We start from the raw sequence: 144,179 nt of genomic DNA on the forward strand, positions 1-144,179 counted from the left end.
TTTCGGCAACCTGAGGCAGGGTGCCCCGGTTGAAGGCACTTATAGCATGTTATCGGCTTCTGCGATTCAAACTGATTGTTTTCTTCTTTAAAAGTAGCTTTAGGTAACGTCTGCTCAATTTCCTTCTCGGGATCTGCGTCTTCCGCGTTACCGTGGCGTCTGAAAAGCTTTGGGGATCCATTCTCCACGTCTTGCTTCGGAAACGCGGAAACTTTGCTGCGATACATGGCGCGACGCGTATTCCTCCGCGAGCTCAGCCGCTTTTTTAATTGTAGTCACGTCGGGCCTGTCCAGGATCCATAAACGCATTCGGTCAGGAATCGTGTTGTAAAACTGCTCTAAGCACAGACACTCGACAAACTTCGCCGTGTATCCCTAAACTTCCGCGCTTCTTAGCCATTCAATGAAGTTGAGCTTTAGGTTGTATCCGAACTCAACGTAGGACTCGTTTTTCAACATAATGGCTTTTCGAAAGCGCTGCCGAAACGGTTCTGAAGACAGGCGGTACCGCTTAAGAAGACTGGATTTTACGATGTCGTGGTCCTCATACTGCCCTGAGTTAGGTATCCCCACAGCGTCCGCTACCTGACATGGCAAAACGATTAACAGGCGCTGTGGACATGACGCCTTGGGGAACTTCATTATTTCGCAAGTCCGTACAAAGTTCACGAGAAACATTTCAATGCCCTCTCCTACTTGGAAAACCTGCATTAAATCCTTCATACAAAAATTTTCTCGTGCCTCTGCGATTGGCAGACGCGCTTCAACGCTAGCCGCCTTCGCATTCTGCAATTCCAGCTCTTAGCACTTTAATTCAAGCTCAAGCAATAGTGTCTCTTTTTTGTCAGTACGCCTTTTTTCTTCGTTTGCCTGAAGCTCTTTGTCATCAGCCCGGCTCTTTTCTTCGCTTGACTGGCGCTCTTTGACAATTTCCCAACATTCCAGATGCTCGCTGTCATTTGCTTCCATGGCAAGTAAAGCCTTATTGGTTTCCGGCTTCCGCATGGCGTTCCCCGCTTCCACTCCCAATTCTGCGCATACCAACAACAATTCAGGCTTGCCTAGAGAATTGAGATCCATGGCCAGCTCAGACACTGAACCGTACTCCCTGTCTTTTCTTTATAAGGAATCGCGAAGTGCGATGACGCAAAGGGCTCAGTGCTAATAAAGACAACCTGCCAGTTTCAAGTTTCAGAGGTATTCTTAACAGCCTGGCAAATCTGAAACGGTGAATGGTCTGACACTCACGTAGCTGCAGTGAAAGGCTTCGTTGGAAGATCTACGGTTCGGCTGGCACAAGTTGCAAGAACCACTGCAATCCCACCTCTGCCATCCAGCTGTTACAAGAGGCACCAGTGTCTCATGGGTAGCATGACACGAGGGCCAAAGGACTGGGTTGGCAAGATCCCAGCAGTGGCAAGGCAAAAGGTAGCCAACGAAAAAAACGTTGAATACGTGACGATGACAAAGCGCAAACAAAACGTGTGGACGAAAGAAGCTCCCAACGCTAGATGCGCGGGCCTTTTATGAGCACTGAGACGCTAAGAGGAAGAGGGCGCAGCTCCACTGTTCGGACGCGTCGGGCGTCTCCGAGGAACGCGTCCAGTGCTTCTGAGAGGGACGCCAGCAAGGAAGAAAACACAGCACAGGGGGTCGCGCGTTCTCCACGTTACTGCAGCTCGATTCTGAGGCACTTTCTCAGGTATTCGTGCTCGGAGTCCAGCCTGTGGGAGCCTTTATGGCGGTGGGTCGCAGCGCATTCATAACAGCTCCAAAAACTCGAGATTGAGTTAAGGTTGGGACATTTTGTTCGACTGATGTAAAAGTGTAGCTTACGGCCAGAGTGTGTCTTGATGACAAAGAGTCGTGCAGCAGTCTTCGAAGACTCCATCTGCAGCAGAGGTTTGTTGTGCAAGCGTGGTCTCATGAGATAGCAGGCGAATAGCAGACAGTCTCGAAATCTTGCATGAGGGCTCTTCTGTTAGCCTCAACTTGTGAGGCAAGTGCCTGTAGGCAAACTGATAACGGTAGACTCGTTCCAGTGTTTGACGGTCGAGGTTGACTTGGCGCGCCCTGGACAGCATACTCCTACAGAAGAGGCCGATGCGGCGCTTGTGGCGGTGTGTTTGTCAAGGCTGGGGTCACCGTGGCCTCTACCAACCTGTCCTTCGTACTCGGGACAGCAGGCTCCAGGACTGTCGTCGACGTGTTATCCTCAACAAGGTGTATCTCTTGCCGTTGTCGCGGCAGCCTGTGTCCGTGTAAACATGGGTTGCGGTTGTCACCGCTGCTACCAAGTGTAACGTACAAGAGCACGTCCCCTGAATAACTCAGACTAAACAATCGAACACAGGTCCATCCTTCTTGTTCTCTTTCTCTAGCCTCTCTTTCACGGGCCAGTCACTTCGTCGCTCTGTTCCATGCGCGAATCTTCATCCACTACAATATTAATCAGACTACATAGCCAGTTAACAACATGCTTCTCCAGTTGCATTCGCTGCATCACCTGACGAAAACAAGATGTAAACGTCGAAGTGCCGTTTGTAGGTGCGGCCACCTCCATACTGGCGCAGTACATGGACGGCCTCATTGTAATCTCGCGGAAACTTGGCAAATTCAGCCTCTGAACAGATGAGTAGTGCCACGAAAATCAAAGGTACCGCCACGTCGGAAATGCATTGGTGAAATTTGAAAGCAATTAAGTACAACTCCCCAAGACATCTCAAAAAACGGGCGAGCTGGAAAACACTGATTAGCTTGGTGTTCGTGAGAAGTTTACTATAATAGTGGCATAGGTTTTTAAAGACGATAGTCTTTCTTGTGATACTCGCACGCAGAAATTTCGGTCTATCTGTCTGTCACACGATTCAGCCACCCGGCCAAAGCTTAAGCACTTGCTTAACGCCCAGCCATATAGAACTGGTAGCTGCATTCCTATTTGTGAACATTGTCGATCAAATACAAATATTGCGCATAGCTGAGGAGGAACATCAACACGTAAGTATAAGGTGGTGTGTTCCTTTACTAGAAAATGCATAGATGCGTGCAATTTCCTAGTGTTTCTTAAGCTACGCTGGAAATGCGACGCTATGCACGAAAAAGCCCTCTGCTGACAATATCGTGCTGCCACCTGGCAGTGGTCCTGCGTTCTGCACAAGCTCATGCTTCTCGACACCACTACCTGATGGCGTCCATATCTCACGCAGCGCCACCTCTATTTCATCAATGTCAGCTAGATTCGGCCGATTCAACATAGAGGAGGTGCTCTCTGAGGTAAGGCGAAACATAAATGACCGCTTGATGGACAAATTGGTACGAGAACAACATCGCGAGTGGCCGTGGACGATACCAGGAATCGTGTAGTACGACCGGTAGAAGACTATCGTCTTTCGACGACATCTGCAGCGAAGTACCCCGATACGCGGCCAATGTTTTTCTTGGCATATCACTTATATGGACACTATCGGAGGAGTTTTGTGTCGCCGCCATGTCTCGAATATGTATATGTATGTAGATATAAATAACAGCCGCAAATAAAATCATTTAGAAGAAAAAATTCCGAAGGGCTCGACCGGGGTTTCGAACCTGCGACCCCTCGCTCCCCAGTCCTCTGCCTTAGATAATTATGCCATTTTTTTCTTTATTGCCTATGTACATACATACAGCAGTGACAAACAAATATATACCAAACAAAGAACACAAAACAAAGAAAAAAAAATGGCCGCGTCTGCGTGCTTCACTGCAAATGTCGTCTAGAGACGATAGAAGAGGCGCTGCGTGAGATATGGACGCCATCTGGCAATACGTCGGGAAACATGAGTGCTGTGTTGCGGGCTGGTAGTCCCGGTGCAGCAGCAGGCGAAGACCGGCGGTGACCAACGCGACCGGCGGGGACACCAGCCAGCCCGAACACGCGGTTTGGCGCGAAGCGCTGAAGCAGATGAAACGTCCGCACTCAACGAGTACTCTCCACACACTCTTTTATTTACACGTCGCCTGGGTAAAACAGGAATGCCAGAGCGACGCCCCATGGCATTCGCACAGTGCAATACAGAACCGAAACAGAAACACAACAATGAGCTCGTGCAGAGGGCACGGAGGAAGGCAGGTTTCAGCGCAGTCGCATTTTCTGCGCAGCTTAAGAAACTAGGGTTTTCAGAATTACGTGTGTATGCATTTTCTATTAAAGGAACACACCACCTAATACTTACCTAGTGATGTTGCGCCTCACATATGCGTAATGTTTGCTTTATGATCGACAACGTACACAAGTATGAACCTAGTCAGCCGTTCAAGATGGCTGGCCCTTGGGCAAGTGGTTCAACTTTGGCCGTGGGGCTGAATCGAGTGACGTGCCGACAAACAGAAAGACAGACCAAAATTTCTCCGTTTAAGTATCCCAAGAAAGACTATCGTCTTTAATAAAAACTCCACAAGTATTAGAGTTTGCAGACTTCTTAAAATTGTTTTATCTGTGGAAGGCCATGCCTCATTAATTTTTCAGGATACTAACGGCAGAATACAAACGCACGCGGCGTTGGCTGAAACGCACGGGACTACACACGTGACAGACGGACAGACAATGAACTTTATTAAGTTAGTCCTGAGGAGCACCGCAGCCGTTCAGGGCGGCAGCGCCGCGGGCCGCTCCCACGTGGGGACGGGGAGGCCAAGCCTCACCGCCGCGTCGTGGGCCCTCTGGACGGCCCTTAACTGGTGTAGTAGATTCGAGCTCCTTAGCTCGGAACACCACTCTTCTTCAGTGAGGCGTTGAGGGCCCCGTAAGGAGGGACACCGCCAGAGCATGTGATCTAAATTGCTTCTCTCACCACAATCGGGACAGTTCGATTCAAGAGCATCCGTGTATGAACTTAAGGTTGCTAGACTAGGATAAGACCTGGTCTGCAGCATTCGAAGCGTGGCAGCCTGAGGCCTAGAGAGTTTCTTGTGCGGAAGAGGAAACGTTCGCCTAGACAGCTGGTAGTGCTTAGAAACCTCGTTGAACGTGAATAAAGGATCTCGAAAGACTTCCCGACCAGACCCAGAGGTACCGCCTCCGTCCAACCCGGCGCGGTGGGTTAGCTCGCGCGCGCGGGTGTGGGCGACCTCGTTGAGGTTAGTCAGAGAGGATAAGTGCGACCCGAGATGAGCCGGAAACCACGTGATGGTGTGTGAAGAAATGACTCTGTCACCTAGGATGCGTGCAACGTGACGATAATAAAATTAAGTGAGACGCGGGCCATGCTGCATCGTTTCCCGCGCTATACTTCCGTCGTATCGCTGGCCACCCACGCTAGTTTTCCATTTCGGGGTTGTAGCGCCACGCCAATCGAGGCCAGTTGGCCAGGGAAAAGAAAAGCGTCCCGTGGACCGTGGTGGCACGAGCTGTTAGGAACGCTTCGGCTCTTGAAGAATTATGCCACAGGAGGAAAGAAACAAGATGTCTATACCAGAATTACAGTACATATGTTACAACGCGACCAGAATCCTGAGGTGAAAGTTACAGCGCAGACACACAAGACACCCACGAAGAAAAGAAACGTACGACACAAGCGCTGACTAACAACCGCTGTATTATTTCATAGGCCAATGCATATATAAGCCCAAGCCAAGCATAACGCACTTGCGCACACAATAGCTCTACACCAAACGTGTAACAAGGGTGGTTGTGTATTAAATACGCAAAGGCATGAAATTATATTTAGATGGAGGCAGGGACAATCAAGTAAAGAAGAAATAATAAGTACAAAGAAGGCGCGTTTGCGCTGTAATTTTAGCCTCAGGAATATGTACCAACTAGAGCCAAATGAAGTTTTGTTTCAGTTGCCAGAATCGATGCCCGCAGGTAACGTGAGCTGAGGCTTCACTTGCCACTGCCAAGCACCTTCTTTTTCGATGCGAAGCAGCTTATGGCGGAGTTCAATCTGGTGGTGTTCGGCGTGACCCCCTTACTGCGCATGCGCAAACCCTCTCCACACACATCCTCTCCACTTTCCCTCTCCTCCTCTCCACTCCAACTGCCCCTCTTCCCTCATTACCCCTAATTTAAAAAAAAAGGCTCGCGTTAGGTCGTGTAGACGCTCAGTCACTGCGCCGGCTGCGCCGGTGTCATGAGTTCCAACGTCAACGTCAGCGCCAGATGTAGTAATACCTTAACGCCTGCCGTGATCGCGGAGCAGCGGGTAGAGCACCGGAACGCTCGACGCGCCGAAGGACAACGTAAATATCGGCAAGCGGACACCGAGCTTCGGGCCAGGGAAGCCCAGCGCAAACGGGAACGTCGGCGGGAAACTGCTACGGATAAAACTCGGGCTCGACATGCAGAAAGACTACATCGCATCACCTCATGGTCCACTTTTGCGAGAGATGGTGTAATTTTTTTCTTCTTTTGAGGTCGCGCGCTCGGCGGTTTTGTTTGCCGCCCGAAGGAAGGCGCTGGAGGGCCTTTGGACAACGCGGGCGAGAAAGTCTGAGAGTGGCTTGCGTTCTGCACATGCGGCCTGGCGGCTCGCAATTTCTTGTGTCCCCAATTTTAAAACTGTCTAGTGTTTCGCCGGAGTTGGGATGTGCGCCTTCGACTTGTACTTTGACATACAGGGCGTGGTAGACCGTGCTCGCACGATTATCTCTTGATGGGGAGTTTTGTACGTCTTTTGGTTTCGCAGCAAAATTTGCGTTGAAGCTATAAACCACACGAAGCACAATGCTCGCTGCAGCGGCCGCGTTTGCGAAAGGAGTGATCTACTGGCTAGAAGAACCAAAGTAGGCGTTAGTTGGAGTAACAACTGTGACATTTCGTGCTCGTCCTATGTATAGCTGTGCGTTCTTTTCGTGTCTCATTCTTTGTGCTTGAGCAGCGCGCTGCAACTGTCCAGCTGTGACAGTTGTTAATTCGCACTCGCCTTGTATGTTTTATTTTCCTGCGCCCTTTGAGCCTGTGCAGCGCGCAACGAGTTTCTAGCTGTTTGCCATTCTTCCTGTGACATTCCAAATTCTTGCTGTCGCATTTACTGCTTCACCCTTGAGGCGAACCTGTGACTTCTACTTATTTTAGATATCCTACTTTACACAAGCAGCTGCTTCCAGGTCTTCTTGCATGTATAATATGAATCGTATGCATCGTACGGGCCCACATATTCAGCACTGTTGTTCTGAAAGTTCGAAAACGAACCGATTCACGAACACATGCAAACGTAGATTCCTAACTATGACAAGTAAAATACGACTCAAAATTTTTGATGAGCATATCAACATATGTATTGAAAACAAATCGAGGAAAATCCCTCGTTTCCGGACCGGGCACTGCTTTAATGCTTATTACAATACTTCACGTTTCTTTCATCTACTAAAGCACGTTAATGTGCGTGTTAATGCTTATCGTGCAGAATGATGATGCTCACAGTGAAGAATAACAAAATAGCCTTATTCTGTTACAGATGTAAACAAATGGTATTACAAAATAACTGCGGATACGAATATTATCACATCCATTCACGTATACGATGACCTTGAAAAAATTTTCCGAAAGAAGGCCTCGTAAGTAACAGCTTTCTGATTTATTTTCGGGCGTTTTCGTTTTTTGTACGTAACAAAAATCGCGTGCACATCTGCTTTATTTCGGCATATTTGTTATATCTCGCTCAATTTTATTCCGCGCAAGTGCACGCGCCAGTAATTTCTTCCTGCTGAGGGCATGTTTCTTTCGGATCGTGGAAAGCGCAGCTATGCGCAGACATGAATACCTCTAGGATTTGAAGCATAATCGGTGCTATAATTTTCGTAGAGCATTTTCAAATATACATTCAAAATATTAAAAGTTTCATATAGCTCATGTGTTTTTAGATGTGCCGTAGCTATCTGGAGCGTTAAGGTTCTGCTATTGCATGAGACTAATACATGAGACTACAACATGTTGTCTCATGCTATGTACGTAATAACAAAATGCAGAGCAGCAAATGCAAAAACTGAAAACGCACCATATGACAATGGACAAGTAACGACAAGTGAGAAGTTGTTATTTTTGGTAGTATTGAGCGCCAGCATCTCTTCTCGTTTTAAGAAGGACAAGGACTGCTATCTCTGTGTTACCAACAGCGAAAGTATTGATGACGCATCGTGGCGTTTCTGATTTGAGGAACTTCACGCCACGGCGAAAACCACACGAGCTTTGTCCGGGTGTTTCGTGTCCGATGTGCACAACCTCATTCTGGCCTTCTCAAATGAGTGAATGCGACACTAAAAATACGTTCGTGAAAAACAAACAAATAAAATTAATGGGCCTGCACTTTAACGAACCATTACTAAGTTCTTTGAATATACGTGCGTTTAATGTCGCAGCCAGATGTGGTTCGTCAACTTACTTCTGTGCTCAGCTTTATGTGGCTGTTGAAGGGGAATTCATTTGAGTCTTCAATAGACACGAACAGTGACCATCGGCCTCTGCAGCGGCGGCGTCGGCGTCAACACGAGTGATGCAAGAAATCGTGATCACGTGATGGCGGCACCTGATGACGACGTAATAACAGCACATGCCGCTACACTGGTCACACTGACCACATAGATTATGGGACGTCAATGTAACTTGCCTAACGTAACGCCACATGATGACGTCATCACATGAAATCGTTTTTTGTTCAAGCGTGAGCTGATACCGGAGGCTGTGCGTAACCACGTTGGGAGATGAAAACTTTCGGGGCATGTGGAGTTCAACACAATCGACTGAGATTATTAAGATAAAGACGGCTTTCGCCTTTGAGTTGTCTTAGGAAAATGCACCTGCAGATGAACCGTGCAAATAAACCGTGCATGTAGTCTTAGTCAAATGTCCTAAATACAGCGCCGTCTTGTTCGTTTTCCTTCCTTTTAACCGCGTCTAGTGTTGCGCTGTAAGGAAGCTCGAGACAAACGCACAAGTCAACGTGTCAGCTGTTTCTTGCTTATGCCGGGTGTAAAAATAATATTTCTTTTACAGCCAAGCTGTATATGGCGAGGAGGTGGAAAATGGCGTGGCACGTGAGTTCGCAGGAGTTCGCAGAAACTACAATGAAGAAGCAATGCTAGCATGCTTTGCCTCGAAGGGTCTTCCGCCTTTTACTAACGTCTCTTCAGGTTTTGTGAGCATGTATAGCTAGAGATGATGCCCACCGTAGCATGAATTGTTATCAATAAAATCTTTCAGGTGATCTTAAAATTCATTAGGCTAATGTCACCAACCGCAAAGTTTCGAGCACGCATCTCCAAAATGTAGTGATTTGATAAATCAAACGCTACAACCTAAGACAATTCGATAGATCCCAACTTATGATAATCACCGGGGCCGCACTCTTCAGGTTCTCTGGTTAACCACGCCTACGGAGTGATTGGGTGGTGATTTATTAGTATCTTTCGTTACATTTTTCACGTTCTGTTCATGCCCGGCTCTCTGTAGTACTATCTATGTATGTAGCTTCTTGAAACTGGTTAGAATGATAGACGTTCATGATGTGCCATCTATCATGGCATTTGTACCGGGGACACGAATAACACAACAGGAAAAATTTGGTTACATATTGCCACATGGTCTTCGTGTGTGAGAACCTCGTGTGGAAGATGACAAAGGTTAGAAAGCGCCACTTTACGTAGCCAACCCATCTAGCCGAAGCGCTCAAGGTTGTCGTCGAAAGCGCGAGAAGACTGGTGGAGGAGCAGGGTACAATGGCCCATCCCATGCCCAAGACCCTGCCCTGTGCAGTAGCCCAAACACAAGCCCTGTCATCGTGAACACCCCAGTTCACCGAGCAAGCCGTTGCCAACGAGCCCTACCACAAGAGGTATGGAACAGCCTACAGAGACAGCGACTACGCCGTTGTCTTATGTCATCATGGAAGCCCCTGCGCCTGCTACACCGATGTACTGCACCGATCAAAACCCGCTGACACCTAGTCCCTTTCGTGGAGATCTGTTTCAAGATGTAGATGACTGGGTGAGTGAGTTTGAAAGTGTCCCAGCGATCAGTCACTAGGATGACGCTGCAAAAGTCTGGAAGGCATCCATCTGTTTAAATAGGGCGTCCGAGCGTGGTTCCTGTATAGAGATGATGTCTTGACATCCTGGTGCGAATTCCGACATCAACATTTGGAGACCTACAGGAGCTCCGAGTGATGCGAAAATGCTGAGCGTCGACTGCAATCAAGCATTCAGATGTCGAATGGGACCGTCACAATGTATGTCATGGATATGGCACTTGCTATGTTAGAAGAAAAAGAAGGTTGCGCCACTTTATGCGTGCTGTAAAGGAACAGGATTTGCTTGTCTGGCGCGGAGTTCTCCGAAGGGTCTAGTCGAGTTTCTTACAGAAGCCGCAACGATAGAGAAATTACTTGATCAGTGGTCTGCCTAATATTTCCGGCAGGTAGGGGAGACGGCACGGGAACGCTCCCCAAACCCCCGTTGTGAAATGTGAGTCCCAGCGAACCGTCCCACCGCTTGACATTGAAACACGTCCCACGGCCGTGTCGCATGTGATACGGAAAATACCAAGTATCCTTGTCTTACCATGCAACATGCACTCCGAGTATGACAAGGCTCGGCGCAAATCCTGTGTTCGATACGATACGTGAGCCGCATGCTTGAAGACATCCCGGAATCGCATACTCTATACACAAACACAGCACGGACTCACGAAGGCTATGTCGATAGTGTTTGATGGCACCGACTCCCTGCAGCACTCTGCTGCAATGCGTGGGACGGATGCCGCTTACACGGAAATTCTTGGTGTTGCTCTGGCGAGTCGATACGCCATCCGTGTTCCAGGGGTGCTGTACATATACACCGAGTCGCAACATGTATGTCGAGCCATTCTATCAGGCCATGCTATCCCAAAAGCGGCACGTTAAATTCTCAACCAGATTCCGCACACTGAATTAACCACTACTTTTCGCATCCACTTACTCCGGACTCCTGGTCATGCCTCTCTGCCGGGCAATGAACGCGCACACGCTGACGCCCACGAAATTTCCCTCCGGACAGCCCCACGTAGCGAGCATAGCGAAGGGGGGGATCTTCTCACTTACACCTCTTCACCCTTAATGTAACGAGGAGCTGTGGGACGATGTTTCCCGCGACAGACCTCAAGAGGTCCTCCGAGTCACAATACAGCGGGCCCGACTTTTCACTGAAGTCATCCTAGCGACCCCGGAATAGGGCTTCCTCCCACGCGCTCCTCCTCCATTCAAACATCAACGCAGACGTTTTACTCTCTCCAGAAACATGGAAGACAAAACACTCGGACAGCGCCGCCCGCATACAATGGTCATACTATGTCAGCGAATAAGTCAAAGGCACGGATTCCGAAGAGGATGCATTGAATATTTAGAGAAAGCGAATTCTTTTCTTACCGACGCGGGAATGTGATTGAAAAAGTGGTGCGCAAGCCACTCTGAGCCCAATTCATGAGTAACGACCTCTCAGTGGAGAATGTTACCGAGCAGAGCTGTCCCTCCAAGGTGCTTTGTCTGCTTTGGGACCGCTCATCAGATGGCATCATCATGACTATGCAAGCCGTACTTGCATTCGTTTCAAGTCAACCATCGAAGAATCGAAACACTTTGCAAGCATTCGCCAGGCTATTCAACCCACTGGGCTTCGCGGCTCCATTCTATGCAATAACTGAGCTCGGCTCTTACTCCAGCTGCTATGGCGACAACGCATCAATTTGAACGAGCCTGTTCCACCTGGCATTGAGGAATTGTGAGGAAAGTGGGTGTCGGAACCGCCTGTTCTGCCTACATTTCGCTTTCTACACATCGCGTTGGCATCGCAAGGTGCAGGATGCGCGTCAGTACATTTCTTCGCTGACGTTAGCCCTCGTGCGTATGAAGTCGCAGTATTTGAACGACAACCCCTAGCCACCGGCCGTTTTACCTCGATAGCAAGTCTCCTTGCACCTCTGAACACATTATCTCTGCCACGATTAGAGCTTATTGCGTGTAGCAGCGAGATTATACCATTACATCCAAATATGCCCGAGTTGTCATGTGTCGTCTTCTTCTGGACTGATTCAATGATAGCGTTACGTTGGGTCTCTTGGCAAGTTCACCGGTTGGAGAACCAAAAGAAACGCGCCAGGGACATTCAGATTTAGACCCGAGGCTACACTTGGCGGCACTGTGTGAGCGTAGACAGTCCGGCAGACATTTTTACGAGTGAAATAGCACCAGCGGTTCTAGCACGAAACTCAAAGTGGTGGTGGAAATCCTTGGTTGACGGAATCATAAGGCAGCTGACATTCGATTACTAGAGCTGCACTGATGATGTATGATCTAAACAGCGAACTTTCGTCGGAGTGCCCAACCTCAGTGTCACCGCAAGCCAACCATTCACCGACACCACTACTGTGCTTCTAATTGTACAGCTCACCTCGAGGCTTCTCAGAGCAAACGCCTGGATTTCGAGGTTTGTTTGCAACACCACCCGAAAATTAACCATTCTTTTCTGGGCCGCTGACTTCACTGAAAGTTTATCACGCGGAGCGGTACTGGATTAATCTGGTTCAGAAAATCGCCTTCTCGGCAGAGGTCGCTGGACGTCTCGCAGGCCAGCCCTGGCCATGAGGTTCAAGTGTTCTGACCCTGCGGCCGGATATGTACCAGGACGGGCTGCTTAGAGTTGGAACTCGCTTACAGGAACATGGTGGGCCAGAAGAACATAAGCACCCAATCTTGTTCACAAGTGACCACGTATTTACACCGCTCATGATACCCGCAGCACATGTCCGTCTTCTGCATGCCGGAGTTATGCTTCTGGACCTCCAATAGAGGTTATGTTTTTTAAAGCGAAAGTTATCTCATGCCCTTTCTCAGTTAAATGGCGCGTCTCTTCCGCAATCTCAAATACAAGTTGTTCGTGCGGGCCGCGTCGTAGAGGTGACAGAACAGACTGCAGTGCCGCCTTCAATTAACTGAACATAGTCAATTTTTGTGCCCGTTCATCACTAATGAAGTGTAATGCGACACTAAGCGCTGCGAGCTCTGCTGCCGTCGTTTTCAGTGGCTTCCAAGTCACTGTGGGATTATCGGCCGATCAAGCTGCCCGTTCCGTCCATACTGAAAACAACCAACTATTATTACCGCTTTCCAGAACTGACGGTGCACGGACGCTCTGAGCATGAATTGGAGTTTAAGAAGGGCTTTTGTACTGTTTTTATAGCGCCTGTAAATATCTATTTTTGGCGTTTGTGCCTTTATTCGTGTAAGTGCCTATAAATGCCTATTTTCAAAATCCGCGCTTATATGAGCACCCTTTAACCTCAAGTTTTGCTTTCGAGTGCCGTCATTCATGTTATCGGGCAACAATGACTGTTCATAACTGAATGAACATCAACCTAGTCATCGAGTTCAACATAGGGGCAGCTAGCAGTGGTGAAATGGGGTGCTCCAGCCACCATACGTTGCCGCGCTGACATGGCGCGCGCGGTTGGCGAATGCGAAACTGTGGAGAGCAGTCACGCGAGAGCAGAGTGGAAATCAAAAGAAAGAAAAAAAATTGACTTACACGCGGCTCTTCTTTAGTTTGTAATGTACTTAAGGCACACATCGACATGGGAGAAATTGACCCAACGCGATTATATCCGGTTGATACGACACATTCCTGCCATGTAATCTTTGAGCGATCTGTTCTATCCTGTACATAGTTCCTGCAGTTTAGGTTTGAGTGTTTAGGTTGGCAACACTGGGTCCTTGTGCTTGTATATACTTGTGGAACGTCTTATAAAACGGCGAGAATGCAAACGCTACCCGTGAGTTCGAGTTACGTTACTCCTTCACTACAATGGCGACGAGTGTTTGAACCCCGTCTGATGTAGTTCCCGGGGGATAACCAGCCACGCCTCCCAGATGGCTTTCGCCGGCATCGCCCCACCGGATCCGTTCCTTTCGACACCGGGTCGCCCCGTGCAGCCATGGTCCCGATGGCACGACATGTTCAAGGTCTAACTGCTGGCTTCCGGTGCTTCAGAGTTCTCCCCAGAGCGACGCAGGGCTATTCTACTACATTCCTTGGGACCCGAAAGTCAACGTATTTTCAATACCCTGTCTGTTTCACAGGCGGCCGAAAAGACAGAGGAGGAAGAAGGGAACGGAGCTACGCCCGACGTGTATGACCCCGCGGTAGCAGCACTGGCTAAGCACTTCGATACCACCTGCAACCTGGTCGTCGAGCGCCACCGATTTCACCATCGAATTCAGTTCCCAGGCGAGTCTATTCAAGAATACGTGACCGCGCTAACTAAGCTTGCCGCGATGTGCTCATTTACATCGCAAGAAGAGTGATTACGTGACCAGTTTATTGCCGGTGTGTCCTCGCATCGCATTCGGGAACGTCTTCTGTTAGAAGGGTCTTCGCTTTTGTTCAGCAAGGCAGTGCTCCGCGAGTCAAATCGAGCATGCAGCAGTAGAAATGAAGGAATGTTTCGTTTATGTGCAACCAGTATCTGCGCAGTCGGGCACAAAAGGCAGTTCATCGTTGCAGTCACTGAATTTACGGCCGCGTGCTCGCACTTTCAGTCAACGCGATACGGCAACTACATCTGGGAACCGCCCCCCATCTCGACAGCGCTGTGCATCGAATTCGCAGCAACACGTGAATTCTTCGCATTGCTTCAGATGCGGTTCTAAGCAGCATCTCGCTATTTGGAAATGCTGCCCAGCTAAAGGAAAAAATGCTTCTTTTGTGACCGTATCAGACATTTTGAAAACGTTTGTAACCAGAAACGGTCGCAAGCAGCTGTCCACGAGGTTTCAGTAGATTGCCCGTTGCAGGATGAAACCGTAGAGGTTCATGTGGTTCAACAGCCTCTTGCATCTGGAATTCACATTAACGTACGCATCGGGCAGGTCGCTAGGAAGCTGTTAGGCGATTCCGGCTCTTCCGTTTCCATTCTTTCAGGCAAGGTGTTTGACCAACATTTCACTGGTGTGGCGCTTCTTCCCATTCCTCGTGTGACGCTTCTGGATTATTCCAAAAGACCAATTATGGTTCGAGGCTGCTTCTTTTCTCAGGTCTTTTTCGAGAATCGCAGCGCACCTCTTTTGTTTTATGTCGTCGAACAGGGTACTTCTCTCGTTGGTCTGGATGGTAGTAAGGCTTTGAAGCTGCGCATTGAGAGGTCTGAGCTGCAGTGTTTTCAAACCAGCACGGTACCCAACGCCGAAGTAGCTTGGACAAGTCCGATAGACCCATCCATGTAGCTGCCATCAGCAATTCAGCAAAAGTTTTGCTCGCTCTTCACAAATGAGCTGGGTCTTGCGAATGGTTTTGTTCACAGGATTAAGACACGTACGGGTGTTCAGCCAGTAGCATCAAAACTTCATCAGCTTCCTTTCACGTTACGACCACGCGTGTCTTCCGAACTGCAGCGCTTGGAAAGCATGGACATCATTGAATGTATCGATGCGTGAGAATGGGTGTCCCCTATTGCAGCCACTCCGAAGAAAGATGGGAGTATTAGGCTTTGTGTAGATTCACGCGAACCTAACAAGGCCATCGTTCCGGACAGCTTTCCGTTGCCTCACGTGGATGAGTTGCTTCATGCCTTGGTGGGTGCCACGCACTTTTCGAAACTCGACTTAGCGTCTGTCTACTACCAAGTTCCCCTGGGTCCTGAGAGCAGGGACTTGACAGCTTTATAACACATGAATGGCTGTACCGGTTCAAACGCGTTTGTTTTGGGGTAGCCTCAGCAGCTGCTGCTTTCCACAATATGATGTCTCGAATCCTTCGCAATTGTGCGGGTGACCTCTTTTACATCGACGATGCCATTATTTTTGGTAAATCAGCTGAGGAGCACCTAAAGAACTTGGAGGCAGTGTTACAACGTATCAAAGACGCAGGTCTGAAGCTCAACAGCAAATGTGTGTTTGGAGTGCAGGAGCTCGAATTCTTGGGCCACAAGGTGACACCTTGCGGTATTTCGCCACTGTCAGGGAAAGGGGACGCAATTGTGGAAACCCCAGTTCCAAGAAATGCCGCTGAACTCCGCTCTTTACTTGGGTTGGTGGAATACTACGCAGTTTGTGTCACACTTGGCCGAGACGGTAGAACCAATGAGGGCTCTTCTTAGAAAAGGCGAAACCTTCACCTGGTCTGTTGAGGTGGATAAGTTTTCGCGCGGTAAAGGCTGTATTATCGTCATATCTTGTCTTGCACATGTTTGATCCTGCGCTTCCAATTGTCATTTCCACTGATGCGTCCGAATGTGGTCTAGGAGCAGTCCTCCAGCAGCACGCCGGTATTAAGCGTCGTACTGTTGCTTTTGGATCACGTACGCTATCTCCGGCTGAAAGAAAGTACGCAGTTCGCGAGAAGGAAGCACTTGCATGCATTTGGGCATGCCAGCAATGACATGCATACCTGTGGGGACGGAGCTTTACTCTCCAAGCAGACCATCAGGCACTCGTTTCGCTTCTGCCTTCGCAGGGCTCAGGCCGACGCCCTCTTAGAACTGTACGTTGGTGCACAAGGCTACTACGTTACAATTGCACGGTGGAATACCAGAAAGGCTCGTCCAACAGAGTAACCGATGCTCTTTGGCGGTTACCTGTTCATATGGAAGATGGAGAGCTGACTTTTGAGGAAGAAATTGTTTCCATGGTTCAACCAGCTTGCCTGACCAAAGAGCAGTTTGAACAAGCGGTTCTTGCTGACGCCACTCTTCAAAAGGTGAAGGCGTTTGTAAATGGGTCTTGGCCCTCGCACAGAGACTTGTCGGAAGGTCTGGAACCATATTTCAGAGTTCGAGACGAATTGTCAGTAGTGAGCGAATTGTTGTTGCGGGCAGAGAGGCTTGTAGTTCCATCATCTCTCGTGGATCAACTCGTGGCAACAGCGCATGATATTCACCAGGGTATCGCACGCACGAAAGCCAGATTTAAGGAACAATTTTGGTGGCCCCGCAAGGACATTCACGTGGAAGAAGCAGTCCGCAATTTTAGCATCTGTCAAGCAGCAGATAAATCGGCAAAGACGTCGCCTGCCCCGCTGCAACCTGTCGAGTTACCAGAGAGACCATGGCAGAAACTTGCAATGGATATCGTTGGTCCCCTGGAAAGGGCGCCTGCAGATTGCAGATTTGTCCCGACACTCGCAGACTACTTCTCACAATGACCAGAAGTACAGTTTGCAAGGGAAATTTCTACAATAACCGTGACCGAATTCCTGCTCAACGTATTTGCACGGGAAGAATATCCTGAAGAGATAGTTTGTGATAATGGGCCCCAGTTCACATCAAAGGAATTTGTCAACTTCCTACAAGAACGAGTGATCCATCTGTCGCATTCATCTGTTTATTACCAGCAGGCAAACGGACAGATCGAGTGGTTCAACCGCACGTTCAAGACTTACCTCCAACTGGCTCGTCTGGAACAACGTCCACTGCGAACTGCCTCGCCGCATACAGGTGTACACCACACGCCACAACAGGAGTGGCCCCTGCGGTACTGTTACATGGAAGGCTGCCAAGAACGAAGCTTGACATCCTCGGCGCATGGCCCGAGTCCTTCGCAAGGGCACCCTACCAGGAACTGGCCAGGCTGCGGCAACGTGTCAAGCGCAGGCAAGCGTACAGCAAAGCCTACACCGAGAGGAAGCGAGCGGCAAAACCCACAACAGTGGCAGTAGGAGACATGGTGCGGGTGAAGAAACCATCGGTTTTATTCAAGGGTGACATGTCTTTCTCGAAGCCAAGGAAAATCATCGAGCAATGCCGTCTAGCATCTGTCATTCTCGACGACGGCAAAACATGAAACGCGGCAAAGCTGTGCAACGTGCCTGCTCGGCGCCCTGGCGACAATGGCCTTCAGCAGCACTCTGCAGGGCGTGAATCTTCATTCCATCATGATCCCTTTGATGCGACGCTTCTCGCTGCAACATGGCAGCCAGCGTCTGCCGAGGCAAGTGTTCCCGCAGCGAAACATGTGCCTAGTGCCGACTGCGATTCGGGGTCGCCAACGAGATCAGCCGCCGGACAGTTTCCAGCTTCAGAAATTCTTTCACGCCCGCCCGTGAACACTGCAGAAGAACCTGTGGTGTCGTGCACCCCTGGTCATCGCATTCAGCCGCAGCGAGAGAGACGGCGACCTGGACAGATACGGTTATTAAGTGTGAATGGGTAAATATTCCTTAGTTGGTGTACCTGTTACCTAATCAATATTTTTGCATGTGTATAGATCATTTTGTGCGTATATATTGATGTGTATTTCTTGCTGTGTATTTCTCGTTCCACATATAAACTGTGCGCGATTAACCTATACTAACGAACTAACACCTTCACAAAATCAAAAATAAATGAGGGATGGAAAATGTTGTATCCTGTACATAGTTCCTGCAGCTTCGGTTTCAGTGTTTAGGTTCGTGTAGCGAAGCGTTGGAAGTCGGTAATGAGTCGCCCTCTCGAGCGCTTTCTAGTGGGTCGTCCTCTTCCGCTCTTCTCGGACAGCACGCTTCTCGCGCAGAGTCCGCGCTCTGTCTTGACTGTCGCCGTTGTGCTTCGTCGACTAGTGCCGTCAATAAACGCCTTTATAATTTGGTGGAGAGTGCTGCGCCGTCCAACCAGCCTCGGTCCGTTCGGTGCCCCTGGCGCTTCGATCTCGTACCGTGCCCTCTACCATGCCGCAAGACGCCGCCCAGCAAACGCTTCCCCCTGTACCGACACCATGCCCCGGTGCCCCCCGCATCCGCGACCCTCCTATATTCACCGGCGCGGATAAAACTGACGTGGAGGACTGGCTCGCGATATACGAGCGCGTGAGCGTACCCAGCAAATGAGACGAGGCAGGAAAGCTGAGCAACCTGGTTTTCTATCGACATGCTTCGACATAACGACATGACGACATGCTTCGATGCGATGTTATTCGACCCTCTAACAGCCCCTGGGCGTCTCCTGTCGTTCTTGTTGCGAAGAAGGCCGGTTCTGTGCGGTTCTGTGTGCACTACAGACGACTCAACAAGATCACTCGTAAGGACGTGTATCCACTGCCGCGAATAGACGATGCGATTGACAGCCTGCAAGGCGCCGAATTCTTTTCATCTCTAGATTTGCGCTCAGGGTACTGGCAAGTACCTATGGCTGATGACGCTCGACCGAAGACCGCCTTTTTCACGTCCGGCGGCCTGTACGAATTCAACGTCATGCCGTTTGGGCTGTGTAATGCGCCCGCCACCTTTGAGCGCATGATGGATACCGTTCTGCGCAACCTGAAATGGCACACAGGCTTGTGCTACCTCGACGACGTCGTCGTTTTTGCTCCGGACTTTTCCATCCATCCTCAACGCCTACGGCATGTTTTGACGCGTTTGAGCGACGCCGGTCTGCGGCAGCTGACAATCCTCGGCTACGTCGTGGCCAAGGACGGCATTCTCCCCGATCCAGCCATACTTCCCGCCGTGACCGAGTTCCTGAAGCCTACGTCCATCAAAGAACTGCGCAGTTTCGTAGGACTGTGTTCCTACTGTCGGCGCTTCATTCGAAATTTCGCGACTATCATATCACCTCTGACGTAGCTCCTCGGAAGTAACGGGCCCTCCCATTCATGTTTGTCCGAGTGCGACGCTTTCGAAAAGCTCCGTCGTTTGTTGACGTCGCCTCCAATACTACGCCACTACGACCCTACGGTTCTTACAGAGGTACACACAGACGCTAGCGGTGTTGGCCTTGGCGCTGTCCTTGCGCAGCGCAAACCAGGGTTCCCTGAACGTGTCGTGGCATATGCAAGTCGTACGCTTACGAAAGCCGAGACCAATTACACCGTCACCAAAAAGGAATGCCTGGCGATCATCTCGGCCCTTACGAAATTCCGACCTTATTTGTATGGTCGCCCATTTGATGTGATCACCGACCATCATGCACTATGCTGGTTGTCGTCATTGAAGGATCCCTCAGGCCGCCTCCCCGCTGGGCACTTCGCCTACAGGACTACGATATCCGCTTGCTGTACCGCAACGGACGCCAGCATGCTGACGCCGACGCACTCTCGCGCTCCCTCTTGCCTGACGACAATGCCCATATCTCAGTGTCTCACAATGCCGTTTCTTCTATCGACATTCACACTATCGCTACTCAACACCGCAAGGATCACTGGATTACCTCATTGATTGACTTGCTGACTGATCTATCGGCGACACCATCCTCTCGCGCGTTGCATCGTCAAGCCCACCATTTCGCCGTTCGCGACGACCTCATCCACCGACGCAATTATGGGGACGGCCGCCAGTGGCTACTCGTAATACCCCGCAGTCTGCGTTCTGACATATGCGAGTCGTTCCACTCTGATCCGCAGTGCGCACACTCTGGGGTATCGAAAACCTACCACCGCATTCGCCAACGGTACTTTTGGCGAGGGATGTACCGCTACGTGCAGAAGTTCGTTCGCTCCTGCATCGATTGTCAGCGCCGCAAAACATCAACGCACCTGTCGCCCGCAGGTCTGCAACCTCTGCCTTTCCCTGACCGGCCGTTTGGGTGCGTTGGCATTACTTGTATGAACCACTTCCTCTAACGTCGGCTGGTAACCGCTGGGCCATCGTCGCTGTTGACCACCTTACGCGATACGCCGAAACTGCCGCCCTCCCAGCGGCTATAGCGCGCGATGTTGCCTCCTTCCTGCTGCACCGATTCACGCTGCGCCACGGTCCACCCCTGGAGCTGTTCAGCGATCGAGGTCGTGTCTTCTTGTCGGAAGTCGTCGAAGCCATTCTCAAAGAGTGCAACGTTGTTCACCGGAAAGCTACTGCTTACCACCCGCAGACGAATAGCCTCAACGAACGTTTTAACCGCACGCTCGGCGACATCCTCTCGATGTACCAATTGGGATGCCATTCTGCCTTTCGTCACCTACGCCTATAATACCGTCCCTCAGGGCACTACTGGTTTCTCCCCTTTTTCTTATTGTACGGCAGACACCCGTCGCACACAATCGACACAATCATTCCATACAAGCCGGATCCGTCTGAGTGTGCGCCTATTTCTGCCACAGCCAGACTTGCTGAGGAGCGTCGGGAGCTTGCCAAGACGTTTGCTACGCATGACCAAGAGCGGAAAAAGAGTATTCGCGGTTACACCACCACTTCTGCGCCCACGTTCCTCCCTGGAGCACTCGTATGGCTCTCAGTCCCTACCACTGCAACTTGCCTCTCTTCCAAACTGCTGCCCTTCCGTGTCGTCGAATGCACATCCCCGGTCAACTACCTGATCGAGCCCATTGAACCATCTTCGGACATTGTCAACGTGGAGCGCCTGAAGCCCTACCATGACCCGCTCATAGTGACAAGCAGTTAGGTCGCCAGAGTCCGTGCCCCTTTTCGTACCCGGGGTAATTGTAGCGAAGCGTTGGAAGTCGGTAATGTGTCGCCCTCTCGTGCGCTTTCTAGTGGGTCGGCCTCTTCCGCTCTTCTCGGAGAGCACGGTCCTCGCGCTCAGAGTCCGCGCTCTGTCTTGACTGTCGCCGTTGTGCTTTGTCGACTAGTGGCGTCAATAAACGCCTTTATAGTTGGTAACACTGGATGCTTGTGATTGTATATTTTTATGGAACGTTTAATAAAACGGCGAGTATGCAAACGCTACCCGTGAGTGCGAGTTACGTCACTCCTTCACTACACGATGTGGCCATCAGCTCGTGTCACCCTTCTCAGACATGCCGAAATGAAACAGACCCAGGAGTGTGTTTACGCGACAGTGTACATTAGACTCACCATGCTAGAGAATAAAAGGAGAGACCGTTTGCTGCGAAACGTGCGGGAAAAGGGAGAATTGCGCGTTTATGTTCAACTGCTGGCACCTTTATGGCATCATACAATAACTTCTTTTTTCTTTCCTGTCGTAGATGCAGGTCTCGCCCACCGTTGTTTTGAAATTCTTTTTGTGTATGCAAAAAGTTCTTGTGCCTAAACTTATCACATTGCAGGCCTAAAACGTGTTTACCTACCTATTTTGGCGCCGAGAACAATAATTACGCGGCAATATGGGCTAGTTGGTACGTCTTCATGTTTGTGATGCGCTGTAGGTATACACGAACCAGAACAAACGAGGAAACAACACAGGGTGATACGCCAACTCACAACTACTTTATTTCGATCATGGACAGCCTTATGTAGCAGAAAGAAACACGAAAAATAGGGGGGATTCAGTAATAAGACAGCAGAACACAAAAATGTGAAAAAAAACACTTCTTTGAAGTCCCAATATGCTTGTTTTTCATTTTCATACTTTTGTTTTCTACTGTGTTATCAGTGTATCCGCCCTCTCTTTTTCGTGTTCTTTTCTTTCGCGTAATCAAGGCTGTCCATGATCGAAATAAAGTTGTTGTGAGGTTGCGCATCACCCTGTGTAGTTTCCTCGTTTTTTCTGGTCCGTGTATACCTAGAGCGCATCACAAAAATAAAGCCTAAAATGTTCTTTTTTGTGCTTAAAAATCCGGCCTCTATGAATTAGCAAATTGAGTATGTCAGTAGCAACGACGTGGTTCTGTCTACAGCGGTTGTTGTGAGCAGTATTTCATCTTGAGTCATTGTGAAGATCAGGCTGTATCTCAAGCATTGCAGAAGCTGTTGAAGATTAAAAAAGGTTGAAAAATGGTTAGCTGCAGCTGCACTTTGAAAAACGACAAAATGCCCTCACCACAACAAGTCCTGACCAGTTACCGAATGAGTATCAAAGCCTCCGCACACATTTTAAGCGAAGATTCAGTGTTATATCACTATATCACCACAGTGAAGGATGACTACAGTGGCAGCACAATCTAGCTTGATATGACTTGCATCGTCGCTAGCATTGTGAATGCTGTAGCTGACATGACGTCCCTTTGAATTCGATCATTCCAGCGACTATAGTCGGCGCCACGGTAGGTTAAAATGGCGGACGAGACGGTGATGAGCCGATCTCGCAAGCGTGCGCGTCTCCAGCATCAAAGCTCGTCAAGCCCTCTAGTTTAGCAGCGGACAATAATTTCTATCGCTAAAGAAACGCAAAGATGTTTGAATGAAGGCAAATCGACGTATAATGCCGGTCACATCACCCTGTACCAGCATCGGAGGAGGGCCGCGTGGAGCCGCCTGCATCGCTGGAATGACGGAATACCGGGATAAGTCATGCTCGAAAAGTAAGCTTAGCTTCTTGAAGCCGGAGCATGCCGACGAAAAACGCGGGGAACACATTTGCCATAGAGTAGAGAAATGTAGCAGGGTTTATACCTCGGCGTAGTTCACACAGCATTAGCGAAAAAAAATTACTATCAGTTCCTACTACATAATTCTTTAGCATGACGGATGCGAGCACTGCTGTCGCTCTTACCGCAGCAGTGTGATGTTTTAAGGGTTTCGTTGAGACAAGGCAATTATCAGGCCACATTAACACTGACTCAAGGATTGGCAACTTCCATATTTTGCATTTGCATATTCATCTCTGCTTGACTAGCTAAACTGAAACTCAGCACAAGACTAGATATTGCAAGCAGAAGAGCGCGCTAACACATCCTACATCTCTACGCGCTGTTCCCCTTGCATACATGTACCGACTATAAGAAAACTATGAGCGAAGGCAAGAAACAAGACGCGGAGCTATCTTTATAGCTTCCTTTACTACCTCTTCTTTTTCTCGCAGTCCTAGGGTGCGGAGGTTCATGCTTCTTCTACATACTCCTGCCTCGAAGAGTTGCACGCCATCTACTCGCCGCGGTGACCTAGTGGTTATAGCGCTCGACTGCGGACCCGAAGGTCACGGTGACCAAATCCCGGCCGCGGCGCGCGCAATTTCGATGGAGGCAAAAATGCTTGAGGCCTGTGTACTAATATTTGGTTGCACATTAAAGAAGCCTAGGTTGTCTAAGTTTCCAGAGCTCTCCACTGTGGCGTCGTTTATAGTATAGTAGGACGCGCGGCGCGAAGTTCATAAAATAAAGCCAAAGTACTCCAATGCTAAAAAACACTGGCTACTAGGGGCTACTACTGTTCACCACGAAGCTCGGGCAAAGCCACTCAGGACGGAACAGCTAGCACTAAGGGTAAGGGAAAGACTGGTGCAGAGAAGAGAAACGGGCTTCAGGAAACGTGGCAAGCAGAAGGTTGCCACCGGACCAGGCGCTGAAGACGGGCAGTCGCGTTGCGGACCCTACCCTCCCGGGCTTCCACCGGCCGGAGCTTCCTGCCGTCGCGTTCTTTTGCGAGGATACCTTAACTATGGTAGGCAAACTCCAGCTCAAGGCCCGCGGATTCCAGTGCCGGCAGGCAACGTAGCAGCCGCATTTGGGCTACGGGCCCAAGCTGTGCGTCAAGTTGTCTGGCCAGGTGGCCCCTGGCATCTCAGCGTGTCGCCTAGCAGCCAGCCCGCACTCTCTACATAAGCCGGAGCATCCCTTTCTGGTTGTGAATGCGTCCGCCAAGTCTTCAACGACAGGATGAGACTGACCACTATTTCTACCCCCGCTCCGCCACTCATCCGCGCCGAACTGTACAACTTTGATTAACTATCTGGATTTGTGTTCTAATTGCTGTGCTGGGCATTTTGACGTGTGCAGTGAACCTTTTGTGAAGTACTTCGTTATATGTAGATAGTCTTTCGCTCTGTTTAATAAAATATTTGTGTGGTTTGGAAACAAACGGCCTTGTTCTTAATAAGGCTTTCAGAGGCTCAGCTTTAGAGAGCCGTAACGAGCAATAAAAAAACCTACACCACAGTCCAGACAGTCATGACGGGCTGTCGCACCTTGTGCCTAAGAAGATCCGTCAAACAGTGTCACATGTGCAGTTAGTGATACCTCTCTTATTGTATTTCTGCCGGGCATGCAGTGTACTTCTCGACCCTTAGAAACGTGTTCATGCGTTTCAGGACACTAACTCCGCACGTCCAAGCAAAGGACATTGCCTTAGGACCGCGTCATATCGCTACATTTATCCTTCGTTTAGAGAAAGCCTTTTAACTTGTTTACGTAATCGAGTGAAAGCTGTATCACGGTTGTCTTCTAGTAAGTGCTCACGCTCTTCTTTACATGGTGGTGCACTGGTGCACCTCCTATGTGATTTGTCAATATTCTGGCAAAATGGATCAAGAGTCTTGAATGGGTTGTCACGGTGGTCAACGATACCCTTGGCTTCGAATTTCCAAAAGTATTGTAATCTCTGCGATGTCACTTGGTCGTCAGAATGGGTATTTACTCGTAGCGCACATACAACAGGTTCGTATTGTGGTCGATGGATGCGTTGTTGCGGATTGGTCTTTGAAGTATCCACTTAAACGAGTAATTTATTCCAACCAATCTTTTTTCGTCTGTGCTGCGTTCTAGTTCGCCAGTTAGTACCTTCCAGAGATTATCTGACCCGTTGAGAAAGGTCACTCTGGGTTTTCGCGTCTGCTCCAAGGAAGCATCGTTCATCAGCAAGAAATTTGCCTTTCCGTCGCAATGGTCTCACAAATTCGTCGTCGTCTGGTGATGTAGGAACGTCATGGCTAATATACTACCAGAATTGCCTGCACAGTTAAGACTTGACAGTTGTGCTGGCTAAGCAGGGGAACATCGGCGATTTCGAACTTTTCAGCACTAGACAGAGTAGCTCTTGCAAAGATGTCGAATACGATTCTGGTTTGCCCAACGTTCTTCAGCCTGCGCTTCAATGCGATATCGCCTTTGATTATTGATTGTTGGCTGACACCGTCTAAGATACTTCTCACATCTTTACAGTTGTCGTCGTGACGAGCCCAAGCCCTGGAAGTCATGAGAAATACTCCGTAGTCCGTCTTAATTAAAATAGAATGCACGGTGACTCTTGATAGCGTTAGGTGACACAAATACTGTCGTATTTATGCGACGTTCTTACAATGTCATGCATCTTGTAATTGACCTGTATGCCGTGGCAAAACGAACAAAGGAGCTTTTTTTGACAGGACCTTCTTTGCCTAATGACCTCGGAACGTACACCTGAGGCAACGATTGTTCTTGTCGAGCTGTTGCTTTTTGGCATCGTAATAAATTTTTGTGAGTCGCAGGCACGTGTACTATGCTTATCCGACTGACAAAAAAAAACATTCGCGTCTTGCCAAAGAAGCATTATTCACAACGAAAACAGTACTGAAATCTCGTGGCATCAGTTCTATCGACGATGCGAAACAATGCTCCTGGCATTCAAATTCCACCCTTTTGCGGCTAAGCAGGCCGTTTAATTCGCCTTCTGAAGACGCCGCTGGTAATATCTTTGCGGTGTTTTATACTTCGAGAGCGAAGTTCCTGCAGTGCTTTTTTGCCCCGAGCGAACAAAACAAAGCAGCGTTTTGTTCACTCACTTTTCGGCTTCTGTAGCGTATTTGCCGGCGTGTGTTGTTGAGCGCTGCCTTTCTTGAAACAAAGCAGGCAGCTCTCACGAGGTTTATCTGTAAGAAGAAAAAAGAACCCTGAAAATGCAAAGGAATAGACTACGTCAGTCTCATGGTGAAACAAAAAAAAATCACACAAATTGGCTATCGGCGTGCAATCACGGGTCTGCCAATTGGCCCTTGCAGGGTGCAATGTCATGTATAATTTTAAGCGATGTACATCGAGTGACTAAGGCACGAATAGTGATTCATTGCTGAACTCCATGCATTTTCACGTCACAGGAACGCCTATGTTGGAAAGTAATGGCCTCTGTATAAGTTCATATATCGCAATAAATTCTCCAAGCTACATCAACTAGGTTTACTTGAATGCGCCCTTGGTGGATAATACTCTGCTGGCCTATACCACTGCGCATTTGCGGCCCTATCTACCTGAACCACAACAAATGTAAACATGGCACGTCTAGTGCAAATTCTAAGGGGCCGGCTGCATGCGCAACATTATTCAGAAATAACTTATTTTCTGAACATAATACCTGGTGAAAGGGATGTAATTGCATTCATGTCTTGTCAACACTAAATGAGAGAATGTTGTTACATATAGACTGCCTCCGGAACAATGCCCATGAATGCATCTCGAAGTGACCCATCCGTTCCACCAATTTCTCGCAACCCAACCGAATGGCAAACGCCCGACCACAAACCGATCTTCTTCCGGTGCCACCGCGTTGATCATGTCTCTCGCTACGGCCGCGCCACTTGGACGCCGCCATATAGGAACCAATCTTTCTCGCATTCTCGCCGATATGAAGATCTTCGCCGGTATTCGCCCAGCCGTACGGACCCTGCTTTTGACAACCCTAACAGCCGCGCTCCTGCTCGCTCGCCGTCCGCTAAACACCGTCGTTCCCCGTCGCTCCAACCACGCCGCCATCCCTCTCCACCCAACTTTGCCTCGTACCCGACGGAAAACTAAATCGTGCAGCTCCGGGACGTAGTGCTGCATCATTTCCGTCTGAACCAAATCTTCTATTGACGCTTCCTACGAACAAGAACCTGATTGATGTGCATGTGGACGGTATTTCTTTGAGGACACTAGTCGATACTGGAGCTCACGTGTCCGTAATAAGTACTCATCTTTGTCGCCGACTGAAAAAAGTACTCACGCCTGCTACTACAAAAGCTGTACGCGTCGCCGATGGCGGAAATGTTCCTGTCACTGGAATGTGTACAGCTTCCATCAGCATTGCGGACCGCCACGTCCCTGAGCCATTCACGGTGCTCCATAATTGTCCTCATGACCTTATCTCAGGGATGGACTTCCTATCGACCGATTGTACTCTGATAGACTGTTCTGCTGGTACTCTTTGCTTGGACTTTCCACTTCAGCCGGATATTCACCCCGAACTTCAACACAGTCCCTGTGCAATAACGTAAGCTGTCGGGCTAGTTTGTGCATAGCCTCTGTACCACGGACTTCATCCACCTACCGCGTAAAGCCCTAACATTTGCCAAATTCGCAACGAATTCATCCGTGTCGGATGAGGACTACGTCGTCACACCGATTCCTGATGTCCTTCTGGCGCGTGACATCACTGCACCTCGATGCGTCATAACAATATCCGCTAACCGGATACATCTCCCAGGTATAAATTTCGGCTTCACGAAGCATGTCCTCCATCAAGGCATCTTAATCGTCACGTTGCGGTTCTTAGCCGATGACCACGCCACCACTTTTGCAGCAGACGTATGCTCTAACATTCCTTGTCGCGCACCCAATGCCACATGCCTCGACATGGCATTACGCCCCATGATCGCCCCAGACCTCCCCTCAGCGCAATCAGCCGCCCTAATCCGCCTTTCGGCTTCCTACCGTGACATATGCGAACTTGAAAATCGACCACTCTGGATAACTTCTCTTGTGCAGCACCATATCAGCACAGGTCATGATGTTCCCATTCACTCTCGACCGTATCGGGTTTCTGTATCGGAGCGCAAGATTATTCAAGACGAAGTGAGCAAGATGTTAGCTAAAGGCATTATTGAGCCCTCATCAAACCCTTGGACGTCACGCGTGGCCCTGGTCAAAAAGAAAGACAACACGTGGCGTTTCTGCATCGATTACCGGCTTCTAAATCGAATTACGAAAAACGACGTGTATCCTTTGCCCGCCATTGATGACGCTCTCGATTGTCTCCATGGCACACGCTACTTTTTTCCATAGACCTTCACTCCGGTTATTAACAGTTTACCATGGACGAGAAAGACCAAGAAAACACCGTCTTCGTCACTCCCGATGGCCTGTCCCAATTCGAGGTTATGCCCTTCGGTCTATGCAACGCCTCAGCCACTATCGAGCGTATGATGGACTCTCTGATACAAGGCTTCGAATAGTCAACATGCCTGTGTTACCTAGACGACGTCCTCGTAATTCCACCTACATCTGAGACCCACCTTTAGCGCCTGTCGACTATTCTCGACGTCTTCCGCAATGCTGGCCTCCAGTCCAACTCGTCGAAGTGTCACTTTGGCCGCCGACATATTACAGTGTTGGGCCACCTCGTTACGCTTCTGTTGTGCGGCCGTACCCTGAGGAAACTTGAGCCGTCAACAGTTTCCCAGTGCCCCAATCCGCCAAAGATGTCCGGTGTTTTGCGGCACTCTCTTCCTACATTAGGCGGTTCGTGAAAGACTTTGCAGCAATCGCTCGACCATTTACTGATCTTCTGAAGAAATACGTCCCATTTCCGTAGTGGTCCACTCAAGCTGCCACCTTCTCTCACCTCATCACAATTGTGACGACACCACCTATAGTGGCCCACTTTGACCCATCCGCCCCTACTGACGTCCGTACTGATGCCAATGGTCACGGGATCGGAGCCGTCCTTGCCCAACGCCAACAGTGACACGACCGCGTTATCGCCTACGCTAGCTGCCTCCTTACACCTGCAGAGCCCAGCTATTACATCACAGAGCGAGAATGCCTTGCTCTTGTTTGTGCGGTCTCCAAGTTCCGTCCATATTTGTATGGCACTCACTTCTCCGTAGTCACTGACCACCACGCGTTCTGCTGGATTTCATCATTAAGGGATCCTACAGGTCGACTATGTCACTGGGTCTGCGACTGCAAGAGTACACTTTTGCAGTAACGTACAAGTCTGGACTTCCTGCATCAGGACGCCGACTGCCTATCTCGCTATCCGGTTGGCGAGTCGTGTACCGTCCCTGACACCGACGCTTGCGTGTGCTCCGTTTCCCATCTGACCCACATAGGCGACGAGCAACGGGCTATTGTCGAGTGCCTCAATCCTCACCTTCGGACCGATCTCATCGCTCGTTCGTACTCCAGAGTGGTATACTATATCGCCACAACTTTCATCCAGACGGCTCATCCCTGCTGCCTGTGATACCCAGACATCCCCGCTCGGCTGTACTCCACCAACTCCACGACGTTCCAACTGCGGTCAACAGATCAACAGCACTGGATTTTAACCTCTAAGGTAGTGCCTGTGTGAGATTTCTCTTGTGCGTGATTAAACAATAAATATTCATAGCGTACATGTAAAATTAAAGTGAGCTGCAAGTCGCCATGACTCTCATCGACCCTTTAGTATAAACGCACCCGATCGCACGTCGTTGATAATGTACTGGGCAGAATTCACGGAAGATTCACACATGGCGCGTGTCACTGGTGGAAGGCAATCGTTCGATTCAGTGAGGCGACGTACGCTAGGGGGACCGTTGGAATAAAATCCGCTCGCTGTTGGCGCGCTTTCACTTTCGCTCGGAGTATGTACGGTTTACCGATGATTTCCTCCGGAGCTTCGCACCACTCATCATCATTCAACCCGTGGATATGCTGTACATTTGTTTCGCGTCAGCTTGGACCAACTCGGCCCTTTTGTAGCCTTAGCTACACTTGCCTAGCCGGAGCCAATTTCTCCTGGGCCAACATGAGCCGTGCTGCGCATGCGCGAGGATGAGTGCGGAGCCGGTATTTCACGCGCTCTCCGCCATCGCCGCGCTGGCACGCCGCTGCTGGTGGCGGAGTGCAGGAGTGTCGTCGTAGCCGGGCAGACAGACTGGCGCCAGCACGCGCGACTCGCCGCCGCTGCTGCTCTGCGCATTTGAGAGGGGTGACGTCGTAGCCATAGCGCGCGCAGCTATTCGCCTTCGCTGTACATTCTATGTCTGACAATGCGCTGGTGCCGCTTGATAGCGCCTCTCGACTGGCGTTTGCAAGTGGGTAACGCCTTGGAGGAGAGCGCAACTGCTGCTCAACGCCGCAGAAGAGCCGAGAAGCTGATGTCATCGGATGCCGAAGTGGTTGCCTGGCAATTACCGGTTCAGCGTACGAAGAATGAACAGAGGAAGGCTAAACGTGCTGCGGCGACACTGGAGAAAAGGGGGGAACGTCTAGCATAGCGGCGTCGCGAGAATGCTGAGCGACGGGCCCGACCACCTCTGCAGCAGGAAACACAAGACGCCGTCGATGACGTCAAGGCTAGCTGATCGACTACCTATACTGTGAAACTTAGCGAAAGCGCCAATGCGACTCGGACCTTCGAGACGGACTTCGTAAACAATCCTCTTGGATACGTGTGCGACGTGTGTGAAAGACTATGGCACATGAAAAACTAGACGCCGCTAATTAGTGACATGCGTCAAACGTTGAGTTTAGTGGCGGCGCCTGAGTGGGGTGAAACCGTGGCGCGGGTTTTTACAACGTCCAAGAACTTTCTCGTTAAGCAGAACATTCCGCTCTTTAGCGTTACCAACGGGTATCGTTACCCGGCCATGCCGCCAGGTCTACCGGTTCTGAACGATGTGGCCGAATGTGTGTCATTGGAGCAGCAGTAAGCATGACAATCAAGCTAATCCTAGAGAACCTGGAAAGCTCAGAATAATCAGCTGAACCTTTGCTAACGCTACGTATGTCCTGGCATAGCCGAGCTAAGCCACTGCAAATTATTTCCCTGTCTTCTGCTGGCAACAAGTGCATAGCTGTGACCACAGACTACGCCACACGCTACGCCACCACACGAGCTCTTCGAAAAAGCTGCGCCACAGATGTCGCCGATTTCCTTCTCCGCGATGTGATGTTGCAGCATGGGGCTCCACGCCAGCTGCTCACGGATCGTGGCCGCACATTTCTATCCAGAATCATAGCGGGCATCCTGCATTCATGTGAAACGCGGCACAAGCTCACTACGTCGTGGCATTCGCAAACAAATGGCTTCACGGAGCATCTGAACCGAACCCTAACCGACATGCTTTCAAAGTATGTTTCCTCAGACCGTTACGATTGGGACCTTGCTCTACCGTACGTGACGTTTGCCTACAATTTCTCGCCTCATGATGTGGCTGGGTACTCCCCACTTTTCATGTTGTTCGGCCGCGAACCCACATCGCCCCTCAATACAGTCATTCTGTTGCCAGCAGCTGCGCCCACACAATATGCCCTGGACGCTATCAGCCCATGCGCGCGAAGCCGCTCGTACTCGCCTTCTGACCTCCCAAGAGAACCAACGCCGTCGGTATAATCAACGACACCATGACGTGCACTTTTCGCCCGGTTCTTTGGTTCTCCTGTGGTCTCCGACCCGGCACGTTGGCCTGTCCGACAAACTGCTCTTTCGGTACACAGGGCCATACCGAGTGTTTCGTGCGATGACTCCCGTCACCTATGAAATCGCTCCTCCTGCTTCGTCTTCATCCACCCCGCAGGCCAGCGATATCGCACACACCGTACGCCTGAAGCAGTACCACTCGCCCAATGACGTTGACGTCTAGATGCGCCGAGACGGCGCCATTGCAGCCGGGGGTTATACGACATGTAGGCTGCCGGAATGCATATTGTCGACGCGCGTGTGCACCGGACGAAGACTACGAAGGCCGCTCGCTGCTCGAGCTCGGAGCCGGACTGGTCAGCGCTGCAACCGCTCTTGCAAACATATCTTGTAAATAGCCTACAGTGCAAGCGACTCGTTACTCACGTTACAATATTAAGCAGGATTAGTATTTATATGGTGTGCCTCAACGTTGTCTTCATTTTCATGACATTCATGAGGCATATCAAGTGAATTAGCCAGCCAATATTTCTTGAGTACAGTAAAACATGTACATACTATAGGGTGTCTCGCCAACTAAAATAAAACAACAGAATTGACGTTTCGGCACCCAATACGGGTGCCTTGTTCAAAATGAACGAATGCATGGTGGTCTTTATCATATATGCGTCGAAAGACAACACGCACTCGCGTATACCTCATGGAGTGGACCCTGTGTCAGTTATCGTGTTAGTAGTAGATTGTATGCAAAAAGATTTGATAGGCAGGCGGGACGATATTTTCTTTTTCCTTTTTCTATGATGGAAGCCGACTGCCAGTCAAGACAGCGTCCAGTTTTTTAGCGTTATCTACACTGGCCTAGCCGAGCCAGTTTCGCGCGCCCCCTCAAGACCCGTGCTTCGCATGCGCGAGGATCAGTGATGTCATGCAGCTGGCGCACCGGAGCCGGCACCTCCCGCGTACTGCGCCGCCGCCGCGCGCGACTCACCACCGCCGGTCTGCGCACTCCAGACGAGTGACGTCGTAGCCAACTGTAGCCGTTAGCCATGGCAAACGCACTAGCGCAAGCGCGAGCGCAGCTATTCGCCTTCGCTGTGCAGTCGCCCTCTGACACTGCGCTGGAGTCGCTTGATATCTCCTCTGACTAGCGTTTGCCAGTGTCGTATAGCGATGAAGAAGGAGAGCGCAAATGCTACTCACCGGCGCAGAAGCGCAGAGAAGCTTAACTCACCGAATTCCGAAGTACTTGTCTGGCATTTAGCGGTTGAGCTTAGGAAGAATGAACAGAAGAAGGCTAAACGTGCTGCGGAGACGCGAAAAGCATAGAATAATCAGGTGAACCTTTGCTAACGCTACGTATATCCGGCCTAGCCGAGCTGAGCCACTGAAACATTTTTTACTATGGTCTGCCAGGGCGTTCAAATTTGTGTGCTTTTTGGCTACTCATTACGTTGCTTTTGCAGTCTTCTTTTAAAGTTTCCAGTATGTGCTATATAGCACACCTCGCAGTCTGGGCACGGAATTTTCGAGATGACGCCAGGGTATTTTACAGCGAAAGCTGTTATGAGATCATTTCAACGGTCGTTTTTGTCGCCGTAGTTGTCCGCCGCCGCCAGTGTCCGTAACCACATCGCGCGAAATAAGAAAATAAAACGAAATAAAAAATTCAGGATGGAACGGGGTGCGAACCTGGGTCCTCTTCGTGGGAGCCCAGTGTTCTACCTCAGAGCGAAGCCTGTGCTTGAAACTGCTTTGCAAAAAGACGCTCTACAGGCTTCATGTCGGGAAGGAACCACACTACTAGATGTAATATAGCGTGATAGAACAGTGAAATAACAAGCACGCGTCACACGACGTGAATTCTGTAACCAGGCCTCACGCAATGCGAATTGCGCAACGAGTTGGTTGTTGAATGCTTCCAACCCATTACAAAGGGCGCTGCCATAATTCTTCATCGTCATCAGTCACAGCATCAACAAAGTGCGCATTATGTCTTACATGATTTTAGCGGCTACAACGGCTTCCCGTAGAATTAGGAAAATTGGCATAGTGGCTGCTTCCCTACTTCACAAAAATTATGATGATTTATACCGTTGTGGTTTCCTCGCAAGTGCACTTGTATCGGTTGCTAAGGAAGCCCATAAGCCCATGATCCATTTCTTCAGGGTCTCAGTAAAGTTTTTACCCCCTGTCTCTCTCTTTCTCACGTCAACGTATGTTATATATCATGGTGGGAGAGTGAAATAGCGACCGGGCATCACACATTACGAATGACGTAAGTGGTGAGCCGTTTAAAGCTTCCAACCCATTATAAAGGGCTGAGCCACAATTCTTCATCGTCATCAGCCGTCGCGTCAACAAAGTGCACCTTGATTAGTAGGTGGTGCCTCGATTGTGCGCAGAATGACGAATAATGGCGTTGTAGGTGCTTCCCAACTTCACAGAAATTGTGATTTATGGCGTAGTGGGTACCTTTTTAGTGTACTTGTACTATTAGCCCCAAGAGAGTTTACAACAGTCTCTAGAAATTCCGCTCTTCCAGCTTTCGCTGTCACGTTGCTGCGCCCTCCACGCAGGCCTCGCGTTTATTTCCTTTTCAAGGCGGTCTTTGACTCGAACGTGTCAAAGACCACCTATTCTTTGTTTTATCTCTTATGCCACCCCTTTTTATGCATGCAGGTAGGTTCAATAGCTATTCAACTGCGTTTTAGCAGCAAAGCTCTTCTTAGTTCACCTTTCGCCGTCCGTTGGAGTAACGCGGGCATGACAACCACATCAGCAGCACTTGAACCGCTCATTGTGTTTCAGTGCAGCCGCCATGGTAATACGCGCTCTGGGCAAGTGGGTACGTGAAGTGTGCCACGGCCGCATTGGGACGCTACCGCAGCGTTAAAGCGCAGCCGTGAATGAGAATATCCTCGCCCCGCTCGTTAACATGGAGTGTGAAATAAGGAGCAATGATAGAATACAGAAATATTTAGAGCATATTTAAAATCGTTGAAATATTTACAGACTTGAAAAAAAAAACGCCAGGCCTGCGCTGAAACCGCAGCACAGTCACAGCGAAAGCTGGATGAGCGGCGTTTCTAGAGCCCGTTAAGCTCTCTTGGGACTACACTGCAAGTACACTAGTAAGGTACCCACTACGCCATAAATCACAATTTTTGTGAAATTGGGAAGCACCTACTAAGCCGTTATTCGTCATTCTGCGGAGAAGCGAGGCACCAGCTACACGTCTGTAAGGCAATGTGCTCTTTGTTGACGCGACGAATGATGACGATGAAGAATTATGGCTCAGCCCTTTGTAATGGGTTGGAATCTCTAAACGGCCCACCAGTTATGTAATTTGCATCGGGTGACGCCCGGTTGCTATTTCCCTCTCCCGTCATGCTGTATAACATACGTTGACGTGAGAGAAAGATGGGGGGGGGGCGAAGAACTTTACTGAGACCCCGAGGAAATGGATCACGCGCTTATGGGCTTCCTTGGCAACCAATACAAGTGCACTTGCGAGGAACCCTCTACGCTATAAATCATTGTAATTTTACTGAGACCGCGAGGAAGTGGATCATGTGGGCGTCCTTGGCAACCAATACAAGTGCACTTGCGAGGAACCCACTACGCTATAAATCACTAATTTTTGAGAAGTAGGGCAGCAGGCACTTTGCCATTTTCGTAATTCTACGGAGAGCGTTGGAACTGCTAAACGCATGTAAGGCATTATGCGCACTTTGTTGATGCTGTGCCTGATGACGATGAAGAATTATGGCAGAGCCTTTTGTAATGGGTTGAAAGCATTCAACAAACTACTCGTTGCGCAATTCGCATTGTGTGACGCCTCGTTGCAGAATTCGCGTTGTGCGACGCTTGGTGCTTATTTTACTCTTCTACCGCGCTATATAGCACATGCTAATGTGGTTCCTTTCCGACATGAAGCCTGTATAGGACCTTTTTGCAAAGCAGTTTCAAGCACCGGCATTACTCAGAGGTTGAATACGCAGAGGGCCCAGGTTCGAACCTCGTTCCATCCTGGAATTTTTTTCTTATTTCGTTTTTTTTTTCTTATTTCGAGCGATACTGGTTACGGACACCGGCGGCGGCGGACAACTACGGCGCCAAAACGGCCGGTGAAATGATCTCATAACAGCTTTCGCTGTAAAAATTGCAGTGGCTTAGCTCGGCTATGCCAGGTTATACGTAGCGTTAGGGAAAGGTACAGTTAATTATTCTTGGCTTTCCGGATTGTCTAGGATAACTAACCTTCTTCTGTTCATTCTTCGTACGCTGAACCGCTAATTGCCAGGCAACTACTTCGGGATCCGATGACATAAGCTTCTCGGCTCTTCTGCGCCGTTGAGCAGCATTTGCGCTCTCCTTCTCCATGGCGTTACCCACCTGCAAACGTCAGGCAGAGGCGCTATCAAGCGCCTCCAGCGCAGTGTCAGACGGCGACTGCACAGCGACTGCGAATAGTTGCGCGCGCCGGTGCCAGATTATCTGCCATGGTTACGACGTCACTCCTCTCGAATGCGCAGAGCAGCAGCGGCGAGTCGCGCGCGGTGGTGGCGGAGTCTGCTTGCGCGCCGGCGCCAGTGTGTCTGCCGCGGTTACGACGCCACTCCTCCCGAACGCGCAGACCTGCAGCGGAGAGCCGAGAGCGCGTGAGATGCTTGCTCCGCTGAGCCAGCTGTGTAGCATCACTGATCATAGCGCATGCGCACCATGGCTCATGAGGATCCACGCGAAATCGGCTCCGGCTAGGCAAGTGTAGCTAACGCTACGAAACATACAAAGGCAACAGCCTGACGAAGGCGGCATCAGCTTCGCGGTTTCCCCATATTCCACAAAGTGGAGCTTGCTACATTTTTTTTTCATTTTGCAGCGAACGTCTCTCAGTCTATCTCTTGCCGTCATTGTCGTGCTAAAGGCTCGTTCACGCCTGTGACTAGCCCCGGTCACGCGACCGTTTGCGACTGGCGGTGAAAAATCTGGTCACTTTGCACTAGCTTAGTCCGGCGACCGTTGCTGCTGCTGGTGTGAACAAGTTTTAAAAGTTGTAGTAGTAGTGACAGTATTACCAGTAGTGGAAATAAGCTGTAGGGGCCACGCGGATCATGTGACCAGAGGAGGTGTGAATAAAGAAATTATATTCGAAATGATGATGTTGACAATGACTTTCGGTGCAAATTAGCTGGAAAGCAATTCGTACTTCAATTAATTACAATAATAACAGAATTACATGAATTACAATAAACCGAGGCAAGACACCTGGACACGTAATTGGGCCATGAATATAACAGGGAGAGCACGTCTTGCTGGATTCCGAGAGCGCCGGCGGCAAATCTCGTGACGCGAGGCGTTCGCCGAAATGTCATTACCTGAGCCGGCAGATCACGTGACCCCGCTAGAAATCACGTGACACGAGCCACTTGCTGAAACTCCATTGCTTGAGAACGCAGGTCAAGTCATCTTGGTTTGTCCAATAAAGCGCAAGCGTTTCTAATTCAAATCAAGCAGCGGATTCACGACACCACGTGATCTCGCTAACCAATGACAACTGTTTTCCCGCCGCGCAACTTGCTGAATTCTTTTATGGCATTGTTCAAGCTCTAATCAATGACTACAAGTACCTCCTGTCTTGTCTGCTGATCTCAGGTGCAGACAACATTTTAATGCTACATGTAATGCTCCAATCTATGGCGCCTTGTCGCTTCTCCTATATCATACATCTGTCATGGCCAACTGGGTTGAATGGACAGAAAGAACACATAGAAGTTATTTGTAGGCGCCATCCAATCCCTGATTCCCTTTCTTTCTGTGTTTCTTTTTAGGGACAGGAATTTTCTCTGGCCACTGTTCCACTCCCTTTGGGATCTTATGGAACCTTCCATTTGAAGTACATGGACCCCTCGCAGTTGTAAGTACTGTGATTTTAAGCGGCACAAGCAGCAAGTGACATTGTTTTCGATGATCGAGAACACCCTGTAAAGCGCTGGTGCTAGTTCTCTGAAAATCATGATACGAATAAAGAAGATAAATAAAAGGTATGGAATGGGTTAAGCTAAGGGTTGTGTGTGGTCGAGTGGACATTAAGGTATATGATCGATTAAAATTTGAATAATGTACATTCAGAAGAGGTTGCCCAAGGTGCTAGTTGGACCATCATGGATGAAGTATGCAGCGCTGCAAGGTTCACAGTGACGGAACACCACAACAACAGGGACGGAATGCATCTATGAACTGAGTTTTTGAAACAAACACACAAAAAGGGAGTGAGCAAAGACAGAAAACGAGAGGGCATTATGGGCAAACAGCGCGTGGGCAACCATTATTTCTAGCGCGGCCTGCCTATGTCACCAGTTGCTGTCCTGCACTTTTACGTGATCCTAATTAAACGATTTCTCTAAAAACGAGACTTCTTACGAAGTGCTTTCGTTAGCTAAGATAAGACGAAGCACTCCGTCACTTTGTTTGAATGTGAACGCTATTCCGTAACCAAAATACAATTTCCTTCAGAGAAAGTCTTGTTACGTACTTCCTCCGTTAATACACTGCAGAACTGTCTGCCAGTATTGTCGAATATAATACGGCACATTTGCCTTACGCAAGTAATGGTTTTATACCACAGCTGCACCATAAACTCTAGCTGGAAAATATGAAAATGCTTTGTTTTTATGAACAAAATCACATTGAAGCTTTGCCACCTATGCAGGTGGCAGTCTCAGTATACACTGGCAACAAGTGAGCGGAGGTCGACCAGTCTTCTAGCCAAATACATCCTCGCACGCGTTCGGTATGGGTCTGTGGTTGTTGATTCAAGCAGATGCTTCGTGAAGTATGGCCCATAATAGCAATAGTGTCCTTTTCCCCCACCTTCGTTCCTGAGCCAGCATCATCGCAATGTTTAGGTCGAAGTTATAACCTGTCGTGCAGCAGTGTTCCACAAGCTGTCTTAAGATGCCTTGCATGGGTGGCATTAGCAACAGCCCCCCTTTGTGTTCTTTGAACGTCGTTGGCCTTTTCCTGCACGTTTCACTGATGTAAGTGGTGTCGTGATCCCCGCATCGTAGATGACCCTGCTCTAATCCTACGCAGGTGTGCGGTCTTCGGGCTTTGCGAACACATGTCCTGAGGACGAGGTATTCACAAAAACCGCTGTTGATTACAGCGGGGACATCTACAAAGTACAATGTGGGGATTGCGACACGACTTGCGTAGGCGAAACGGGTGGAAGGTCATCGAAGTTTCAAGAACACAAAGAGGATGTTACGAAAACCACCCATGCAACGTGTTGTATGACAGAGCTTGTTGAATGCTGCTGAATGACAAGGCATAACTTCGACCTATAATCAATTTGACGACGCTGCCTCGTGTACAAAGGTGGGAGGCAAAGAAAAATCCTGGAATCATGGTTCATTCGTTGCGGCGCATTGGTTTCCAACCACAACAGCGGCCCTCCACGAGATGTTTAAATGAAAATGTGCGACTAATGGACCGGTCAAACACCGCTTATTTTTGCCGGCGTATACTATACGTGGCAAAACGTTCATGTCATTTTGTTAATACTTGTTTTGTTAAGTCTAAGTAAACATTTTACAATCAAGGTACACATCCCGAGCTGGTAGATGTGGGGTTAGTATGCCATGTGTATATGCACTGTACTGTGTGACCTTGCAGATGAGTGAAGCATACCTGCTGATTCATGCCAAATCAACAATGAAGTACACTACTACATGCTTCTTTATTTATGCCACTTTGGTAGATGTATTCAGGAACATAACTGTCAAAGGTGTTGCAAGCCTGCTTATGTAATTGTTTGCACGGCCCGTGGACAGCTTCACTTCGCTCCTTTCTGTACGTCTGAAATGGAATTGAAAGAAAATACCTAGAGCAAGAGCAATGCTAAGTATTTATACCCATTTAAACATTCTCATGGTGCGTGTGTACAAGACCTCGCTTAGCATCACTGTTTCAGAAATCAAAAAAACAGAAATGGTACTTTGCAGATATTTCTGGACTCGTGATCAGATGAAGAACAAGGGGCGTGATTTCACGAAGGCATATTGCTATAGTACACAAGAATTCAGGGTCAAACACACTACATTCTAACTGCAAGAGTATTTATGTACGTGCATAAACAATTCTATTTAATTATTGGCATGATGTTGCAGAAAAGGTCTTAACAGTAAAATTTTTTAACGAGCTAATGCTGCCGAGAAGGCCGAGAGATGCATGAGTGAAGAAACGAAGAATTGCGCAAGTATAAAATGGAATCAGCTCGCACAAGACGAGGCAACTGGCAGACCACTGCGAAGGCCTACTGCAGCAGTGGACAAATAATAAGGCTGAAGATGACAAAGATTAAAGCGCAAACGTAGAGGATGAGCATTAAATTGAGAAGCATAGCTTGCTGTCAATAGCTCTTGAATTCCATCAGAACACAACATGACTGTTGTATATCCTGTACATGTAACGCGACAGAAGTTGAGCTGAATATGGCGGCTTGAATGAATGTCAAACCATTGAACAAAGCGTGTTGTTGGAGGCAATGTTTCAACAAACTGATATGTCTAAGGTGTGGCAGCAACCTTGATGCGATTCGCTGCCCCTATAAAGACGAGTCCTCTTGTCGAATAACTAGCTCCAACAACATTCTTTGTTCAACAATTTTTTCATGAGCTGTACATCTCGTTACATTCATTACAAACATCAACTCTACCAAATGCTACTATGGCAGTAATAGTGGGTGCAATACCTAAACTGCAGCGTCATAACCAGGTGACCGGCTATTCAACCGTTTTATTATAACAGATCGTTAAAGACTACAAACCTTGAGGCAAGCACAACACAAAGAACAAGCATAAGGAAAGTGAGAGAGTTTAATTTTAATAAATAAGGTCTGAATTAGTCGTCCGTATTTTAAGTTTACAAGATGGTTTTTCAACTACCTCGTTTGCTGTCGAAAAAAATCATGCTGCTAAAAAGATCATACCTGTAGTCAAGTGATAATTTGCAGGACGAAATTTCTTGATGCTGAGAGCGTGCATTAAAGGGACACTAAAGAGAAACAATGAATTGGTTTAGATTGATAAAGTGTGCTCGAAGAACTCTTGTGTAGTTTATATCACCACCATAGGGTGACGAAAAAACCAAGTTCAAAGTTTCATAGTTAAAAACAGCGCGAAGAAGACGCGGACAAGAAAGAACACAGGAGTAGCGCTGACTGCCAACTGATGGTTTATTGTTAGAACGCGCAGAATATACACAGATACAGACAAAACAGGGAAGGGAAACATAAGAGAGCTTCTAGCGGCGCATGCGTCCAGCGGCACATGTCGTTTAGTCATAGGTGATTAGTTACGGAGATAGCAACACTCCTTGTCTGTTAGATTAATAGACGGCTCGATTACACATGCTTCATCTTTACATTTTATTGCGAAAGCCTCGTAGACTTCACGTGCGGTCTGGTCCTTGTATGTCCGCAGCACACGCGTCTCCTGAAAACGAGGTAGGCAGCCACACTTAGCACAGTGAATTAGTCGTCCGCATTTTAAGTTTACAAGGCGGTTTTTCAACTACCTCGTTTGGTGTCGAAAAAGATCATGCTGCTAAAAAGATCATACCTATAGAAGCGGGTTCACGGAAGCTTGCTACATGACTGAAGAACTCAAAAGTTCTGTCTTAAGGCCTTCTTCTCTGCCAAGACACACAAAGAAGGTACCCCTTTCCGGGTGATTGTCTCCGAGGCTGGGTCTTGGCAAAGGTGCTTGGGAAGTCACTTACTCAATTGTTTGAAGCTTCTTGAAGTGAATGTCCCGTACATGGTTCACAGGCCGTCTGAGGTATCGCACTTTCTTGCCTGGTCTTGCCCTGAGGGAACGCAGGCGTTCTCAGTGGACATCAAAGACCTATTTTACTCCCTGCCGCAAGAGGACCTTGTCAGAGTCGTGAAGAAAAGTATAGAAGATCATGGAGTCGTACGCTTTCAAAACACCATAGGTACCAGCGCCTCCAGGTTCGAAGAGTTGCTGGTGCTGTACCTCCGCTCCACAGCGGTTGAACACAATACACAGATGTACGTACACAGGAATGGCGTTTGCATCGGCTCGCGCATAGCACCTGTGTTGATCGATCTGCTTCTAGCACATTATGATGGGATCCTCGATGAGAAGCTTCAGTCCGTCGGCTGGGTCCGGATCTTCCGGTATGTCGATGATTTCCTGGTTTTATTCCGGGTCCAACCAGAGGAGACCTCCAGTGAAGTGGAAAGAATACTTGGTATGTTCCGGTCTTGTTTTCCGGGCCTTGCCTTCACCCGAGAGCTGCCTGTTGAAGGCAAGATTCGCTTCCTTGACATGTAAATCTACCTCGGCCTTAACCACACCTGCTGGTCTTACGCACCACGATCAAAGAAGCTCCTCCTGCCTGCCGTTTTCATCGAATCACTCAAAGATTGTGAAACGGGCCATCGCGTGTGGAGCCCTGAGAAATGCCCTCGTTCGCTTCTGCCACCACTCGATCGCAAGCAGCTATGGGTCGCAAGTTCAGAAGCTAAAGGAGAGTGGCTACCCGGAGAGCCTGCTGATATCGTTGACTGCAGCTCTTTTGCGGGAAGTGAGGTCATCGAGGGAACGCCTTCAGAAGTCTAAGACTGTGGTTATCCCGTATGTACACAGTGTGTCCCACCGCATCAAGAAGGCCGCAGGGCGAGCGGGGTCCATGTAGTATTGTTGGCCCCCAACAAACTGAGCTCCATTTGCAAGAAGGTGAATGAGAACAAGCAAGTCAGCAAGGGTTGTATAAAAAAGCACGCAACTAACTATGTCCCTTGCAGTTATGAAGTAGTGTACGAGATCCCGACCACGTGTGGGGGTGCCTATATCGGGCAGACGGGCCGTTGCCTGATGGCGTGTTCGCGCCTGGCCGTTGCGTGAACACGCCAACAGCCTCATGGCAAGAAGCCGCAGCAATTTGGCCATTCTCTGTGCTAAGTGTGGCTGCCTACCTCGTTTTCAGGAGCCCCGTGTGCTGCGCACATACAAGGACCAAACCGCACGTGAAGTCTACGAGGCTTTCGCAATGAAATGTAAAGATGAAGCATGTGTAAGCGAGCCGTCTATTAATCTAACAGACAAGGAGTGTTGCTATCTCCGTAACTAATCACCTATGACTAAACGACATGTGCCGCTGGACGCATGCGCCGCTAGAAGCTCTCTTATGTTTCCCTCCCCTGTTTTGTCTGTATCTGTGTATATTCTGCGCGTTTTAACAATAAACCATCAGTTGTCAGACAGCGCTAGTCCTGTGTTCTTTCTTGTCCGCGTCTTCTTCGCGCTGTTTTAGGGGCGAAGTTCCCTAAGGCGGCACCCGTTCGTCCCTCGTAGTCGTCGTCGTCGTCGTAGTAGTATTAGTAGTCGTAGTCCGTAACAAGTCTTACGCTTTGACCTCCAAGGTGGTGCCGGTGGGAGATTTTTCCTGTGCGTTGTTGAACAATAAAAAATTCGCAGCGTGCGCGTTAACTAAAAGCCGAATTCTTCTGTCTCTCATTCCCCATTAGCAGCCATTGGCATGTTCCAGTAGCAAACGTTAGTAGAAGTAGAAGTGTAAGTGTTAGCTAAAAGCCGACTTCTTCTGTCTCTCATTCCCATTAGCAGCCATTGTTTACCTCCAAGGTAGTGCCTGATGAGATTTATCCTGTGCGTGATTAAACAATAAAAATTTTGTTCAAAACGCCGTTGATTGATGAAATAAACCAACGAAAGACGCCAGATGTTTTGTAAAAGCAAAACGAAAGAACGCCAGATGTTTCTAAAGCAAAACAAAAAGACGCCAGCTGCTTAACGAAAGACGCCAGATTTTTCTAAAGCAATGGTTTTCTAAACAATGAAAATTCACAGCGTACATGTAAAATTAAAGTGAGCTGCAAGTCGTCATAACTCATCGAACCTTTAGTATAAACGCGCCCGATCTCACGTCGGTGATGATGTACTGGGCAGAATTCACGGAAGATTCACGGTTTACCGATGAACCTCCGCAGTTTCGCCCACTCATCATCATTGACTCCGTGGATATGCTGTGATTTTTTTTAACTATGGATTCTTACCAACTGGCTCGCATTCACTCGCTTCAAAGTTTCGTAATTAGATTTCGCGCCGAACTTTGTAACCCGTGACGTAAAACATTTCAAAGAGCATTTAACGTATTTTGGCGCCACTAGCGCGACGAAATTTCCACAAACTCGTTATGTCATATCTCTTGCCCCTTCAGAGGACAATGTACTTCGATTTACCCGGTTAGGAACTACTTGGGCCCAAGCAGGCGGCGTCAAAAATATGTGACGTCACGGCAAATGGTGCGGGAATTCCAAGGTGGCGGCGCCACCTGTATTTTCTTTTTGCGCGTTTTCTCGCTTATTAAGTGTCTTCTCGCAGCAAGCGTGGTGTTGTTGGTATCGTGGAAGGCTACTTTACTAATACGAGAAAAATCGTTTTGTTCTTTAGTGTCCCTTTAAACTTTGTGCACGATAAGCGTTAGGCGCAAATTCAAAGAGGTGGAGATGATTCATCATCATCATCATCAGCTCACTGCAGGGCAAAGGCCTCTCCCATGTTGCTTCAATCAACCCGGTCCTGTGCTTTCTGCTGCCATGTTATACCTACAAGCTTCTTAATCTCATCTACCCAGCTAACTTTCTGTCTCTCCCTCACGCGTTTGCCATCTCTTGGAATTCAGTCAGTTACCCTTAATGACCACCGGTTATCCTGCCGACATGCTACGTGCCCGGCCCATATCCATTTCTTCTTGATTTCAACTATGATGTCCTTAACCCCCGTTTGTTCCCTGACCCACTCTGCTCTCTTCCTGTCTCTTAAGGTTACACCTATAATTTTCCTTTCCATCGCTCGCTGCGCCGTCCTCAATTAAAGTTGAACCCTCTTTGTAATTCTCCAGGTTTCTGCTCCGTAGGTATGTACCGGTAAGATGCAGCTGTTATATACCTTCCTCTTGAGGGATAGTGGTAGATTACCATTCATGATTTGATAATGCTTGCCGAATGAGCCCCAACCCATCCTTATTCTTCCAGTTATTTCACTCTCATGGTTCGGCTCCGCGGTTACTACCTGTCCTAAGTAGACGTACTCCTTTACAACTTGCAGCGTCTCGCCACCTATCGCAAAGCGCTGTTCTCTGCCAAGATTGTTCCAATTTACTTCAGTTTTATACATAATAATTTTCAGACCTACTCTTCTACTTTCCATATCCAGTTCAGTAATCATGAGCTGTAATTCGTCTCCCGCGTTACTCATGAATGCAATGTCATCAGCGAATCGCAGGTTACTGAGATACTCTCCATTGACTCTCATCCCTAACTCTTCCCAATGTAGGGCCCTGAAAACCTCCTGTAAACACGCGGTGAATAACGTTGGAGAGATCGTGTCTCTCTGCCGTACGCCCTTCTTTATTGGGATTCTGTCGCTTTCTTTATGGATGACTACAGTGGCTGTGGATCCGCTGTAGATTTCTTCCATTATGTTTATATAGGCTTCGTCGATGCCTTGATTACGCAGTGCCTGCATGACTGCTGATGTCTTCACCGAATCAAATGCCTTCTCGTAATCTATGAATGCTATGTATAGGGGTTGGTTGTATTCAGCGCATTTCTCTATCACCTGAGTGATAGTATGATGGTCTATTGTTGAGAATCCTGTACGAAATCCTGCCTGGTTCCTTGGTGGATTGAACTCTAATGTCGTATTAATTGATTACTGAGATGATTCAATGGATAGCAAATACTACAAAAGAGCATCTCTGGGATAACCATTGGAAGGATAAGGACGAAGTAAGGAGAGAAGCATATTGTGATGAGCTAGTGCTATGTTTGAAGCGAGGTCATCTTGCCTTAGGATATGCAGTCATAAAGTAAGATCCAGTAAGTAGGCGTCACATGTGCTGGTTGTGACAGAAATACCGAAATGACGGGCCACCTTTTATTTAAATGTGGTCCACATGTGTTGGGTATAACAGCAGGTGTGCCAGCAGCAACTTGCCCTTTGAAGAGGGGAGAAGATCTCTGACAAATGGCTAAATAAAGAGAAGCGTTGTTCTTCACAAGCTATTATTATGCGATGAGACGTGGAACTTCAATGCACGGACGCACATATTAGTGTTGAACGCAACTGAAAATTCAGCTGAAAATTCGGCTTGTCAAGTTAGGTCAAAGCGCATAAAGGTTAAAATTGGGGCAAATCAACTGAACAACATAAAGTGTCATGCTGCATAAATAGCATTATTAGCAAATCTACGTTAGCTGTTGCTTGAAAGACGATAAGCTATGTCCAAGAATGATAACTTAAACGCTTTTAAGGGTCACGTTACTTAATGACACATTAAATGCGCACCTAAAATATCCCTAGATTCACATTGCTTCTCCCACTTTAGCGATTCACGATTCACCGCACAACACGGTGACCGAAGATTATTCCTTCAGAGCTCGTGCGAAAGAAATGAATGTTGAAGCTTCAGTTTCATGGCGTTACTCTAAGTTGACAAGAGTAAACTACATTCTTAAAACGCATGACAAGTGTGTGCCTGACGAAAATATTGGCTCCTTTCAGCAAATAATAACGTAGAGCAGTGCGTGCAACCAAGCTAATTACCAAAACTTTATAACTACCGACTACGTTCTTGACAAACGTAATGCGCGAGAACAATTCACACGACTACAACCGCATACAGTACCAACACGTTGTGCGATTTTCTTCGGAGACAATGCGTACTGCGATAAGAACTCACGATGTACGAAGTATCACGTTCAATATCACTTACCTCTTGCAAGAAAACACGCCGGCGGCGTACACTGCAGGCTGACCGCCGGTTTTTCAACGATGCGCCAAGCGAGGAATGGCCAAGCTGAAGCCCCTACATCGCGTCGTCCGGGCGTCCCCGAGCGTCAAGGCATTTTCCAGGGCTACAGAGCGCGTCGTCGAGAAAGGATTGCGGCACTGCTACTCACTGACGTGCGGACACATTTGAAGGTGTTCTTCAAAACAATGCATCGCGTCCGTTGAGCACACTGAACAAAGAAGTCGCAGATATTGGAGTCGCACGGCCGGCATCTGGTGACTATTTGCCTGTTACCGCGTATAACACTGTGTGGAGACCTCGCTCTTACGTCAGTAACCACAACATACAACACACAATGCGAGGCAGCGCGGTTAAATTCGATCGCATGAACAACACTCGGCACGACAAAACACAGACGAATGCAGAACTTTCGTGGCTAGAAAGGTTTGCCTAGTGTCGTGAGCGAGCCAGCAAGTCAGCCAGGCGGTAATAGTTTTATAAAGAGGTTTATTAGCGGCGACGATACTCAACAGCGACAGTCAAGGCGGGGCCGACTCTCAGCGCGAGTTGCGTTCTCTTCGAAAAGAGCCGAAGAGGGCGACCCACTAGAAGGTGTTCGAGAGAGAGGGCGACCCACTAGAAGGTGTTCGAGAGGACAACCCATTACCAAGTTCGATCGCTTCGCCACAATTACCCCGGGTACGAAAAGGGAGCCGCCTGGCGACCTAGCAACTTGTCACATGAGGGGATCGTGGTAGGGCTTCAGGCGCTCCACGTTGACAATGTCGCGCCCTCGACGGCGCATGTCCGAAGATGGTTCTATGGGTTCGATCAGGTAGTTGACCGGGGATGTGCGTTCGACGATACGGTAGGGGCCTGCGTATTTGGGCAGTAGTTTGGAAGAGAGGCCAGTTGCAGTGGTAGGGACAGAGAGCCAAACGAGCGCTCCACGGAGGAACGGGGGCGTAGAAGTGGTGGTGTCACCGCGAATGCTCTTCTGCCGCTCTTGGTTATGCGTAGTGAAGGTCTTGGAGAGCTCACGACACTCCTCAGCAAGTCTGGCTGTGGCAGAAATAGGCGCACATTCAGAGCTATCCGGCTTGTAGGGAAGGATTGTGTCGATTGTGTGCGACGGGTGCCTGCCATACAATAAGAAAAAGGGTGAGAAACCAATAGTGCTCTGAGGGGCGGTATTGTAGGCGTACGTAACGAAGGGCAGAATGGCATCCCAATTTGTGTGGTCGGCGGCGACGTACATCGAGAGCATGTCGCCGAACGTGCGGTTAAAGCGTTCGGTGAGGCCATTCGTCTGCGGATGGTAAGCAGTAGTTTTGCGGTGAACAACGTTGCACTCTTTGAGAATGGCTTCGACGACTTCCGACAAGAAGACACGGCCTCGATCACTGAGCAGCTCTTGGGGTGGACCGTGACGCAGCATGAATCCATGGAGCAAGAAGGAGGCCACATCGCGCGCTGTAGCCGCAGGGAGGGCGGCAGTTTCAGCGTATCGCGTGAGGTAGTATACAGCGACGATGGCCCAGCGGTTACCAGTGGACGTCAGAGGAAGTGGCCCGCACAAATCGATGCCAACGCGCCCAAACGGCCGGTCAGGGGAAGGTAGAGGTTGCAGACCTGCCGGCGACAGGTGCGTTGAAGTTTTGCGGCGCTGACAATCGATGCAGGAGCGAACAAACTTCTGCACCTAGCGGTACATTCCTCGCCAAAAGTGCCGTTGGCGAATGCGGTAGTAGGTTCTCGATACCCCAGAGTGTGCACACTGCGGATCAGAGTGGAACGACTCGCATATGTGAGAACGCAGACTGCGGGGTATTACTAGTAGCCACTGGCGACCGTCGCCGTCGTAATTGCGTCGGTGGAGGAGGTCGTCGCGAATGGCGAAATGGTGGGCTTGACGACGCAATGCGCGAGAGGATGGTGTGGCCGATGGATCGGTCAGCAAGTCTATCAGTGACGCAATCCATTGATCCTTGCGCTGTTCGGTAGCGATGGTGTGAACGTCAATTGAAGCTACAGCTATGTGAGACACTGAACTGTGGCCATTGTCGTCAGGCAAGGGAGAGCGGGACAGGGCGTCGGCGTCAGCATGCAGGCGTCCGTTGCGGTACAGCACACGGATGTCGTAGTCTTGCAGGCGAAGTGCCCACCGGGCGAGACGGCCTGAGGGATCCTTCAAGGACGACAACCAGCACAGTGCATGATGGTCGGTGACGACATCAAATGGGCGACCATACAAATAAGGTCGGAACTTCATAAGGGCCCAAATGATTGCCAGGCATTCTTTCTCCGTAACGGTACAGTTGGTCTCAGCTTTAGTAAGCGTACGACTTGCATATGCCACGACGTATTCCGGGAACCCAGGTTTGCGCTGCGCAAGGACAGCACCGAGGCCAACACCGCTGGCGTCGTGTGCCTCTGTAGGGGCCGTAGTATCGGAGGAGACGTCAACAAACTACGCAGCTTTGCGAAAGCGTCATCGCACTCTGACGACCACGAATTGAGGGGCCGTTGCTGCCAAGGAGCTTCGTCAGCGGCGATATAATAGTCGCGAAGTTGCGGATGAAGCGCCGAAAGTAGGAGCATAGTCCTACGAAACTGCGCAGTTCTTTGACCGACGTAGGTTTGGGGAACTCTGACACGGCCCGAAGCTTGGCTGGATCGGGGAGAATTCCGTCCTTGGACACCACGTATCCTAGTATCGTCAGCTGCCGTGCTGCAAATCGGCACTTCTTGAGATTCAGTTGTAGCCCGGCGTCGCTCAAGCGCGTCAAAACCTGCCGCAGGCGTTGAAGGTGCGTTGAGAAGTCCGGGGCGAAAACGACGACGTCGTCGAGGTAGCATAGGCACGTGTGCCATTTCAAGTTGCGCAGAACAGTATCCATCATGCGCTCAAAGGTCGCGGGCGCATTGCACAGCCCAAACGGCATGACGTTGAATTCGTACAAGCCATCCGGCGTGACAAAGGCTGTCTTCGGTCGAGCGTCATCAGCCATGGGGACTTGCCAGTACCCTGACCGCAAATCAAGCGATGAAAAGAATTCTGCTCCTTGCAGGCTGTCAATGGCGTCGTCTATTCGAGGTAGGGGATAAACGTCCTTACGGGTGATCTTATTTAGTCGTCGGTAGTCCACACAGAACCGCAGAGAGCCGTCCTTCTTCGCAACAAGAACGACAGGAGACGCCCGCGGACTGTTTGAGGGTCGAATAACGTCGCGGCGAAGCATGTCGTCGACTTGCCCGTTAATTACACGACGTTCTGCTGGAGATACCCGATATGGACGTTGCCGTAGTGGTGGTTGAGCGCCAGTGTCGATGCAATGGGTGACAGCAGACGTGCGGCCGAGAGGAGTTTGCGCGACATCGAACGAAGAACGACATTCTTCCAACAGGCATAGAAGCTGGGAACGCTCGACCGACGTGAGCTTGTCAGCAATCGAGGAACGAAATACATCAGCGCATGACGAATCAGATTTGGAAACAGCACTGAGCGTACGGGAGCTGGCGCAGTGCGTGTCACCCGGTGCGTCCATAAGTTGTGCGTTTTCGAGGGGTTCCGCTCTGCCGAGACATTCCCCTCGCACCAACGTAACCATGAACGGGGATGGGTTGGTAACAAAAATATCCGTGTCGCCCTGAGTGATTTCCACGGTCGCAAATGGCACCAGCAAGCCTTTCCTAGTGAAAACGCGGTCACATAGAGAAAGAAGTGCCACGGCGTCGCAGAGACCGGTGCAATAGACTGACACAGCCGTTGACGAGTTTGCATTAAGTGTGATGTCGTCTTTGACGAATACCTTGGTCGCAGCCGATGAACTGTCTGCCGGCGTCAAATGTGAGAATGGTGAGAGCTCTAATTCGGCTTATGCGCAATGAATGACGGCGTCGTGGCGGGCGAGAAAATCCCATCCCAGGATGACGTCGTGAGAGCATGAAGAAATTATGATGAATTCGACGGCGTACAGAGCGTCCTGAATGATGGCACGGGCTGTGCATACCGCCGTCGGGTGAATACTTTGGGCGCTGGCTGTACGGATGGAGAGCCGGGGAAGCGGCGTCGTCACTTTTCGTAGCAGGCGGCTTAGTTTAGCGTCCATAACGGATACGGCGGCTCCAGTATCGATAAGGGCAGATGCGCGAACACCGTCCACAAAAACGTCTATCACTTTCGATGGTCTTCTCTGAGGGCTTTCGCAGTTCGATAGCGTCGCAGCCCTTGCCTCGTGGACTGCGACGACTAGTTTTCCTGGTCGCGTGGGACCGGACGTGCCGGGATCGGTGACAGCGAGCGGCGTCGTGATGACGGTGAGCGGCGGGTAGATGCAGCTGGGCGAGACGGCGGCGACGGAGGCGTAGGTGGGAGGCGTAGGAGGCGCCAGTGAAGACTGGAGGGTCGCGAATACGAGGGACACCGGGACATGTCGGTGCGGGCGGGGTCGTTTGCTGGGAGGCGTCTTGAGACATGGTAGGCGGCAGGGTACAGGATCGAAGAGCCAGGGGCATCGAATGAGGGCCGAAGTTGTTGTGAAGGCTCAGCACTCTCCACCAAATTATAAAGAGGTTTATTAGCGGCGACGATACTCAACAGCGACAGTCAAGGCGGGGCCGACTCTCAGCGGGAGTTGCGTTCTCTTCGAAAAGAGCCGAAGAGGGCGACCCACTAGAAGGTGTTCGAGAGGAGAACCCATTACCAAGTTCGATCGCTTTGCCACAGTTTGCATACAGCTTGCAGAGGGCGTGGCAGTTCGCTGGCGTGCTCACATGCGCTGCGTTCTCCTGCGCCCTGTGTAGTTTCTTGTTTAAATTTACGCGAAACATGGCGCTGATAAATTGTAAACGAAGAAAAAGAAGCCTGGAGGCTATGCGGGTAGGTTAGCGTCTTCTGAACGGCACATGCTGGTGTCATATAGCGCGTAGAGAACAGAGATGTGAGAGATTCGGGGTTTCCGATCTAGTTCATTAACGTTATTTTTCAAGCAGTTATGTTTGAGTACAATGATTGAAATATTCATAGACAATTATAGTGGTTACATAAAGAACAAAAATACAATAAACAGTAAAATAGACGCAAAGACATATATTTTGGTACAGAATGTGAGTAAACAGCGAAAGGAAAAGACACCTGCATATCAATAAAAAATATTTAATTAAAAGTAAGAATCAACGAACAGTCAAATGAAATGTATGTACACTTGAGGTACCTCCCTTGATGTTTCATGCCCATTGTTGCAGGCGTACTGGATCCGTAGAAGCTCTGAATAAGAATCGATGCCTTTTCTTTGCACGAATTCTTTTGCCTAACGTCATAAAAGAAGTTATCTTTCGTTTTAGGCATGGTGCGTTGGAGTGGCTAGAAACATTTGCAGTTGCACGCGAGCATGCACGAAGCTCTCAACACGCAGCTAGCAATGAAATTGCAACACCCACCAAAATTCCAGGGTCGGATCCAAGAGGAACAGGATACCGGTGCCCTTACCCCCTTCCCCCTTTAATTTTCCTTAGCAAAAGAAATGCAGGCATGAGATTTTTTTTGCTTTCGAAATTTTTTCTATTGCATTACTAGCTCATGGCCAAAGCACTGATGGGAAAGGTGTGTACGCCGCAGTAGTCACCGCGACGAGCGCGCGGGCGTCACGCTTTCAGTCTGCACCGTGCCATCACTTCTTAATCAAGTGAATTTGACAACGTGTAACATATTACTGCGTAATTCAGTCATGAACTTCTTCTGTGTGTAGTAAAGACGGCCTCTTTGCGATTTCTATATAGTGTTCCCGCGTGCCCCTGTAGGACGAGCTGAGCGCTTTTGAAGCGTTGATGCAGTTGTTGTTTTTAGGGGGGATGCAGTATGCCCTACGGCATAACTGAAACAAGAATATGCAAATCGGCTCCCTAGACGAATTCCACGAGCGGTCACTGCTATTCGCTGATTCGTTTGGAACCAACCTACGTCCATCAACGCTGTTGACGAGCACAAGTGCAAGGCTCCGGGATTTAAGCATTACGCGAGCGAGTAATGTCGTCATTTATTAAAATAAGATATATTGATTAGAGAGCCCACGCCTGCCTCGCACCGCAGGTAAGACAGGTTATGCTTCCATTCATTGACGCCATCTGCAGATGGTATACATTTTACGAACGCCGGCTGTGTCTGCACGAGTTGGCACACATGTGACCACACTTTAGATTTAGATATGTGCAGCCGTACTCATGAGAAATCAGAGGTTACATTTTGTGGACCATGGTGGCTCAACGCCGGTGACAAGCGCAGGAGTGTTCATGGCACTAAATGCTCAAGCGGAAAGCTATATTTGTCGCAGTTCGCTACATCACATTCGTATCATTACATACATTACAAGCAGTCGCCGAATAAGCATGAATTCACGGTTCGAGCTAGTATAGGAGATGGGTCGGCTCGTTTCATCTCTCCTTCAGCGGCGTTCGTCACCCTCGCTCGGACGCTTTTACCCGCGGGTGGAACATACGATGCGCGGGGGGACGTTATCTATTTGGACTTTATACGGAACATGACGGCGACGGCAAAAACTCGTCGAATGTCCGTATAATTGCTATCGTAATAAAATATTAAAAATAAACCATGGAGAGCACTCGTAGTTCAACGCTCCCCAGGCTTTTCAACAACACATCGCTTCTATAGAAAAAAGTAGACTGGTATATAGTCGGAGAGTGTGTCCCTGGTTAATGTCACACACTCCTTACCTTAAAAGAAAGCAATATGTCGGTGGTATACACGTCCACATATGTCCAATATGTCAGTGGTATCCAAGTTCCAAATAATTACGGGCATCTGTATGTTTTACGGCTGTCTTGTTCGTGCTTCTGAAGGACAGTTTTTGCAGTGTAAATGCGCCAAGGTAAAGTGAAATGGAAGAGAGTTAGTGGATTCACTTGCGTCAAACGCCTTCGTCGCCGATGTCTCCTTCGGCTCAAGCGTTGGCCACATACGCTATGCTGATCTCGACGATGGCGACGCCTTGTGCGCTGCAGTGTAAGCGTCCTTCATTTCTCGGCGTCGCGTCTCCCTCTAGCACCCCATGCGCACCAGATCTTGTGACAGTCGCAATCAATGCAGAGTCTGTGACCACCGGCAAGATCACCGCTGCTGTTGCCGCTGCCATGTAGTCTGCTAATTGAGCCCAGTACCCCTGCTCTATTTCAATGTACCATAGAAAGTACGTCCGTGCGCACGCTGCTCCCACTTCTCTGACAGCGTCCTTTCGCCTGCTTACGCCACGAGTTGCTCTTCTGGGTGTGACGTGCTATTGTGAACTAGAAGGGTGCTAGTGGGCTCACTCGCATAGAACGCGTTACGCCACCGATGTCTCCTTGGGCATTAGGGTATGCTCCAGGACCAACGAACCCCGATACGCGATTACCACAGCCAGAGACCTAAGCAGAGGATTATGGTCGTCTACACAACATTTATGGGCAACGCTTCATTTTTACTCGAACTTTAAACAAGGACACCCATACATCTAAATGAGAATATTGATCCGAACGATGAATCACGAGGATTGATATGAAAGTGATAGTGCGGAATCTTGAGCCCAACAAAATGTGGGTAGAACAAAGCGAGGGGGAACGACACAGACAATATTCTTACATTTGTCATGACACAAAAATTCTTTGACGCTGATTTCAATCAAATTTTGTCATGTAACAATAACAATGAATCATAAATGATTGAGAATTTTCACCAGCAGCCTCAAGGAAATTGAGTTTTGTTGAAATGTGTCTTCAATGACATTCGTAGAGTAGTGGTAGAAATTAATAGAATGCAACAGAATGCATAGCTAATTATTTAGTCAATAATTGAAATATTCTAATTGCGAGAATAGGCGCAACATTTAGTAGTCAGCTTTGTAAGGCTTTCTGCGACTATTCCAGCTGCCGTTTTAGATGTGAAGCATGTTATGGCGCAGTTCAATCCGGTGGTGGTGGTGGTGGTGGTGTGCGGCGTGACCACCCTTACTGCGCATGCGCAAACCTTCTCCACTTCTCCACTCCCTCTCTCCAATTTGCCTCTCCACATCACCTCTTCCCTTCCCTTTCCCCTCCTTTCCCCCTCTCATTTCTCTTTCCCACCCCTCTCCACTTACCCTATCCACTCCTCCTCTCCACTCCCATCTCCCCTTCTCCTCTCCCCTCCCCCACTTTCCCTCTCCCCCTTCTCCATTCCCCCTCTCCACTACCCCTCTCCCCTTTCCCCCTCACCACTCCACCTCTGAAACGCGGGCTCTACATGCCGAAACACTGCTTCGCATCGCCTCATGGTCCCTTTTAGCGGGAGATGGTGTGATTTTTTCTATGCAAATAAATCAACTTGTACCAAAGCCAGCATCAATATTGACGGACGATGTCAAAAAAGAACGCCAGTCCTGTGCGGAACACGCAACGCAGTGACGAGGTAGGCAGGGCAATTGACATTGAAGCCCGTTGTAAGCACTCTTAGGGTGCCGAGTGCAAGTGCAATTGCTAAGTACGCACTACGCCGTAATTCATGGTCATTTTGAGATGTAGCGATGTACCCACTTCGCATCTTCAAGGCAGTATATGCACGTACGTGGAGGCGCACTTAGTTTTGGCTGTTGCTAAGGGTGACGACGATTATGTATATTGGCTCGGCAATATGTGATGAGTGTGTCGTTTTACATCACGCACTCGCTACGCACTTCAAATGATGTGACACCTGGTGTCATTTTAAGCTTCTGCCACGCAATTTTACGTGTTGTAACTTCTCGCACGATATGAAGAGCCGTCCTGGCTCGCTGAACTTTTGGAACCGCCGCTGTATATTAAAAAATATAGGGCACATGCGCCACCTTCTACGATTATTGTACAGCACTGCAGTGGCCTGGTTGCCCCAGGCTGGGCTGAGGTGATGAAATAGTCGCGGTTTATCTTCCGGCCCCCTTCCCTGCCTGGGAGAGCGCAAAGGCGGAGCGGTCTCTCGCACGCATACTCTTGTACGTAGTATCGCCATTGTAATACAGTACTCCGTTTCTCATTTTAATGGCGTGCACCTTGACTATTTGGTAATCTTGAATTTTGAGTGGTTCCAGCTACCTAGAGGGTAAGACAAACGAGGACACAGCTGTCTTTCGTTTTCCATTTCAAATTAGCTGCAACCACTCAACAAGCGTAACGCCCACGGAGCGCGTTGAAATCTTATTGCCCGTGGACACTGTACGGAATACCACACCAAACATGACGCCGAAGCCAAACATTCGCTCACTGCGCCTATTCGCTATCCTTCTCCAATTGCTACCGCAATAAAGCATTCAACGATGTTTCACCTGTTAACAAACGAGCGTTAGAAAGTCACCGCTTAAGCAACACGCCGTACAAAGGCTTCTTTACAAGTGTAACTGTTTAAAAATCATGCGTCTGCCGCAAATTTTGTAGTGACTCCACGGGGTCTCACAAACCTCCTGTGTGCTGTTATTCTCGTTTCAGCTTAAAACTTTTTCTCAAGGACAAGTCCGTGGATAGGGAGATATCTTATTACGCCATAGGTGTATATTCTGGGCGAGAGTTCCAGGTACATATTCGCAACACGCCGACAGGTTGGCTTATACAGCCAAGTTTTAGAGGAACTGCAGATTTTTTGCCCCACGAGCACACAGACAACGTTATATCGCCCAGAATCACAAGATCTCAGATCGACAGGATCTACCTAGTGAGTATCATTTCGCAAAAGCTAACCTACCAATAAATGGTGGCGCGCACACTACACTTTCGGTTACATTCACTGTTGCACATAAACAGTAACCTACATAAAATTATTTGCAGTCTGTACGTCTCTTTACAGTTAAGTGAACAATTAATCTCGCTTACTCGGTAGAGCTCGCTGACGCTAAGGTTCCCTGGGCAGTAACTACTTGCGACGTGCTCCTTTCCTAAAGGAGACAAGCAGCTACGCACAAAGCAGTTTCAGAGCACGAATAGTTTAGGCTGTAATTCATGATGACCATGGTCGAGCCGCAAAATTTCCTCGCGGACGCACATGTTCGGGCAGCATTCCAGGTATATCATACTTCTCACCTCATTTTTAATGATCCTACAGATGACATAGTGTAACTTAAATCTACACTTATAATAACCGAGAGCTGAGCTAGTTCGTAAGTATTCATTTTAAAAGACAGGGCTGTCTCATTCCTCATGGCACAACTTCAAAGCGCTAAAAACAGGGACAAACGAAAAAGAGTGGACACGACGAGCGCTAACTTGAAACTGAAATTTATTACAAGAAAGACTGGAAAAAGGTAAACCCTATTAGATGTAATAAATTTCAGTTTCAAGTTAGCGCTCGTCGTGTACACTCTTTTTCGTTTGTCCCTGTTTTTTAGCGCTTTGAAGTTGTGCCATGATGTCTTACAAACTCACCCAAGCTTCCGTGCTTCTAAGATTAATGTCTCATTCCGTTTGTTTCAGAGAAAGGCACCTGGCAATTACTTGTATCTAGTTACTTATAGAACTGCTTAACCTGTTCGAGTTTTTCAGGGCATTTTCTTATGCGTAATTCTCAGGCGCTAGTTCCGTTCCTCTCAGAGAAGAACCCCAGTGGTTGTAAAGCTTTTAGTACGGATATTGAAGATCTTTATTACTCTTTGCCGCAAGAGGGGTTGCTAAAATATGGTAATTACTGCATTAACGAGCAGGAAACGGTTTTCACCGATGAACGAGGTGTTTCTACGGGGGCTTTTCTAAAAACTCTTTCCATATATTTGAAGTCGACGCTAGTACGTTGGAAGGAAGCCATTTAGGTGCAGAAATCAAGGATTTGTATTGGTTAGAAGGTCTTTGCGGTTCGATGTCAAAGTCCAAAGAAATCAAAAACGATTTGTTAGTAAAAAGATAACTATTAACATTACGGCGAAAGGGTAAAACATCAGTACAAAACTTTCGAACAGTCTCCTCGTATGACATCCGCACCGGTACCGCTAACCCTGGCCCCGGCGGACCGCAAGGCGCGCACACGCACACACTTCACGACAGTTTGCCGGCAGCTCCCCCTTGGCTGCTCGCCGTGCCTGTTTATGAAGCATGTCCATACCAAGGCGCATGCGCAGTGGCGCTCGCTGCGGGGTCTTTTCACCGCCGGGGCAGACACGGATGAGGTTGGTGATCGGGTGGTTATCGTGAATTCCGCACAGGCAGCTCCGTTTTTACAGCGAAAGCTGTTATGAGATCACTTCACCGGCCGTTTTTGGCGCCGCAGTTGTCCGCCGCCGCTGGTGTCCGTAACCACTATCGCCCGAAATAAGAAAAAAAAACGAAACAAGAAAAACATTCCAGGATGGAACGAGGTTTGAACCTGGGCCATCTGCGTGGGAGCCCAGTATTCAGCCTCTGAGCCATGCGGGTTTTTTTTTCTTTCATGGTATTTATTCAACATAGGATAGCACTTGAAAGCAATTGAATGCAGACAAAGAACTAATATGTTGATTATGCTCTTATCGCAACACAATGAAGAACAGAAGGCACTACAGAATTCGCAATCACCTCTATAGCAAATACATCAAGTAACTGATTTGCATGCTAGAACAGCGGTAAGGATAAGCACCTCACCAATGCCGTATACCATTCTGGTTGATATTCCAGTTGCTCGTAGACATCTCTTAGCTGAGTGACCAACCTAATGAATTGGGCTGTAGAGGAAACTATCGGCTCTGCGTTTCTCTGCAACATGCGCGTCTTCCACAGGTTGAGCCATGCCGGTGCTTGGAACTGCTTTGCAAAAATGTCCTATACAGGCTTCCTGTCGGGAAGAAACCACATTAGCATATGAAGTATAGCGTGACAGAAGAGTAAAATAAGCACCAAGCGTCGCACAACGCGAATTCTGTAACAAGGCATCACACAATGCGAATTGCGCAACGAGTAGGTTGTTGAATGCTTCTAACCCATTACAAAGGGCTCTGCCATAATTCTTCATTGTCATCAGGCACAGCATCAACAAAGTGCGCATAATGTCTTACATGCGTTTAGCAGGAAAGAAGTGTACGACCGCTCTCCGCAGAATGACGAAAAATGGCACAGTGCCTGCTTTCCTACTTTTCAAAAACTACGATTTATAGCATAGTGGGTTCCTCGCAAGTGCACTTGTATTAGTTGCCAAGGAAGCACATAAGCGCGTGATCCATTTCCTCGGGGTCTCAGTAAAGTTCTTTGCCCCCCCCCCCTCCACCTTTCTGTCCCACGTCAACGTATGTTATACAGCATGGCGGGAGAGGGACATAGCGACCGGGCGTCACCTAATACAAATACCTAACTGGTGGGCCGTTTAAAGCTTCCAACCCATTACAAAGGGTTGAGCCATAATTCTTCATCGTCAGCAGTCGTCGCGACAACAAAGTGCACATAATGCTTACAGATATACATATTGTAGCGAACCTTATTGGAACCCTCAAGTGGGTCGTCCTCTCCGGCCCCTTCTAGTGGGTTGCCCTCTTCGGACAGAGCGCAGCTCGCGCCGAGTCGGCCCCACCTTGACTGTCGCTGTCGTTCATCGTCGCCGAGTGTCCGCCAATAAACATCTTTATAATTTGGTGTAGAGTGCTGTGCCCTTCAAACAACTACGGTCAGCATTCAATGCCCTTGGAGCTGCGATCCCGTGCCGTGCCCTCTACCATGACTCAAGATGCCGCGCAGCAAACGCCTCCCCCTGCACCGACATCCTGTCCCAGTGTCCCCCGTATCCGCGACCCTCCTGTTTTCACCGGCGCGGATGGCACTGACGTCGAGGACTGGCTCGCGATTTACGAGCGTGTCAGCGTACCCAATAAATGGGACGAGGCCGGGAAACTAAGTAACCTGGTTTTCTACCTCGCGGGTGTCGCAAGCCTATGGTACAACAACCACGCTTCCGATTTCACTACGTGGTCCGCTTTCAAGACCGCCATCGTCGACGTGTTTGGCCGCCCTGCCGTTCGTAAGCTGCAAGCTGAACAGCGTTTACGTGAACGAGCCCAGCAGTCCGGCGAGTCTTTCACGAGTTACATTGAAGACGTCCCGGACTTGTGCAAGAAAGCCAATGCGACCATGCCTGAGTCTGACAAGATCCGGAACGTCATGAAAGGCATCGACGACGATGCCTTCACCATGTTGCTCGCGAAAAACCCTAGCACTGTGGCTGAGGTCATCACACTGTGCCAAAGCTACGAGGAGCTGCGCCGGCAGCGGCTGATGGCGCGTCGACCTCCATCACGCGACGCCGATCTCGCTGGCATGTCGGCCATTTCGGACCACTCCGTCTTGCTCGCCGAAATCAAGTCCTTCGTGCGCGAGAAGATTGCCCGCCAGTTCTCTCTACTGGTCTTCGCTCACCCGCAGCCTCTTGAACAGCCGTCGAGCACACTGCTGCCTCCCCTACGCCGGGCTATTGAGCAGGAAATCGCAGAGGTCATGCCGGAATACCACCAGCCCCCTCGGGCGCCTGTGCCGCTCAGTTACACGCAAGTTGTCGCCAGGCCGCCTCCAGCGATTCCTGTGGTTCCCCCACATACTTACGCCGGAGCCGTCGCAAGGCCTCAGGCCTTCGAAGAGAGTGTGCCGGATGCGTACGCCGACGTCATTCATACGCCACGACTGCAGCCCACCATGCAGTCATATCAGCAGCCAACCCGTCCCTCGCGTCCTGCGACATGGATGGGACCTAGCCCGGCAAGCCGATGGCGCACTTCCGACAACCGCCCCATCTGCGTTGCGTGTGGTTGCGCCGGTCACGTCGCCCGCTATTGGAATCGCATGCAGCCGCCTCGATTCGGATCGAGCGTCACCAGCCAGTCCAGCCGCCCATACTACGAGCCGCCGCCGCCTATGTCACCGACGTCACGCCCGTCTCCATCTACCCACCGTTCGCCGTCCCCAAGGCGCCGCTCACTGTCACCGATGAGGCCCCGTCCGGTCGCGCGCGACCAGGAAAACTAGTCGTCGCAGTCCAAGAGGCAAGGGCTGCGACGCTATCGAACTGCCAAAGCCCTCAGCAAAGCCCATCGAACGTAGTAGACGTGTTTGTAGATGGCGTGAGCACATTGGCCCTTGTGGACACTGGAGCTGCCGTATGCGTTATGGACGCTAAATGTAGCCGACTACTACGAAAAGTGACGACGCCGCTTTCCGGGCTCTCCCTCCGTACAGCCAGCGCCCAAAGCATTCACCCGACAGCGGTGTGTACAGCCCGTGTCATCATTCAGGAGGCTCTGTACGCCGTCGAATTCATCATCATTTCTTCATGCTCTCACGACGTCATCCTGTGATGGGATTTTCTCGCTCGCCACGATGCCGTAATTCGTTGCGCACCAGCTGAAATAGAGCTCTCACCATTCTCCAATTTGACGCCGGCGAATAGTCCATCGGCTGCGACCAAGGTACTCGTCAAAGACGACACAACAGTTCCTGCAAACTCGTCAACGGCTGTGTCCGTCTATTGCACCGGTCTCTCCGACACCGTTGCACTCCTTTCTCCCTCTGACCGCGTTTTGACCAGGAAAGGTTTGCTGGTGCCATTTGCGACCGTGCAAGTCACTCAGGGCGACACCGATATTTTCGTTACGAACCCATCCCCGTACATTGTTACGTTGGTGCGAGGGGAATGTCTCGGCAGAGCGGAGGCCCTCGAAGACGCACAAGTTATGGACGCACCGGGTGACACGCACTGTGCCAGCTCCCGTACGCTCAGTGCTGTTACCACATCCGACTCGTCACCCGCTGACGTGCTTGCTTCCTCCATTGCTGACAACCTTACGTCGGTCCAGCGTTCCCAGCTTCTGTGCCTGTTGGAAGAAATTCGTTCTTCGTTCGATGTCGCGCAAACTTCTCTCGGCCGCACGCCTGCTGTCGAGCATCGCATCGACACTGGCGCCCAACCACCACTGCGGCAACGTCCCTATCGCGTATCTCCTGCAGAGCGTCGTGTAATTAACGAGCAAGTCGAAGACATGCTTCGCCGCGATGTTATTCGACCCTCAAACAGCCCATAGGCGTATCCTGTCGTCCTCGTTGCGAAGAAGGACGGCTCTGTCCGGTTCTGCGTGGACTACCGACGACTCAATAAGATCACCCGTAAGGACGTTTATCCCCTCCCTCGAATAGACGACACCATTGACAGCCTGCAAGGAGCAGAATTCTTTTCATCGCTCGATTTGCGCTCAGGGTACTGGCAAGTCCCCATGGCTGATGACGCTCGACCGAAGACAGCGTTTGTCACACCCGACGGCTTGTACGAATTCAACGTCATGCCGTTTGGGCTGTGTAATGCGCCCGCGACCTTTGAGCGCATGATGGACACCGTTCTGCGCAACTTGAAATGGCACACGTGCCTGTGCTACCTCGACGACGTCGTCGTTTCCGCCCCGGACTTCTCCACGCATCTTGAACGCCTGCGGCTTGTTTTGACGCGTTTGAGCGACGCCGGGCTACAACTGAACCTAAAGAAGTACCGGTTTGCAGCTCGGCAGCTGACAATACTAGGCTACGTCGTATCCAAGGCCGGAATTCTCCCCGATCCAGCCAAGCTTCGGGCCGTGACAGAGTTCCTCAAACCTACGTCCGTCAAAGAACTGCGCAGTTTCGTAGGACTATGCTCCTATTTTCGGCGCTTCATACGAAACTTCGCGACCATCATATCGCCGCTGACGAAGCTCCTTGGCAGCAACGGGCCCCTGAATACGTGGTCGTCAGAGTGCGACGCCGCTTTCGCGAAGCTCCGTCGTTTGTTGACGTCTCCTCCGATACTACGCCACTACGACCCTGCGGCCCCTACAGAGGTACACACGGACGCCAGCGGTGTGGGCCTCGGCGCTGTCCTTGCACAGCGCAAACCTGGGTTTCCGGAATATGTCGTGGCATATGCAAGTCGCACGCTTACTAAAGCCGAGACCAATTACACCGTCACGGAGAAAGAATGCCTGGCAATCATCTGGGCCCTTACGAAGTTCCGACCTTATTTGTATGGTCGCCCATTTGATGTCGTCACCGACCATCATGCGCTGTGCTGGTTGTCGTCATTGAAAGATCCCTCAGGCCGTCTCGCCCGTTGGGCACTTCCCCTACTGTACCGCAACGGACGCCAGCATGCTGACGCCGACACCCTGTCGCGCTCTCCCTTGCCTGACGACAGTGCCCACAGCTCAGTGTCTCCCCTTGCCGTTTCTTCCATCGACAATCACACCATCGCTACCGAACAGCGCAAGGATCGCTGGATTGCTTCACTAATAGGCTTGCTGACTAATCCGTCGGCAACACCACCCACTCGCGCGTTGCGTCGTCAAGTCCACCATTTCGCCGTTCGCGACGACCTCCTCCACCGACGCAACTACAGCGGCGACGGCCGCCAGTGGCTACTAGTAATACCCCGAAGTCTGCGTTCTGACATATGCGAGTCGTTCCACTCTGATCCGCAGTCTGCGCATTCTGAGGTATCGAAAACTTACCACCGCATCCGCCAACGGTACTTTTGGCGAGGGATGTACCGCTACGTGCAGAAGTTCGTTCGCTTCTGCATCGATTGTCAGCGCCGCAAGACTTCAACGCACCTGTCGCCGACAGGTCTGCAACCTCTACCTTGCCCTGACCGGCCGTTTGGGCGTGTTGGCATGGATTTGTATGGGCCACTTCTTCTGACGTCCGCTGGTAACCGCTGGGCCATCGTCGCTGTAGACCACCTCACGCGATACGCCGAAACTGCCGCCCTCCCAGCGGCTACAGCGCGCGATGTGGCCTCCTTCCTGCTCCACCGATTCATGCTTCGTCACGGTCCACCTCAGGAGCTGCTCAGTGATCGAGGCCGTGTCTTCTTGTCAGAAGTCGTCGAAGCCATTCTAAAGGAGTGCAACGTTGTTCACCGCAAAACTACTGCTTACCACCCGCAGACGAATGGCCTCACCGAACGCTTTAACCGTACGCTCGGCGACATGCTCTCCATGTACGTCGCCGCCGATCACACCAATTGGGATGCTATTCTGCCCTTCGTCACCTACGCCTACAATACCGCCGCTCAGAGCACCACTGGTTTTTCTCCCTTTTTCTTATTGTATGGCAGGCATCCCTCGCGCACAATCGACACAATGCTTCCATACAAGCCGGATCGGTCTGAGTGTGCGCCGATTTCTGCTACCGCCCGACTTGCTGAAGAGTGTCGCGAACTTGCCAAGACCTTCACTACGCATGACCAAGAGCGGCAGAGGAGCATTAGCGGTGACAGAATCACTTCTGAGCCGACGTTCCTCCCTGGAGCGCTCGTATGGCTCTCCATCCCTACAACTGCACCTGGCCTCCCTTCAAAACTACTGCCCAAATACGAAGGCCCCTACCGTGTCGTTGAACGCACATCCCCTGTAAACTACCTGATCGAACCCATCGATCCATCCTCGGACATGCGCCGTCGAGGGCGCGACATTGTAAACGTGGAGCGCCTCAAGGCGTACCATGACCCGCTCATTGTGACAAGTTGTTAGGTCGCCAGGCGGCTCCCTTTTTCGCACCCGGAGTAATTGTAGCGAAGCTTATTGGAACCCTGAAGTGGGTCGTCCTCTCCGGCCCCTTCTAGTGGGTTGCTCTCTTCGGACAGATCGCAGCTGGCGCAGAGTCGGCCCCGCCTTGACTGTCGCTGTCGTTCATCTTCGCCGAGTGTCCGCCAATAAACATCTTTATAATATATGTATTATATGTATTATATAATACATATATGTATTAATTTTATGCGCACACTCATGTTAATGAGCCGCATATGCGTTATATAACCAGTTATTTGTTGTTAGGTAGCGCTGCCAACAGCGACATGGGTATTATCAACACCAGAAGCGGTATGCTGATATGTAGTGCTTATACTTGTCCATTGTGACGGAGGAAGCACACACGTTTTACGAACATGTGTGCGTGTGTGGAACGGGGTCTCGATGGTTCTTGAACAATGCCATCATCACCGTGATGACTGAGCACCAGCAGCCGGTCATGATATGTTATCAGATCTGGTCGTGATCGCGGTGATGACGGGTCCATGTGTAGTTAAGTATGGGGTATAGTACAGCTGTTGGAAATCGTGGATGCCTCTGTCGTCTTCTTGACAAATTGTCTGTCGATAATATAGCCGGCGACATGTGGGAACCTGAAGTCACCCTCTGCGCTCGTGATGTATAGGCCAGAGAGGCTGGTAGCCCTGGATAATACTATTTAGACCGACATCACTGGATTGCGCTTATCGTATTAGTAGACTACTTGGGTTTACGTCTCCCTGGTAGCCTAGTCTGCAAAGCGGTTGTCGATCAATCTGACGTCATCGTCGGTCATCGTGAGGCTATCACCCAGCCTCGTAAGATATGCAGGGAACACTGAGTCGTTCAGGCGGACCCTGTGCATGGCATAAATGAATTGTAATGTCGAGAGACCACGTGCCAGCTGTTCGAGTGCACGATCTCCGACCGACGGGCCATTGTACATGGTCAACATTATTTACCTGACATTTATTTATTTATTTCGACAATAATTTACTTATCAAGGTAGGTAATTATGAAGTGTTGTAAGAGCGGGTAGGCAACGCTACAATCACAAGTGACGATGCGCCACAGCTGTTATACTCGGTGAATGGTCATGATATCGATTCCCACAATGCTTGGGATCTGCCAAAATTTTCAATGGGTATATTCGCTGTTACTGTATTGATTGAGACTGTGAATCATATGTGGCGCATAACCGCAAAACATGAAATATGGTATGCGGGTATGTGCCACACGTGACTGAGGGGAAAGGATTTCATGATATACGCGACAGTATGCTCGGTAACTCATGTCATAACCTTGAATCGGGTTCTTCATGCATTGATCCCCTGCTATGTCAATTTCCGCATATTACAAGTTATGGAGACGACCAGGAGAGCGCACAGACGTAGGCGGCTGACTAGATAGATAGATAGATAGATAGATAGATAGATAGATAGATAGATAGATAGATAGATAGATAGATAGATAGATAGATAGATAGATAGATAGATAGATAGATAGATAGAAACAAACGGCCAATGTGCATGATGTTCGCAAGAAATGCTTCGCATTTAGAAACGTGTCGTAAGTACTCCTTATATTCATTGAGTATTTCACAGGCTAAAGTAAGTGGGAAGTAGATACGGTGTTAACGTTGTTTTTACGGCTGCTAATAAGCTAGGTAATGTTTGTGCTACGGCACAGAGAGTGTATGAGCGAATAATCGACAAGAAGCAGACCGACATTTGTTTCGTAAAACACACAGCATATTCACTGATTGCCGTACAGGTGTGGTGTATATGGTTCCTTTCAGCTGCGACTGCTTCTACGTAGGACAAACGGGCCTCCTCCTTACACAGCTATTCTTGGAACATAAGACATCGCTAACCTGAAGCTCACCTTCAAATTTTTGTTTACATTTCCAAGACTGTAGGTGTACGACAAAAGTCAATGAATCTGCACTTGTTTACCGGCACAGGAATGAAAAAACGCGTCCAATGATTGAAGCGCGGTACATAGTTAATAGTGGTAGCGCATGCGTGAGTCAACCATCGATTAACTTGTATAAAGAAGAAATCAAATGCCTTAACACTTTCTTTTCACGTAAACCAACACGCGTGCCGGGTCCGCGACCGTGGAGCAGTGGTTGTGGTGCTCGGCAGCTGACTCAAATGGTCGCGGGTTCGATCCCGGCCGCGGCGGTCGCATTTCTATGCAGGCCAAGTGTTATAGGCCAGTGTACAGTACGATCTCAATACAGGTTCAAGAACACTAAATGGTCGAAATTTCTCGAGCCCTCCACTACGGCTTCCCTCTAATCATATCGTGGTTTTAGGACGTGAAACCCCAGATATTATACCTATCACACACGTCCCGGATTGATAGGTTCGCTTATTGCTTGGAAATACACAGATAAGTTTTCGTGGCTTCTTTCTTTTTCTGCCGTTGGGCGCATTCGCAGTTGTTGATAGGCGCCTGTAGAGTCGACTTCTTTCTTCTGTCCGTGTTTCCACGCGCCGTCTTTTTAAACTTAACCTGTTTTATCTGTCACATTAGCTCTGCCGCTCTCTTTATTTTTTAAATAAAGTTAGAAAAATGAAGAAAACATCTGAAAAACAGCTTGAAATACTTATTTGCAACGTCGACAAGAATAGATCGGGGACCGCTTGCGACTGAGAGAGCAAGCAGCGGCAGAAGGCGACCGTTGTTCTCACCCGCAAGCGACACCTGCCCACGCCATACCTATGTACATCTCCATTGGGGCCATTCACGTCTACTCTAGCCGTCCTCTCCTAGTAAAATAGGCGCCCTTTCATGTATTGCGCAGCTAACTGATTCAAAGGCCTCGCGAATTCATTTGCGCTCCAGCAACATTCAAGCGACGAGCAATTGCACAGACATGGTCGTGTTTGATTAAAGCAACCGTGTCACATCAACATGATGTCGGGAATGCTGCGATACGTCGCAATGGCTGGAATATAAGGAAAGCTAACCAGGTACGAATGAGCAATGAGAATGAAGTCCAACTGTTAGCCCCTGAGAAATTCGATGGCCAGGTCATTTACAGTGATGCGGACTGTTCGAAGGGCAGTAGTGACGAAAAAATTTATCCCTTTCAAGAAATGTCGGAAATCGGGCATATGCACGCCACACTTGTTATATTGTATATATATATATATATATGAATTGTGAAGAAGAAGACGCGTCGCCGGTCAGCAGTATCGCCAACGCTCGCCTCGCGCTGCTTGTCGCTGGCATCTTTCTGGACGGTGCTCTGCCCCGACTCGCTGTGTTTGTTCAGAGCGTCACCACAGGAACGCACCGCCAATAAACCTCTTCTCAATTGGTGGAGGGTGCTGAGGGTCCCCGTCAACTGAACCTGGAGCTGCGAAGCAGAACACTTCCGCCCGTCATGACAACCAACGTCGACCAACCGGCCCCGTCCGCCCAGTCCGGCAGCGGCACCGGAGTTCCTCGGCTGAGGGACCCCAAGGTTTTCAGCGGTGCCGGTGAGACCGACGTAGAAGACTGGTTCACAAACTACGAACTGGTGAGCGCGCACAACAAGTGCGATGACGCCGACAAGTTGACCCACGTCGTGTTTTATCTCACTGACGTTGCCGAAATGTGGTATCACAACCACAAAAGCGACATCCCGACATGGTCAGTATCAAGACGTCTTTCGCTGAAGTGTTTGGCCGACCCGCTGTCCGTAAATTCCGCGCCGAACAACGCTTGCGCACACGAGCACAGAAGCCGTCCGAAACGTTCACAAGTTAGATTGAAGACATCATCGATCTTTGTAACCGTGTCAACGCCGCCATGCCTTAGTCGGACAAGATTCAGCACATCCTCAAAGGGATCGACGATGGCGCATTTCAGATGCTCCTGGCCAGAAATCCTCGCACAGTTTCGGAAGTCGTCACTTTATGCCAAAGTTATGACGAGTTGAGGAAGCAGCGCGCCCTGACTCGGCCATTTTCATCGCACGCCGACTCGCTCTCGAGTCTTGGTACTGTTCCCGAGCACTCGCCGACGCTTCAGGAGATCAAGGACTTCGTGCGCGAAGAAGTTGCTCGTCAACTTTCCTTGGTCCCCTTCACACAGGAGCCGCCCTCTCGTCTGCCGCCAACGCTCCGCACTGTTATTGCCGAAGAGGTCGCTCAAGCCGTTCCCGTCGCTCACCATCAGCAGTCAGTGGCCGCGCCTCTTACATATGCGCCGGTTATGCAGCCCGTAGCCTCACCTATTACGTATGCCCAGGTGGTGCGTAGGCCTCCCCAGCAGCCTTACCCACCTATGCAGCAATATGCCCACCGATCTGCACCTCTTCCTACATCTTGGGCCGAGCCGCGAGTCAGCACTTCTTAAAGGACTTCTGACAATCGCCCCATTTGCTACGCCTGCGGTACTCCAGGGCACGTTGCTCGATATTGTCGCCGTCGCTTTCAAACATCCAGCGACGCTACCCGGCCGTTCCAATACGGCGCTCATCCCATGCGCCCATCTCCTACCGGACCCTCACCATCGGATGCTTACACTGACCACCCTGACTTTCCGTCGCGCCACTCACCATCTCCTCGACGGCGATCGCTCTCCCCAATGCGTCGCCGACCCGGACCCTCGAACCAGGAAAACTAAACGCCGCAGTTCAAGAGGCAAGAACTGCGCCATCTTCGAACTGCCCAAGTCCTCGCACTTCCCCTGCTAACGTAGTCGCCGTATCTGTCGAAGGTTTTCCTTCATTTGCCCTCGTAGACACCGGCGCAGCCGTTTCTGTTATAGCCGCCAAGCTCTGCCGTTCACTACGCAAAGCGACCACGCCGCTCTCTGGACTGTCGCTACGCACGGCCAGCGCACAGCACATCACACCTCTCGCATCCTGTACTGCCCGCGTATTCATACAAGGCACTATGTACGTCGTGGAGTTTATTGTTCTTTCTGCCTGCTCGCACGACGTCATCCTCGGGTGGGATTTTCTATCACGTCACAATGCCGTCATCGACTGCGCACGCGCTGAAGTTGAATTTTCGCCGCTGTGTGCAGAGCCATTCCACGACGCTCTTGTTCAGCTGCCTAAACTCGTCGTGCGCGAGGACACCGACATTCCGCCTGCCTCTCTTGCCGTTGTCCCTGTCTTTTGCGGTGGCCTCAACGATGCTACGGTCTTGTTCACACCTTCCGACACCTTCATGAGTCGCAGAGCCGTCCCACTGCCTTTTGCTGCTCTTGACATCGCTGCCGGCCACAGCAATATTTTTGTCTACAATTCCCTCTCCGCACCGGTTACGTTGCTTGTCGGCGAATGTCTCGGTCGCGTGGAAGAGCTTGACCCTTCGTTCTTTCTGAACGTGCCAGACGAATCGTGTCATACTGACTCGAGCGACCTTCTTGCCCTTTCAACAGAGGAGGGCTCGTCGAGTAAAATATTCACGAGTTCAATCGCTGATACCTTGACTGCCGAAGAACGCGCCGCGCTTCTTCGACTTCTCCAACACTTCACGACTTCGTTCGATGTTTCTCAGCCGCAGTTGGGCCGCACGTCGGAAGTCCACCACTACATTGACACCGGTTCGCACCAGCCGTTGCGTCAAAGACTGTACCGCGTCTCTGCTGCAGAGCGTCGCGTCATCAACGACCAGGTCGAAGATATGCTACGCCGTGGCGTTATTCAACCATCCCACAGTCCTTGGGCATCTCCTGTCGTGCTAGTTCGCAAGAAGGACGGGTCTATTCGTTTTTGCGTCGACTACCGTCGCTTAAATAAGGTGACGCGGAAAGACGTCTATCCTTTGCCGCGCATCGACGACGCCCTTGACAGCCTTCAAGGAGCAGAATTCTTCTCGTCCTTAGACTTACGTTCTGGCTACTGGCAGGTTCCGATGGCTGAAGCTGATCGCGAGAAAACTGCATTTATTACACCTGACGGGCTGTACGAATTTAACGTGATGCCCTTTGGCCTTTGCAACGCACCTGCCACGTTTGAACGACTCATGGACAACACACTTCGTGGCCTCAAGTGGTCTATGTGCTTATGCTACCTCGACGATATTGTCGTTTTCTCTCCCGATTTTCCTACCCATCTACATCGGCTCAGACAGGTTTTGACGTGTTTAACCAACGCTGGACTGCAACTCAACCTTAAGAAGTGCCGCTTCGCCGGGCGGGAGCTGACCATCTTAGGCCACATATTATCTAAGCACGGTGTTCTACCCGACCCTGCGAAACTTCGTGCCGTCGCCGAGTTCCCGAAGCCTGTTACCATCAAAGAGCTTCGAAGTTTTGTCGGACTATGCTCCTACTTCCGGCGCTTCGTCCGAAATTTCGCGTCCATCATGTCGCCGTTGACCCAGCTCCTACGCGGCGACACAGACCTCCCCTCCTGGTCTCCTGAGTGCGACGTCGCGTTTGCTACGCTCCGTCGTCTGCTCACTTCTCCTCCCATCCTTCGCCATTTCGACCCAACAGCTGCAACTGAAGTGCATACAGACGCTAGTGGGGTCGGTCTTGGCGCTGTCCTCGCCCAACGTAAGCCCGGCTACTCCGAATACGTCGTCGCCTATGCGAGTCGCACGCTGACAAAAGCAGAGACCAATTACAGCGTCACTGAAAAGGAGTGCTTAGCTGTAGTATGGGCGCTTACCAAGTTCCGCCCGTATTTGTACGGTCGCCCGTTCGACCTGGTAACGGATCACCATGCCCTTTGTTGGCTCGCCACGTTGAAAGATCCGTCTGGCCGACTAGCCCGTTGGGCATTCCGAATTCAGGAGTACGATATTCGCGTCATCTATCGCAGCGGACGCAAGCACTCTGACGCGGACGCCTTGTCTCGTTCGCCTCTACCTCCAGACTCGGCCTGCGCAACGAACTGCACACACTCAGTCACATCTCTCGACATTGACTCCGTAGCTACTCAACAACGCCGTGACCCATGGATCGCTTCTCTTTTCGGCTATCTTTCGGGAGCCTCGACCACTCCTGCATCCCGATCTCTCCGCCGCCAAGCTGCCCATTTCGCCATTCGTGATCGGCTGCTACACCGACGGAACTACGCTCCCGCAGGCCGTAAATGGCTCTTGGTAATTCCCCGAAGCTTAAGATCACAAATATGTGCTGCCTTCCACGACGATCCACAATGTGGCCATGCCGGAGTTTTCAAAACCTATGAACGTATTCGCGATCGCTACTACTGGCGCGGCATGTACAACTTTGTACGAAAATTTCTTCAGTGCTGCCCCGACTGTCAGCGTCGCAAATCACCGCCTGCACGCGCGTCTGGAGCCTTGCAGCCACTTCCGTGCCCTGCCAACCCCTTCGACCGCGTCGGCATAGATCTCTACGGCCCACTTCCAATGACACCGGATGGCAATCGGTGGATCATAGTCGCTGTGGACCATTTGACACGCTACGCCGAAACTGCTGCTCTGCCAAGTGCCACTGCGCGTGACGTAGCGTCTTTCGTCCTACGCCGATTCATCCTTCGACATGGCGCACCTCGGGAATTCCTTAGTGACAGAGGTCGAGCCTTCCTCTCGGAAGTCGTCGAAGCTCTGCTTTCCGAATGCCACGTTGTTCATCGACGGACCACGGCATACCACCCGCAGACTAACGGGCTCACCGAACGATTCAACCGCACCCTCGGTGACATTCTCGCGATGTACGTGACATCTGATCATGGTAACTGGGACCGCGTTCTTCCCTTCATAACGTTCGCATACAACACCGCGACACAGGCTACCACGGGATTCTCACCTTTTTTCCTCCTGTATGGCCGCGAACCTTCGCACACCATCGACACTCTCCTACCATATCGTCCGGACGCTTCCGAATGCCCACCTGTGTCCGAAGCTGCCCGACAAGCGGAAGAGTGCCGCCAACTCGCGCGCACCTTTACATCCCAAGAACAACAGCGCCAGAAGGAAAACAACGCCGACTCACTTCCAAGTCCCAGCTATTCCCCTGGATCTCTTGTATGGCTGGCTGTTCCGTACCAAGCTCCTGGGCTTTCCTCAAAGCTCGTCCCAAAGTACGAAGGGCCTTACCGTGTTTTGGAGCAAACATCCCCGGTGAACTTTATCATTGAGCCAGTTTCCCCATCTGACGACATGCGCCGGCGTGGACGTGACCTCGTCCACGTGGCACGTCTCAAGCCATACCATAGCCCTCTGCCTTCAGACTCCTAGGTCGCCAGGATGGCTCTTTTCCGGCGGGGGCGAATTGTGAAGAAGAAGACGCGTCGCCGGTCAGCAGTATCGCCAACGCTCGCCTCGCGCTGCTTGTCGCTGGCATCTTTCTGGACGGTGCTCTGCCCCGACTCGCTGTGTTTGTTCAGAGCGTCACCACAGGAACGCACCGCCAATAAACCTCTTCTCAATATATATATATATATATATATATATATATATATATATATATATATATATATATATATATATATATATATATATATATTGTTAAAGGGGTGGTGTCATCAAATTTCGAGGCTAAAACAAGCCTGTTGTGGGTTTCCTCTGTATGCAAGGACACTCCAAACGAAGAAGGGACACAGCAAACGTTTAGAATATATTTTAATTCATTTTCAAAGTGTACATAAATGCCCATTCTCCCGACCGAGACCCATCGCTACCGCGCCAACACTGACGTAGCTCTGTAGGATGAGCAACGAAAGTTGTAGTGACGTCACACCAGATCTGCTGTAGTGGCGTGAGTGACCTCCGGGGCTCCCCCATTTCCGCAACGTACGTACCGGCTGTAGTGAAGTAGAATATACTCGGTGACTAGTACCGGCAAAGCATCGGTTGCTACATCACTCGCCGAGTTTCGATCGTTTCCTGGCTATGTGCGTCACAGCCTTGTGTGGTCACGTGACCAAGCCCCCTACGCTTCTATGTCACTGCCCAACCTCGGAGCCCGGAAAGCGAAACCGAAAGTTGTCCACATAAAAAGGCGATATTAAGTTATTAAGCGAGAATACATGAACCTTGGTGCGTGCATCATGCTTCCTGGAGCTATAGGGAAGGCTTACAGCAAAGAACACGCAAGCCACAAATTTCGTGGCACCAGGTGTTTATATCACGGCACTCAGCGGCAATACGCAGTGGCGCAACCCATTACAAAGTACCAAGGCTTTGCCACAATTACCCCGGGTACGAAAAGGGAGCCGCCCGGCGACCTAACAGCTTGTCATTTTGAGCGGGTCACAGTAGGCCTTGAGGGGCTCCACGTTCACAATGTCGCGCCCTCGATGGTGCATGTCCGAAGATGCCTCAAGGGGCTCGATCAGGTAGTTGACCGGAGATGCGCGTTCGACGACACGGTAGGGGCCTTCGTATTTCGGCAGTAGTTTTGTAGAGAGGCCAGTTGCAGTCGTAGGGACCGAAAGCCATACGAGCGCTCCATGGAGGAACGTGGGCAAACACGTGTTGGTGGTGTCACCGCGAATGCTCTGTTCTCGCTCTTGTTCATGCGTCGTAAACGTCTTGGCAAGCTCGCGACAGTCTTCAGCAAGCCTGACTGCGGCAGAAATCAGCGCACTCTCAGATGTTTCCAGCTTGTGTGGAAGTATCGTGTCGATGGGGTGCGACGGATGGCTTCCATACAGTAAGAAGAATGGTTAAAAACCAGTAGTGCTCTGAGGGGCGGTATTGTGCCTGTAGGTGACGAAGGGCAGAATGGCACCCCAATTTGTGCGATCGGCGGTGACGTACATTGAGAGCATGATACTGAGCGTGCGGTTAAAGCGTTCCTTCACGTAAAAAACAGCGCTACGAGACGGGACAAAGAAAGGGCACAAACACGGCGCAAACACGGTGCCCTTTCTTTGTCCCGTCTCGTGGCGCTGTTTTCTACGTGAAGTCATGCACCAACCAGCCCAAATCCGTACCCTACTAAAGCGTTCCGTTAGGCCATTTGTCTGCGGGTGGTAAGCAGTAGTTTTACGGTGAAACGTATGGCGCTCTTTGAGCATGGCTTCGACGACTTCTGACAACAAGACACTGCCTCGATCGCTGAGAGGCTCCTGGAGTGGACCGTGACGCAGCATGAATCGATGTAGCAGGAAGGGGCAACATCGCGCACTGTAGCCGCTGGGAGGGCGGCGGTTTCGGAGTATCGCGTGAGATGGTCAACGGCGGCGATGACCCAGCGGTTACCAGCCGACGTCAGAGCAGTGGTACATGTAAATTAATGCCCACGCGCCCAAATGGACGCTTAGGGCAAGGTAATGGTTGTAGAAATCCTGGCGACACGTGCGTTACAGGTTTTCGGCATTGGCAATCGAGGCAGGAGCGAACGAACTTCTGCAAGTAGCGGTACATCCCTCGCCGGAAGTATCGTTGCCGAATGCGGTGGTAAGCTTTGGATACCCCATAGTGCGCACACTGCGGATCAGAGTGAAATGACTCGCATATTTCGGAACGCAGACTGCGGGGTATCCTAGTAACCACTGGCGGCCGTCAGCGTTGTAATTGCGTCGGTGCAGTAGGTCGTCACGAATAGCGAAATGGTGGGCTTGACGACGCATAGCGCGAGTAGATGGTATTGCCGACGGATCAGCAAGCAAGTCTATCAGCACGGCGATCCATTTATCATTGCACTGGTGTGAACATCGATGGAAGAAACAGCAATGTGAGATTCTGAGCAGGAGGCACTGTCGTCAGGCAAGGGGGAGTGCGAGAGGGCGTCGGCGTCAGCATGCTGGCGTCCGTTACGGTACAGCACGCAGATGTCGTAGTCTTAGAGGCGAATCGCCCAGCGGGCGAAACGGCCCGAGGGATCCTTCAATGACGACCACCAGCATAGTGCATGATGATCGGTGACGACATCAAATGGGGGACCATACAATAAGTCGGTACTTTTTAAGGGCCCAGAAGAATGTCAGGCACTCCTTTTCCGTGACGGTATAATTGCTGTTGGCTCTAGTAAGCGTACGACCTGCATATGCCACGACATAATCGGGTAACCCTGATTTGCGCTGTGCAAAGACAGCGCTGAGGCTTACACCGCTGGCGTCCGTGTGTACCTCCGTTGGGGCCGTAGGGTTGTAGTGGCGTAGTATAGGAGGACACCTCAACAAACAACGTAGCTCTGCGAACGCGTCGTCGCATCGAACGACCACGAGTTTAGGGGCCTGTTACTTCCGAGGAGCTTCGTCAGCGGCGATATGATGGTGGCAAAGTTTCGTATGATGCGTCGCAAGTACGAACACAGGCCTACAAAACTGCGCAGCTCTTTCACGGACGTAGGTTTGGGAAATTTGGCCACGGCCCGAAGCTTGGTCGGAGCCGGAAGGATTCTGTCCTTGGACACAACGTAGCCTCCCAGGCAGCACGCCGCCATTGGACCGATCTTGGCCCAACGTCGCCAAATGACGGCAGCAATATTGGCCCCACGTCGGCAAATCACGCTCGCGCTACTTTCACCAGCATCGGCCCGACGTTCGCTAGCCGCAGTTGTGCCGATGCGGGCTTGCCGGCTTCGGGCCGACGTGGGCGGGCTAGCCAGCTTCGGTCCGGGACGGCCCTGCCGTTATTCAGCTGATGATGGGAAGCCGTCATTGGGCCTATGTATGCTAGCAGATGCGTGGTGTCGGCCCCGCCGACGTCGGGTAGGCGCCGGCGTGACCGTTTACACCCGTTATTATGTTTTAGCAGTGGTGGCTTACCGTGCGTTAAGTACGGTAGTACTGTACCGTCGTGGTCTGCACGTGGCTAGTTTATATGGCGACACCGGCGGTAGTTGCTCGATGCGTAAAGTAACTTGATCAGGCAGACTGATACACGTGTTATAAAGTAAAATGGCTGCGTGCCGACCACGGCAGTTCGGTATTACTGTAGTTACTGTACTGTAAGTCAGCAGCGCTAAAATAGACTATTCGCGGCCGAACGGCATTCATCGACTACCACTGGTGCCATATTCGAAAAATGCTTCCTAATTAGAACGACTGCTCTGCCGATGTCTTAGTGTGCTATTAAGACCCACAATTCTGTCGAACCGTGCAAGGCCGAGAACGAAAGTCAATATTGTCTCAAACACAATAAATTGATGAAAGGCCTGCTGCACCAACTACGCATGCGTCTGAGAAATTAAGGAGCAACACATTTCCAACCTGATAAACACAAATTTATTCATAGATATGAACACACACCAGCAGTACCGGAATAAGTATGCCATAAAGGAATATCTAAACATCTATAGATACTGTAGGCAACATCTAAACCCCACAGCCACCGTATTTCTCAAAAAAAGCAGGACAATCCTAATCGAGAATGGGGTCAGGCGCAAAACCATAGGCGTGAGCAGGGCTCCCCTTTAGAGGGGGGGGGGCGAAGGTTCATCGAGGCTCCCTCCCCCCTCCCTATTAAGTCAATGTGTTTGGCAGACCTTGCGCCCACCTCTTCTTAAGTGACTACGGGGGCCGGCCGCCCGCTGCCCCACTGTGCGCACGCCTATGCGAAGAGTTACAATCTCTTCAACGTTATGCGCGGCACATTCACTATAAATATTGAAAGAACTAGAACGGGCAAAAATAGGAATAAGGATTAACGAAGAATATCTTGGCTACTTGCGTTTTGCAGACGATATCGCGCTTTTCAGTAACGACGGTGCCGAATCACGAAAAAAAATCTGGAGATGTAAACGAAGGCAGCACTAAAGTAGGATTAAAGACGGACCCGAAGAAAAGAAAGATAATGTTAGGCGGCTTGCCGAAAAAGCGAGATTAAAAGTGGCAACAAGACTCGAACATTGTGCATACGCGTGAGCTAAATACGGGAAGAGGAGCACCCCTTCTCGCGTTTATTAAGTTCACCAAGGAACGGTAGGCATTCACAACACACCACTGGCATTTAAATTAGCGTTATCCTTTAAGCGGAAATTGCAATTTTTTCAGTGATAACCTAAGGGTCAAAAAGATGGATAAACGGCTGCACGCGACGCGAAAAACATTGCGAGCGGTACCAGAAGATCCCATGAACTCTACATCTAAACAAGATAAACACACATGCATTCCTAATCTAAAGGTAAGATTGTAACAGAAAGGAATCGTGCATAAAAACCACTCACGTGTGCCCGTTGGATCGCTAAAAACACGAGCGAATAAAAAATGCAAGCGCACCATATCAGAATACACAAAACACGATGGTCAATAGAAAATACGCGATAAGAAGGGAACAAAAGAACACGTGGCCTTATATGAGGCGAGCGAGTTCAACATGGAAACAGGAGGCCACTGGTTTCTCGCTGTGGTGATCAGTGCCGAAAACAATGCCGGAATCCTGCCGCGTATCCGTCTCGTGCACGATTTTGACTTTCCACCACACATATCCACACACCGCACTTCTTGAAGAATTCTGCTGGTCGGAGTGAAAAAAACCTGCTCCCGCAGCTACGATTGTCCCTCCGTTGGGACGGCTAACCTACCCTGCCTGGTCAAGCGAGTTTCGCGACAATCACACTGAACGAGGGGAAGGGAGGGAGGGGGTGGGGGTAGAGGTTGAAGAGGACGAAAAAAAAAGCCAATTCTCCCTTCTTGAAAGCACCGCTCTACCTACCACAATTGTTGGCGATCCCCCCCAGCATGTCTATGGGCATGCCGTTTGAGAAAGGCGTCCGTCGAATTTTCAATGCATCACTTGTTGCCACATGTCGCTACATGAAAACTTTGCGTACACCACGTTGAAGCCGCATTTTTCATCGTATTTCATAATAATATTATCGGTGGTTTAACGTCCCAAAACCGCGATATGATTATTAGAGACGCCGTAGTGGAGGGCTCCGGAAATTTCGTCCACCTGGGGTTCTTTAACGTGCACCTCAATCTAAGTACACGGGCCTCAAACATTTTCGCCTCCATCGAAAATGCAGCCGCCGCGGCCGGGATTGGATCTCACGACCTTCGTGTCAGCAGTCGAGCGCCACAACCACTAGACCACCGTGGCGGGGCTCATCGTATTTCACGTGCAATAATAATAATTTTATGGGACTGTTTCTGAAAGCACGTGGGAAGCAATCGTTGAGCGAGATTTTTACTTGAAAAAGTTATGTATGTCATAAAATGGACGGCAACGAAGTGCAAATGCCAACTGAAAAACACGTGGCAAACATGTGTTTGTCAGTTCGTTAAAGATGGTCTGCGGGCTAGTTGATTTGGAAACATTCAAACGACAAAACGTGTCTTCGCCAAATCGGTTTTGCACCATACCTATTTTTCTCAAGTAATGAACCAACTAGGTCAGCAACACGCCTTGCTGAGCTTTTTACTATTTTCATAAAGTAAAATTATGTGACATCACTGATGCAAATGCACTTGTTACGCTTGACACAACCACGCGCGTGAGTAAATATGTGTAAACACTGAGATCGGAAACTGTCCGTGTAGTATATGAGCGCTCGCGCCACACATTCAGCGGCTGAAAGGACATAGCGCTATAAATATGATGACAGGCTTGATTTATGCACATAATTAGTATTCACATAAAACTTCTTGCGCTAAAAGCATTCGTGCAGGAATGTTTGGGTGAATTTTGATACAGGATACATTAGTGAACTCGGCCGACCAGTGGCAAAAACATGTACGAAACAGAAGTACTTCGAATTTGGCCCATGAAGTTAATGGTATGTGTTATGACGTTTCAACATTTTTCATAGCGTTTAACAACTGGTCAACAAAGTGGCCATCTAATTTGAGTCAGATTTCTAAAGACCACCTTTTTTGGTAGAAAAGTGACTGTGCTAGTGATAGCTGTTAGTCATTGTGATAGCAGAAACTAATAAGAGAATGCAAGCTATTCAGTCGGCGATACTTCGCTCCCCGAGTCGTACGTGCGGCATTAGCACGGTACAGTATTTGAACCTTGTTATTTGTGCTAGTACAGCAATTCATGTAGCGGCATTCTGCAGCTTAAGCTACAAATATTCAAACGCCTAATGCTCTATTACATTACGACTGTATCCTAGACGGGCGAGCTGCCGGGCTTCTTCGACGGGCTGAAGGTAGAGCGCAACGTCGAGGTTATTCTCGTCACTGACGGCCGGCAACGCGGCGTCCAGCGTCGTTCAGGGGCTTCCGTGAACTAGTTTCAACGGCGTCATATGTGCGCCGTTTCTTACACTGCCGTGTTAACTTCAGGTTATGTGCGGAAGATATTATGGCGTCCCATGTCATGTGTTCGACCTACAGTACATTGCCAGCATGTCGGCGAGGGTTTCATTTAGCCGCTCGGTGAGGCCATTCGCCTGCGGTTGATGTCCGTCGGTGACTTGTGTGGCTCTATTTTCAAGATGGTTTGCGTTAGCTCTGCCGTAAAAGCCGTACCTCTCTCGGTGAAGAGGACTTTTGGAGCGCCGCGACGCAGGAGGACGTTCTCAACAGGGCATGTATAACTGTCTGAAGGCAGACAAGAATGTTCCAACATCGACGATAAGCCATCGGCTCCACCGATGTCAGCTGAAGCACGGTAGAATGACGGCATGCTCGGCGCAATGTTGCCGGTGAAAACCATCGGCTCGGCCGATGTCTGCGAAAGCACGGCAAAATGGCGGCTAACTCGGCCCAATGTTGCTGGTGAAAGCCATCGGCTAAGCGGATATCGGCGGAAGAATAGCGAAACGTCGGCAAACTCGGCCCAATATCGCCGGCGAAAGAAATGGGCTAAGCCGATATCGGTGGAAAGACGCCAGAACGCCGGGAAACACGGCCCAATGTTGCAGGTGAAAGCCCGATATCGGCTGAAAGGCGGCAATGTCGGCCCAATTTTGCCGGCGAAATTCAACGGCGCTGCCGATATCGGCGCCAAGCCGGCGATGCTGGACCGAGGTGGGGCCACGCACAGCCGCCGTAGAACCAATATCGGCCCGACGTTGTGTGCTGCCTGGGCAGGTGGGCCATTTCAAGTTGCGCAGAACGATGTCCATTATGCGCTCGAAGGTCGCGGACGCATTACACAGACCGAACGGCATGACGTTGAACTCGTACAATCTGCCGGGCATGACAAAGGCTGCCTTCGCTCCAGTGTCATCCGCCATGAGTTCTTGCCACTACCCGGAGCGCAAATCATGAGATGAAAAGAATTCTGCTCCTTGCAGGCTGTCAATCGCGTCGTCGATTCGAGGCAGCGGATAAACGTCCTTGCGAGTGATCTTGTTGAGCCTTCGGTAGTCCAAGCAGAACCACACAGAACCGTTCTCCTTCGCAACTTGACCGATCCCTTTCATAATGTGCCTCATCTTGTCCGATTACGACATGGTAGCATCGTCTTTCTTACAGAAATCGAGGATGTCTTCGATGTAGCCGGTGAAGGTTTCAACGAACTACTGAGCTCGTTCGCGTAAACGCTGTTCGGCCGGCAGCTTGGGAACGGCAGGGCGGCCAAATACGTTGATAATGGCGGTCTTGAAGTCAAACCACGTTGCAAAATCTGATGCGTGGTTGTTGTACCACAGGCCTGTCACACCCGTGAGGTGGGAAACCAAGTCTGTCAATTTTCCTGCCTCGTCCCGTTTACTGGGGACACTCACGCGTTCATAAATCGCGAGCCAGTGCTCCACGTCGGTCCCATCTGCGTCAGTGAAGACAGGGGGTCGCGGATACGAGGAACACCGTGACATGAGGTCGGTGCAGGCGGATGCGTCTGCTGGGCGACGTCTTGAGGCATGGTAGATGGCAGGGTACGGGCAAGATCGATCCAAATAGGTCGCGAAGCTTCGGGTGAAAAGCAGTTCAGAACCTACTGCCAACGACACCTCAAGGAGAGTTATGGATGCTGCGATTGAAGCGCGGCTATGTGTGGAGGGAACAAGCACCAATAGACGTCAGACTCTGCCCAGGCGGCGCTGCAAAAAACACCGCCACCAGCGCCCTCATCGTAGCCCTGGCACTAACTGGGTTGTGCAAAGAGAGCCGCCCGCGAGCGACTGTGCATAGGCCGCAATATAACCCTCCTCTTTCGTTGGTGTCGAGGCGCGGTTTCCTGAAAATCAAGGACCTGGAAAGCTTCTTCCACCAATCCACGCTTCAGAAACAAAGGAAGCTGAGGAAAGCGAACTGCGAGTACAATGCAAAATAAGTTTTAGTTATTCCCGCGCGCTGCAACTCGCAAGTACAAGCGAGCATCACACGACACCGAGTTCGAGGCAAGCCCTCCGACATCCGTTATCTAGAGCCTAAATGCGTTAAAATCGGGTATATACGTATCCCACAGCGATAAAGTACCTACATACACGATCAACTTACTTAGCTATGCATCTTACGATCAGTGGTACAAAACTCGGTTCATCAGGGGCGAATGGCTCCGGCGATTGTCGCCTTTTCAGTTGCATTCTGCCTTAATTCATCTCTCGCCTCCTTTGCATTGGAGTGTTTTATTACGCATCCTCAAATGGTCTCTTGATGGTCGTCTTCCGTTTGTATGTGCTGCAAATGGGGATACGTGCGTGTCCACTTTCGCGGGGCACAACCAAAGGTAAAACCGTGGCCTCCGAGATAGCTACGGCAACCGCGGAGGCCACGGGCGAAACAAACCTGAAGGGGGTCACGACCAACATTCTGCGATTTACTTGTATGACGCACATGGTGTTAGCTAGTTAGAACCAGAACTCTGAGCCTTCAAAACGTACATACGTACGTCCGCGATGCTGTGTTGTGACGACCAACTCGTCGCGCTGTGCGTACCACGCATCTCCAGTCTGCCTCTAGCTGCTCACTTCGTGTTACACGACAAGCACCGCGGTCAGAGCCTCTGCTGAGCTTCATAGTCAAGGTTACCACGGTTTTGCATCAGGGCTACGCAAAACAACAGCAGAGCCACACATTCATGCCACCGGCTGTGGAGAACGCGGGTGCTTCGCTTACCCAACACGCTCGCAACGGCCCGTATCCAGCGCTCTCGCCTTTCTTCTTCGTGCGACAACTATGTAAATCGGTAAAACTGAACGTTTTTATTCAGTCTTTTACGTCCGTGGCAATTCACAACGCAACAATGCGTCTTTTGCGGAGTTTCTTCGTAGCGTGCGGAGGGCTCTCGTCTGCTGCTGTTTTCGCCGTCGTTCAGTGATCCAGCAAGCACTTCACGACGGCTCGGTGGTAGACTCTATCGGTGGCGCGTCTGACTAGCGGAGAGCAATTCACAGCTCTCGTTCTGAGTGCTAAATGCGCAAACACACGCGATAATATGCTCAATCGTTCTTTCGCACTCGCTAGTTGCACCTGGTCCCATAGCACACTGTGCGAGAGAGTCGGTCTATGCACTACTCAATACTTCTCCGACAGGTGGCGCCACACATCTTGGAAACTCCAGAGTCTGACGTCTATAGCGAAAACCGCGTTTTAATCTAGGGCGAAGCAAGCCTTATGTTTTACAAATGACATTTATTTCCCGAACCATATTATGTAGGCGCAATCTGCCAACAATGTATGACAGTGTTTAATTATTACGAAAAACATCTTTCTTAGCGGCTCCTGAAGAGAGGCGCACGTCATTGTTATTCAGTGCATCCTTTGCGCTCCTTCCTAAAGCGCGCTCGTAATGTTCATCTGCGAGGACACGCCCCTTCACGTGGTCATTGTTTCGCATTCTCCGAATTATTGTGGAGAGAATTTCATTTTTGCTGTGCACGAAGTTGCGAGGTACGTTTCATCGTTGGTGAACGTGTTGATTACGGTGTTCAACGGGCAACGGGACGACGCGGCTAACATTTACCACCGAACGCTTTACTCGGTACCCGCGGAAACGATGTGGTGTGCAAGGATGCAACAGCAACACGCCTACGCCTGCCGACCCATCTGTGGTGTGCGCGCATAAGATTCATGGTGCCTCTGTGTGATGTGCGCGAAGAGACAGACGACGACGACAGTGGAGCTCGTGCGAAAAGTGCGTGAGTGCGGCGAGGGTCGAAGAGGAGCCGAAGAAGAAAAAGAAGAGGGCAGACGCTGTTGGGCGTTCGACGCAGTCGGGTGACCGGGCCCGAGTGTCGACGCTCTGGGACGCGGTCCAGGAGTTGAAGCTATGGGCTTCACGTGGCCGCCGAGGACCTCCGCCTCTAACCTTTTCCTTCGACAAGACGCCAGGTTCCTCGTCAGCCTTCGCAAGCCATCACTGACCTTCTCAAGGATTCTTGCGACGGTCGTCTCCTCGCATCGCCCTGCACGTTCTACTACCTGACGGGTGAGCCTGTGTCAGCTGACTTTCTTAAGGACGCTTGCTTCCCAGAAACTGTTTTTGGTTTATTCTTCCTTTGTTTGCTATGTTTGATTTTGTGTGTGTGCCTTTCGTTCATGTTTTTATAAAGTGTTCAGTGAAACCTGCAAGCAGCCTCGTCAGTCAGGTGGGAACCTTCCGCGTTCCTCACCTAAATATTCTAAGAAACGAGCCGTTTCTCATTACAATGGCGTCCGCGACAGGACGAGGCTGATTGTAGAGTTTTACTGATAAAAGAAACATGGATGTATGTTAGCTAAATATCGTCTGTGAGAAGTTAGGCCTAACCGTAGACGAATTGAGGGAGTGGATGCAAGAGGAGCAAGCGCGTGCCCGAGAGGAACGTGCAGCTGAGTGTGATGCAAGGTGTGAGCAGGCCGAGCGCGAGGAGCGCGCGTTAGTTTTGGCTCGCGAGAAGGCAGCGTTGGAGGAGAGAATTTCTTTACTTTGCTTGCGGGTTTTAGAAGCTCAAGCGTGTTCTTCAAGACGCGCAGCACCAGGCTTCGCACCTGATCACTCCGATGTATCTTCAGTGTGTCATCGGAGCATGAAGCCTGCGCTCGACGGAAAACTAGATGATGTTGATACGCACAACAGCCGAATCGAAGCTTTGGCAACAGAGCTGAACTGGTCTAGAGATAAGTGGGGCACCACACTGACCATGCTTCCGGCAGGCATCCAAGCATCTCGGAAGGGTAAAGTTGGGTCCGAGAAAGTACAGAGATGCTTGACTAACTTGGAGCAAGCACATTCCTTAGAGGATGACTTGGGCTTTAGAGCGCCTGAAAGGCGAGGCACATTTACTACAAAGACAAGATCGCCTCCAAGCAGTTCTAGTGAAGGCAGACCATCTGCTGCAGAAGCAGATGCTTTCGGTATGGTCGAGGAGCGTAGCAGTAACTCACCTCAAATTAAGAAGTTTCCTTTGTGTAAAAGAGGTGAATATATTGAGAGAAGCATTCTGCATAAGAAGAAGGAGGTGACTGCTAAAGGGCTCAGCGAAGAGTCGAGAAAGCGTTCAGGTGGAAGGAAGCGTGACCTCTGGTGGAAGGCAGCGTGACGGTAGTGCAGTGTTTACGCGACACTATTCTAGCAGCCGAGAAGCTGATACACCGTGTGTTTCATCAGGTGAGGCACGGGCTATGTCCGTTGTACCACTGAATGCGTTTTCGCCTCACCTCGAGAGAGACTGTGTTGGCGTGGAGGAGATCATTCAGGCGCGTTCACCACGGTGCGCGTGGTTCGAACGCCTGCGCGCCAAGTGTCATAATCTGCACGTCATAGCTGCGTTTGCTTTCAAAGCATGCAAGGTGCTGGAATCGGCCGTCTTCCCGCATCCTTTCGTTCGGAGGCGCAGACGTGCGTATGTGCTGTTGTTAGCCTCAAAGGATGTGAAAGACGCAATTCGTTTCGTGTGGGACGCGATAACTTGAGTGTCGTGTTTAAATTACTGACCGTTGTTTTCTTGGACTTTCACTTAAGACTGAAATAGGTTTTTTTGTTGATGATCAGCTATGCATTGTCAAGTGATGTGCCATTTGAACTCATCGGGAAGCATTCCAAATTTGTAGATCATTGTTTGGTGGCCATGTGTAGTGTACTGTGTGTCATTGTTACGCGCACATGTAACGCCTTTTGTTTATTTTGCACCATAAACAAAAGGCTTCAATGGAGGCCTCAGTGATGTGCGCGCATAAGATTCATGGTGCCTCTGTGTGATGTGCGCGAAGAGACAGACGACGACGACAGTGGAGCTCGTGCGAAAATGCATGAGTGCGGCGAGGGTCGAAGAGGGGCCGAAGAAGAAAAAGAAGAGGGCAGACGCTGTTGGGTGTTCGACGCAGTCGGGTGACCGGGCCCGAGTGTTGACGCTCTGGGACGCGGTCGAGCTACGGGACGAGGTACGGGCTTCACGTGGCCGCTGACGTCCTCCGCCTCCAACCTTTTCCTTCGGCAAGACGCCAGTTCCTCGTCAGGCCTCACAAGTCATCGCCGACCTCCTCAAGGCTTCCCGCGACTGCTCGTCTCTTCTCATCGCCCGAAGCATTCGACTATCCGATGGGTGAGCCTTTGTCAGTTCAGATCGACTCTCTTAAAGACGCTCGCTTCGTAGATAATGTTTTTAGTTCATTATTTCTGTGTTTGCTTTGTTTACTCTTGTATGTTTGTGTTCATTCCATGTTCTTATAAAGTGTTATCAACATGGAAGCAGCCTCGTCGGTTTGTTAGGAACGTCCACGTTCTTAACCTAAAGATTTCAAGAACCTCACCGTTCTCATTACACAATCTCTTCTGGATAAGACACCGGGGCAACGGTTCGGAGTAGTGTGCTTGCTTGGATCAGTATTTCTGCTGTCTGGCTTCCTTCGTGAACACGCAGTGCCTACTATATTTGCTGTTGTCGGTGAGCAGATTGCCATGTCATCTGACCCGCTACAATTTGCATGCTTGAATACATTACACGTAAGGGTAATTGATCAGAACATAAGGCAAAACGTAGTGCACGTAGTGTTCGCACTTTTTGTATTTATTAAGACACTTGTTGCTCATTATGTAAGGTGTCATAAAATTGCGCTATCGTGACCATTGAATGAAACAGAAATGTCATCATTTGAGCGTAACGAGGCGTCATTTCTTCTCGAAGGACTGTAACATGTAACATGTACCTTAGTACGGAATCAAAGCGCCAGGGGCATCGAATGAAGACCGAAGTTATATATATATATATATATATATATATATATATATATATATATATATATATATATATATATATATATATGATTAAGCGGTTTATTGGACGGGACTCGGCGACAATTCACTATGGCGAGTCAGGGCAAGAGCACGGGCTCTGAGAGCGAGCGGCGTTTGTAAGAGGACGACCCACTAGGAGCCGCTGGAGAACGCAACCGTTAAACAATACGAATTGCTTCGCCACAATTACCCCGGGTACGAAAAGGGAGCCGTCCGGCGACCTAACAGCTCGACACTATGAGTGGGTCATAGTAGGCCTTGAGGCGCTCCACGTTGACTATGTCGCGCCCTCGACGGCGCATGTCCGAAGCTGGTTCGATGGGTTCGATCAAGTAGTTGACCGGGGATGTGCGCTCGACGACCCGGTATGGGCCTTCGTATTTCGGCAGCAGTTTTGAAGAGAGGCCACTTGCAGTGGTAGGGACCGAGAGCCATTCGAGCGCTCCAGGGAGGAACGTAGGCTCAGAAGTGGTGGTGCCACCGCGAATGCTCTTCTGCAGCTCTTGTTCCTGCGTCGTAAATGTCTTGGCAAGCTCGCGACACTCTTCAGCAAGCCTGGCTGTGTCAGAAATAGGCGCACACTCAGATGGATCCTGCTTGTATGGAAGTATCGTGTCGATGGTGTGCGACGGGTGCCTTCCGTACAGTAAGAAGAAGGGTGAAAAACCGGTAGTGCTCTGAGGGGCGGTATTATAAGCGTAGGTGACGAAGGGCAGAATGGCATCCCGATTGGTGTGATCGGGGGCGACGTACATTGACAGCATGTCGCCGAGCGTGCGGTTAAAGCGTTCGCTTAGGCCATTCGTCTGCGGGTGGTAAGCAGTAGTTTTGCGGTGAACAGCATGGCACTCTTTCAGACTTCTGATAAGAAGACACGACTTCTGATAAGAAGACACGGCCTCGATCGCTGAGAAGCTCTTGGGGTGGACCGTGATGCAGTATGAATCTGTGTAGTAGGAAGGAGGCAACATCGCGCGCTGTAGCCGCTGGGAGGGCGGCGGATTCGGCGTATCGCGTTAGATGGTCAACAGCGACGATGACCCAGCGGTTACCAGCCGAAGTCAGAGGAAGTGGTCCATACAAATCGATGCCCACGCGCCCAAACGGACGGTTAGGGCAAGGTAATGGTTGTAGACCTGCTGGCGTCACGTGCGTTGCAGGTTTTCGGCGTTGGCAATCGAGGCAGGAGCGAACGAACTTCTGCACGTAGCGGTACATCCCACGCCAGAAGTATCGTTGTCGAATGCGGTGGTAAGTTTTGGATACCCCAGAGTGCGCGCATTGCGGGTCAGAGTGGAAGGCTTCGCATATTTGAGAACGCAGACTGCGGGGTATCACTAGTAGCCACTGGCGGCCGTCGGCGTTGTAATTCCGTCGGTGCAGGAGGTCGTCACGAACGGCGAAATGGTGGGCTTGACGACGCAACGCGCGAGTGGATGGTGTTGCCGACGGATCAGTGAGCAAGTCGATCAGCGACGTGATCCATTTATCCTTGCGCTGTTCGGTAGCGATGGTGTAAACGTTGATTGAAGCAACAGCCATAAGAGGTACTGAGCAGGGGGCATTGTCGTCAGGCAAGGGGGAGCGCGAGAGGGCGTCGGCGTCAGCATGCTGGCGTCCGTTGCGGTACAGCACGTTGTCGTAGTCCTGCAGGCGAAGTGCCCAGCGCGCGAGACGGCCTGAGGGATCCTTCAATGTCGACAGCCAGCATAGCGCATGATGGTCGGTGACGACATCAAATGGGCGATCATACAAATAAGGTCGAAACTTTGTAAGGGCCCATATGATCGCCATGCACTCTTTTTCCGTGACTGAGTAATTGGTCGCGGCTCTGGTAAGCGTACGGCTTGCGTATGCCACGACGTATTCGGGGAACCCTGGTTTGCGCTGCGCAAGAACAGCGCCGGGGCCTACACCGCTGGCGTCCGTGTGTACCTCCGTTGGGGCCGTAGGATCGTAGTGGCGGAGTATGGGAGGAGACGTCAACAAACGACGGAGCTTTGCGAACGCGTAGTCACACTCGGACGACCACGAAACTAGGGGTCCGTTACTTCCAAGGAGCTTCGTCAGCGGCGATATGATGGTGGCAAAGTTTCGTATGAAGCGTCGAAAGTACGAACACAGTCCTACGAAACTGCGCAGTTCTTTTACGGACGTAGGTTTGGGAAATTCGGCCACGGCCCGAAGCTTGGCCGGATCGGGAAGGATTCCGTCCTTGGACACGACGTAGCCGAGGATTGTCAGCTGCCGTGCTGCAAATCGGCACTTCTTCAGATTCAGTTGGAGGCCGGCGTTGCGCAAACGCGTCAAAACATGCCGCAGACGTTGGAGATGCGTGGAGAAGTCCGGAGCGAAAACCACGACGTCGTCCAGGTAACACAAGCACGTGTGCCATTTCAAGTTGCGCAGAACGGTGTCCATCATGCGCTCGAAGGTCGCGGGCGCATTGCACAGACCAAACAGCATGACGTTGAAGTCGTACAAACCGTCGGGCGTGACAAAGGCGGTCTTCGGTCGAGCGTCATCCGCCATGGGCACTTGCTACTACCCCGAGCGCAAATCAAGAGATGAAAAGAATTCGGCTCCTTGCAGGCTTTCAATAGCGTCTTCGGTTCGCGGCAGCGGATAAACATCCTTGCGAGTGATCTTGTTGAGCCGTCGGTAGTCCACAGAGAACCGCACGGAACCGTCCTTCTTCGCAACGAGAACAACGGGAGACGCCCATGGGCTGTCAGAGGGCCGAATAACGTCGCGTCGAAGCATATCGTCGACTTGCTCATTAATGACCCGCCGTTCTGCGGGAGACACGCGATATGGACGTTGCCGCAGTGGTGGTTGGGCGCCGGTGTCGATGCGATGCGTAACAGCGGAAGTGCGGCCGAAAGAAGTTTGCCCGACGTCGAAAGAAGAACGAAATTCTTCCAGCAGGCACAGAAGTTGGGAACGCTGGACCGATGTGAGGTCGTCAGCAATGGAGGACCTAAACACATCAGCAGGTGACGAATCGGACGCGGAAACAGCACTGAGCGTACAGGAACTGGGACAGTGCGTGTCATCGGGTGCGTCTATAACTTGTGCGTCTTCGAGGGGTTCCACTCTGCCAAGATATTCCCCTCGCACCAACGTAACAATGTATGGAGATGGGCTGTGAACAAAAATAGCGGTAATGCCCTGAGTGACCTGGACGGTCGCGAAAGGTACCAGCAAGCCTCTCCTTGTGCAAACATGGTCCGATGGCGAAATGAGTGCAATGGTGTTGGAGAGACCGGCGCAGTCGACTGACACAGCCGTCGACGAGTTTGGAGGCACTTTGGTATCGTTTTTGACGAGTTTGCAGGCACTTTGACGTCGTCTTTGACGAGTACCTTGCTCGCAGACGATGGACTGTCTGCCGTCGTCAAATTAGAGAGTGGTGAGAGCTCTATTTCGGCGGGTGCGCCATGAATTACGGCGTCGTGGCGGGAGAGAAAATCCCATCCCAGGATGACGTCGTGAGAGCATGCAGCAATTATAATGAACTCGACATCGTACAGAACGTCCTGAATGACGACGCGAGCTGTGCATATTGCTGTAGGATGAATACTCTGGGCGCTGGCTGTACGGAGAGACATCCCAGAAAGTGGCGTCCTCACTTTTCGTAGTAATCGGCTCAATTTTTGGTCCATAACGGATACGGCGGCTCCAGTGTCGACAAGGGCAGATGCGGGAACACCGTCGACAAACACGTCTATCACGTTCGATGGGCTTCGCTGAGGGCTTTCGCAGTTCGATAGCGTCGCAGCCCTTGCCTCCTGGACTGCGACGACTAGTTTTCCTGGCCGGGTGCGACCGGACGTGGGCGCATCGGCGACAGTGAGCGATGTCGTGGAGATGGAGAGCGCCGAGTAGATGGAGCCTGGCGTGACGTCGGCGACAGAGGCGTAGGTGGGGCGTAAAATGTGCGGTTTGACTGGCTGGTGGCGGGCGACACGACTTGAGGCGGTTGGACGCGATTGCAGTAACGCGCCACGTGGCCGGCGTAACCGAATGCGAAGCATATGGGGCGGTTGTCAGGTGTGCGCCATCGGTTTGCTGGAGCAGGGCCCGCCCATGGCGCAGGACGCGATTGACGGGGTGGCGACAGGTATGGCCGCATCGTTGGCTGCAGTCGTGGCCTCTGCATGACGTCGGCGTAGGTAGCCGGCACAGCCGCTTCGAAGGACTGATGTCTAGCGGCGGCGTCGGCGTAACTGTGTGGGGCAGCCGTAGGTATTACTGGGGACGTCCTGGCGACAACTTGGGCGTAACTGAGTGGTGCAGGATCTGGATGGTGCTGGTGGTACTCAGGCATGACCTCCGCGATTTCCTGCTCAATCGCTCGACGGAGGGGAGGGAGAAAAGTGGTTAACGGCTGTTGAACGTACTGAGGTTGAGCAAAGTCCAGCAGAGAGAACTGGCGCGCAATTTCCTCGCGCACGAATGACTTCACCTCCGCGAGCAAGGCGGCGTGGTCGGATATGGTCGACAAGCCAGCGAGCTCGGCGTCGCGGGATGGAGAGCGACGGGTCATCGACCGCTGCCGGCGCAGCTCCTCGTATCGATGAAGTGGATGCGCTTGAAAGACGAGGACGAAGAAGAGACGGGACACACAGTGCGCAACTTACAACTTGTTTATTGGAAAAAGGGGTAGCGTCACTTATATACACTTAAGCACGTGACGCAGGGGCTGCGCGTTACACGTTACTGAGCACTCAAAAATGCTATCTCTTTCTTAGATAATGTCAATGAAGCTATGCTGACACACGATTCTGCGCATTCTAAAATATATTTTGCTTCAACCGGTGTGTCCGGCGCGGAGGTGTGTCCCGTCTCTTCTTCGTCCTCGTCTTTCAAGCGCATCCACTTCATCGACATGCAGAACCAACTGGCCCAACTAAGTGCACTGACAAGCTCCTCGTAGCTCTGGCAGAGGGTGATGACCTCGGCCACTGTGCTGGGGTTTTTGGCGAGCAGCATCGTGAAGGCATCGTCGTCGATGCCTTTCATAATGTGCCTCATCTTGTCAGATTCCGACATGGTCGCGTCGGCTTTCTTACACAAATCGAGGATGTCTTCAATGTAGCTGGTAAAGATTTCGCCGGCCTGCTGAGCTCGTTCTCGCAAACGCTGTTCGGCCTGCAGCTTACGAATGGCAGGGCGGCCAAACACGTTGATCATGGCGGTCTTGAAGTCGGACCACGTCGTAAAATCGGATGCGTGGTTGTTGTACCACAGGCCGGCCACACCCGCGAGGTAGAAAACCAAGTTGGTCAATTTTCCCGCCTCGTCCCATTTATTGGGGACACTCACGCGTTCATACATCGCGAGCCAGTCATCCACGTCGGTCCCATCTGCGCCAGTGAAGACTGGGGGGTCGCGGATACGAGGGACACCGGGACATGAGGTCGGTGTAGGCGGAGGCGTCTGCTGGGCGGCGTCTTGAGGCATGGTAGCTGGTAGGTTACGGGATCGAAGCTCCAGAGGCATCGAATGGGAGCACAGCACTCTCCACCAATTTGTTAAGCGGTTTATTGGACGGGACTCGGCGACAATTCACTATGGCGACAGTCAGGGCAAGAGCACGGGCTCCGAGAGCGAGCGGCGTTTATAAGAGGACGACCCACTAGGAGCCGCTGGAGAACGCAACCGTTAAACAGTACGAATTCCTTCGCCACAATATATATATATATATATATATATATATATATATATATATATATATATATATAAAGTTTTGAAGATGTTTAGTGGCGGGCGCGACAGCGGCGACAGTCAAGACGGGGACTGACTCTCTGCACGAGCTGCGTTCTCTCCGACAGGACCCACTAGGTGCTGGAGAGGACGACCCATTGCATATTTCCAAGGCTTCGCTACAATTACCGCGGGTACGAAAAGGGAGACGCCTGCGGCCTTACAACTTGTCACAATATGCGGGTCGTGGTAGGCCTTGAGGTTCTCCACGTTGACAATGTCGCGCCATCGATAGCGCCTCTTCGAAGATGGCTCGTTGGGTTCTTTTAGGTAGATTACAGGGGATGTGCGTTCGACGACATGATAGGGGTCTTCGTATTAGGGCAGTAGTTTTGAAGAGAGGCCAGTTGCAGTGGTAGGGATCGAGAGCCATACGAGCGCTCCAGGAAGGAAGGTTCGCTCAGAACTTGTGTCACCGCGAATGCTCCTCTGCCGTTCGTGGTCATATGTAGTGAAGGTCCTGGCAAGTTCGCGACATTCTTCAGCAAGTCTGGCTGTGGCAGAAGTAGGCGCACACTCAGATCGATCCGGCTTGTATGGATGGATTGTGTCGATTGTGTGCGACGGGTGCCTGCCATAGAGTAAGAAAAAGGGGGAAAATTAGTGGTGCTCTGACGGGCGGTATTGTAGACGTAGGTGACGAAGGGCAGAATGGCATTACAGTTGCTGTGATTGGCGGCGACGTACATGGAGAGCATAGTCGCCGAGCGTGCGGTTAAAACGCTCGGTAGGGCCATTCGTCTGTGGGTGGTAAGCAGTAGTTTTGCGGTCAACAACGTTGCATTCTTTGAGAATGGCTTCGGCGACTTTCGACAAGAAAACACGGCCTCAATCACTGAGCAGCTCCTGAGGTGGACCATGATGTAGCATGAATCGGTGGAGCAGGAAGGAGGCCACATCGCACGATGTAGCCGCTGGGAGGCAGGCAGTTTTACCGTATCGTGTAAGGTGGTATACAGCGACGATGGACCAGCGGTTACCAGCGGACGTCAGCTGAAGTAGGCCATACAGATCGTTGCCAACGTGTGCAAATGGCCGGCCAGGGCAAGGCAGATGTTGCAGACCTGCCACCGACAGGTGCGTTGAAGATTTGCAGCGCTGACAATCGATGCAGGCGTCAATGACCTTCTGCACCCAGCGGTACATCCTTCACCAAAAGTATCGTTAGTGAATGCGGTGGTAAGTTTTCGATACCCCAGAGAGTGCACACTGCGGATCAGAGTGGAACGACTCACATATGCCGGAACGCAGACGTATTACTAGTAGCCACTGGCGGCTGTCCCCATTGTAATTGCGTCGGTGGAGGAGGTCGTCGCGAACGGCGAAATGGTGGGCTTGACGACGCAAGGTGCGAGTGGATCGCGTTGCCGATGGATCCGTAAGCAAGTCTATCAGTGAGGCAATCCATTGTTCCTTGCGCTGTTCGGTAGCGATGGCGTGAATGTCGATGAAAGAAACGGCAAGGTGAGACATTGCGCTGTGGACATTGTCATTAGGCAAGGGAGAGCGCGACAGGGCGTGGGTGTCAGAATGCTGGCGCCCGTTGGGGTACAGCACGCGGATGTCGTAGACCTGCAGGGGAAGTGCCCAACGGGCGAGATGGCCTGAGGGATCCTTCATTGACGACAACGAGCATAGTGCATAATGGTCGGTGACGACATGAAATGGGCGACCAGACAAAAAAATCCCGCCGAGACTGTCATATAATTGCTATCGCAATAAAAAGTTGGAACTTCGTAAGGGCCCAGATGACTGCCAGACGTTCTTTTTCCGACACCAATTACACCGGCACGGTGTAATTGGTCTTGGCTTTAGTAAGCGTACGACTTGCATATGCCGCTACATATTCCGCTGTCCGAATATGTCGCTGCCACGACATATTCCGGCGCTCTCCTTGCGCTGCGCAAGGACAGCGCCGAGGCCGAGACTGCTGGCCTCTCTGTGTACCTCTGTGGGGTCCGTAGGGTTGTAGTGGCGTAGTATCGGAGGAGACGTCAACGAACGACGGAGCTGTGCGAAAGCGTCGTCGCACTCTGAAGGCCACGAATTGAGGGGCCCGTTGCAGCCGAGGAGCTTGGTCAGCGGCGAAATGATAGTCGCGAAGTTTCGTATGAAGCGCCGAAAGTAGGAGCATAGTCCTACGAAGTCTCATAGTCTCACGGCCCGAAGCTTGGCTGGATCGGGGAGAATTCTGTCCTTGAACACGCCGTATCATAGTATCGTCAGTTGCCATGCTGCAAATCGGCACTTCTTGAAATTTAGTTGTAGCCCGGTGTAAGGACCGAGTGGTGGTTCGTCACGTTTGCGATTGCGTGGCTCAACGGGACGGGCGACAAGAGAATACGCACGAATGAGTTTCGATCAACATTTATAGGGACAAGGTATGCTAGGGACGATGACGAAAAACATGCACGGAGATAAACACACATAGATTAATCTGAAAGTCTTAACCGCGGAATGTCCGTTCAAGGTAGCAAGAAAACGAAGTCTCACGACTCGTAGACGACGTTGCCTTGACGAGGGTCAGTCCACATGCGTGTTGAAGGCAAGCCCAGGCACGCAGGTGACACGTCCCGTGTGCTTCACAGCAGGAAGACAAGGCCTCCGTAAGGCTTCCCGTTTGATCACGGCCTTGCGCCGTCCCAGGTGGCGATGGTGTTCAGGAACTCGTGACGCCTGCCCGCCGACACAGCAGAAGCTGCGCCCTGTACCCGTAGCCTCAGGCAGGTAGCTCGGCTCCCCAGGTCTCACCGAGAACAGTCAGGAAGGGCTCCCCGGACAGCACACTGGTCCGGCACGTCCTGGCTGGAGCCTCCGCCTACGCCCGAACCACCAGGCAAGCACCAGTCCTCGCTGAGCACGGTCACAACTTCTAGGACAGCGCCTTGGTCCGGCGTGTCCTTCGGCTTGCTTCGCTCAGCCCTCTGCGCGTTCCACATGCGCATCTCTTCTTTCTCGTCTTCTTTTCTTGCTTTCGTTTCTCGTGCCGCCGCCGCACATGCCTCCTGCCTCTGGCTCGCCTTCATGTCGCCGTCGTCTTCATTCTCACAATCCGCACAAACATTTCAAAGTTCCACCAAAAATTCACAAACACATACATTTCTTTCAGAAATTCCCTTCATTCACTACAATTATCCCCCCACTCAAGAAAGTTGTTCGGCACAACTTTTCCACAATCATGTAGTCCAACAACACACAAGGACACAATTTATATCATGTTGCACCTCTTTTCGATAGTTCTGAACAAACATAACACATCTTTGTTCGAAAGGACCCTATCGGTGATGGGGTTCGATTTCCCTTTCCTCATATCTCTTGAGGAGGTTAGCGTGAAATAAGCTAACTCGCGAACCCAGGTCTACTAGATAATCACAGGCGTTGCGTCTCTCGATGACTGTAAAGGGACCTTTCCATGTGAGGAGTAGCCTATTTTTCTCCGATGGAAAGAGCAGCAACACTCTATCGCCTGCATACAGCTCTCGAGGTCTTTTCATTCTGTCATCATACTTCTCTTGTGAAGCTTTTGCTTTCTCGACCTCTTCTTGGGCAGTCTTGCAGGTGTTCTGCGAGCTCTCTAGTAGCTTGGTGACATATTCGTATATCGTCTTGGTCTCAGCATCGAGGTTGTCGCTTGTCCACAGTTCCTTGAGGATGGACATTGGGCTGCGTACAAATCTTCCGTACAGGAGCTCAAATGGTGAAAAGCCAAGGCTCGCTTGTGGGACCTCACGATAAGCAAAGAGTAGTGGAGCCAAATGCATCTCCCATTGTTTAGGGCACTCCTGACACATTCGCCTAATCATCTGCATCAATGTCCTATTGACGTTTTCAACAAGCCCGTTCACCATGCTGTGATAAGGCATTGTGGGCAGTTGTCGAACTGGCAGTAGTCGTCTCAGTTCTTGTATCAGGCCAGATGCGAAAAACTTGCCACGGTCACTTACTATATTCCGTGGGACCCCAATGCGAGCGAACATTTCCAGTAGCGCTTCCGCTACTCGCTCCGTTTCAATACTGGGCAAGGCTACCGCATCTGGGTAGCGCGTGGCAAGGTCTATCATCGTTAAAACGTATCTATTTCTTTTTTCAGAAGTTGGGGTAAAAGAACCGCAACTCGATGAAATGGGGTTTCGATTATAGGCATATTACCCAGATCAACACGACCCACGAGGTGTTTCGGCACTGTTCGTTCACAAATGTCACACGACTTTACAAAGCGTGTTACATCCGCTTGTACTCCAGGCCAATAAAACTCCTCAAGGACACGGTTTGTGGTCCTTTTTTGCCCCTGATGTCCAGCGAGCAATCCCTCGTGTGCCATCTTCATAACTGGCGCGTAGCTTCTTCGGAACCACCAGTTGTTCGAAGTGTCGCTGTTCCGCAGTCTGGTAATGCCGGAAAAGGATACCATGGACCAGCACGAACTTGGCAGTAGCTCGTTTCTTGGACGTTGTTGTTTGGTCCAATGTTTGGAAACAGGCCTCCAGTGTCTGATCCGTGCTCTGCAATTGCCGACGTTCTTCCGGGATGACGTTTAAGGGGTCATCTTGCGGTGCAGGTAATTTCTGCAGCTTTCCCGTCTTTCCTGCAGCGGCCGTCACTTCCCTTGATTTACTATGCTGTGTCGCTATCTCTGTCACTTTCTCACTCGGTGAATCTGTTTGCTTGAAATCAGGATCTGTAATCGGGACAGCACCTTCGATGTTGCCAAGGATAACATCGTACAGAGGGTTCTCCATGCAAACAGCACGAGCAACTCCCCTGAAAAACGGTGAATCAATAAATACGTCGGCCTCCGGGAGACAATTTACCGACCGGTCTAGTAAGCGTATAATGCGTGTGTTGCCAGTTAGCTTGGTGTCGGGAACCGGTGAGCGTTTTACTACAACCGTGCTGCCGCCGGTATCTCGGAGGACAGTCACCAAGTTGCCTTCAAGACGACCCGTGACCGTCGGCATCTGTTTCCGCCCTCCACAACCGGTTGTACAGCTCTGGGCAATATCCAGCATACCATGACTTTTGCATGCACTTGTATGGGCAGGCTTCCGTTGTTTTTTCTGCTCATCCTGCAATTCTTCCCGTCTTAGAACAGAGCATGAAGCTTCACCATGTCTCCCAGAGCCAATAGAGCACGTGTCGGCGCTATGACCAGGCTTCTTGCACTTCCAGCATGGTGATGGCTTCGGTGCCCTAGATCTTGTCCAGCAGTCGGAAGCTTTGTGTCCCGGCTTATTGCAAAGAAAGCAGAGAGGCTTTCCTTTGCTCTCTGTCGTCACAGCTGCTTTATAATGGCCTGGCGGCTTCCCCTTCTCTTCTTTAGCTTCCTTGCCTCTAGCAAGATTTATGATGCCTTGCGCTTCCAAGTACTGGTCAGCTGTCTTTTCCAGTGTGTCAAGGTCATCACATCCTCTTTCCTTCAGAAAGATCGCCACTTTTTCTTCGCAGCGTCGTAAAAACTGCTCAGACACGATTTTGTCTCGCAGCGCTTCATAGGTCTTTGCTGTCTTGGCTAACTCTTGCCAGTGGTCAAAGTACCCTAGAAGACGACCAGCAAACTGCCGTGTGGTCTCAAAAATTTTCAGGCTTGGCATCCCGAAACTTTACACGGTATCCTTCTTCCGTGTAGCGGAACCGCTGCAGCAAGGTCTGCTTGAGCTTGGCGTAATTGGTAGCGTCTTCCGCGGACATCCGACCTACCGCCGTTAATGCTTCGCCCGTTAAACACAGACTCAACGATAAGGCCCACTTGTCTTGTGGCCAACCTTGACTAGACGCCACTCTTTCAAACCGTTGTATATAGGCATCGAGTTCATCCCTACCCTCGTTATAGGGAGGAATCATCTTGTGGGGGCTGCGAAAACCCTGACACCAACTGTTTCATTGCCTACGACTCTCGGAATCAAACGCTCTGGCTCCAAGACACGCCTTCGCTCTTCGAGGAGCGCCCGTTCAGCCTCCATACGCGCTAACTCTCGCGTATGTTCCTCCTGCGCCGCTACCCTCGCTTCTTCGCGCTTCTTAGCTCGCTGATCCCTCATGTCCTTCTGCTCTGCGCTAACCCATGCCTGCAACGCCTCTCCACTCAGCCCCCTCTTCTTCCCTAGCTCAACTAGCTTTCTCTTCTCGTCCATTATCGTCTGCCACACGCAAACAACGTGAGGCTCTAAATTGTACGGAAGAGCTTGGTCCTGTCTCGCGGACGCCAGAAAATTGTAAGGACCGAGTGGTGGTTCGTCACGTTTGCGAGTGCGTGGCTCAACGGGACGGGCGACAAGAGAATACGCACGAATGAGTTTCGATCAACATTTATAGGGACAAGGTATGCTAGGGACGATGACGAAAAACAAGCACGGAGATAAACACACATAAATTAATCTGAAAGTCTTAACCGCGGAATGTCCGTTCAAGGTAGCAAGAAAACGAAGTCTCACGACTCGTAGAAGACGTTGCCTTGACGAGGGTCAGTCCACATGCGGCGACGAGTGTTGTTGAAGGCAAGCCCAGGCACGCATGTGACACGTCCCGTGTGCTTCACAGCAGGAAGACAAGACCTCCGTAAGGCCTCCAGTTTGATCACGGCCTTGCGCCGTCCCAGTTGGCGACGGTGTTCTGGAACTCGTGACGCCTCCCCGCCGACACAGCAGAAGCCGCGCCCTGTACCGGTAGCCCCAGGCAGGTAGGTCGGCTCCCCAGGTCTCACCGAGAACAGTCAGGAGGGGCTCCCCGGACAGCACCCTGGTCAGGCACGTCCTCGCTGGAGCCTCCGCCTACGTCCGAACCACCAGGCAAGCACCAGTCCTCGCTGAGTATGGCCACGACAATTTCTCGGACAGCGCCTTTGTCCGGCGTGTCCTTCGGCTTGCTTCGCTCAGCCCTCTGCGCGTTCCACACGCGCCTCTCTTCTTTCTCGTCTTCTTTTCTTGCTTTCTTTTCTCGTGCCGCCGCCGCGCATGCCACCTGCCTCTGGCTCGCCTTCATGTCGCCGTCGTCTTCATTCTCACAATCCGCTCAAACATCTCAAAGTTCCACTAAAAATTCACAAACATATACATTTCTTTCAGAAATTCTCTTCATTCACTACACCCGGCATTCCTCAAACGCGTCAAAACCTGCCGCAGGCGTTGAGGATGCGTGGAGAAATCCGGGGCAAAACGATGACGTTGTCGAGGTAGCACAGGCACGTGTGTCATTTCAAGTTGCGCAGAACGGTATCCATCATGAGGTCAAAGGTCACGGGCGCATTGCACAGCTTAGACGGTGTGACGTTGAATTCGTACAAGCTGTCGGGTGTGACAAACGCCGTCTTCAGTTGAGCGTCATCAGCGATGGGGACTTGCCAGTACACTGAGCGCAAATCGAGCGATGAAAAGAATTCTGCTCCTTGCAGGCTGTCTGTGGCGTCGTCTATTCAAGGTAGAGGATAAACGTCCTTACAGGTGATCTTAATGAGTCGTCGGTATTCCATACAGAACCCCACAGTGGCTTCAATCTTCGCAACGAGAGCGACAGGAGACGCCCATGGGCTGATTGAGGGTCGGATAACATCGCAGCGAAGCATGCCTTCTACTTGCTCGTTGTTTACACGACGCTCTGCTGCTGATGGGGGATATGGACGTTGCGGCAATGGTGGTTGGGCGCCAGTGTCGATGCGATGCGTGACAGCAGGTGTGCGGCCGAGAGAAGTTTGCGCGACACCGAACGAAGAACGAAATTCTTTTAAAAGGCACAAAAGCTGGGAACGCTCGACCGATGTAAGGCTGTCAGCAATCGAAAAACCAATTACATCAGCGGGTGACGAATCAGATGTGGCAACAGCACTGAGCGGACGGGAGCTGGCGCAGTGCGTCTCAGCCGGTTCGTCCTTAACTTGTGCGTCTTCGAGAGCTGACACAGCCTTTGACGAGTTTGCAAGAGCTGTGGTGTTGTCTTTGACGTGTACCGTGGACGCAGGTGGTAGTCTGACCGCCGGCGTCCAATATGAAAATGGTGAGAGCTCACAATTGAGTGCACTGCAAGCATCTTCCCTCCCTTACCAGTCTTCCTTCACCCCTTACGTAACGAGGAGCTGTGGGATGATACTCTCCGCGACGGACCTCCCGAGGTCCTCCGAGCTGTAATACAGCGGGCCCGACTCGTCGCTGGAGTCATCTTAGGGACCCCGGACTAGGGGTTCCTCCCACGCGCTTCTTTGCCATGCAAACATCAATAAAGACGTTTTACTCTCTCTCTCTATTTCGGCTGGTGCGTGTGATGAGTGGAGTGCGCGTTTGAATTGTGCGCCTTTGAAACGTGTGCATCATAAAGAAAAGACGACAAGGCGTGCGCGCGCGTAGATGAGCACAGTGCCGAAAGGAAGACGACGACGATGAAAACCTTCACGAGGGCGCGAGGTGTAAGGATTCGACGGACACGTGGCCCTATAAGGAAACAACACCGGTAATCTCAAGAGCCAATCACCTGTCAACGCGCCGGTCGAGCAGTGTCCAATGAAGAGTAGACAAGTGGACCGGAGACCGAGAAAAGCCTTGTGCACGGAGTTCCAAGGGGGAGTTCGAAGGGAACGAGGCAAGGAGAAGGTTGTCACCGGACCGGGCGCTGAAGATGGCCGTCGGGTTTCGGACCCGAGCCACCAAGACTTCAACCGGCCGTGGCCTCCTGCCATCGAATTCCCGTGAGAGGCCATAGACATGGTGCGAGAACTCCACCCCAAGGCCTTCGGACTCCAGTGCCGGCAGGCAACGTAGCAGCAGCAGTTGGGCTACGGGCCCGAGCTGTGCATCGAGTTGCCTGGCCAGGTTGCCCTGGCATCTCAGTGCGTCGGGCCGCAGCCACCGCGTCCTCTTCGTCGACACCAGCCAGCCCGCGTCAACTCCATCCGTCAAGCCTCGGCGATTTGGTGAGACCGAACTTGTACTATTCCCCGCTCCGCTGCTCAGCCGCGTCAGAATTATACTCTATAGTTTAGGTTTTTGAACTGAGTTTTGTTTGTTGTTAAGAGTGTGCTACCGTGTGCAATGAACTTTTTATTAAGTGTTTACTTATGTATAGTTATCTCGCCTTCAGTGTATAATTAAATGTTGTGTGTGTTCTTTGTTAAACCAACGGCTTTGTCCTTATTAAAGCTCTCCGACGCTCAGTCATAGCTATCGTAAACAGAAAAAGAACCTGCATCACAAATTGGCGTCCGCAGCGACAGGACAAAGCCGTTTGTTTTTCACCTTGATGTTTGAATAGTTAAAGCCATGACGAGCACGTGGGAAATATTGGAACTCGCGGAACGTATGGGTCTCGAAGGACCAGAGTTCAGAGCGTGGTATGAAGAGCGGATGGCGCGAGAGCGAGAGGAACGGGCTGCAGAACGAAAGGCAGAGAAGGAGAAGCTCGAATCGGAGCTTAGGGCTAAAATGGAACAGCTCGAAGTGGAGCTTAGGGCTAAAATGGAACAGCTCGAAGTGGAGAGGCAAGCACTTGAGCAGCGACTCGAAGTGGCTGTGGCTAAAGAGACGCAACTTGAGATACAGAGACGTGAGCAAACAGTCGACGTTTGCTCCGATAGCACTTTTTGCGGGAGCGAATTCGATTTCTGTAAGGTTAGCCTTGAACCTCGCCATAGAGCCAGGAGCTCAGATAGAGGATGGCAGAGAGGTGGGCAGCCAAGAAAGCAGAAGTCTTGCTGAGCTTGATGAAGCGGTGGACAGCTTCGCAAGCATGGAACAGGTCAGTTCCACTCAGAGTAACTTGTGCTTTCCAGCCTCCGTGAGGGCGAGCCCACTTAATGAAGAAGTAGGAGGGCCTCTGAATAGCTCCATTGAAGTAGTATTACAGGTTGTCTTGGATAACGACGGTGATTGCCGTAATGAAAGCACCGATGTGGTGGCCGCCGATCTTTGTGTACCACTGGAGATGGTAACAGGCGCCACATACATGGTCGAGGACCATGGGAATCACTCGCTCCTAAAGCGAGAGAGTCAGCCTTATCAGGTTTCTACAGATGCGGTCTCTCCGAGAGAGCATGGAGAGAGTTCAGAAGCACTTGTCCAAGCGGATAGTTTAGCGTCGGAGGTGCTTTCCCCAGTAGATATCGATGTGGCTGAGCCGGATGACCAATATGGTAAGGTGAACGGTGTTGAACCCAATGCAAAGTCGGTTGAAGGCGAATCAGAAGAAGACAGCCGATTGAAAGGGCATTACTCTATGATCAGCGACGAACCTGATGCGTTTTCCGTGGCGTCTCGGGCCGCAGAATGTATTTCCTATAAGGTTTTAGGTTCGTTAAAAGTTCGCGAGTCAGTGGAAGGCACTCCCGTAAGCGAAGACGTCGTTCAGACGCTGATGTCTCGGTGTGCCTGGAAGCAACGCCTTCAGTTTCGGTTGATGCCTGGTTACGCTGCGGCTAGAAACTCCGCTGAGCGTCCGTGTGGTGTCATGCAGGGGTACAGACGCGCGTTTCAGCGAACAAGCTTCACAGCGTCTTTACCGCGGTTGTTTCTTGAGCGTCTGAATAAGGCCATCGTCTGGTTTGGGACGCTATAACTTGAGCGTTCAGTTCAATGACCGGTCGCTGTTTTTCGATTCCTGACTTTGGACAACGGATTTATAGGTTTTGTAGATATCCGAGTTGGTTGTTGCCATTCATTTGAGGTTGAATGTGATATAACATAGCTTTTCGCAAGGTTTTTGTTGTTTCATAGGGAAAGCATTGGTTGAACTAAACGGGCTGAGGTTTCAAATATTCATTGTACTTGTGTGTTCGTTAGGTCCGGATAGTGCGCGCAACTGAGTAATGACTTCTAGCCTATAACCAACGGACTTGAGTTGTGTGAATACGACTAAGAGCTTTATTGTGAACACTGTGTTCTCGATGTCTATATGATTAGAGAGCAGACTACAAATTGGCACTCATTGGTGTTAATTGTTTAGTGTTATATCATGGTAATATAACGCAATTGGTTAATTACTCTAAGGCAAGTGAACAAGTGTGGCGTTCTGGCTGTCGGTGTTGTGAGTGATATTATTGCGTGCTATCTATCACTTATATGTTCCGCGCACTGAGCAGCAGTTTTTCAAAACGAAAAACTTTTCGAAAAAGGGGCCTTTGTGATGAGTGGAGTGCGCGTTTGAATTGTGCGCCTTTCAAAAGTGTGCATCATAAAGAAAAGACGACAAGGCGTGCGCGCGCGTAGATGAGCACAGTGCCGAAAGGAAGACGACGACGATGAAAACCTTCACGAGGGCGCGAGGTGTAAGGATTCGACGGACACGTGGCCCTATAAGGAAACAACACCGGTAATCTCAAGAGCCAATCACCTGTCAACGCGCCGGTCGAGCAGTGTCCAATGAAGAGTAGACAAGTGGACCGGAGAGCGAGAAAATCACAGCATATCCACGGAGTGAATGATGATGAGTGGGCGAAGCTGCGGAGGTTCATCGGTAAACCGTGAATCTTCCGTGAATTCTGCCCAGTACATCATCACCGACGTGAGATCGGGCGCGTTTATACTAAAGGTTCGATGAGTTATGACGACTTGCAGCTCACTTTAATTTTACATGTACGCTGTGAATTTTCATTGTTTAGAAAACCATTGCTTTAGAAAACACCTTGCGTCTTTTGTTAAGCAGCTGGCGTCTTTTTCGTTTTGCTTTAGAAACATCTGGCGTTCTTTCGTTTTGTTTTTACAAAACATCTGGCGTCTTTCGTTGGTTTATTTCATCAATCAACGGCGTTTTGAACAAAATTTTTATTGTTTAATCACGCACAGGAGAAATCTCACCAGGCACTACCTTGGAGGTAAACAATGGCTGCTAATGGGAATGAGAGACAGAAGAAGTCGGCTTTTAGCTAACACTTACACTTCTACAGAGACAGAAGAATTCGGCTTTTAGTTAACGCGCACGCTGCGAATTTTTTATTGTTCAACAACGCACAGGAGAAATCTCCCACCGGCACCACCTTGGAGGTCAAAGGGTAAGACTTGTTACTCACTACTACGAGCACGACGAGGGACGAACGGGTGCCGCCTTAAGGAGCTTCGCCCCTAAAAGCCTTGTGCACGGAGTTCCAAGGGGGAGTTCGAAGGGAACGAGGCAAGGAGAAGGTTGTCACCGGACCGGGCGCTGAAGATGGCCGTCGGGTTTCGGACCCGAGCCACCAAGACTTCAACCGGCCGTGGCCTCCTGCCATCGAATTCCCGTGAGAGGCCATAGACATGGTGCGAGAACTCCACCCCAAGGCCTTCGGACTCCAGTGCCGGCAGGCAACGTAGCAGCAGCAGTTGGGCTACGGGTCCGAGCTGTGCATCGAGTTGCCTGGCCAGGTTGCCCTGGCATCTCAGTGCGTCGGGCCGCAGCCACCGCGTCCCCTTCGTCGACACCAGCCAGCCCGCGTCAACTCCATCCGTCAAGCCTCGGCGATTTGGTGAGACCGAACTTGTACTATTCCCCGCTCCGCTGCTTAGCCGCGTCAGAATTATACTCTATAGTTTAGGTTTTTGAACTGAGTTTTGTTTGTTGTTAAGAGTGTGCTACCGTGTGCAATGAACTTTTTATTAAGTGTTTACTTATGTATAGTTATCTCGCCTTCAGTGTATAATTAAATGTTGTGTGTGTTCTTTGTTAAACCAACGGCTTTGTCCTTATTAAAGCTCTCCGACGCTCAGTCATAGAGAGCTATCGTAAACAGAAAAAGAACCTGCATCACAGTGCGCAACAAATTACGGCGTCGTGGCGGGCGAGGAAGTCTCATCCCAGGATGACGTCGTGAGAGAATGAAGAAATTATTATGAATTCGACGGCGTACAGAGCGTCCTCAATGATGACACGGGCTGTGCACACCGCTGTCGGGTGAGTACTTTGAGCGCTGGCTGTACGGAGTGGGAGCCCGGAAAGTGGCGTCGTCACTTTTCGTGGCAGTCGGCTAAATTTAGCGTTCATAAACGGATACATCAGCTTTAGGGTCTTCAAGCGCCGATGTGTGCACACCATCTACGAACACGTCTGCTGCGTTTCATGGGCTTTGCTGATGTCCTTGACAGGTCGATAGCGTGGCAGCCCTTGCCTCGTAGGCAGCGACGACTATTTTTCCTGGTCTCGTGCGACCGGACGAGGCCGCATTGGTGACTGTGAGCGGTGTCGTGGGGATGGTAAACGGCGGTCAGATGGAGCTGGGCGTGACGTCGGTGACATAGGCGGCGTCGGGTCGTAATACGGGCGGCTGGACTGGTTGATGACGGTTGATCCGACTCGAGGCGGCTGCACGCGATTTCAATAGCCGGCGACGTGACCGGCGCAACCGCAAGCAAAGCAGATTGGGCGGTTGTCGTAAGTGTGCCATCGGCTTGCCGCGCTAGGTCCCATGCATGCCGCAGGACGCAAGGGACGGGGCGCCTGGATGAGTCGGGCTGAGGAGTCGGGGCGTATTGTGACGTCGGCGTACGCAGCCGGCATACTCGCTTCGAAGGCCTGAGGCCAGACAACGGCTACAGCGTAAGTTAGCGGGGCACCACAGGGAGCGTTGGGGGCGGCCTGGGCGCGACTTGCGCGTAACTGAGCGGCGCAGGCACCGGAGGGCGCTGGTGGTATTCCGGAATTCCTGTTCAATAACCCGGTGTAAGGGAGGCAGCAGTGTGTTCGACGGCTGTTGAACATGCTGCAGGTGAGCGAAGGCCAGTAGCGAGAACTGGCGGACAATTTCCTCACGTACGAATGACGTGATCTCTGTGAATAAGGCGGAGTGGTCTAAAATCGCCGACAAGCCAGCGAGATCGGCGTCGCGTGATGGAGGTCGACGCGTCATCAGCGGCTGCCGGCGCAGCTCTTCGTAGCTTTGGCACACTGTGGTGACCTCTGCCACAGTGCGAGGATTTTTGGCGAGCAGGATGAAGAAGGCATCGTCGTCTATGCCTTTTATAACGTTCCAGATCTTCTGGGACATCGACATGGTCGCTTTGATTTTCTTGCACAAGTCGAAGACGTCTTGAATGTAACTCGTGAAAGACTCATCGGACTGCTGGGCTCGTTCACATAAACGCTGTTCGGCTTGCAGCTTACGAACGGCAGGGCGGTCAAACACGTGGATGACGGCGGTCTTGAAAGCGAACCTCGTAGCGAAATCGAATGCGTGGTTGTTGTAACATAGGCTTGCCACACCAGCGAGGTATAAAACCAGGTTGCTCAGTTTGCCTGCCTCGTCCCATTTATTGGGTACGCTCACACGCTCTTCAATCACGAGCCAGTCCTTGACGTCGCTGCCATCCGCGCCGGTTAAGACAGGAGGGTCGCGGATGCGGGGGACACTTGGACATGCCGTCGGCGCAAGGGGAGGCATTTGCTGGGCAGCTTGTTCAGTCAGGGTAGAAGGCACAGTACGGGATCGAAGCTCCAAGGGCATCGCATGCGGACCGCAGTTGTTTAGAGGGCACATCACTATCCAACAAATTGTAAAGACGTTCATTGGCGGGCACTCGGTGACGATGCACTACAGCGACAGTGAAGATGGGGACCGACTGTCTGCACGAGCTGTGTTCTCTCCGAAAGGGTTTGAAGAGAGCGACCCACTAGAAGGTGCTGGAGAGGACGACCCACTGCACATTTCCAATACTTCGCTACAATATATATATTGATCGTCCTCTTCGGCCTCTTCTCCGAGAGCACGCCCCTCGTACTCTAGGAGAAGAGGCTAAGAGGACGACCAACATATATATAGGACGACCCATATATATATATATATATATAGAGAGAGAGAGAGAGAGAGAAGAGAAGAGAGAGAGAGAGAGCCCAGGAAATGAACACTCAAAGTGCAAGCAATACCCACCGTACATTGGTAGTGGCGATGATCGCAGTCATCCGCCATCCGTTGTTGTTATTTGCGGTAAGGCGCGTGGGCATTTATACGCGTGGCGTCGAAACGCCCAAGCTTATCGTTGGGGAACGCGTTAGTTCCAGAATAAACCCCATTCTTCGCCTTGGGCTCAAGCTTATCAGAACAACTTAAAATAATTGGCAAAGCTGTACATTCAAGCGCGGTGAGTGCAAAGCAATTGTTAGACGTTTAACAGGTCGGTTACTCAAAAATAGCAAGAAAAGTGCGAGTGGCATTTCCTCCTCTGAAAAGGCATTTTGCCGACGCTCAGGACAAAACATGGAAGCGAAAAAATGTGCGTACACAGATGAACAGTAATAAAGAAACCTTAAAGTAGAGTCCCCTGGATCGCTAACGCGTGTAATACAGTTCAAGGCGCACAACATGCACGACTTCAGGTCGTGTGCGGCGCCGCTGAGAGTTCGTAATGTCGTCCAGGATAACCTCGTAGTCTAGAGCACCGATATGTATAAGTACCTTGCATGGCTTAAGTATCGCCGAACGCAGACAACTGGACAACATAGACACTTCACTAGTCCACTTCGGCGTACACTGCAAAAAATCTCTGGCCCCCGTTCACGGACAAAGCTGAAGGCATAGCCTTGCCGAGCACTTTTCCTTGATACTAATTAAACGACTTCTCCAAAATGGAGTCTTCTTACGAAGTGCTTTCGTTGGCACAGATAAGACGAAGCACTCCGTCACTTCGTTTAAATACGAACACTATTCCGTGACCAAAATACAACAATTTCCTTCAAAGAAAGTCTTCTTACGTACTTCCTACGTTAATTCCGCAGATTGGTCTGCCCGTATTGTCCAATATAATACGGTACATTTGCGTTATTACGAAATAATGGTGTCCTGCCACAGCTGCACCATAAAATCTATTTGCAAAATATGAAGATGCTTTGTTTTGTTAACAAAATCACATAGAAGCTTTGTCACCTATGCAGGTTGAAGTCTCAGTATACACTGGCAACAAGTGAGCGGAGGTCGACCAGTCCACTAGCCATATACGTTCTCCTAAACGTTCGGTATGGGTCTGTGGCTGTTGTTTCAAGCAAATACTTCCTGACGTATGAACCATAACTCCAGTAGATTTCCTACCCCCACCTCCTTTCCGGAGCCAGCATCATCGCATTGTTTAGGTCGAAGCTATAACCTGTCGCCTAACAGTGTTTAACAAGCTGCGTTAAAATGCACTGCATGGGTGGCTTTAGCAACATCCCCCCTTTGTGTTCTTTGAACGTCTTTGGCATTTTCCTGCGCATTTTACTGATGTAAGTGGTGTCGTGATCCCCGCGTCGTACTCTATAGATGACGCTGCTCTAATCATACGCAGGTGTGCGGTCTTCGGGCTTTGTGAACACATGTCCTAAGGACAAAGTATTCACAAAAACCGCTGAAGATTACAGCGGGGTCACCTACAAAGTACAACGTGGGGATTGCGACACGACTTGCATAGGCGAAACGGGTGGATGAAGGTCATCGATGTTTAAAGAACACAGTGAGGATGTTGCGAAAACCTCCCATGAAACTTGTTCCCAGACGGAGCTTGTTGAACGCTGGTGAATGACAAGGCATAACTTCGACCTAATCAATTTGACGACGCTGTCTCGTGTACAAAGTGCGAGGAAAAGAAAAATCATGGAATCATGGTTCCTTCATTGCGGCGCATTGGCTTGCAACAACAACAGCGGCCCCATACCAGAAGTTTACAAGGAAATGTGTGACTACAGGACCGGGCTGAACTTCGCTTATTTGTTGCCAGCGTATACTGAGAATGTCGCCTGCATAGGTGGCAAAACGTTCATGTGACTTTGCTAATAATTGTTGGTTTATGTCAAAGTAAACATTTTACAATCAAGCTACACATCCCGAGCTGGTAGGTGTGGGCGTAGTATGCCATGTGTATATACACTGTACTTTATGAACTTGCGGATGAGTGAACCATACCTGCTGCTTCATGCCAAATAAACAATAAAATAAACTACTACATGATTGTTTAAATGCCACTTTGGGAGATGTATTCAGGAACATAATTGTCATAGGTGTTGCAAGCCTGCTTATGCAACTGTGCACGGCCCATGGACAGCTCCACTTCGCTCCTGTCTGTACATCTGAAAAGGAAGTGAAAGAAAACAGGAATAACAGCAATGTTCAGAATTTATACCCATTTAAACATTGTCATGGTGCATGTGTACATGGCCTCACTTAGCATCAGTGTTTCAGAAATAAAAAAAGCAGAGACGGTACTTTGCAGATATTTCTGGACTAGTTCTGATCATATGCAGAACAAGCATTATGATTTTACGAGGACCTATTGTTATAGTGCACAAAAATTCAGGAATAAATACAATACATTCTAACTGCAAGAGAATTTATGCACTTGCATGACAAGTTCTATTCAATTATTGGCATGATGTCGCAGAAAAAGTCGTAACAGTAAAATTGTTATAACGAGCTAATGCTGCCGAGAAGTCCGAGAGATGCATGAGTGAAGAAACGAAGAATTGCGCATGTATAAAATGGAATCAGGCTCGCACAAGACGAGGCAAATAACACACCACTGCGAAGGGCTACATAAAGTAAGGCTCAAGTAAGGACATAAAGTAAGGCTCAAGATGACAAATAATAAAGCGTAAACGTAAAGGGTGAGCATTAAGGTGAAAAGCAAGGCTTGCTATCAATAGCTCTTAAATTCTATCAGAACACAACATGACAGTTGTATATCCTGTACATCTTAACGCGAAAGAAGTTGAGCTGGAAATGGCGGCTTGAATGAATGTCAAACCATTGAAGAAACAGTGTTGTTGGAGCCAATGTTTCAACAAAATGATGTGTCTAAGTTGTGGCAGCAAGCTTGATGCGATTCGCTGCCCCTTTAAAGACGAGTACTCATGTCGAATCAGTAGCTACAACCCCATTCGTTACTCAACAATTAAATGCGAAGCATTTCTTGGCGAACCTTTGGCACTTTGAGCATTTCTATCTATCTATCTATCTATCTATCTGTCTATCTATCTATCTATCTATCTATCTAACTATCTAGCTAGCTAGCTAGCCCCATACGCCTGGGTGCTCTCATGATCGCCTCCTTAAATATGTGAAGACCAAATAGGCACGGGAGGGTAAGAGGATTTGACGAATATGATTGTCGGGTCATGACGTGAATAACGTGAAAGTCCTGTCGCGTACGTCGTCAAACGCTTTCCGCCAGACACGTGTGGCACATGCGCGTTTACCATGGGCCACGGTGTACGGGTATGCGCAACAGGTGATTAACAGTTTACATCTACACAGTAACGGCAAGAACAGACATTGGTAACTTAAATGAGACAGCGTTAAGAAAAACCAACATAGGCAGTGTTGAATCCACGACTGGAAAGAATAAGAATTAGGATCCCAGCAGAAATCGAACCCAAGAATTCCGCGTGGCAATCAGGTATTCTACCTCAGAGCAACGCCAGGTCTATAAACTTGTTTCGAAAAACAGCGTAAGCAGGCGTAATGTAGGTGCAACGTCAATTGTGTTTGTGGTGCTGGCTATCTAATTTTACAAGAAATCAATCAACACTACATATGTACTCCTGCGATACAGGCGTCATATCAGATTAACGTCTGTGCTTGCAGTGTTGGCTCCGTTTTTATAACAGTCTAGTAAAAGTTACATTTTATTCCTATTGTCACGTGATCGTGACGTCGACGAAGACAGCAGTCGGCGTTTGCGGGATGAAACTGTTTATTTGGCCGAACTTGTGGCCGGAAAAATGAGAACTAGAGCTACAGCAATACACGCTGTACAATGATAGCGGCGAACAGGGCGTCGTCCGTCGATCAACTGACAAGCGGTCAATCGCGTCGGCTTTTATACAGGTGGTATCGAACTTTCCAGCAATATCGCTGGTGGCGGCGTTATCTCTAGACAAAGCTGGAACATTCGCGTGCGGGGCGCAATCTTAACAGAACGATCTACTATAGACGTGAAGCTTCTCGAACAATGCTTCGCGGACAGCGTCGAGCGTTGATAACCGTCCCTGCCGGTCAAACCCGAATACATCAAAACAAGACAAGAAGTGGGCGTGGCATTGCCCCCCTCTGAAAAAAAGCATCGTCCCGATGCTTGTGAAAGAACATAGAAGAGAGAAAAAAAACAAGTGCATACAAAAGTAAATTACAATAACAAAGGAAGAAAAATAGAGTCCCCAGGTTCGCTAACGCGCAAAAAACGGCTTAAGGCGCACGACATGGACGACTTCAGGTCGTGCGCGGCGTCGCTGGGAGTTCGTAATGCCGTCCGGGATCACCTCGTAGTCAAGAGCGCCGAGGCGTCGAAGAACCTTGTATGGCCCGAAGTATCGCCGAAGGAGTTTTTCGCTAAGCCCACGTCGGCGTATCGGCGTCCAGACCCAAACACGGTCGCCGGGCTGGTATTCCGCGAAGCGTCGTCGAAGATTGTAGCGATGGCTGTCGGTGTGCTGCTGGGTCTTGATGCGCAGGCGGGCGAGCTGTCGAGCTTCTTCGGCACGTTGTAAGTAAGCGGCGGCATCGAGGTTTTCTTCGTCGGTGACGTTGGGTAGCATGGCGTCGAGCGTCGTCGCCGGGCTCCTTCCGTAGACCAACTTGTACGGCGTCATCTGCGTCGTTTCTTGGACGGCCGTGTTGTATGCGAAGGTCACATACGGAAGGATGGCATCCCACGTCTTGTGTTCGACGTCGACATACATGGCCAACATGTCGGCGATGGTCTTGTTTAGCCGCTCGGTCAGGCCATTTGTCTGTGGGTGGTATGCTGTGGTCCGGCGGTGGCTTGTTTGGCTGTATCTCAGTATTGCCTGAGTTAGGTCAGCAGTAAACGCCGTACCTCTGTCGGTGATGAGAACTTCTGGGGCGCCATGACGCAGGACGATGTTCTCAACGAAGAACTTCGCTACCTCGGCGGCACTGCCTCTAGGCAGGGCCCTCGTCTCGGCGTAGCGGGTGAGGTAGTCTGTAGCTACGACGATCCATTTGTTTCCGGTATTGGACGTCGGGAACGGCCCCAGTAAGTCCATGCCGATTTGCTGGAACGGCCGTCGAGGTGGCTCGATAGGCTGCAGAAGTCCGGCTGGCCTAGTGGGCGGTGTCTTGCGTCGCTGACAGTCCCGGCAGGTCTTCACGTAACGAGTGACGTCGGCGGAAAGGCGCGGCCAGTAGTACTTCTCCTGTATTCTTGCTAGCGTGCGAGAAACACCCAGGTGTCCAGCCGTCGGGTCGTCGTGCAGAGCCTGGAGGACCTCTGGCCGCAATGTCGAGGGTACCACGAGAAGGCAATCGGCTCGAAGCGGTGAGAAGTTCTTCTTTAGGAGAACACCGTTGCGCAAGAAAAATGACGCCAGTCCCCGCGTGAATACCTTCGGAACAACGGTGGTCCTGCCCTCGAGGTATTCCACAAGGCCCCTGAGTTCTGGATCCGTTCGCTGTCGTTTGGCGAAGTCGTCGGCACTTATGATTCCCAAGAAGGAGTCGTCCTCCTTGTCGTCCTGCGGCGGTGGGTCGACGGGGGCGCGAGACAGGCAGTCAGCGTCGGAGTGTTTCCTTCCGGACTTGTAAACGACGGTAATGTCGAATTCTTGAAGTCGTAGGCTCCACCGTGCGAGGCGACCTGAAGGGTCCTTCAAGTTAGCTAGCCAACACAATGCGTGGTGGTCGCTCACAACTTTGAAGGGCCTGCCGTAGAGGTAGGGGCGAAACTTGGATGCAGCCCAGATGATCGCTAGGCACTCCTTTTCTGTTGTGGAATAGTTCGTTTCTGCCTTTGATAGCGACCGGCTAGCATAACTGATGACCCTTTCCTGCCCGTCAGTCTTCTGCACAAGGACGGCGCCGAGTCCTACGCTGCTTGCGTCGGTGTGGATTTCCGTATCGGCGTATTCGTCGAAATGTGCTAGTATCGGAGGCATCTGAAGGCGTCGTTTCAGTTCTTCAAATGCTTCGATTTGCGCCGTTTCCCACTTGAATGGCACGTCGGTCTTCGTGAGGTGAGTTAGCGGTTCGGCGATTCGTGAAAATTCCTTGACAAAGCGCCTGTAGTAGGCGCACAAGCCGAGAAAACGGCGCACGGCTTTCGTGTCGGTGGGGGGCGGGAAGGCAGCGATGGCAGCTGTTTTCCGCGGGTCTGGGCGAACACCACCCTTGCTGATCACGTGACCCAAAAACAGCAGCTCCTCGTATGCAAAGCGGCACTTTTCAGGCTTCAAGGCGAGGCCAGAAGTCTTGATTGCTTGTAGTACAGTGTCAAGGCGCCGGAGGTGTTCGTCGAAGCTTGAGGCAAACACAATGACGTCGTCCAAGTACACAAGGCAAGTCTGCCACTTCAATCCAGCCAGCACGGTGTCCATAACGCGCTGGAACGTCGCAGGTGCTGAGCAAAGACCAAAGGGCATAACCTTGAACTCGAAGAGGCCGTCTGGTGTTATAAAGGCAGTCTTCTCTCGGTCTCTCTCGTCGACTTCGATTTGCCAATAGCCGGTCTTTAGGTCCATCGACGAAAAGTACCTCGCGTTGTAGAGTCGATCCAGGGTGTCGTCTATGCGTGGGAGAGGGTAGACGTCCTTCTTCGTGATTTTGTTCAGGCGGCGATAATCGACGCAGAAGCGTAGGGTTCCGTCTTTCTTCTTCACTAACACCACGGGTGACGCCCATGGACTCTTCGACGGCTGGATGATGTCGTCGCGTAGCATTTCGTCGACTTGTTTCTTTATGGATTCGCGTTCTCGCGTTGAAACTCTGTACGGGCTCTGCCGGAGTGGCCTGGCATTTTCCTCTGTTATGATGCGATGTTTTGCGACTGGGGTCTGGCGGATTCTTGACGATGACGAAAAGCAGTCCCTGTATTTCAAGAGCAGGGTTTTGAGCTGTTCTTGTTTATGCTTCGGAAGGCTAGGATTAACGTCGAAAACTGGTTGAGAAGCTTGGTTCGTCGGTGTTGGCTCGGAAGAATCGGCGATGGCGAAAGCCATCGACGTAGCCGTGATTTCTTCGATGTAGGCGACTGTCGTGCCTTTGTTTACGTGCTTATACTCGTTGCTAAAATTTGTGAGCATCACTGTTGCTTTGCCTCCCCGCAACTCTGCTATTCCTCTTGCGACGCAAATCTCGCGGTTAATCAACTGGTGCTGGTCGCCTTCAATGACGCCTTCCAGGTCTGCTACTTTCTGAGAGCCGACGGAAATGATGACGCTGGAGCGAGGGGGAATGGTGACTTGGTCTTCCAGCACATTCAAGGCATGCTTCCCTGGCGGCGTGTACCGCGGTAATGCTTTTTCTGTAGATAGTGTTATCGACTTCGATCTGAGGTCGATGACTGCACCATGAAGGCCTAAGAAGTCCATACCAAGGATGACATCTCGGGAGCAATGCTGAAGGACTACGAAGCTTGCGGGATAAATCCGGTTGTTGATGGAGACCCTCGCTGTGCAGATTCCTGCCGGCGTTACTAGGTGACCTCCCGCTGTGCGGATTTCGGGGCCTTCCCAGGCGGTCTTGACTTTCTTCAGCTTCGTCGCGAACGGTCCACTGATGACAGAATAGTCGGCTCCAGTATCGACGAGAGCGGTGACGTTGTGGCCGTCGATGAGAACGTCGAGGTCACTCGTTCGTCGCCTACCGTTTCGATTTGGTCGCGGCGTCGGATCACGGCTACGTCGGTTTGTCCCGCTGCTTCGTCGTTGTGTCGTCAGGTCTTCTTCGGGCCGTGAAGTTTCAACGTCAGGGCTTCGTTCGGCTTGCGGCGTGTTCTTTAGATGTCGTTGCGGCGTTGTCGTCGGCGGCGGAGGATCTTCGGTGTTTCGTCGTACAGCAACCGCACCTCCATCGGTTGCTGCCCTTAGTTTTCCGGATACGGGCTGGGTGACCGGCCTCGCGTTGGGCCAGTGTATGGTCGGCGTTGGGGGGAGACGTAGCGCCCTGGCGACGGCGAACGGGAAGGTTGTCGGGGCGTCCATTGCGTTCCCGCGAGGTAGTCGGCGATGTCGTGTGGTCTTTCCCCTCGCTGTGGACGCGGCGCGTCGATGGCGAACCCACGCAGTCCCATCTGTCGGTACTGGCAGCGGCGGTAAGTGTGGCCAGCTTCCCCGCAATCGTAGCAGAGTGGGCGGTGGTCGGGGGTGCGCCAAACGTCGGTCTTTCTCGGCGTGTATAGCTGGCCGGCTGGCGGGCGGTATGACGTCGGTGGCGGCGGCGGTGGCGCCTGGCGGCGGAACTGCTGGGGTGGCGCGGCGTATTGACGTGGGCGAGGAGGGGGGGCGTTGCGTCGGGCTGCATCGGCATAGCTCACTGCTTGCGGCTGTGGCTGCGCTGACTCGGGGGTGCCCAGAGACTGCTGTATTTCCTCTCGGACGATATCAGCGATCGAGGCAACTTCAGGCTGTGGTAAGGGTAAAAGCTTGCGCAGTTCTTCCCGCACGATCGCTCGGATCGTTTCACGCAGGTCGTCGGAGCCGACGGCATGAACAGCTGGGCTGTCTTGAATCGATCGGCGATTGTACTGGCGGTTGCGCATTTCCAGGGTCTTCTCAATCGTCGTCGCCTCTGAGATGAATTCTTGGACTGTCGAGGGTGGGTTCCGCATCAGCCCAGCGAAGAGCTCTTGCTTTACCATTCGCATGAGCAACCTGACTTTCTTGTCCTCGGGCATGGCTGGGTCAGCGTGGCGGAACAGTCTGGTCATTTCCTCTCCAAAGATGGCAACACTTTCATTTGGAAGTTGGACCCGCGTCTCTAGCAAGGCTGCGGCCCTTTCTTTTCTGACGACGCTTGCAAACGTCTGCAGAAAAGCGCTGCGAAAGGCGTCCCAAGTTCGAAGAGTGGACTCCCGATTCTCGAACCAGGTCCTTGCTGCGTCTTCGAGGTAAAAGTAAACGTGACGCAGCTTGTCCTCGGAGTCCCAGTTGTTGAATGTTGAGACCCTTTCGAAAGTCTCGAGCCAGGTGTCCGGGTCTTCGAATGACGACCCGCGGAAGGTTGGCGGCTCCTTGGGCTGCCAGAGTAGGATCGGCGCAGGCTGCACGGGGTCGGTCATCGTCGCTGCGGTGGGTGTTGGGACCTTGGGCTGCCTGGTTTGTTCGGGAAGGAGCCCGTGCTCTGGCTGCAGTCCCTTCTGCCTGCGGCTTGTTCGACGATCCGGGTATTCTTTGCTGTCGTCCTCCTCGCGGCTTGGACTTGGGTCAGCGTTTCGCGGGGGCGTCCGGATCATGGAAGAAGCAGCACCTCCACCAGATGTCACGTGGTCGTGACGTCGACGAAGACAGCAGTCGGCGTTTGCGGGATGAAACTGTTTATTTGGCCGAACTTGTGGCCGGAAAAATGAGAACTAGAGCTACAGCAATACACGCTGTACAATGATAGCGGCGAACAGGGCGTCGTCCGTCGATCAACTGACAAGCGGTCAATCGCGTCGGCTTTTATACAGGTGGTATCGAACTTTCCAGCAATATCGCTGGTGGCGGCGTTATCTCTAGACAAAGCTGGAACATTCGCGTGCGGGGCGCAATCTTAACAGAACGATCTACTATAGACGTGAAGCTTCTCGAACAATGCTTCGCGGACAGCGTCGAGCGTTGATAACCGTCCCTGCCGGTCAAACCCGAATACATCAAAACAAGACAAGAAGTGGGCGTGGCACTATGATAAAGGAAGCTATAGTGAAGCATTGCTTGACACCGGTGGAATGAATTAACGAACGCTACGTGTGATATTCACATCATGGCATCGTAAAGTGCACTTTGCCAGAACGACGCAGGTCCTCTTCATTTGTTACGAGGCTGGACGATGGAGTCATGCTGACCGAGGATGATGCCAGATTGATTGAAAGCCGCTTTGTACACGAGGCTACGTAGTCCACATACTTCATGTAGTCTACGAATACGGCAAGCGCTATCCACTGATATTGCTCTACGTAGCACTATCCTGCCTATCAGCCTCGACGGCCTATACCTCACCAACGCGAAGGGTGACTTCAGGTTCCGACATGTCGCCGGCTATATCAAGACAATTTGTCGACGGAATGACCGAGACATCTAGGATTTCCAACAGCTGTACTATACCTCATACTTAGCAAGGGTGGATCTTTGGCCTTGTTGGTGCGACATATGCACGTTAAGCGCAGTACAGAATTGACGAGGACGGGACGGGAATTATCATTGTCCAGAAAAGAATTGTCATTCCTAGATCCTTCACATTTGCGCATGCCTGATGTCCGCAATTTTCATGTATTTATGCAGTGATCCGGCTCACAATAAATCACTGTTGAAAGTTAGCGCTTGTGTGTGTGTCACTCCCTGTCCCGGTCTCTTCAATTCTGTACTGCGCTTAACGTTATGCATATACCTCATACTTCACTACACATGGACCCCTTGTCACCGCGTCATGACCAGCTGCTGGTGCTCACTGGTCACCATGATGCAGAACTTGTTCAAGAACTGTCAAGAACCTCTTCCACATATGCACACGGGTTCGTGAAACGTGCGTGCGTTCTCCATCATAAGGGTCAAGTATAAGCGCGTCAGCATACCACTTCTGGTGTTGGCAATAGCCAAGTCGCCGTTAGCAGTGGTACCAAACTGTAAAGAACTGGTTATATGACACATATCTGGCTCTTTGACATATATGTGTGCGTATAAAATATATATAAATCTTTAGCATCACTTGGTAACGTTTCGCTCAGTAAACAAAATTACGCCACAATCCCCTTCCCACCGCAGGCTTCGCATGACATCGACTCCCACGGTACGTGGGATCTGCACATTTTTTTTCAAGAGCTGTGCATCTCGTTACATTCATTACAAACCTCAACTCTAACAAACGCTACTATGGGTATTATAGTGGGTGCAATTCTTAAGCTGCAGTGTCATAATCAGGTGACCGGCTATACAACCCTTTTAAAATAACAGATCCATAAAACAACAAACCTTGAGGCAAGCACAACACAAAGCACAATCAGAACGAAATATTAAGAGGTTAACTTTAATAAACAAGGTATGAATTAGTCATTCTCATTTTAAGTATACAAGGTGGTTTTTCAACTAACTCCTTTGCTGCTGAAGAAGATGTTGCTGCTAAAAAGATCATACCTGTAGGCAAGTGATCATTTCCAGGGCGAAATTTCGTGATGCTGAACGCGTGCATTGAACTATGTGCACAATAAGCATTAGGTACAGTGCACGATAAGTGTTAGGCGCAATGTCAGAGAGGTGGCGAAGATTTATTTGGTAACAAATAATAAAAAAAGCACAGCTCTGAGTAACTACCAAAAGTTTAAGGACAAAATAAGGAAGGAAGCATACTATGAGAACCTAGTGTTGTGTTTCAAGCGAGGTCATCTTGCCTTAAAATATACAGTCATGAAGTGAGATCCAGTAAGTAGGTGTCACATGCACTGGTTGTGAGAGAGATATAGAAATAACGGACGGCCTTTTAAATAAATGTAAAAATGTCCACCCATGTGCGTGTTGGGAACTAGCTCTCAGGAAGCCCTAGGTTTAGAGAAAGCTTGATAAAGATTAACATCTCCGCAATAGAAATCAGTAAAACACAGAAGAAGAATTGGTAGTGGAAAAGTAGGGAGATCAGCCAAGAATAAACTTGCACAAAAACAAGGGCCTTCACGTACAATGCCGAAAGATAAGCTATCAATTCATAAGTTTTTTCTTAAGGAAAGACATTTAATTTAGGTAGGAAAGGCATTAGGCTGATTCAAAAATTGAGCTTGGTCTCTTGCATGCCACTGCTTCGCCATAAAGGGGGCACCCATAGCACACATCCATCTACAGATGTGAAACTGTGTCATGCTAGATAACTTATACGTAGTTACAGCTTTGACAAATATAGCAAAATATTTCAGGAGAGCACTGTCACGAGGCTATTCAATTAATGTGCTCTCGTGTAGGTTCGGTAAACATTCAACCGATGACATAACCGTCATCAAGAAACGAGGCGAGACCATTTGTGCACACACGAAACCAAACACTCAATATATTTACACATAACCCATAAAGATAGCGAGGGAGAGAGAAAGGTACAGCAAATGCAAGTGCAAAAGAAGTTAACATGTCAAAAATGTTAACATGTCAAGGAAAATGTCAAAAGACGCGAACGGTTCACAAAAGATAGGTACAAGAGGAAAAAGCAATGTCACCACTCATCGGGACGCGGAGCTTGGAGCGGAGACTGTGAAGGCAAGGCACGGACGCACTCACGCAGACGACGATGGCTGAGGCGCGGAGACGCTCACTCGGGTGGACAGAAGCGTAGGGCGAGTCGAGGTCAACGGCCGGACGCCCTTTCGGCGTTCGCCAGCCGCGGACTGGGGTTGAAGCGGGAGACGCCGGTCCTGACTGGCCAACGCCAGACGATTGAAGAAGCTGGGTACGCGCCCAGGTGGGAGCCCGCAGCGGCCTCGACGCAGGAACTCTGCCGGCCGCCACTCCCGCGCCCTGGTCGCCTTCTTCACTCGGTCACGTCCCGGCCACGTCTCTCGCTCTGCCGTTCTTCACCCGTGGCTTCCTCTTCTGAAACACCGTGGCGGCTCTTCATTGGGCTAAAATTGTTCACGCTCACACGCGCTACGGTCGCGAGTCATCGTCGTCGTCTTCATCGGCTTGTGTTTGCGTCGCGCCCTTTTCAAACGCGCACTTGCACATCACAAAAGCCCCCCTTTCGATAAGTTTTTTCCGATGAAAAAACTGCCGGTAAGTGCGCGTTTCGCCACGCACAACACACGTTCGGCACAGCGTCCACTGCACAATCTTACACCAACACACTCACTGCACCTTCAGCGTTAACACAAAAATATGCTGGTGAAGTCCACCATACATTTCAAGACATGGTCCCAGCGTCATGCCAAAACTATATTCACGTCACACTTCACAGCAAAGGCAAGTTCGAAACATAAAATATATACAAGAAATATCATTTCCTTGTCCTCAGTCGAAATCCAAAAGCAGCTACCGGTTAGTTTCGACTATTAGGTGATCGCGTCCCACACAAGAAGAGATCTCCTTTTTCTCTGTTTAGGACACAACAGCTGTGGAAAAGTTTGAAAAAATCTTCGAGGACATGCCTGTCTGGGCCTCTCCACGAAAACGCTCGGAAACTTGTCCCATTCAAGCACCTGGTCTTTGCTAGAATGAAATGTGCTGTCAACCTGGTTGAGATTGCCATAGGATCGAAGGCGTTGTGAGCAAGAGACCCCAGTCAGAATTGCTCGAATGACTCGTTCCCGTACTCGAACACCTCTCTTTGGCCGATACGCCTTCAATGCCTTCAGCATCTCGCTTGGAACAGTTGCTGCATCGCATGATGAGGTAGAAACCTTATGTTCTTTATCTTTACTTAAGGAACCCTGCACAACATCTGTGCTACCATTCTGGAGCTCACTGTTAATGCATAGGTGGCATGCTCCTTCAACTAACTCCTTTCTACTTTCCATTCTCAGTGATTTAGTAGTCGTTCCCCGCGCTTCACACGGAACGCTACGCTCTCTACGTTGACCTGAAGTAAGCGTCGCGCTGTTTTGAGGCGAGCTGCATGCATGGTCATCGACCATTCCTGTGCCGCCGGTCACTGCTGCCAGTGGTACACAGGAAGACTCTGCGCCTGTCGCCTTAGAACGCTCGACATGGCATACGCGCGGTGCTATGCCGTTTATTTCACTCACTGTATCTGAAGACTTGGCGTCCTTTCTAAAGATCGCTCGAAAGTCTTCGAAAGCGCACTCCGTAGAAACATCTATTGCCCTTTCATCAGGGCTGTCCCGAGGACCATGTGCCTCTTCGATAAATGTGCATTCTGCCGCACTATTTTGCGTAGCTGCATCGCTTTCCAGGGAACACGACTGTTCCTTCTTTGCTAAGTTTTGCGAAGCCATACTCAGCACTGTCCCTAGACCTTGGTTGGTCTCACCCTCGCTCTCCGCCTCGCCTCTGTCCTCTATTTGTAGAGAGTCTGTACCAGTGTGGTTGCTGGCGTTTGCAATACTGCCACTAAAGAACGATAGAGATTCACTCGTGAAGGCCCTGCCTTCAGAACACACATTGAGTACCTGCTCTTTGGAGCTCAGGTATGAAAATTGCTCCCGCCATTCTCCGCCTTCTCGCTGTCTCGTTTCGACCTCCGCCAGTTTAAGCCGTAATTGCTGCGTTCTTTGTCTTAGCTCCTCAAGTTCTCTTTCCTTCTTTCTCATTTCACGTTCGAACTCCATTTCCTCAGCCATCTCTTCGCGAATCCGCCTCTCGCGTTCCTCGCACCATGCCACCAGTTCCTCGCCTTCTAGGCCCATGCGCCTTCCCAACTCTTCTAAATCTGCCCTGCTCATCTTTTCTCTCTATTTCTGAACACCAGTAGAGTGTCACAAACGGTCTCGTCCTGTCGCGGACGCCAATTTGTTATGCAGGTTTAGTGCTTTGAGCTTGTTTTATTGAGGCAAGGCCTCTGACCGGGAAAGGAAGGAGCCATTTTTGTACTCACACAAAAAAAATCACTTTATAGCACACAAAGGTAAGAAGAGAAAAAGGGAAAAAAACACACAACAGCACCAAATAGAGTAAAGCTATGCCTAAACTAACATCATGGTGTCCGGGGCTATGAAATGTATCTAAGTTTCAGGGGCCGTTCGAGAGAAACAAGTCACCGGTTTTGAGTCGCTGGTGGTGGCTCGGGCGGCGGAGTCGTCGCGGACACGTTGACGGTGACGGCACTCGTGGAGCGGACGATGGGTTGAGTCGGCGCAGAGGTTACCGGAGGGGGCGGCCTTGGCAAAGCGGCTGGCCACCTTCCTGCCCACGCACCTAGCGTGGAACCTGGCGGCAGGCACCCGGGCTCGTCCCGTGGCTGGCAACTGGCAGCAGGAGTCCTCTAAGCAGCCGGGACAGTGATTTCTGCACTCCACGGAGGCTCAGCTGCCCGGATCCGCTGCTCGGACGATGGGAGCGACCAATTTCCAGAATTGCCCGTCTCCGAGGACGTCTGGAGGCAGACGCTGTCGGGCCCTTTGTGCTCGAGTCCGAAACCCGACGGCACAGACCCTGACACCAGCGTCTCGTCCGAGCTGTCCGAGTCAGACTGGCTGCCTTCTATCTCCTCCTCTTCCTCTTCTCACCTGTCCGCCGTGCCATCTTCCTATTGGCGGCGGCCACACGTGCCATGCCCCGCCGACGTCTTCCTCTTTGACGTGTCACACGTGTCCGTTGCGCGGTGCTTCTGTAGCATCACCCACCGCGTTTGGAACCCTTGCGCCACCAACACCAAGACAAAGCACCGAATACATGACGCCCGCATTGTTCGCGCACTCACTCATCACAAGCACCTAACTAGGCTTGTTAGAACATGATTAAGACGGGAACGAAGAGCGCTGGACAGAGGATGGAAAAAAGCTAGACGAGGGCGACAGCTGCCTCGTCTATTGTTCTTTCTTTGTCTAGTGTCCAGCGCTGTTCGTCTCCGTTTTGATGCAAAATATTTCTTTCTGTATTCTTAAGGTAGCAGTGTGTCATGGCTAAAGTAGCATATTAGCTTGCATTTCAAGTTACATTTTTTTCAGCCATGAGGAAACATTGCAAAATGCTGAAGTTCTAATGTTAACGTTTATCAGGAGAAAACCCAATTCTTTCCTGTGGAATACACACAACCAATGCTTGCATGTTGATTGGCTAATGTTCACTGCCTTTGTATTTGTGCTGTTCTCTTATCATTTTCCTAAGACGGTTGTATTTATTTTGATTTACATTGTCTTTTGTATATGTTGTGCTTCTCTTTTTTGTTTAGCAAGATTATTTTATGTGTAACTTATCATTGTAGCCCACATTCCAATACTGCTTACGGGTGTAAGCAGTATTGCGAAGTAATAACTAAATTGGTAAAGAAATGATTTAAATAATAAAATAAATAAGTAAATTGATATCCATTTTGTCATGAAAGTACTGTGAAAACAGTAAACAGAAACGTTGCACCCAAAGTGCAACAGAGTTGGAAAAAATAGCTTTTTGACCCATATTGCAGCTTAACTTTTGTTATGTACCATTACAAGCACAAATGTCGCCAAGGCATTATTGTGTGGTATGCTTTGCTGGCAATTTCTATTCAATCTACAAAATATAATGTTTGGTTGTAAGCAATAAAAATTTACTGAATTGAATAATCCCTAGGCTGCACAAATAGTTTTGTTCCTTGAACTTCGCTGCACTGCACATTGGAACAGGATTCACGCCGGTGCCCCTGTGCTCATATTGTGCAAGTCCAAACGTTTCTGATTTAAGCAATACTTCTGTCTGAAATGCCATGCAAGAAAAGTGATGTGCTGTGAAGTGAAGGCAAACATCCAAGAAACTTCACACAGCCTTGTTATTTTTCATTTGAATAACTTTTTCTTCGCTTCAAGATAATATTGCACCTTAAAAAGGTTCCGTCTAAATATCGCAAGAAGAAACCACACTATTTTTGCTTTGAATGCTGCACTGTGAAAGAGAACCCGCAATATAGCTTCAAACGCTATTTCTTCGAACTCTCAATTTTGAAAACATTTCTGTTTCGTTTTGGCAGCAGCATTTTCAACCCTTGGTAAATGCACTCAACTCATACCATGAACATATTTCACGTGGAACAATCAGTCGCTTTTACAATATACTTAACAATGCAGCATTTTGCGATGTTTCCTCACGTCTGCAAATAGCATAAATTGAAATGAAAATAAATTCGACTATCATAGTCATGAAAGATTGGTGATTGGTGAAACAGATTCTTTGTAGTAATACTCGAAGCAATTTTCATGTGTCAATAATTTGACTGACAAAGGCTTCATTTCTGCGTGCGAAGTTTGAAAGATCTTTGCTGCATCACGAAATTCTTTCCCCGAAAATAGCGCTTGAACGACTACTTCCCATATTGAAAAATAACAGCACCAGTTTTTCAAAATATTGGGAATGGTATAGAACCGACCTGGCACAGTGACGTGAATGACCCAAATAGGTACTAAAATAAAACAGTGTGCACCGTGAGACACAAAACTAAGCACTGATCTGTTTGTATTGCTAAATTACTCGAAAACCCTGCTCTGAATAACTGCCATAAAAGGTTGATTGTCAAAAAAATTACTTTACATCTGAGCTATTTTTATCTATGTCTAGTAGAATGTCACCTAACCTTTAGAGCAGACACAGAGGCACAATACATTTCATATGGCTCGATGCCTGCAAACAGCATGGAAGGTCATAACGTTGAGAGCGTAGTCTGGACTAATGTTACCCACCTATGTATTTATAACATCCAAACAGAGAAATACGCAATAATTTAATAACTTGCGCCCTCTAAGAGTGTTGTTCTCGCAGCTCCAAATTCCATTCACGGGCTATACTTCCTAAAATATTAAAACGCAGCTGCACTTCCATCTCAATGGTGGACGCACACATGTCTACACCAATAGGCACGTACTTTTGCTTGATTTCACAAGCCAGATTGCCGGTAATCCTACCGTTTTAGAACCCTACAAAGTGAATGAGCTGGACTATTACATAAGCTAAAGTGGATGCTTGGGTGTGCTGGTACGACATAGCAAAACAAAGCAGTGCAGAAGATTGCAGCACTGTTTGTGTCTTCCTTTCTCTTGTGCTCCGTCTACTACGCTGTTTTTTAAACTAATGCATTGATTGCAGAAGCAATTGGCTGCCGCGATTGGGTTATCTAGGTGGACCTTTTTGGGCCTTGTACCAGACTAAAGTGTTGTGCTATGCAGTGCAGCTATGAAAGCAACAGGTTGTAACAATATTGCACTACAAATCAGGGAATACAAAGCATCGATAAGCATGTTCAGCCAAAATTGAACGCTTCAGCAATACTTCTAAGACGCATACTCAAGGTTAATGCTCATTGACAGCCTCTATGGCAGCCCCATGATTTCTGTGTGCGCACCTGTGCGAGCCTTCCTTCTGCCTTTGGGCAAGCCTGTGTAGAATGTCTGCCAGGAAACCAAAACATCAGAAACAAGATCACTTTTTCTGGAATGCTTCACGTCACCCAAATTACCCTTTCTCGCCCCATGAGGTAGCTGTTTAGAAAGCATCCAAACAGCTGCTCTTTTGTGTAGGTATAGCTCATAACCATTTAGTAGCATCCAACATGAAACCTGGTCATTTTCATATGAGACAAAACCTGAGACAAGTATAAGCAAACAGCAAGCGGCTATATTTCGCCATTATATCGTTTTCTAATCCAGCCCGATGCATTCATCGCCGAAATTTAGTTTACACTGCTATTTTGGTGCTCGCCCTGAACTTACTTTTGAAATAACTCACTGGATAACCTATTACTCTTAAGCGCTATAGGAATACATGTTAAAAAGATGGCGCATGCAAACTGGACAAAAGGTAGAGTCAACACACCTGAAAGGCCGAGATGGCTAACCGGAAGCTCATCACCTAATCTATCTTTACATTGTCGAGAGCGTAAATGCAGGACAAAATTTCATGAACGCACAGTTTTGTACAAGCGCATGAATGAAGAAATGCGTCCAATGGTCGAGGCCTGGTATATAGATAATGGCAGTGCACAAGGAAGTCAACCATCCATTAACTAGCATAAAGACGAAATAAAACGCTTGAGCAGTTATCTCTCACGTAGACTATCGCGCGTGCCAGACTGATGGGTATCGCCTCTTGCCTGGGCATGCGCAGATAAGTTTTTGTGTCGACTTTATTTTGTGCCACTGGCGACCTTTTCCGTTGGCGCTAGTGGTGTCTTTACTTCTCTCTTGTGTCCATCTTTGATTGTGCTGCTTTTTTTACTTGAAGACCTACCAACTAGCTCATCTGTCGGTTTTACTAAATGTGTATACAATCTAGAATTGCCACTCTGTTCACTTGCTGATGTGATAATAGCAATGGGGTTCTGCAATGTGAACGTCAATTCAAAAGCACACGAGCCTCTAGGGTTTTCACCTCCATCAAATGTGCAACCACTGCGCCAAGGATCGAACCCGCACAGTTCAGATCAGCAGGTGAGCTTTATAACCACTGTATTACGGCGGAGGATGTTCACTTGTTAATGCAGGTTAAAGTTAAGGATTATCGAAAGATCTGTAGGTTGAAGAAACACATGCAATTAAACAAGGAGCTGCAGACATTATGCAGTTTAGATACTTCTAGTAACCCAAAGGGCTGGTGCTCAAGGCATGCACTTATGTAACTCCTGTTCAGTGTCTCTTTTCAAACCAAAGCTTCGCAGAATCGATGTTCCTGTCTTCATATTCCTCTTAAAACCACAGTTAAATAGATGAAAAGTTCAACACTAGAAGACAGAAAAAATCCAATTACTGGTATGATATTAAACACCTCAAGATGCAAATACACCGAACACCCTGCACTGTGAAATGCATTTATTGAAAAGATATCAGTTAAACAAAGCAGCATAGCAATGCACTTCCATGTGGCTGCCACACGGCAAAAAAAAGGTGGATCTGGTGTCATGAAAAATCGATAACTGATGCAAAGTGTTAATGCGGGCTTGTTGGTACATACTGAACTACGGTTAAACATCGCTACAACGGGACAAAGAAAGAAGGGACAAGAAAAAGCACTGACTAACAACGAAAATTTCGCTGAGAACAACAGCTAAATAAGCGCTTGTTGTAAGTCAGAGCTTGATCCTGTCCCTTCTTTCTTTGTACCGTTGTAGCGATGTTTAACCGTAGTTCCATAATAACACCTATTGAATATAACATGACGTATTGTAGGATAAATGTACAAATTACCGCTCACAGAAGACGATATGCTAATTGACAGATGAGCGTTGCAATAAATAAAGGAAGAAAGTCACATGACGTTTTAATTTACCATTCATAATTTAAAGCTAAAGGGCCACAACAACCCTGGAGTCTAAAATTTGTGACAACTGCAAGCTTGTACAATGTGAACATGCTGCCAAAGGAATTTTGTCATTAAGTGGTGTAGTAATGAAGCCGCCGGGGATAAAACAAACATTCCAGCTGGTTTCAGTTTCTCGCTCAGCCTCACAATCGTGACCAGGGGCTTCCTCGATGTGCCACTTTGCCAGAGCAGTGCGATGAGGAAGCACAGTTTAAAGCACTGGCGAGATAAACACATTCGCAACACTTGTGAAACCACAGAGCCTATACTGCATAATCGCAGAGCTGAAATGCCGTTTCATATTGCGAAGGCCTATTCGACAGTCAGCGCTACTTAACTTTACTCATGGGCAACGCTACACCACTTCGCTAGGAAAGAGGATTAGTCAAGCGCTGAAGAGGAGGCGCGGTTATTGTTTTCCGAATTGGAGTGTGTGATATTACTGCAGCCCTCTGTACGAATTATCGAGTTGTTTGGGAGGTGTTAAAAAAAATCGCCAGGCCTGCGCTGAAACCGCAGCACAGTCACCTGCGATAACAAAATGAGCACAACACAACTATGGTGTTTTGCAAACATCCACAGAAGACTACATTGCTTCCCTTTCTCATTAAATTTCACTCTAAACTGATTACTGCGACAGCATTCTCCTACATTACAGGGTATCATACTGCTTTGCCTGGCCTGGTTTTTACTCAATTAATTGTGTTCACTCACGACAGAATGTAGCAGTAAAAAGCTTCGGTTAGGGAGGGTGCAGTCGTAAAGTATGCATGCAGAGTAACAATATGAAAAAAAGAACAATGGCATAATTTCACAGCAGATATAAAAGATTGCCATATTTGCTGTAATGTCACGCACCATGAATTGTGTAATTGAGCAAGTTTTGACTTCAAACCAAACAATGCCCTTTATGGAAATTGGGATATCCAGAGTGAGCTCTGCTGTTGATATTGGGTGCCTCTACTGGGTGCCTCCATTGTTTGCCTCTACACTTTACGCACGCCGGATGTGTCTTCGCGTGTTGGCTCCCATGTGACCACACTGTAGATATGTATAGCCGTGCTCGTGAGCAATAAGATGTTACATTTTAAGGGCCATAGTGGCTAAACGCGGTTGGCAAGCGCAGGAGTGTTCATTACACTAAATGATCAAGCGGAAAGCTAAATCTCTGGCAGTTCGCTACGTCACATTCTTATCATTACATACAAGTAACCACCAATTCACGGTTCCACCTCATATGGAAGATGGGTCGGCTCATTTCCCATTTCCTTCAGGGGCGTTCGTCATCCCCCTCGCACGCTCTTACCCAAGCGCAGAACATACGATCAGCGGGGGAATCGATTTTCGATTTGGACTTGATACGGAACATGACGGCGACGGTGAAAACCCATCTATTGTCCATATAATTGCTATCACAATAAAAACATTAAAGACAAACCATGGACAGCACTCGTAGTTCAACGCTCCCCAGGCGTCTTCGTCGATATGGGCCTGAATTCATGGCGACTGCAAGTGTAGTGTCACTTCCTTGATTGCTTCCTCCTGCGGCATTTCTCACTTAAACTCAACGTCTGTTTTGGTCAGGTTAGTAAGCGACTCGACGATGAGAGCAAAGTTCTTGACAAACCGCCTGTAATACGCACACAGACTGACAAACCGACGCATGGCCTTCTAATCGGCGGCTGGTGGTAATGTAGCGATGGCGGCTGTCTTCTGTGGGTCGGCGCGGACTCCAGGGTTGCTAATGACGTGTCCCAGGAAGTGCAGCTCCTCGTACGCAAATGACACTTTTCTCATTTGGGTTTTAGAAAAATATCCAGGATCACAAGAGATATTAACCCGGGCCCTCCGCCTGGCGGTCGAGTATTCAACCTCAAGTCCATGCTGGTGCTCTAACCTCCTTCGCAAAGGGACCCTATACAGGCGTTATGTCAGTGAAGGAATTTATGGTGTTTGCGGTGTCTTGACTTCTCTCTTGTGTCCGTGTTTGTACGCCCAGTCTCTTTCACAAGGAATTACGTTAACATATATAATAGAGCATGGCAAAAGAGTAAAATAACAACGAGGTGTCATACAATGCGCATTACGTAACAAGCGGGTCGTTCAAATCTTCGCACCCATTACAAAGGGCTGAGCCGTAATTCTTCATCGCCATCAGTCACAGCTTCAACAAAACGCAATAACACTTTACAGACGTATGGCGAGTGTCACGCTTGTCTTCCTAACATCACAAATACTGTGATGATTTATGGCGTAGTGGGTACCTTGCAAAATGTACTTCTACGAGTTGGATAAAATCCAGCGGGAAACACGAACCACAGAGAACTAATACGACTGCACAGGCTGGCACTTACAATTGAACACAGAATGCTTGAAACGTAAACTTATACCCACCGGCAACCACCTTAGCGCGTGCGTGATGCAGCCATGCGTCATACGAAACAAAACAAAATCTTTACATCTTAACTAGTTATCACGCCGTCTAGATAGGCCACCCCTTAGCAGACAGGTGCACTGACGTGTCACTGACGCAATTCGTTCGGCCTTTCGTAATGTAGAATGCTTCCAAAATTTCCCTTTGCGCTTTTGTCTTTGGCCGACCTAAGATTCTAGTGTTGTCAAGAACGGGACTGCACCCGCACGGCCTGCACTGACCCTGTCCCGTCGTATTACTTCTCTGTGGTTCGTGTTTCCCGCTGGTTTTTAGATGCGAAGTATCTTAAGGCGGAGCTCAATCCGGTGGTGGTGGTGGTGGTGGTGGTGTGCGGCGTGACCACCCTTACTGCGCATGCGCATACCCTCTCCACACACCTCCTCTCCACTCACCCTCTCCCCTTCCCCTCTCCAATTTCCCTCTCCACTTTCCCTCTCCCCTTCCCATCTCCCCTCTCCCCTTCCCCTCCCCACTTTCTCTCTCCCCTCCCCATCTCCCATACCCCTCCCCCTTTCCACTCTTCCTCTGAAACGCGGTCTAGACATGCCGAAATTCTCTCCTGCGCAACGCCGCGATGAGCTCGAGCGCATGCGCGTCCCCTCCCCTTCTCCCTCCTCTCCTACGCTGCCCCCCTCTCGCCCTGTGAGAATTAACGGCCAGGCTAGATGGAAGATACGACGCGCGTAGCGTCCCTCTTCGCGTTCCACGACGCGAGGTCGGTAGCATGCCCAACGAACGCCAACGGAACGCGATCGTGCAAGTGCTCCGGCTTCGCATCGCCTCATGGTCCCCTTTAGCGGGAGATGGTGTAATTTTTTATCTAATATAGTGATTGTTGAAGGAAGAATAAGGAACTTATTTCTGTCTCCCAGTTGGGGAGACGGCTCAGTGCCCGGTTTTTATCTAATTCAACATCTACCAACAAGCCCAGTCTATCGCCTTGACGTACTTCTACTAGTTGCACCAAGAGTTTACTACGGGCTCTAGAAAGGCTGCTCTTCCACCTTTCGCTGTGACCGTCCTGCGTGTTCCTCGCAGGCCTGGTGTTTTTTCTATATACCGCACTCGACTAGCTAGAGTTTATTGGCCTCCTATTATGAATGAAGAATGTTAGCCCTTGGAATCCTCTCCTCGCCCATAGAGGTCCATAAGTGTCATTGAAGTCTACTGACAGGGTAAAAGGACAGCCACAGGTTGTAAATGTTGTCATGTCTTGAGAAAGAGCCGTAGAAACGACGACAGAATGAACAGCTGTTCGTTTAGGAGACAGCATTTACCTTTTACTTATACATATATCTGCTTGTCGACCATCTCCAATCATGGTGAAAAAACACCGTGCTGGCATAAGTAAGTGCGAGAGGTAGTTATCAGGGTGGTATTTCCCGGTAAAAAAATTCCTGCCTTGAAGTCAAGCTGTCTCGCGCCAAATAATAATAACAAAGTTGCTTCGCTGATCCACTGCTACGCAGCCACATTTTCTTTCTAATGTGAAGGACCCAGTTTTCCATGACCATGACAGTTTTTGAGGTCATGATCCCTGGAATTCGTGAATCGCCTATACGCGAGCCACCAATCTCGAAGGTATGGTCACATTCTCAAAGATTCACTCCACTAATCTGGAAGGGGAGGCATCTTACGGGTAGCCTCGATGCAAGCTTTGTCCAATGATGAGCACTTCTAAAACAGCCAACGGCACCGGGTCTTCATTCTCATTCAAAATACAGGGGAATCACAACTGTGACTCTTGGAACGCTGTTTATCTTTTTGAATGTTCTATTTGCTGTGTGCGCAATTTGTAATGCACATTGAAACCGCCTTTCAGGCTGCGTTTCAACTGTCACAAATACCATTCAAATCCATGCCACAATTGCTCCTCTCCAAACATGCAAACACTGTCGGCCACCCTATTGAGAGGTAAAGAGGCTGCCATTCTATAATAGCTCGTCAACCATAGGAATAATTTTAGTACAGTGTTACTTTGCCGTGATACGCAGCACAATTCAGCCAAATGAGCTATACATGTCCACTCAGGAAGCTTGTACGAATGTGCACATTCCATTTCAAGCCCGTTGAAGCAACACTCGGTGCGTGACAAGCCTCTACATTTAGTGCGCACACTATTACATTTTATTGACGCAAGCGCATCTGAGGCCAAAGGCCGCCAGTACTAGTGTCATGTTATTGCGCATTTGAAATGTACAATTGTACACACTGTAGCTGAACCATACATACATACATACATACATACATACATACATACATACATACATACATACATACATACATACATACATACATACATACATACTCTTGTGAACATGTCACTTAAAATAATGGCACCTAAAACATGTCAATCGGGACTTATCACAGAAAGGGACTTCTCCGCGCGCATTTGGGCGACCAAGCGATGTGATTAGGAAGACGTCGAAGTCTGGGTCAGTTGGTACATGACACTGAGGCAAGTCCTTGTGTGTGTCACTTCTTCCCCTTGTCCGGCGTCTTTTTGACTGGTTTTTGCCTCAGGATTAGGAAGACGCCGCGCGGAACGAGTAGAAACTACCGTATGTCATCACGCGCTTTCCCCCAGGGTCCGTCGTCGTTGCGGCGCCAGCCCGCGTGCGGCGCCACCGTTCGCTTTGTGCGGGGTCACCGCTCTCTTTGTTAACGCAACGGATGCCGTAAAACATAACAACGTGTCCATGCTTTGCAAAGCTGGCGATAATCAACATCAATCAATCGCTGCGTATTGCATCACAAGAAGCTCGCCAAGTATGACCGGAGTCCCTAACGACTATGGTAGGATATTGGAAAACGAGGCCGACATTGGGGCTAACGGAAACTTGCCTCTTCAGGCGTCCGCAGTGTGCGTGCAGCTCAGTAGGAAGAATATGAGGCGCGATTTACGCCGATGCTATATTTATCACATATAACCCACTCCTGCATATAATTCCACATCCCCGACTGCAAACCGTGAAAAATACAAACTAAGAAAAAAAACAGTAACTGTTTATTGCCCAGAAGCCGTCTTTCTCTCTTTTTCTGCATTTTGAACACTCTTTTCGGCCTGTTGGCGTCACGAAAAAGAGTGTTCCACACACGCCACCATGGCTGCGATCGGCGCTGACTAACAATCCTAGGTTTAAATGCACATATATATACCCCATAAGGTGGACGGGAGGGTGACCGCCGCCGTAGCTCAGTGGTAGAGCATGGGACGCGTTATTCGAAGGTCGCAGGTTCGGTGCCTGCCGGAAGAAAGTAAGTTATCTTTTCGTCCACTTAACTTTCTTCACCGTTATATCCTAATTACTACAGATTACAGTGCCGCCCAGGGGCGTCTGCGCAAGCAGGCGTTTGGTGTGTAGAGACACCACGGACCCGAGCTAACGGGGGGGTTTCGACCCCTCCCACGCCTTGCCGTGCGTGGCTGAGCCGTGTCCGGGGAAAAGGGGATCCTGGGGGTTGAGCCGACGCTGGGTGTTTGGACCTTTAAAGCCCCCCAGCAGAGGCAACACACCTCTTTGGTCCTAGCTTCACGTAGACGGCACCCCTGGGCTGACCCACCCAGGGGAAATCGGCAGTCGCCTTTTCCTGTCCCTCTCTTCTCACACCTTCGCCTTTGTCTCTCACTTTACATCTTTCCTGTCTTCTCCTCACTTCTGTTTACTTCCGTTTTTCCTGGCGGCAAGGGTTAACCTTGTGTGGATGACCAGTCTTGGCTCACCATATATGGTTATAGCGGTGGTGTACGACTGGCGCTGGCAGACCTGTCTTCGCACATCTGCTGTCGCGTCCCCTTGTTGGGCTCGGTGGTGGGCGGTAGGCACCGTCGCCGAAACATAAAGCATGCTATGTTAAGTTCATCTTTTTGCAAAACCGATCGTACTCTCAAAAGGGTACGCACCGAAGCACCCCTGCAACTTTTTTCTAAAACACCTGAACATTATCCAAAGTACCACGTTGTCCACAGCGAGCAGTCAGACGAAAAAGCCAGAACCATTTCACCATTCCTGGTGGCAAAAAGTCTTACGTAAAAACTAGGACCAGGTTACAAGGCGACTAAGATGGCCAGTGGCGATCTACTTCTTGAGCTGAAAGACAGAAAACAGTACGAAAATCTCTCCAACCCTACATCATTCGGAAGCATCCCTGTCACAGTCACACCACATAGGTCCATGAACACCGTCCGTGCTGTCGTCTCAGATGAAGATCTCTTGAACCTCTCCGAACCTGAACTTCTTGATGGATGGAAACAACAAAATGTCGTCAACGTTCAAAGAATCAAAATAAGAAGGGACAATGTAGAGAAACCAACCAAGCACATAATACTAACATTCGGATCGAGCGAACTACCAGAGACAATAGAAACAGCCTACAAGAAACTGAGAGTGCGCCCATACATTCCCAACCCACGAAGATGTTTTAACTGCCAAAAGTACGGACACAGCTCACTAACGTGCAAAGGACAACCCACCTGTGCCAGGTGTACCGCTAAAGATAACATGTCAGACAAATGTGAGGCTGCAGCTCACTGTGCCAACTGTGGTGATGGCCACCCCGCATATTCACGGTCCTGTGTTGAATGGAAGAAAGAAAAGGACGTTATTTCTCTGAACGTGAGAGAAAATATCTCTTTTAGAGAAGCCAGGAAGAGATGCGCACCCTTTTATGGCACAACTTACGCGGATGCGGCGCGTCAGGGGGCAGCGTCGCACCGACCTCCGCCACTCGCCCGGCCCGTCCTAAGCGGACTGTGGCCTAAGCGGACTGTGGAAGCAGGCTGTGGCACCTGCCCCCGAGGCGGCAGTAGTCCAGGCTACTCCACCAACTCGCGAACAGGGACCGGCGACTCCAGGGCCGTCGGATCTCAAGGCGTCGTCTCACCAGGCCAGGCCCGAAACTCGAGCCACTAGACCGCCCGTGCGGGCATCCAGTGCCTCCGAGGAGGCAATGGACATGACATCGGCACCTCGGGTGCCGAAACACCGACGCAGTTCTCTGGACCGCGCCAAGAAAACAAAAAAACCAATAACGGGGCCGGACGACCGTCCTGCCTCCTGAAACAAAGTATTTCACTTGAACACTCCACACTTCCTTATTGTACACCCAGCACTTTTCTATGACAAATATGCAGACACAAATATTACAGTGGAACATCCGAGGCCTTCTCCAAAACCTCGATGACATTCAAGAACTCCTCCACGAACTCAATCCAAAAGTGCTGTGTGTACAAGAGACACATTTGAAACCACAACACACAAACTTTCTACGCAACTACGTCATTTTTCGAAAGGACCGAGATGATGCCACGGTATCATCTGGTGCTGTAGCCATTATAATCAATCAATCCGTAGCATGTACACATTTACCACTACAAACGTCCCTAGAAGCAGTGGCTGCTCGAGCAGTTTTTATAAATAAACTGATCACGATTTGCTCTCTATATATACCGCCACAATACAACCTACAAAAACAAGAATTCCAGTCCTTGGTAGACGAACTGCCAGCCTTATCTCGTCCTTGGGGACTTAAATGCGCATAGTGGTTTATGGGGTGATTCTCGCTGCGATGCGCGAGGTCGTCTCATTGAACAGTTTCTCTTCTCCTCTGGCGCGTGTCTGTTGAATTGGAAAGTGCCAACATACTACAGCCTTGCCAAAAATACTTACTCGTCCATAGACCTCAGCATCACATCTCCATCCCTTCTTCCAGTCCTTAATTGGAAAGTTATTGGGAATCCCTACGGAAGTGACCACGTCCCAATAGAGCTAAGCGCAGCAATAACAAATCAATGTCCTCCACGGGTTCCTAAATGGCAGACCGAAACAGCTGATTGGGAATTGTTTCGAAAACTTACCCTCTTAAGCTGGACTGACATGTGTACCTTAAGTATAGAAGCTGCTGTGGACTACTTTACAGCCTTTTTGATCGATGCTGCAACCAAATGCATCCCGCAAACAAGTGGGACATCTGGAAAACAACGTGTCCCATGGTGGAATAAAGGTTGTCGCATTGCACGCAACAAGCAAAACAAAGCATGGAGGTTGTTTCGGGATTCTCCGACAGCGGGGAATCTTATAAACTTTAAGAGCATAAAGTCCCAAGGAAGGAGGACGCGCCGACAGGCTAGAAGGGAAAGTAGGCGGAAGTTTTTATCAGGCATCAATTCGTATACACAGGAGGCAAAGGTCTGGAACAGGGTCACTAGGGTAGTAGGAAGACAAGCATATTCACTCCCTCTAGTAAGCACAGAAGGCGACAGCTTGGAAGACCAGGCGAACTACCTAGGCGCACACTTCGAACAAGTGTCCAGTTCCGCGCATTACTCTGAAGTCTTCCTACGGTACAAAACAAGAATAGAAAAACAAAAACTACAGCGGAAAAGTACAAAAAACGAGGCATACAACCAACCTTTCAGCTTAGCTGAGCTACAGATATCGCTAAACAGCTGCAGTAATTCAGCCCCAGGTTCTGACCGTGTGGTATATGACATGTTAAGAACCCTACCTGCCGAAACGCAAAAAACCTTACTATCCCTGTACAATACCATCTGGTTTTCCGGCGAGATCCCCTCGTCTTGGAAGGAGGCGATTGTCATTCCTATTCTGAAACAGGGCAAAGATCCATCCTCCGTTACGAGTTACAGGCCCATCGCACTAAAAGCTGCCTGTGTAAACTTTTCGAAAAGATGACAAACCGCCGACTTATGCATTTCCTGGAAACAAATAATCTACTGGACCCGTATCTATGCGGATTTCGCGAGGGCAGATCCATCACTGATCACCTGTTACGTATCGAGGCACAAATCCGTGACGCATTCGTCCATAAGCAGTTCTTTCTTTCTGTGTTCCTCGATATGGAAAAAGGCTTACTACACAACATGGCGCTGTGGAATACTAAGAGATCTGTCCCACCTTGGTGTACGTGGTAGAATGCTAGGTATAATAGAGAGCTACTTGTCGGATCGTACATTCCGCGTCCGAGTGGGAAATGTTCTCTCGAGACCATTTCTTCAAGAGACTGGAGTGCCACAGGGTGGTGTACTTAGCTGTACACTCTTTATCATCAAAATGAATTCCTTGCGCCTTTGCATCCCACGAAATATGTTTTATTGCACATATGTCGACGATGTACAGGTCGGTTTTAAATCATGCAACCTTTCGATATGTGAGTGGCAGATCCAGCTAGGTTTGAACAAGATCTCCAAATGGGCAGACGAGAATGGTTTCAGCCTTAATCCTCAAAAAAGCACCTGTGTCCTGTTCTCTCGAAAGAGAGGCCTTCATCCTGATCCAGATATTGACCTGTGTGGTCAACATCTCTCCGTGAAGACGGAGCACAAATTCTTAGGCCTAATTCTGGATAGTAAGCTTACGTTCGTATCACACATTAAATATTTAAAAAACAAATGCATAAAAACAATGAATGTTCTAAAAGTGTTGTCATGCACTACGTGGGGTAGTGACAAAAAGTGTCTGTTGAACTTGTATAAGAGCCTCATACGCACTCGCTTAGTCTACGGGGCAATAATCTATCAATCTGCGACACCAAGCGCCTTAAAGATGCTTGACCCAGTCCACCATTTAGGCATTCGCTTATCTACGGGCGCCTTTCGCACTAGCCCCGTAGAAAGCGTCTACGTCGAATCGAATGAGTGGTCGTTTCATCTACAGATATCCTACTTATCATTTGTATATTTTCTCAAAGTGAACGCAAACAAGCAACACCCCTCACACGCCACAATCAATGATTTGTCCACGTCTGCCCTTTTCCACAACCGTCCTTCGCTGCGAGAGCCCTACTCACTTCGTGTGAGAGGCTTGGCAGAGGAAATGGGTGTTCCACTTCTTGAGCACAACGTGATGCCTCCTGCAGTAGAGCTTCCACCGTGGCAGTGGCAGCTATTAACTGCGACCTATCCTTTGTAGAGGTTACAAAACACGCACCACTCGCACATATCCACGCATACTTTCTTGAATTACAGCACAAATATTCCTGGCCTGAATACTTTACAGATGCTTCAAAATCTCACACTGGTGTGTCTTATGCGGCGGTCGGCCCCTCTTTCTCCGATGCCGGCGTTCTGCACCCTAATACAAGTATTTGCACTGCAGAAGCATATGCGATATATGCTGCCGTTAAACATATTAACCCTTTGCGGTCCGTTGTCGGGCAGCGCCCGACAACGCAACACGGCCGTAGCGGTCCGCTGTCGGGCCCCGCCCGACAAGGGTGTTCGTGGTTTAAATTTTGCTGTTTTCTCACCGCGAGTCGTGCGCATTTTTTGTATACATGAAGGGCCATCTCTTGAGGAATAAGGGAGCTTTGTTTGTTGAGGTTTTACTTTTTTGACACTAGGGTGCAGCACTATGATCAGCACGGGGCCTAGAGCGTACCCACTCGCGCGCGCGGTTCGCTGAGAAGCATGGCCACGTTTTCACCGCGTGCGTTTTACGGCGGTGCTTTTAGCGAAAGCGAGGATGACTTTAGTGAGGAAGAGAATTACGTGCCTCCACCAGACAGTGATGACAGTGATTCGACAGAAGTGAGTGACGAAGACGACGACGGCGGCGGTGCAAACCTGCAGTAATAACCCTGGCCTGCACACAGGGGAATGCTTTGAGCGGTATCATACGTTGCCCAAATATCACTAAAAGAGTTGCCTGCAGAATGCAGGAGCAAAAATAAATATCCTGTGCGTTTCTCTTCCACAGCTTGTGTTTTTATTCGCGGCGCCAGAAACTGGCGAAATAGTTTCGGACCGCTAGAGCCGGAAAGTGGGTAAAGGTTTTGGACCGCAAAGGGTTAAGCACTTACAATTACGAAATTCAGTCATATACACTGATTCATTAAGCGTTGTAAATGCATTGAAAACTCTCAAGAAACACAAAAATCCTGTCATCGTCTCAATGTATTCACTGCTATGTACCGTTTACACACTCGAACAGCATGTTGTAGTGTGCTGGGTCCCAGGACACCGTGACATAGAAGGCAATGTTATGGCAGACAAACTAGCTGCATCCGTTCAACAAAGCGCTGCCAATACATCTGTTGTAGTCTCTGCATCGGACCTTAAGCCCGTTATAAAGAAATCACTAAGGGCACACTGGCAGCGCTTGTGGGATAGAGAAACAAAAAATAAATTGCATGTCATCAAGCCGCGTCTTGGCGCCTGGTCACCGGTGTCAAAGTCACGCTATACAGAAGTCACACCTTGTAGAATGAGAATAGTACACACGCACAGTACACACGCACACCTTTTGTCCGGCGGTGACCCACCCATGTGTGAGAAATGCGACGCGCCACTCACAGTACTCCACATCCTCCTTCAATGCACCCATCTTGATGCCATGCGAGAAAAGCATTTTCCATCATACGGCCGACATCTCCCGCTCCATCCCTCAATGTTCATAGGCAGCGAACCTGTTTTTAAATACAATTCACTCTTCGGTTTCCTTAAAGATACACATAGTTTTAATGTTATATTCCCAGGCAACCGAAGCACGGCCTCCCAACAGAGGCCGCTGCCGCGGTAGTTCTCTCCAAAGAAAGCACTTACCTCCAGGCCTTTGGACACAAAGGACCTGAGGAGGCGCAAATGCTATTCACTCCGTACGTCATCGCCATAATTTCATTGTACATATATATATAGATCTGCTCACATATTTCACGTCACTGTCATGATTTTAATAGATATATGTTTTTACCCGCCTTTATGGCGTAGAATTTTAAGGCCCTTATACAGCCAGCTACCATAATCATTGCTTACATCTTTTGTCCCCCGACCTGGCGCTCTTTGGCCATTAATTGGCCCTTGCGCCACAAAACATCACATAACAGATTACATCTCCTATACTTTACTTGGAATTATTGTATGTTAGTTGTCATAGTATTGTGTCTATCAAAGAAAACAAGCCCTTGAAAAGTCACTTTCTTTATATATATATATATATATATATATATATATATATATATATATATATATATATATATATATATATATATATATATATGTTGTCACGTGGTCGTGACGCCGACGAAGACAGCAGTCGGCGTTTTCAGAATGAAACTGTTTATTTGGGCCGAACTTGTGGCCGGGAAAATGAGAACTAGAACTACAGCAATACACGCTGTACAATGATAGCGGCGAACAGGGCGTCGTCCGTCGATCAACTGACAAGCGGTCACGCGCGTCGGCTTTTATACAGGCGCTATCGAACTTTCCAGCAATATCGCTGGTGGCGGCGTAATCTCTAGACAAAGCTGGAACATTCGCGTGAGGGGCGCAATCTTAACAAACCGATCTACTACAATCGCGACGCTTCTAGAACACTACTTCGCGGACAGCGTCGAGCGTTGATAACCGTCCCTGCCGGTCAAACCCGAATACATCAAAACAAGACAAGAAGTGGGCGTGGCATTGCCCCCCTCTGAAAAGCATCGTCCCGGTGCTTGTGAAAGAACATAGAAGAGAGAAAAAAACAAGTGCATACACAAATAAATTACAATAACAAAGGAAAAAAACAATAGAGTCCTCAGGCTCGCTAACGCGCAAAAAACGGCTTAAGGCGCACGACATGGACGACTTCAGGTCGCGCACGGCGCTGCTGAGAGTTCGTAATGCCGTCAGGGACAACCTCATAGTCGAGTGCGCCGAGGCGTCGAAGTACCCTGTACGGTCCGAAGTATCGTCGAAGAAGCTTCTCACTAAGTCCTCGTCGACGTATTGGCGTCCATACCCATACACGGTCACCGGGTTGGTATTCCATGTGGCGTCGGCGAAGGTTGTAGCGGCGGCTGTCAGTCGTCTGCTGGTTCTTGATCCGTAAGCGGGCGAGCTGTCGTGCTTCTTCGGCGCGCTGTAGGTAGGTGGTCACGTCGATATTTTCCTCGTCGGTCACGTTTGGTAGCATGGCGTCGAGCGTCGTTGCCGGGCTCCGTCCGTAGACCAGCTTGTATGGCGTCATCTGCGTCGTTTCCTGTACGGCCGTGTTGTACGCGAAGGTCACGTACGGAAGGATGGCGTCCCACCTCTTGTGTTCGACGTCGACGTACATGGCCAGCATGTCGGCGATGGTCTTATTTAGACGCTCGGTGAGGCCGTTGGTCTGTGGGTGGTACGCGGTGGTGCGGCGGTGGCTTGTGTGGCTGTATTCCAAGATCGCCTGAGTCAGGTCAGCCGTGAACGCCGTACCTCTGTCGGTGATGAGAACCTCTGGGGCGCCGTGTCGAAGGACGATGTTCTCAACGAAGAACTTGGCTACCTCAGCGGCACTGCCTTTGGGCAGGGCTTTTGTTTCGGCGTAGCGGGTGAGGTAGTCGGTAGCCACGACGATCCATTTATTTCCGCAAGTCGACGTTGGGAACGGCCCCAGGAGGTCCATCCCGATCTGCTGGAATGGTCGCCGAGGAGGCTCGATCGGCTGAAGGAAGCCTGCTGGTCTTGTGGGCGGTGTCTTCCGTCGCTGACAGTCTCGGCACGTCCTTACGTAGCGAGTGACGTCGGCGGCAAGGCGCGGCCAGTAGTACTTTTCTTGTACTCGTGCGAGCGTTCGGGAAAGTCCGAGGTGTCCAGCCGTTGGGTCGTCGTGCAGGGCATGCAAAATTTCTGGTCGCAGTCCCGAAGGTACAACGATAAGGTAGCTGGCTCGGGCCGGAGTGAAGTTCTTCTTTACGAGGACATTGTTTTTCATGGAAAATGATGCAAATCCTCGCCTGAATACTTTTGGGACAACGATGGTCCCGCCCTCCAGGTATTCCACTAGACCCTTCAGTTCCGGGTCGGCTCGCTGTCGTTCGGCGAAGTCTTCGGTACTTATGGCTCCCAAGAAGCTGTCATCATCCTGGTCGTCGGGCGTTGGTGGGTCGACGGGGGCACGAGACAAGCAGTCGGCGTCGGAGTGTTTCCTTTCGGACTTGTACACGACAGTAATGTCAAATTCTTGAAGTCTTAGGCTCCACCGTGCGAGGCGACCTGAAGGGTCCTTCAAGTTAGCTAGCCAACAGAAGGCGTGATGGTCGCTCACAACTTTGAAGGGCCTGCCGTAGAGGTAGGGGCGAAACTTTGACGTAGCCCAGATGATGGCGAGGCACTCCTTTTCTGTTGTGGAATAGTTCACCTCTGCTTTAGACAGCGACCGGCTAGCATAACTGATAACCCTTCCCAGTCCGCCCGTCCGCTACACAAGGACGGCGCCGAGTCCTATGCTGCTTGCATCGGTGTGAATCTCCGTATCGGCGTATTCGTCGAAATGCGCAAGTATCGGAGGTGTCTGCAGGCGTCGTTTCAGTTCATGAAATGCGTCGACTTGCGCTGTTTGCCACCTGAATTCGACGTCGGTCTTCGTGAGCTGCGTTAGTGGCTCGGTGATACGTGAAAAGTCTTTGACAAAGCGTCTGTAATAGGCGCACAAGCCGAGAAATCGGCGCACGGCCTTCTTGTCGGTGGGTGGCGGGAAAGCGGCGATGGCAGCTGTTTTCTGTGGGTCTGGGAGCACTCCAGTCTTGCTGATTACGTGACCCAAAAACAAGAGCTCCTCGTACGCGAAGCGGCACTTTTCTGGCTTCAGGGTGAGCCCGGAGTTCTTGATTGCTTGAAGTACGGATTGAAGTCGCTGGAGGTGTTCGTCGAAGTTCGAGGAATACACAACGACGTCGTCCAAGTAAACAAGGCAAGTCTGCCACTTCAAGCCAGCTAATACAGTATCCATGACTCGTTGGAAAGTCGCAGTTGCCGAGCAAAGACCGAAAGGCATGACCTTGAACTCGAACAGGCCGTCCGGTGTCATAAAGGCGGTCTTTTCTCGGTCTCTCTCGTCGACTTCAATTTGCCAGTAGCCGGTCTTGAGGTCCATCGACGAAAAGTAATTCGCGTTGTGGAGTCGATCCAGGGTGTCGTCTATCCGTGGGAGAGGGTACACGTCCTTCTTTGTGATTTTGTTCAGGCGACGATAATCGACGCAGAAACGTAGGGTCCCATCTTTCTTCTTCACTAACACCACGGGAGACGCCCACGGGCTGTTGGACGGCTGGATGATGTCGTCGTGTAACATTTCATCGACTTGTTTCTTAACGGCCTCCCGTTCCCGCGTCGAAACCCGGTAGGGACTCTGACGGAGTGGTCGAGCATTTTCTTCTGTTATGATGCGGTGCTTAGCAAGGGGCGTTTGTCGGACCCGCGATGACGACGAGAAACAGTCCCTGTATTCCTGCAGAAGGCGTCGAAGCTGTTGCTGTTGGCGAGCGGGAAGACTTGGGTTTACGTCGAAGGGTGGCTCAGGGATCGTCGTCGTAGCTTCGTCAGAATCTGAAAATGCAAACGCATCGCTGACGGCCGAGATTTCTTCGATGTATGCAATCGTCGTGCCCCTGCTCAGGTGTCTGTATTCCTGGCTGAAGTTCGTTAGCATCGCGCTTCCTTTTCCTTCATGCAACCGAGCAATGCCCCTTGCGACGCAAATGTCACGATCTAGCAGCAAACGCTGATCGCTCTCGATGACACCTTCGATGTCTTCAGCTTTTTCGGTGCCGACGGAAATAATGACGCTGGAACGCGGCGGAATGGTCACCTGCTCTTCTATCACATTCAATGCATGGTTCCCTGGCGTCACGCGGGGCGGGAGCGCTTTATCTGAGGTTAGTGTTACCGACCTGGACCTCAGGTCGATGACGGCGCCGTGTTCACTTAGGAAGTCCATTCCAAGTATTGCATGCCTGGAGCAGTTTTGTAGGATTACAAAGCTCGCAGGATAAGTCCGGTTATTGATGGTGACTCTCGCCGTGCAGACACCAATCGGCGTTATCAGATGGCCTCCAGCGGTGCGGATTTCGGGGCCTTCCCAAGCGGTCTTAACCTTCTTCAGCTTCGCGGCGAACGGTCCACTGATGACAGAATAGTCGGCTCCGGTGTCGACGAGAGCTGTGACGTTGTGGCAGTCGATAAGGACGTCGAGGTCGCTAGTTCGTCGTCTTGCATTGCAGTTAGGTCGTGGCGTCGGGTCACGGCTACGTCGGTTTGTTCCGCTGCTTCCCCGTTGCGTTGTCAGGTCCACTTCGGTCCGCGAGGCTTCGTCGCCAGGGCTCTGTCTGGTTCACGTCGGGTCTTCAAGGTTTCGTCGTGGCGTCGTCGTCGGCGGCGGAGGATCTTCGATGTTTCGTCGTACAGCGACCGCACCTCCATCGGTTGCTGCCCTTAGTTTTCCGGATACGGGCTAGGCGACCGGCCCCGGAACGGGCCAGTGTACTGGCGGCGATGGGGAGAGGCATAGCGGCCTGGCGACGGCGATCGGGAAGGTCCTCGGGGGGTCCAGTGCGCTCCTGCCAGATAGTCGGCGATGTCACGTGGTCGTTCACCCTGCTGTGGACGCGGCGCGTCGATGGCGAACCCACGCAGTCCCATCCGTCGATACTGGCAGCGGCGGTAGGTGTGGCCAGCTTCTCCGCAGTGGTAGCAGAGTGGACGATGGTCGGGGGCGCGCCAAACGTCGGTCTTCCTCGGCGTGTATTGCTGGCCGGTTGGCGGGCGGTATGGCGTCGGTGGTGGCGGCGGTGGTGCCTGGCGGCGGAACTGCTGGGGCGGCGCGGCGTCATGACGCGGGCGAGGAGGGGGGGGCGTTGCGTCGGGCTGCAGCAGCATAACTCATTACTTGAAGCTGCGGCAATGCCGGCTGAGGAACACCCAGTGACTCTTTGATTTCCTCGCGGACAATGTCTGCGATGGAATCCACTTGAGGCTGCGGCGAAGGTAGCAGCTTGCGCAACTCCTCCCGCACGATCGCTCGGATGGTTTCGCGCAAGTCGTCGGTGGCTAGTGAGTGCACTTCGGAATAGGTTGCAGACAGCGGCGAGCGGTTGTACTGTTTCGTCCGCATGTCCAATGTCTTTTCAATAGTCGTAGCCTCGGTGAGGAATTCGGCGACCGTCGTGGGCGGGTTGCGGACAAGTCCCGCGAAAAGTTCTTGTTTGACACCCCGCATGAGCAGGCGAACTTTTTTGTCTTCCGCCATCGCAGCGTCGGCCTGACGG

Source organism: Rhipicephalus sanguineus, chromosome 5 (assembly GCF_013339695.2).
Source record: "Rhipicephalus sanguineus isolate Rsan-2018 chromosome 5, BIME_Rsan_1.4, whole genome shotgun sequence".
Lineage (NCBI taxonomy): Eukaryota > Metazoa > Arthropoda > Arachnida > Ixodida > Ixodidae > Rhipicephalus > Rhipicephalus sanguineus.